General features: G+C 38.6%; 10 protein-coding genes across 23 annotated transcripts; 7 read left to right on the top strand and 3 right to left on the bottom strand.

The window, feature by feature from the left end:
* The first annotated feature begins 1,849 nt into the window (after positions 1 to 1,849).
* On the top strand, positions 1,850 to 35,197 carry ddx10 (DEAD (Asp-Glu-Ala-Asp) box polypeptide 10). Of its 3 annotated transcripts, none has more exons than XM_066645733.1 (18): positions 1,850 to 2,147; positions 3,170 to 3,230; positions 3,369 to 3,499; positions 3,792 to 3,950; positions 4,068 to 4,188; positions 5,064 to 5,253; positions 5,453 to 5,579; positions 6,122 to 6,284; positions 6,649 to 6,733; positions 12,476 to 12,577; positions 14,275 to 14,362; positions 14,681 to 14,769; positions 16,764 to 17,145; positions 19,554 to 19,661; positions 20,358 to 20,519; positions 22,779 to 22,835; positions 27,291 to 27,451; positions 33,517 to 35,197. In XM_066645733.1, exons 1-18 carry the CDS (start codon positions 1,971 to 1,973, stop codon positions 33,707 to 33,709), a joined length of 2,556 nt encoding a protein of 851 aa, XP_066501830.1. In that variant the 5' UTR covers positions 1,850 to 1,970; the 3' UTR covers positions 33,710 to 35,197. The 3 variants fall into 3 exon arrangements, with proteins under 3 accessions (XP_066501830.1, XP_066501832.1, XP_066501831.1); XM_066645735.1 differs by having other exon boundaries at positions 27,288 to 27,451; positions 33,520 to 35,197; XM_066645734.1 differs by having other exon boundaries at positions 27,288 to 27,451.
* A 3,365-nt stretch (positions 35,198 to 38,562) lies between these two features.
* si:dkey-183i3.9 (uncharacterized protein C11orf87 homolog) lies at positions 38,563 to 41,141 on the top strand. Of its 2 annotated transcripts, XR_010795548.1 has the most exons (3): positions 38,563 to 38,753; positions 38,942 to 40,261; positions 41,060 to 41,141. XR_010795548.1 is itself a non-coding variant. In XM_066646704.1 (2 exons), the coding sequence occupies exon 2, from the start codon at positions 39,100 to 39,102 to the stop codon at positions 39,568 to 39,570; it is 471 nt and encodes a 156-aa protein (XP_066502801.1). In that variant the 5' UTR covers positions 38,563 to 38,753; positions 38,942 to 39,099; the 3' UTR covers positions 39,571 to 40,499. The 2 variants fall into 2 exon arrangements, 1 of the variants encoding a protein (XP_066502801.1); XM_066646704.1 differs by lacking the exon at positions 41,060 to 41,141 and having other exon boundaries at positions 38,942 to 40,499.
* A 639-nt stretch (positions 41,142 to 41,780) lies between these two features.
* si:dkey-183i3.5 (uncharacterized protein LOC566445 homolog) lies at positions 41,781 to 48,122 on the top strand. Its single transcript, XM_066646505.1, has 10 exons — positions 41,781 to 42,648; positions 42,763 to 42,974; positions 43,070 to 43,130; positions 43,682 to 43,777; positions 44,023 to 44,199; positions 44,411 to 44,536; positions 45,043 to 45,156; positions 46,153 to 46,259; positions 46,468 to 46,739; positions 47,828 to 48,122. Exons 1-10 carry the CDS (start codon positions 42,124 to 42,126, stop codon positions 47,845 to 47,847), a joined length of 1,710 nt encoding a protein of 569 aa, XP_066502602.1. The 5' UTR covers positions 41,781 to 42,123; the 3' UTR covers positions 47,848 to 48,122.
* Positions 48,123 to 49,706: 1,584 nt separating this feature from the next.
* si:dkey-183i3.6 (LAT2 domain-containing protein) lies at positions 49,707 to 54,469 on the top strand. Of its 2 annotated transcripts, XM_066646463.1 has the most exons (12): positions 49,707 to 49,834; positions 50,790 to 50,894; positions 51,075 to 51,117; positions 51,248 to 51,291; positions 51,741 to 51,786; positions 52,388 to 52,422; positions 52,516 to 52,557; positions 53,067 to 53,097; positions 53,203 to 53,258; positions 53,572 to 53,631; positions 53,983 to 54,033; positions 54,139 to 54,453. In XM_066646463.1, the coding sequence occupies exons 2-12, from the start codon at positions 50,792 to 50,794 to the stop codon at positions 54,171 to 54,173; spliced, it is 546 nt and encodes a 181-aa protein (XP_066502560.1). In that variant the 5' UTR covers positions 49,707 to 49,834; positions 50,790 to 50,791; the 3' UTR covers positions 54,174 to 54,453. The 2 variants fall into 2 exon arrangements, with proteins under 2 accessions (XP_066502560.1, XP_066502561.1); XM_066646464.1 differs by lacking the exons at positions 51,075 to 51,117; positions 51,248 to 51,291 and having other exon boundaries at positions 54,139 to 54,469.
* A 256-nt stretch (positions 54,470 to 54,725) lies between these two features.
* rfc2 (replication factor C (activator 1) 2) lies at positions 54,726 to 59,241 on the bottom strand. The gene is made up of 11 exons (XM_066646307.1): positions 59,087 to 59,241; positions 58,562 to 58,631; positions 57,809 to 57,850; positions 57,594 to 57,700; positions 57,170 to 57,271; positions 56,975 to 57,075; positions 56,672 to 56,829; positions 56,522 to 56,587; positions 56,338 to 56,418; positions 56,126 to 56,239; positions 54,726 to 54,941 (listed from the first exon to the last, which is right to left on the bottom strand). Exons 1-11 carry the CDS (start codon positions 59,179 to 59,181, stop codon positions 54,831 to 54,833), a joined length of 1,047 nt encoding a protein of 348 aa, XP_066502404.1. The 5' UTR covers positions 59,182 to 59,241; the 3' UTR covers positions 54,726 to 54,830.
* A 323-nt stretch (positions 59,242 to 59,564) lies between these two features.
* LOC136668941 (syncollin-like) lies at positions 59,565 to 64,308 on the top strand. Of its 4 annotated transcripts, none has more exons than XM_066646713.1 (4): positions 59,565 to 59,695; positions 61,960 to 62,037; positions 63,256 to 63,428; positions 63,642 to 64,308. In XM_066646713.1, exon 4 carries the CDS (start codon positions 63,741 to 63,743, stop codon positions 64,134 to 64,136), a length of 396 nt encoding a protein of 131 aa, XP_066502810.1. In that variant the 5' UTR covers positions 59,565 to 59,695; positions 61,960 to 62,037; positions 63,256 to 63,428; positions 63,642 to 63,740; the 3' UTR covers positions 64,137 to 64,308. The 4 variants fall into 4 exon arrangements, with proteins under 4 accessions (XP_066502810.1, XP_066502808.1, XP_066502811.1 ...); XM_066646711.1 differs by having other exon boundaries at positions 62,943 to 63,428; XM_066646712.1 differs by having other exon boundaries at positions 59,612 to 59,695; positions 61,899 to 62,037.
* A 2,172-nt stretch (positions 64,309 to 66,480) lies between these two features.
* On the top strand, positions 66,481 to 69,197 carry gng8 (guanine nucleotide binding protein (G protein), gamma 8). Its single transcript, XM_066646258.1, has 3 exons — positions 66,481 to 66,564; positions 67,988 to 68,131; positions 68,537 to 69,197. The coding sequence occupies exons 2-3, from the start codon at positions 68,048 to 68,050 to the stop codon at positions 68,663 to 68,665; spliced, it is 213 nt and encodes a 70-aa protein (XP_066502355.1). The 5' UTR covers positions 66,481 to 66,564; positions 67,988 to 68,047; the 3' UTR covers positions 68,666 to 69,197.
* Positions 69,198 to 73,415: 4,218 nt separating this feature from the next.
* tmem45b (transmembrane protein 45B) lies at positions 73,416 to 79,366 on the top strand. 5 transcript variants are annotated; one of them, XM_066646058.1, is made up of 7 exons: positions 73,416 to 73,508; positions 73,700 to 73,887; positions 75,885 to 76,112; positions 76,972 to 77,175; positions 78,610 to 78,794; positions 78,902 to 79,044; positions 79,232 to 79,366. In XM_066646058.1, the coding sequence occupies exons 3-7, from the start codon at positions 75,923 to 75,925 to the stop codon at positions 79,347 to 79,349; spliced, it is 840 nt and encodes a 279-aa protein (XP_066502155.1). In that variant the 5' UTR covers positions 73,416 to 73,508; positions 73,700 to 73,887; positions 75,885 to 75,922; the 3' UTR covers positions 79,350 to 79,366. The 5 variants fall into 5 exon arrangements, with proteins under 5 accessions (XP_066502155.1, XP_066502159.1, XP_066502157.1 ...); XM_066646062.1 differs by having other exon boundaries at positions 73,420 to 73,508; positions 73,739 to 73,887; XM_066646060.1 differs by having other exon boundaries at positions 73,497 to 73,519.
* A 774-nt stretch (positions 79,367 to 80,140) lies between these two features.
* On the bottom strand, positions 80,141 to 97,186 carry nfrkb (nuclear factor related to kappaB binding protein). Its single transcript, XM_066646057.1, has 26 exons — positions 97,049 to 97,186; positions 95,715 to 95,851; positions 95,386 to 95,587; positions 95,177 to 95,304; positions 94,902 to 95,073; positions 94,361 to 94,465; positions 94,206 to 94,279; positions 93,785 to 93,869; positions 93,478 to 93,649; positions 93,227 to 93,338; positions 91,908 to 92,034; positions 91,687 to 91,764; positions 91,507 to 91,586; positions 91,372 to 91,418; positions 91,173 to 91,233; positions 90,895 to 91,069; positions 88,793 to 88,899; positions 88,575 to 88,698; positions 88,225 to 88,304; positions 87,478 to 87,689; positions 86,145 to 86,421; positions 84,743 to 84,952; positions 82,912 to 83,673; positions 81,874 to 81,980; positions 81,560 to 81,695; positions 80,141 to 81,092 (listed from the first exon to the last, which is right to left on the bottom strand). Exons 2-26 carry the CDS (start codon positions 95,838 to 95,840, stop codon positions 80,964 to 80,966), a joined length of 3,888 nt encoding a protein of 1,295 aa, XP_066502154.1. The 5' UTR covers positions 95,841 to 95,851; positions 97,049 to 97,186; the 3' UTR covers positions 80,141 to 80,963.
* Positions 97,187 to 99,913: 2,727 nt separating this feature from the next.
* Positions 99,914 to 116,072, bottom strand: st14b (ST14 transmembrane serine protease matriptase b). Of its 3 annotated transcripts, none has more exons than XM_066645731.1 (19): positions 115,770 to 116,072; positions 113,723 to 113,876; positions 113,514 to 113,644; positions 113,306 to 113,376; positions 109,975 to 110,165; positions 108,970 to 109,005; positions 108,631 to 108,865; positions 107,768 to 107,910; positions 107,570 to 107,667; positions 107,341 to 107,450; positions 106,784 to 106,917; positions 105,865 to 105,969; positions 105,607 to 105,714; positions 105,417 to 105,533; positions 104,078 to 104,200; positions 103,064 to 103,247; positions 102,457 to 102,731; positions 101,817 to 101,950; positions 99,914 to 101,733 (listed from the first exon to the last, which is right to left on the bottom strand). In XM_066645731.1, exons 1-19 carry the CDS (start codon positions 115,812 to 115,814, stop codon positions 101,569 to 101,571), a joined length of 2,559 nt encoding a protein of 852 aa, XP_066501828.1. In that variant the 5' UTR covers positions 115,815 to 116,072; the 3' UTR covers positions 99,914 to 101,568. The 3 variants fall into 3 exon arrangements, 2 of the variants coding, with proteins under 2 accessions (XP_066501828.1, XP_066501829.1); XM_066645732.1 differs by lacking the exon at positions 103,064 to 103,247 and having other exon boundaries at positions 102,457 to 102,525; positions 102,624 to 102,731; XR_010795490.1 differs by lacking the exon at positions 99,914 to 101,733 and having other exon boundaries at positions 101,898 to 101,950; positions 102,457 to 102,525; positions 102,624 to 102,731.
* Between the last annotated feature and the right edge of the window lie 2,279 nt (positions 116,073 to 118,351).

Below are 118,351 nucleotides of genomic sequence, written 5' to 3'. Positions count from 1 at the left end.
ACAGTCTACTGTATAAACTGGTACCGCTCTTGAGACACACAATGAAAGAGAAGGATGTAAAATTACTTCACTCCAAATTCAGAGGCAAGCACTTTGTCTATTCACTATTCCATGCATTACCCACTAGATAGTGCACTATTATACAGCCTGGATTCAGGATGGTAGTGAACAATTTCAGACACTCATGCAGGTTTTTACAAAACAACACAGTAGACTATGATTATATGCCATCTACTTGTTTAGAAGTACTTGTGTTGCACTGTGGTGATGTTTGAGATTCCTGAAAATTGTCCACTGTACTACAAAATGGAACCCAAAAATAGTTCATTATATAGTGAATAGGGCACAGTTCTGGACACAGCACAGACCTTACATAAGTGATCTTTCATTTTTCTTCATCATTTGTTCACTAACTGCAGTCTTTCAAGATTTCTAAATGGACCTGCATGAGACAAAATGAAGAGGGTGGTCCTAAAACCGCCATATGTGATAGATGAGGTGATATCCGAAAAAGAAATACTGAAATCTGAATCCTGTTCATGAGACACAGGACTAAGTTCTGTCTAGACAGGGTCCTCTAAGCTGGACCTGGACCTGGACCATAAGTCTGTGAACAAGGAACTGTCCATGTCTGTAAGCTTCCAAAATTTGTGGAAAAAGTGCTTTTCGCTGACAGTCACTTGGGGTGCTACAGCTGTGCAGCCAGAACTGTAAGACAAACAGTGTAGCGAAGTACCTCATGGGCCTGTGATAGCTCTTTGATATTCCAAATTGTGGCTGCAGCACAAATGGCTCTCCTGATAGGAGACACAGCTGTCCTGCATGTTTCTGGCCTCTAGAGCATGAAGGACACCCATGGGTGAGATGCACGTTGAGTGTGGGTCTTGTTTTGAAAGCATAGATCCACAGGTTGCCAGTCATGACTCACTAAAGAATTAGATTGCAGACTTGGCAACAAAAACACTCCAGAGCAAGACACGACTGGTCTGTGAACAATGGAGTGAACTGTGGAACATTGAAAAGAAACTTCTTCATAGGAAAGAACAGCACTGGTGATCTCAACAGCCACACGCGTTCATGTTTGAGGGGGCAGGCATTCTCAGATGACCATTGGAATTTGTCTGTCAGTCATGTATCATCTGTAGGTTGGTGTTTCCCAGATTGAGTGACCAAACAAATTTTGATTTAGAACTTAATGTTGCCAGATATTGTAGCTCATTGTCAAGAGCAGGTTGAGTTAAAAAAATGGATAAGCTCACCATAGGAAGGGCCCCCTAAATGTCATTGGCCACATTTACTCCAATGTTCAAATTTAGACGACATCACAAAAGTGTACACTTCGAAAAGGGCCTGAGGGATTTTGAATTGGGACAGGACCTTTGAAAGCCATCCATACCGCATTGGGGTGGTTGCAGACAAGCACCTTAGGACATGAATGGTCCAGCGTTTGCTGTTTCAGTTAAAACCACTTTAAAAATCCCCCTTCTGCAGCATCATCAGAAGATTGGCTTCCTTATGTCTCCTAAGTGTCCCTTAAGTTCTTAGATGGTAATTCATCACTTTATCTATTATGTTACTACTTGAGTATCTAAAGTAAAAGTGTTTATCCATCTTTTTATTTCTTGTCCTTTTGTTTCTTTTTTCCTATAATTTTAATGGAATTTCCTTGCATTTGAGTGAGAGGACAGTTGTTACGCTTGACATTGGATATGGCCAACTAATCTTCAGCTGCTTCAGAGCGTCACATTTTGTTTTGTGATTTCTGAAGATATATATATATCAAATATGTGCATATAAAGGTTGTGAAATGGTAAACAGTATGTGTCACTGTTCCACTCCGGCCCAGTAGGGGGCGCTAAGCTGAGCGCTGAGTGATGTCCATTCGTTCCGAAGCTAAAGAGGAAGACTGTTCTCCACATGGGCTCAGACCTGTTTGAGTGATATTGTGCTTTAAACTAATTACGAAGAAAATGAGGATTAAAATGGGGAAAGAGAAGAGACAGACGAACGACGACCCCGTCAAGAACTTCGAGAAGTGGAAAAAGAGGTATGACAAAACCAAGAAACATGCCAAAAAGCCCCCGAAGAAACGCGACTGGGAGGTAGAGAAGGATATCATCCAGAAACTGGTGTCCAAATACAGAGAGGTGAGGACATTACAACTGAACACATTACAGTGATCTAGTGCTGATATATACCTATGATATTATATATAATGCTAGGAAACCAACGTAAACCAGTTGGCCACAAAACAAGTAAATCAGTATACGCTGTGCTTTGGATACTGGCCCAAACCAGCATTAACCAACTTAGATGCTGTTTTTTAGCAGGATGATGACTTGCTATGAAAAGTTACCCTCAGAGTATCAAGAAGAAACCTTGAGGCTAATCAAGGTCCAATAGGGGCACCCCTCCACTTCTGGTCGACAACAAATAAATAAATGACCGTTAATGACTCATTATACATTAATTACATTCATTATAGCATTATAATGAATGTACAGTAGTCTGTTGTGTTCTGAGGGTGTTAATAGCTATGTTCACGGATAACATTCCCTAGTTGTAGCATATAAGCAAACAGCAGAGTTCCTAAAACAGAACTCTGTGGTACACCACATATACTTTAAGTACTGATGTTTCTCTTTGGCATTTGCTAACTTATGGAGGTTGGTCTGATGTAATCTAACAAGGCTAACATTGCTCCTTTAACCCCTGTTTGTTTAACCCGTTTAGTAATGTGTTGTGATCAAATTCTGCACTCAGGTTAAGTAAAACCAAAAGGGGACATCATAGGAAATAAGTTTGTTTACAATTTTCTCTAGTGCTGTATCTGGTGAGGCCTACATTTTTCATGTGAGATGTCAATGTAAAAGCAAACTTAAAATCTTTAATGAAGAAATACCTTTACAGTTGTTACCTCCCTTAATCTATTGCTGAATAATTGTAAATAATCCTATCAAGATGTTACTTATTTATTTCACGTATTGCTTTGAAATCACAGCACTCAATGTGTTATTATTGCACTTGTACATTATGGATTACTGCAGCATTTACTGTTACTCTCTTACTATGTTTTCTCAGTCGTCTCTCTAATGCTAGTTGATAAGCTGGCTAGTAGCATATCCTCTACTCCAGGGGTGTCTGACATCTGGAATTAATTTCTTTATAGATAAATCCTAAAGAAGTTGTGAGTTTCTCAGACTTTCCACTTTCTAAGAAAACACTGAGAGGTATTGTACTGTCTTTTTAAATATTGTACATGCAATACAAATATCACAAACGGAATATACATTTAATAAGGGGACACACTCTTTGACTAATATGAGAGCTGAAAATCAGGTTATGTATGTGTGTTCTGTTTTCTTCAGGACTGATGCAGGCTCAGTACCGGCAACCTACAGAGATCCAGAAACAGACCATTGGCTTTGCTTTGCAGGGAAAAGATGTTCTGGGTGCTGCAAAAACCGGGTCTGGAAAGACTCTGGCTTTCCTTATTCCTGTAAGTCATCACCAGGTTAAATAAGAGCAGCATGTTAGTCACGTCCAGTGTGTCATACTATGGACTCGACCTGAAAATGAAGCAGTAGAATGTTAAGAGTGCAGTTTTCAAACACAGACCTGCAGTTTTTCCTTTTACGATGTAAGTGGGGAAACTACACTCAGTAACCAAGAGCTTATGCGTTACATTCAAACAACATGGACCAAAGAGTAACAATCAAACTTTCACGCCACAGTTTTGATAAGAACGAGCTATGTGCTTCAGTGTCTAAACCTCTGTTCTGTTGTCCTAGGTCTTGGAGTGTTTATACCGTCAGCAGTGGACAGCGATGGACGGCCTTGGTGCTCTGATTATCTCTCCTACACGAGAGCTGGCATACCAGACATTTGAGGTTCTAAGAAAAGTGGGCAAGAACCATGACTTTTCAGCTGGTCTAGTAATTGGTGGAAAGGTGTGGTTGTTTTCACTCTTCCCTTTTTTTTAGCGTTGGCTGTTAATGCATTTTCCCAATGTAAGTTGGACTTATTGAAGTTATTGCTAGTGTGACTTGTCTTGTGCCTGATTCTAGGACCTGAAGGATGAGACAAGTAAGATCCACCGCACAAATATCATCATCTGCACGCCAGGGCGTCTGCTGCAGCACATGGACGAGAACTCCACCTTCCATTCCTCGGACCTGCACATGCTTGGTAAGCTTTGTTCTGTTTGGCTTCAGCAACTCACTTGTTTATATCAAAAGTACTATTCAGATGGGATTTGTTTTGCTTAGGAACATGAGGCAATGTTGTTCTTCTTATTGGTGTCTGAAATTTCCATGTAATCATTTTTACTGACTGACAGCTACAGGTTCAGTTGGGATTCTGGCAGATGTTATTTCTCAAGTACAACTTTATATAAATAATTAAGTGTGAATTTACATGTCATCTCATCTGTGTGAGAAGATATTCAGAAAGGGGATGGCACTTTTCTTCTGATGTTTGAAGTGGGGGTAAATCTGAATGACTTGTTGAGACCTGTGTTTTCTAAAACAATAATTGACTTTTGGATTTGGATTTACAAATGTATGTCTACAAGCACTGGAATAGTGCAGGTTTTATAACATTGTCCGTCAAGTAGGCTGATCTTGAGGAAGCTTTGTTTTCTTAAGACCCTGATAAACTGTTATGCCCTCTCTTAAATCACGTGCACTTGTCTTAACATTTAAATCACAGCAAGTTGTTTGATTTTTATGTAGCAATGTTGACAGGTGACTGTAAATTCCCAAGCCTTTAGTAACACACACAGAAGTAAGACTGTGAGTCTCATATTGGGCACTCTGAACATCTTATTTATGTTTGTTTTTTTTTTGGGTGCTACGGCAGTGTGTAAATCAAGTCGGGTGTATTCAGCGATGTGTGTAAGGTATTCCAGAATGGAAAGCCCAACTCTGAACATAGAGAGTTCAGTCATCTTACTTTAAGTTTTCATATGAACAGATCAGTTTATTTGTTTCTATTTGGATAGAATTACACTGATGCCTTCTGTGAAACATATTCTCTGTAAATCTGTTGTCTCCATTGTGCAGTGTTGGATGAAGCAGATAGAATCTTGGATATGGGTTTTGCTGACACACTCAATGCCATCGTTGAGAACCTTCCCAAAACAAGACAGACACTGCTCTTCTCTGCCACACAAACCAAGTCTGTCAAAGACCTAGCCAGACTGAGTCTGAAAGACCCAGAGTATGTGTGGGTTCATGAGCAAGCCAAGTTCAGGTAGGAGCTCCAAACTACTGCTCACTTCATCTATTGCTCTTCCTTCTGGAGACTAGGTTTCAGATTTGCCATAAATCCAAATTTGAATGTGTAGGATGCCCTGGTGTATGATTTTATCATCTGATCTGAATAAAATGAAGAGAAAATCTGTAGTTCTCTTTGGTTTGAAATTGCTCTTTTGTTGTGTTGATGTTCTCAGTACACCTGCAACTCTAGAGCAGAACTATGTGGTGTGTGAGCTTCATCAGAAAGTCAACATGCTTTTCTCATTTCTGAGGAGTCACCTGCAGAAAAAGATCATTGTCTTTTTCGCTTGCTGCAAAGAGGTAGATATCACCGTATCTCTGGCTTTTTCTGTGAGGATTTTTGATATGGTATGTCTTATTTACCTTGTTGATTGTGTGTGAGAGGGAGAGAGAGAGACACGTGCACACACACAAGTATCATATTGCTTTTCAATCAATATATTACCTTTTTAGAGTCTTAAATAACATTAATGTGTTAATGTAACTGAGAGAGAGTGAAGATGACAATATATCTTGATTATTAAAAATCATATCCTAGCTTACAAACATTAGCTTTGCTCATATTTCAGTTCATAGGTAGAGAGCATTTTACCTAGGAATGACAGAGCGGGGAGGCATTTTATGTTTGCATTGCCCTCAGTCAGGAACAACCCTGAAATCTCCTTTACCTTATATTCTGTACTTTTGCGTGGTCTCTTTTTGACAGGAGAACAAGCACAAGCAGGTGTCATTATTTTCCTCTGTCTACTGTTATCACATACGTTGTGTTGGTGTTTGGATTCAATTCTGCTTTGAGACATCTGTTGTAAATTCTATTTTGTGTGTGTGTGTGTGGTGTACAGGTGCAGTATATGTTCCGTGTGTTCTGTAGACTAAGGCCGGGCATCTCTGTGCTGGCACTGCATGGAAAGCAGCAGCAGATGAAGAGGGTGGAGGTCTATAATGACTTTGTCCACAAGAAGTCAGCTGTGCTCTTTGCTACAGATATCGCTGCACGAGGCCTTGGTGTGTAAAGCTCAGTCATCCAATTTTTTTTTTTTTTTTTGACCATTTAATTTGTTTAATTCCTGTGTAAATCGGGACATTTATATTCAAAAGTAAATTTTATGAATACATTCTCATGGCTAAGATGAGGGATTAACTCCCTAGGGGGTCCCTTGGGGTCCTAGGCTGTATGAACATTTAAATGGGAATTCTTCATTCAGAATTGTATGCAGCCTGGTACCAGGCTTGGTCTATATCAAGGAAACAAGCTTTTAATATGTTTGCTGTAATCCAGAGCTTTTTCACATCGCACTGGAATTGAATGTTGACAGATTCATGAAGAGCTGATAAGCTGTTATTCAGTGTTTACTGCTTGTGTTTGTAGATTTTCCTGCTGTTAACTGGGTGCTGCAGTACGACTGTCCAGAGGATGCTAACACGTATATCCACCGAGTGGGAAGAACTGCAAGGTACTGTATATATAGTTTATACATGGTTAATAAGAGATCTTGAGTGTTCCAGTAGATGGCAGTGTACTTCAATTCTTCACAATCTCAGTCCAGTGTTTGATGCTTGTCTGAGATGATTTGGTTTACTGAAACACAGCTACTGACAATAATGACTCACTTCTGCAGATGCTGTACATTTAGTCTTTCAGATGAAACGCTGCTGTTTAATTTGCAGTTTGATAAGCCTTTAAAACAGAATCTCTCCCCTTTTTATATGTTTACGTCAATCTAATACCATTTTACAATTATTTTTCATTATTATGACTTTGCAAAAGTTTTGTGCACATGACACAATGAGGTTTATTTGAGCAGTAACAGTCTATTGGCTAAAGAAATCAAAACTCAAACCAAAACATCTTATTAAAATAAAACAATATAATTACAGTAAGTATTGATATTCTGTATGTGAATGTTTGGTTTAACCCTTTCTGGATCTTCATTGCTGTACAGTATTTTTTAATGTTATCATACAATTCCATGTTTTTTTCTGATTATTCAGCACTTAATTACGTTAAATCAAATGTGCTGTTGATTTAACCAATCCATATGATCAAGGAGAACATCTGGGAACCAATTTTGCACTTCACACTAGCTCACAACTTTTAATTTGTATTTATTATTGTAATTTTATACAAGTAACACGCTTATGAAGAAAAAATGATTTTTAATAATAATAATAATAATCTTAGATACCTAAAGACATTTTCACAGTACTGTATTTAACACAGATGTATCATGTATGGAAACAGGGATCCTTTAAAATTCTTGTCCTTTAAAAATTCTTAGAACTTAATGTCAGTCAGTAATTCACATCACTGTGGTGGGGTTAGGCCCTGGAGTTTAATTTCTATCAGGACTGCTTTATTCCACAATTTCAACTATAGTTTGAGGCATAGTTATAGGGCATAGTTTGAGCATATTGTTTTTGTTGGATCCTTGTTGCATGATGCACACTCCACTCTCAACTCGGACAGACACAAACATCTCTGTAAGAGTTTTCTGGACTCAGATTAGAATCAAGTATGCCAAATCATCCAAGCCATTAGGCTCCACTCCCACACCATCCCACTACCCACATGCAGTAATTAAGTCATCTCCCGACCCGTCCTCACAGAAGACTGGGGTTCAATTCCCAACTCAAACAGGAACAGCAGTCTACACCAATAAAAGTGCTTGGGCAGGAATCCCAGTGCTGCATGATTAAAACTGTAAGCTGCCCTAGATAAGAGCACCTGCCAAAGGCCATAAATGTAAATGTTAACTAGTGTTCTGAAGTTCTTATCAAATGCCTCTTTGCTGCATTTTTTGAAACATTTGCTTAAGGCTAGACATAGCAGTACTCTTGTTTTGCTTAAGTTTTACTACTTATCTCTCTCTCTCTCCCAAAATGTTTGGGAACCTTCCAAGACTTCTTGGCAGAAGTTGATGTGAGTAAATCTGAAACAAGCATTTATGCTTTTCTTGGTCAATGGTTTCCTTCTTGGTACTCATCCATTAAGCCCATGTTTGGCCAAAATTGCCCTTCAGTTCTTTGGATGCTTTTTTAAATGCTTTGTGACTTCTTGGCTGGTTTTCCACTGTATCCTTGGAGACATTTGACAGGCCAGTCACTCCTGAGAAGATGCACTGCTGTTCTATTTGCTCTCCATTTTGAGATTGTGGCTCTCACTCTGGATTCAATGGAGTCCCAGAGCCTCGAAAATGGAATAGAGATGTAACGCTTTCCAGTCAGCTCTTTTAAACTTCTGTTTTAGTACTTTAATAAAGCTCAATCCTCTTAAAACTTAAAATGTAGTTGTCACGGACATAATAAATGCTACAGTACAGGTTCTTTTTTTTTTATTATTCACCAAGGTACAGTGTGTAAATGTACCCTTGGAGGTCCAATCTGATCTTTAAGGCCCAATTTTCAACCTTAATGAGTTTTAAGTACATTTGACTTTCCCGAAGGAAGTGTTCTTATTTTTTAATTTTGAAAAATGAATTACAGTGCAATATAGTAGTTATATCCCCTGTCTTAAGGTAGAGGAGGATTAAAGGGATATTTACTAACTCAGTGGTCTGTAGATGAGGCTGTTATGTGGCACTTGTATGAACTAATAACAGATATATGTATTGACCAATATGGAAAGTATGTAAAGATTCACAAAATAAAAAAGAATGTTAACATTCATTCATGCAAGAAATGTTTGGTCCTTTCTTGACCATGTAGCAACTGTTCTGCTGCAAAATGGGTCTGATTACATGTCATGTGTAGAATTTTATGAAAATCATTATTGTTAGCTTGTCTTGAATTAGTTATTTTTGTCAAGAAAGGGCATAACATCTCTTGCTGAGCTGCATATTCATTGAAGCAAGCATTTACTAAGTATGACCTCTTACCCTTCTCTCTGAGTGAGAGGCTGAGAGTTGGCATGTGTTTATTGCCTGTGGCCAAAGCTCTTACTGGGTTGTGGAATAAAAGCAGATTATCTGAGCTGTCTGTCTGTGTGTGGAGCCTGACTGAGCTTGTTCAGGGCCTCTGGCTGAAAGCAAGTCTACTGAAAACTAAAACATGGCAAACACACCTGCCAGTTGTTGGGCTGTGTGTGGCTCTGAGTCCATGAGTTCTGTGTGGGGCTGAGGGTTGCAGTGAGAAGTGTCTGTGGCTATGAATCCTGATTTTGACTCTGTTTGTGAAAGTCCTGAGCTGTGTGTGTTTTGTGGCTGTGAGTCATGTGGGTGTGTGTGTCTCGATGGCTGCGAGTCCTGTGTGTGTCCGTCCTGTGGCAGGGCTGGTGGGTGTCAGTAATCTGTGTCAGCTTCCACAGTAATCAACATTCTGCATTCAGTACCTTTCCACACCAGCACCTCCACTCTCACTCATGGGCTTTAATAAGCCTCTTGGATAAGACCAGCCAAGCCTTACAACAGCTCAGAATGCTTGTTTTTTTTTAAGTCCTACTTTTAGAATGGGGTGTAATAGCACATTTAGCCTCAAAGTGCTTGGTGTGTGCTTCTACTTATTCATTTTTTTATTTTTTTATTAATATGTATGAGACTGTTAAACATTTGATTAGCTTTCCACGTCTTTACTGGTACAGGAACCTGTCCATCAACTAGTCATATTCGTGTGTTTCTTTGTTTTCAGATTATTTTTCACACCAGAATTCTGAGAAAAATGTAGTCATTGCCGGTTCCACTCAACAGCTAGGACTCTCCCAGTCACAAGAGGCATCGTGCTATTATGCCCCTTTCACACATGCATGCTAATCCAGAAATGTTCTGGAGTTTACCCAGAGGAGCTGTATGTGTGAATGTGACATTCGTTGTGGACTTTATCCTGGTAGCACCCTAGTAAAGATGTTGCAAGTGCTTCATTCCCCGCTGTGAGAGCGCACCTGATGCAGAAAATCTTCCACTGTGAACCGCATGTGTGAGAGACCACTCTGGGACACCTCTGGACCCAATACTCAGAGATTTCTCTAGAAATTTTCCTGAGTTTGTGTGAAAGAGGCATTGGAGAGTGAAAACAGCACAAGCTTTCCCTAAAACTTGTAAAACCAGCCACTGTTTCTTTGTGTATTGCAGCTGATATAGTGTCTCTGAACAGCTCAGCATGCACAAGGGGAAGTATAGATTTGTTTTGTTTTGTTGTTAATGGACACCAATATTGGCTAACATTCTGCTTAGAGATGGGGACAGGGAGGGCCACAGTGGAGGGCCTTCAGACTTTGGATATCAGTGGCACTATTTGGGATCAAACCTCTAATCTCCTGATAAAGCCAATAAAAAAACATGAAGTCAAGCAAGTGATTTAGGCAAAACCAATCAGGCATTCAACCATGCTTGTGATACATTTCCTCCTTAAAACTATTTGTGATTTTCTCTGAGCTAGCTAAGAATTTTCACTAGATGTTACGTGGGAAGGGTGGGGGTGAGTGAGCATAACGTTATTGATTAACATTTTACACCAAGCACTGGTACACACCGAAGTAATCAATACAGACAGGCAAATGGCATTACATTTTGAAGGAGTATTACAGTTTAATGCTGTAATATAATAAAGACTGGTTGATGTGGTCAGGGACATGAATTAACATAGACGTCTATGTCTATAGTTCTGCAAGTGAAAATTTGGTCCTTGTCACTAAGGTCTGCAAAGATTTCTCCCTGGGGAAGCTTCTCTGACCCAGTCCAAATTGAAATTTCTTACTTGTTATTATATTTCAGAGAGCATGTTATCCCTGCTGGTTCAACTGCTGTTGCTGGGTGATATGGAGATCTGCTGTCCTTTTTGCTTGTGCTAAACGGGCATGTGTTCAGGTGTAACCCTATAAACCAAATCACTATGATACGTGATCTTTAGAGGTGGCTCTAAATGAAGAGAAATACCAAATCAAACTTCATTCCTTTTGGGCCAAGAGTTCTGAGTTCTCTACTGAACTGTGAACAAAGTGGAAGTATTTCCATGCATTTGTCCAACCATTACAAAATTGTTGCTATCATCATGAAAACACAGGAGAAAATCTCAAGGCTACTTTATTGCTAAAATGAAGCAATGCCAGGTATGATTTGTATGTTACTTGAAGTAAAACAGCATTTTTGTTCCATTTCATAGATGTAGTGTATTCTTCCTGTCAAATGCTCATTAATTATAATAAATATGCAGAAAATATCTGTTCAGCAGCAAAACACATTTACACAATTTTATGACCAATTTTATGAATCAAAAATGTAATTTAAGTTTTCCAAAAGCCTTTGTGTGCAAAATGTGTTGGCTCAGTTGTCGACAGATTTTGTGAGACAGGTTCAGAGGAAGGTGATGATGATACAGAGGAGTGTGGGAATATGTTGAATGACCTCATACCTCAAGCCAAGGTTCAGACAGTAACAGAAACAACTTTAGTTTCTTTAAATATGGAAACATGGCTGTGCAGATCAACATTAAAGAGCCTTTGTGGTTTTGGTGTTTTTATTACCACCAGCATATGTAATGTAATAAGATCAGATGGAAGAACAGAGTACTAGTGGGTTAAGGACCTCTGGAGCAGTGTTTCTCATCGGCTCAGTGTTTTTCCTGATATGTTTTGAAGAATAGAGACATTTGATATCAATTGTTTAATTAAAATTAATCAAAAATAAGAGGAATTCTTTTAACTGATGCAGTGGGCTAAATGAAGGACCAGTTAAAGAAAAAAATATTGGTAAATGCCTTATATGAATAAATTATATGATCCAAATTTTATAAATTAACAATATTTAGATTTTAGTTAAAAAGCCACATAATGTGATTTTTCAAAAAATTCAGTTTTGTTGTGTGTCAGGCTTTAAAGGGTTAAAATATCAGTTTGCTCCAGACAGTGTAGACTTGACTAAAGCCATGAACTGCTCCAGGTCTGAAAAGCAAAGAAAATGTAACATGGATAAATTAATTTGCAGTTATAATAATTCATATAAAGATTTGTAGAAATGATTCCAAGAAGGTTAATTGTAAACTCTGAAAGCTGCATTAGTGCCACAATTCTGTATGTGATATACCTTTTAAAAAAAGTGTGAGATGAAAATGTGTGAATAAATCTGTACATGAACAGTTTTGAAGTGAAAGTCCTGAATAGTTTCGCTTGTTGTCAATTCTAAGGCTTTGATTTTAAGCAAGGCAATTAAATGGGGAAACTGGACTGGATAAGAGTTTTAATGATGTGCCCTACTCTTTGTCTGCAGGTATAAGGAGGGAGGGGAGGCCCTACTTATCCTGTTGCCATCAGAAGAGAAGGGGATGATCGCCCAGCTTCAGGAGAAAAAAGTCCCGGTTAACAAAATACAGTGAGTCAGTCTTCTTAATTTATTTTTTATTATTCCCCCCGCCCCCTTCCTCTCTTCTTCTTATGTCCTACAGACGGTGCACTAAGACTTCAGGTGGTATGTGTTTGGCTTTACACATGAATGCATATTTGCTGGTTTATCAGCAGGCACCAGTAGTAGTGCTCCAGTGTGAGGAATGAATACGGCTCTATGAAGCCATACAGACTCTGAATAGAGAGTGGATGCTTTAATGCAGAGCCAGTGCAGACTTGACTCTGCTGCTCCATATGTATGGGTAGTGGATCAATAAAATTATAATGCATATGGAACTAGGAAAAATAATTCAAACAAGACAAAATATATATTTATATGTAGTCCATCGATTGCTCTGCATACACTGTTATCCCCTTTTTCCAAGCAGAGCCGGTATTATATGGGACACACATCATTCTGAGCACTGCAGTAACATGGTAATGATGTTAGTTTGTGTTTGATGTTAGGTCTGTTAGTTTTGCTTTCTTCGTGGTTGGAAAGAAAACCTGCACCCACACTGCCTTCCATGGATCTGGTTTGACACCCCTGATGTAAACCTTGTAGAATGTTGATTTGCCAAAGAGACATGTCACAGTGATATGCAGACCTCCAGCACAAGCTAGCCTTCTGTAAAATGTCCAAGCTACAGCAGAGATCACATTTTTTATTCGGCTCTGAACAGCAGCTTGTGAAATGGCACCTTGGTTCTTTGAAGAGGTTCAAAGGCTCCAAGGACAAAAACACTACCAATCTCTCTGAACTTATGTGCTGAACTATGTTCAGTCCCAAAATATGACGTTTAACATCAATGCTACTTGTGGTTTCCAAAGCCTGTGGTTCCAGTTAGAGATGTAGTTTTGCAAACCAGAAGTCTTTGAAGTCGAAAACCCATCAAGTACCAGGGACCAAAAAGTTAGTAGAGCCAAGTAGAGTTGAGTAGAGTAGGTACCATAGTGATGAAATGCCGTAGGTCCACCTTAAAGGTATAAAGTCAGTAGCTCTTCTTTTGGTGCACATGGGACACTTTTTTGGCTATGTATTTTTGGTTGATGGGCTAAAGTCCATCAAACACCATTGCTGCGTCTAATCCTTAGATACAGGCTTTCCTCAGTGGGGTGGTAGGTCTTTCAACATTGCTGCCCTCACTTTGGAACTCCTTACCATCCTTCATCCACTCTTCCTCCTCTCTTTCCATCTTTAAAACTCAGCTCAAATCCTATCTTTTCTCAAAACAGTTCGTCGGAATTTTATTTCCCAACCCCCTCTTTTCTTCTCTCTAAATCTCTTATCATTGTAAAGCGTCCTTGGGTATGTGAAATACAGAGCTTATGAACAAACCAGAGAGAACAGCAGAATCCCCGGAATCATTGATGTTGCCTTTAATACACTTTAACAAATGATCAGTGGCTGTATAGAAAATGGGATTACACCATTCCTTCAACACAGAAAACTGGGGTTCAGCTCCCAGCTCAGTTGGGGACCCCATATTACACCAGTACAAATCCTCAGTCTTAACACTACAGTCACCTACTCTTGTAACATGATAAAAATGGTGAGTTCTTCTGGATAAACATGTCTGCCAAATGCTCTGTATGTAAATAAAACTGGTTTACTGGTAACACTGAGTAAAGTTGCTGAGGAGTGCCTGCTGTGAAACAGCTCATCCGATTTGTGTGTTTTTGCAGGGTGAACCCAGAGAAGCTGGTTTCTGTACAGCAGAAGCTGGAGGCCTTCCTGGCCCAAGAGAAGGAGCAGAAGGAGAGAGCTCAGAGAGTGAGTGCCAGTTTTTGTCCCACTCTTATTCTGCTCTAACTGAATTCACTTCTACACATTTATGCAAGATTTATGGCATCATTGTTTGTAAAAGAAGCCAGAACAGTTGTGTTTTGAATGTCATCAGGGGGCTGGAGCATTTTGCTAATTATCTCGATTTCAGACAGTGCCAATGTGTGAAGTGTGATGAAGTGAAATCATGGCTGCTTCTCATTTTGTTCTTTGTTGTTTTTTTTTTTTTTTTCCGTTAGTGCCATTATTTGCATACGCTACCCTCGGACATCTCTCACTGCTTCTGTCTTTTTTCCTCCACCACAGTGTTTCGTGTCTTACCTTCGCTCCATCTATCTGATGAAGAACAAAGATGTTTTTGATGTGTTCAAGCTCAACCTCCCAGAATATGCCACGTGGGTAGAATCTTTTAAATAAGGATGCAATATTTCCCTAGAAATTCTTTCTTTCTTTAGATGTAGTGTCACTGTGAAACAAGATTATGTATTTTACGTATTTCGATATCTATTTAAAATGTATAATACATGTATATATTTACTTATACGTCTGCCAGCTGGATCATTGGCTTATTACTTATTGTTCTGTAATGAGATTGAAACCTAGTAAATTCATCAGATTTACAATACTAAGCTTTCATTTTTTTCCCAGCAAGTGTTTTTTAATTGCAAAGTGGATTGTAGTTTGGATGTCATTTATATCTTGCATGCATTGACGGACTTAAGCTTGTTTCTGTAGAGAAACCAATATACTTATTCATGTGGTAACAAAACAAATACTTCAATTGACCAGAGGTGAATCTGCCTTGTTGCTCAGAAAAAAAACCTTGTATCTAGAAACTTTATAAGAGAAGGGAAAAATAAATCTTAAAATTCCTGATCCTGTTGAACAACCAGACTATCAGTTGCCATTTTGGCACAGCTGGTCACATCTTCCATTTCTTCCTTGATCTTGCCAGCCATCTACATGTAGAAATGCCCCAGGTAGATGTGACCTGGTGCTATTCCTTCCTGCATGAACTTTCATGTGGTTTATCTTCAGGCTGACTGCTGAGCTTCTGGTTTTCAACCTCACACATCATGGTCTGTAGCTGATGTGTGCTCTCTGCAGTAAGCCAGACATGATCTGAATCAAACCATGAATCAGAGGTGGGTCAATGGCCCATTTGATGTGTCTGATGACCCTGAAGAGCTTCATAGAGATGTTGTTTTCTTGCTTGACATCCTTCTCAACTGGGACTCTTTTGGATGATGATGTCAAAGCATCATTGGTAGTGCTCTTTGAGTTTGCTCCCTGAGGAGGTCCAGGTTATTTATCACAACTTCTTGCTTGTTGAGGGACTGCAGCACGTTTCTCTCATTGCTGTTTAAGGCCTTTTCAACCATGAGGCACAGAGGCAGCTTGTATTTGTATTTCTATCTATCTATTGTTACACTTATATAGCACCTTTCTAGATACCCAAGGACGCTTTACAATCCACACTGCTCAGAACTCTCAATCCACACACACTGGCGAGAAGCGGCAGCCAAACGCGCACAGCGTACTCTCGACCAGGAACGACCGTCCACCTGGAGGACTGCATCAGGCACTAGGGTTTCACCCAGGACAGAGCGCCAATCCATATCTGGGCTCACACTCATTCACTCACACATACAGACATTCATTCACATACACACTCATTCACTCACACAGCAGGACAGTTACTTGGATCCAGGTCCAGCTCTTCTCCATATTCTTCTAGAGCAGGCTGTTCCAGATGTCAAGCCTCACCTGCTCTGCCATGCTGACCAAACATTCTTCTCTCTAATTACTTTCACCTAGTTCATAACTTCCCAAGTAACACTGATCTCTCCACCCTTTCCAAACCATCACGTTTAGGTCTCCAATCACGATGGCGAAAGTGGCTTTTGATGCTAGGGCTTGTTCCAGTAGAGCTAGATCTCTCACTTCATTCAATGTTTTTACCACTTGTAGGACCACGAACATGGACGATCTTCAGGGAGGCCATCTATGTTTAGATGGCCTCTGACCTCTAGTTGCTCTATAAGTAATTAATTATAGGCCCACATCTCGTAAGGCAGTCCATCAGTAGGCCCAGTAGTCCAATATATTTTAGCTTGTTAAGATCTGCTAGGGTGTACGTGTACCCAGTTATCATAGCTGCAAGACAGCCAGTGCCACTGCTGTGCCACACAAGTCTAGACTTTACTGGACATAAATATAATATGATTTTCTGTAATCAAACTGGACCATTCTGATTGTAACATGAATAGCAAATGGTATTTTCAAATGTATTTCAAAAGTTTAGAATGTAAATAATGAATTTACTGTTACTTTTTCATATGACAGAGATGATACATAGAGACCTATAAACAGATGTTTGCTGTTGCAGGTCTCTAGGATTAGCTGTAGCTCCTCGTGTACGCTTCCTGAACAAAGCACAGAAGCAAAGAGAGGCAGGTGCAGAGGAGGGAGATTCTGATGAGGAACTCCAGAGCTTCAAGGCCCAGCTCAGAGGACACCACATACCCAGCACACACAGCTCTCATTCTGAGGTGGACAAGGGGGAAAAGGACAGTGATGAAGAACAGGAGGAGGACGATGATGATGAAGAAGAGCAGGAGGAAGACCATAATGATGATGATGAAAAAGCCATGAAACCTGGAACTCTGTTCTGTGCTGAGGAGGAAGATGATGACCTGAGGGATATGGACCTCCTGACAGTTAAACAGAGAGATGTGTTTAATGTCTGTGAAGATAAACTGGAGGAACAGGTGAATAACACTTCTCTTCACTCATTTTCCTTCTTTCTGACAACACTGTGCAGTTAGAAGTGGTCTGTAGAATTTTGTCAAATTTTGGAATAATGGATGTATGACAAGATTCTTGTCCAAACTCACACTGCGTCTCTCTTCTGGCATTTAGTATAGTATAAACCATAGTGACAAAGACAATATACTCACATAATATACACTCTCAGAAAAACTCACTGTGGCAGTACTTTATGCTGTCACTGTGGTGGTACACTCATATTCAGTACCGATAGTAAGTGAACATAATTGTACCATATTCAATAATTGTAGATTTCAAAACTGTGTTGGTTTCAACTTGGGGAAATATATAATGTTCTTTTATTTTACACAATACTATATTGAAAGCAATCAAATATTCACCTCCATCTGGAGAATAAAATGTAATTTATCTTTAGAGAAGAAAACTGCACATTAAAACCACTGTTGTACCTTTTTAAAGAGGTTTTAAACTTATGTGAATGTAATGTATTTGTACACTACTTTTGAGTGTATTGCAATACCCATTTTTGGAATAATTTGGGACATTACATAAGATGAAATCAAAAAGAATCTATTATTTATTGATTCCCTTGAACCTTTATTTATTAACAGTATTTTTCCAAAGTTTTCAGTGACCAAATTGAATGTATATTGAAAATACTGTATAAAAATATCACAATATGTAATAACATGACATAATATAATCAGGTAACTGCCAGACATAAAATATAGTAATTTAGCTTAGCGTAGTATTTTAGTTACATACAATGTACAAACATATTAGCCTCGAGGGAGTTTTTCCTTGCTCACATTGGGCTTTGATTTAAGTGATCTGTTCTTATACTAATTACGTAAAAATGTCAGTTTACATGGTCAGTTGTAAAAAGCGCAATATAAATACATTCTCACTGATAGATTGACTGATTGAGAGTATAGCATTATATTATAGTAACACAATGACCCATAGTAGTACAAGTGTACATTACAGTAGCACATATAATAGGCTGTGGTAACATATAAAATAGTACCACACAACCCTATTGTGTAATACAGAAATATTCTAATAATGAACCTCTAAAGAAGTCAAATGAATGCCTTCCATTTTTAGTGTTTTTAAATAGATTGGCTGTGATGCCTTTGTCATTGTTGTCATGGAAATTGTTTTACAAGCTCTGTGATTGGGCAGCAAGAAATTAAAGAAGACCATACAAGACAGCTTGAGAAGAGAACCCCCCCCCTCGCCCCCACCTTGAATAAATTGAGTTACTGTTTTTGGAGATTGATGATAGTGTTCTGTAAGAAAATCTTGCAGCTGTTTTGGAGCCTGTGTGGTCTGTGTGTTATTTTTGGCAGACTCTCTAGACATGGAAAATTATGTAAAACACCCCTCTGTTTGCTGCCAGCACGGGGAGAGCTAGTCCTCCTCAGCTTTTGAAGATCAGGAGTGAATCAACACTATGAATCAGAAATTGCTGAGGTGTGGTAGTGAGTCATGCCAAATCAAAAAAAGCGTAAAAAACACTGTCCTTTGTTTAGATTTTGTGGCTGATAGCGGCTCCTGCTCTGTGTACATTCTGTGTAATGGAAGTGTATGGGTAGTGTATTGTTTTGGTACTGAGCATTGATTCCTGAAAGTTGCCTGCCGGTAATAATAATAAGCCTGAAGCTGCACACATAGCAAGGAGCTGCTGCAGAACTATTGACTTTATAAATACAATTCTTTTGTTTTTAGTCTTGAATATAAAATTACCTTTGCTTGTTTTATTCTCCATATTACAGCTGAATGTGCAATTATAGCTTTATTGAGTTAGTTTTGTGAAGGAACCAACCAAGCTCTCATGATGAAAACCTACACCAGAAATTTGAGGACAGCTGTTCTCCCAATGTTTTTTCTGAAATGAATGTGTTTAATTAAGGTGTCCTCCTTCTCTGCATTGGCAGCTGCTAATACTATAGGTAGGTTTTACACTAAATGTTGGAATCTGATTTGATTTCAGCCAAAAGTTAATCAGTGGGGTCAGACACCGGTGTTGTATAATTTAATTCTGTTTGACTAACACTAGTCCGACTCATCCTAAAGAGATTGATTGGAACAGAAACAGTCCAGAAAATGCAGTTCTACTACTCCACTGCCGGTCTTTATACTGATAGCCAGTTCTCAACATTGAGCATGGTGGCCTTAGGCACATGTTCCTCTGAGCTGCTCCTCAGAAACTCAGTTCATTCAGATCCATGCATATCTGTAGATTCTTTGGTCGTTTGTGTCCAAAAAGGGTGCGCTTCAAAGTAGTTGAATGAATTAATAAGAACGGTAATGTGCAGTTTACCTCCCCATTCCATCCAGTGCATTGGGTTTTAACATGAGTATGCTTTATTTTCCTGCTCTATAGTGTGTATCATCCAAGGACAAAAAAGACTCCAAATTTAAGGAGGCAAAGAAAATGCAGAAGAGGAACTTCAAGGTGAACACCAAGAAGATCTTCACAGATGATGGAGAGGTTTGTAATGCTTCTGAAGTGCGACAGTTTTACCACGGTTGTACAGAATGAAGCTTCACATTTTAAAGCCTTCTTGGACAATAAATGCCCCTAAGTGCCTGCTTACTACAATGAGCAGTGAGCCTCCATGTCTTTTCCGAGTTATTACATGTAATTTGAGATTTCATCTAGTTGAAAATCAGACGGAAAAGGTTTTTCCCAGAAATGATATTCTCTGAAAGTACATATTTGATTATTAATGTATTTAAAAATATATATTTAAATCAATGTTTTACCTCAAAACTATTGTAAAACAATGTCACCTGCAGTAGTCAGCATATTTACACCAATTTTATGGAAAAGGTTACTTTATTGCATTTTCACATACCTGGTTCCTATCCCCACCATTGTCAACAATTCCATTTCTCTAGAATGGAACGTCTCAACCAATTAATTTTACAGATATTCTGCCAGAATTCACTTTTTAATTCAGGAATTGCAAGAGATAAAAAAAAAAAAGTCTTCTGAAGAACTAACACTTCTGATGCTGTTTACTGATCATATCTTAAATTTGTCATAGGCTTACAAGGCCTCCCCTAGGCCTGTTCATATGAGGGTTTTCTATGCAATGATACTGCAACGCCAGGGTTTTCTTCCTGAATACTTTGATATAAAACATCTTGGCCCTAAAAACTCTTAACTCTGGGATTGCCGCAGGTAGTGCAGCAGTGGCCTCCTCAGCAGAGGGCCGTGATCCAGCATGACGAAGAGGAGGAGACGTCAGGCATTAACGTGGAAGCAGCCAGGGAGCGTCTACGCAAGGAGGACGAAGCATTTGATAAGAAAGAGTACAGCCGGAGGATTAAAGAGAAACACCGGGTAAGAGTTGCTGCTTTTCTGGTTTGCACAAATACAGTTCTCCATCTAGACTCCCATGCCTTTTAGTAAGCAATTTAAGGGATGGGTGAGATTCCATTACCTTCTGTAAAGGCTCTGTAACTCTTCTGTGCATGAGAAGTTTCACACAGCCTAAAAACATCTCCCTTAATAGGGGCATTATTATAAAACACTGCTTATAAAACGCCTACAGATTAATTATATTAGTTAATAAAACTAACCATTAGATCAGAAATTGACAACCATCTAACTCTATCAATACTATTGTCTGCTTTGGAACAGACTCCCCAGGACCTCCACTCATTACACTAGGCCTCAGTTTGGTTCAGCCATTGTGTAATGTGAAAGGAGCCCCTGGTGCGTGGCTATCACAGGTTGAGGCAGATGGGAATAGCTGAGATGCCTGTGTAGGGTGCATGGCTTTGAGCCCCAGGCTCTGTACAGAGAGGGGAACAGTGCTTTTGAGTTATTACTGCAGAGCCACCTTCATGAGGAGCTCCTAAATGAATGCTCTCCAGTGAGTTCATGCAGTCCATGCTGTTCAAAAGGAAAAACATTTTTCAGCACGAGTGGTAAAGTCTAGATATTGAGAGGAGCATTTGTGTTCTGTCGACCACACAGTTCACGTTTTGTTATTATTGATCTCTGCCAGAGCTCTTCAGGGAAAAGGCATAAAACAATGTCTGATATAATTAGAATAAAAGAGCAGATGAGTGGAGAATTCAACAGTCTAATTTGTCATACCCCTCCTTCAGTCCTGAAAAATACACAAAGGTCTTTCGGTCTAATAAGCCAATCTAACTGTTGGAGATGAGGTAACTGTAGAGAATGGATGAACCTTTAGCTTTCATCCCACTTCTATCACTCCCCTTCATAATGTGAAGAATGGGACTGAAAATAGCTTCCCTGTATGGAGTCACAGGTGCCTCTCCTCCCAGGCAATTAAAATTCTCTTAAACTTGCATGGATATCGTGACTGATGCAAATCTAAGTTCTCTTCTTTAACAAGGTCTTTTTGCTCCATATGCTTCCTCGCGACGGCTGGAATAAGCATTCAGTTTTTCAGGACCATTGCTGTGAAAAGCGTGGATGTCCAAATCTCATTTAATATGTATTTTCGTGCTGCCGTTGACACTGTGAAACAGCAACCCAATAATCAATCAGCAGCGTGAGCGCATACACATTAATCATTTCAAGTAGAGTAGACGGGTCTCTCTTTCTCTCTCTCTTTCTCTTCTCTCTCTCTTTCTCTCTTTCTCTTTCTCTCTCTCTCTTTCTCTCTCTCTCTCTTTCTCTCTCTCTCTCTTTCTCTCTCTCTCTCTCTCTTTCTCTCTCTCTCTTCTCTCTCTCTCTCTCTCTTTCCCTCTCTGACATAGGATTGTATTTTACACAGTCACAGTAAAGCAGCCAAAGAAAATCAACAATATTTCCAAATACCTGATTCAAATTAGACTTGGATCTAGTATCATATATTAAAAAACATTAATTGTGTGTGCCAAAAAAGGGCAGTATAGGGCCTTTGTCTTAATTTTTTTTTTTTTTTTTTCCCTTATTTTCTTTCTTTCCTGTCTTTCAACAGCCAGGACTAGGGCTGTGCAATTAATTGAAAAACTAGTTAAAATTGACATTCAGAACTTCTAACTGCATGATTAAAAATAGACATGATTACATTTAGTTAGAAGTAATGTGGGTTTATGTACTTTTCCCTTAAAACCACACTGCCGCACAAGTAGTCACATGATTCTGCCAAAATGGAAGCAACATGGAGGAGAACCTGCACAAAGAGGCCAATGGAGCAACTCGTGCAGCTTGTACCAAAGAAAACCGCTGTTTTTCTGTGTTATATAAGTAGCATGATAGTTCTTGGCTACTTGGCTTTTCCACTCTTGTTTTGCCTCTTCCATTCTGTTTAATCCCTGTACAGCCCTTTCTTTAGTTCTTTTAGAAGTTTTAGTTTTCCTTTGTTCATTCCCTTTTCTGTGAAGGACATGTCCAGTCTTCATCAGTCAAACTGTGCCCTGGCTGCCCTCTCTCCTTCAGTTTTTATCACTCCCTCCCTTGCTCTTGTATTCATCTTTTCCCATCTCCTCTTTTACCTCAGCCGTTCTCCTCTTCGCTCTTTTAGCTGACTGATGATATGATTGCTTTCCAATCAGGCTCTGATTACATTAGGACACTAGGATGCAGGTTTTGGCGTGTGCTGTGGTGCAGTTTATCATTCTGTGTTTTTGTTCTCAACAGGAGAAGAGGCTGAAGGAGAAGGCTGAACGAAGAGAAGCCAGCAAAAGAACAAAAGAGGTGAGTCTGAGCCCAACATGTCATTACTTAGCATCAGGAGTGAGCTTTGATTCAGAGTGTACTGTCATTATGATTTAAAGATATTTCTCTTCGCTCTGTAGTCATACTCTAAATTGCCAATTTCATTACGTTAGATGGGATCAGTTTAAATGGAGTGGATCTGACTTTTTTTTTTTATTTTCAGTTAAATATATGTAGTGTTTAAAATCTGTTTGTTGTACTGCACCTGCACTTTCTGGCCAAATGTTGGTAGATATTTCTCATCTAATGTTTCTTCTGAAATCAAGTATTTCAATGGGGGTTGGTCCATAACTGGTTCAGTCCAGTTACAATTTCTGCTTTTCCAAGACATCTTTACACTAGATGCTGGAATGTGTCTGTGTGGTATTAATTGCAGTCAGTCATTACTGGATTGATGAGGTCACCCTGAATGGATGTACCTTAAGTTAGTTCAAGCCACTGATTATAAATGGTCTCAGAGCTTTTACACAGTAAAAAGTACAAAATAATTGAAAACTTCACTTTCCAGTGCTAAATTATATTATGTCTGTTTTCTGCTGTTTTCTGGCAGTCCAATTTAAAAAACATTGTGTGGAACCTGACATGAGGCATGCAGGCTGCCCATGAGGGAAGTGTGTGTGCACATGTCAAGGTAGTGGAGAAGGATTGGCTGTGGATTGCCTGTGGTCATTACATAGGACAGTTTACAGTTTTGCACAGGCACATGTCATATGTCCTGTTGCTGGCCTCACATGGAGACGCCTCTGTCCGCGTCCATATGGAAATGAGGCTGGTCAGTCATTTGTCTTCTGATCAATGCTGAGGCATGTCCAAGGATCTTTCACTATTCATCACTCCCCCGCAAACACTGAATTCCCCCGGCCCCAGTGCTCGTCTTAGTCCAGCACCATATTGTCACTCACCCTTCTCCCGCAGTCACTCTACTGGACTGCAGCACTCATACAGACAGTCATTAAGCCTAGTCATGAACCCACTGAAACTGGATTAGCTAGTGGTGTCAGATTGCATCAGTACACTGTGAGGCATTGATCTGAAGTTGAATCAGCTTTGTCAGTATTGGTGTGTTAGAATCAGTGACAGATTTGCATGATATTCAATAAAGAGCTTATTTTTAGATGGAGAATCAAGCTTAACAAAAAGAAGAAATAAAAACTGTTTTAATTGTCATTGTTTCTCTTTGTGTAAAGCCAAGGTTGGAAAATAGCTGTCCCCAAGGTGGGGCTGGAAGATGGGTGATGCCATCAGTTGTCCATTTTGGTGCAGGTAGTCAACAAACTTGGGAAACTCGCCAGCCATAAATGGTTTTTAAAAACCCTTCAGCTAAAAATATATACCATCTACTTCAACCTCTCGTCTGACTGCATACCAGATTGCTTCACAATTATGTACCATTTTATAATCAGCCTAGGCTTTTTTTTTTTTTTTTTAAATAAAAAAAAAAAGCATGTGATTCTGTCTGTTGAGGGTCTGCTATACTGCTGCACTACAGACAAACTGGTCAAGGACGTGTATTTGAGTATCTGAGTACATCATATTTAAGCTTGCCGCAAATTTTTGCTCACAAAATGTATTCACTCCAGATGTTTATGGTAAAAATCGCAGTGAATTCCATTAAAATAACTTGGATTATCTTCTAGAACATGTCTTCTAACCTAGACCTTTCAATCTGGGTTCCAATCCAAAATTTTAAAATTGTTGACACTACACCTGCAACTGATAATGCACTTAACTGGCCAGGTATAGTGTCATACCTGCTGGCCATTGTAAAGTCCAGACCTGGAGCTGGTTTTGAAGAAATCTGTTCTAGAAAAAGTCACCAATCCAACTACCAACATTTGTTTTTTGGACCGTGGGAGGAAACTGGAGCATCCGGAGGAAACCCATGCAGACACGGGAGAACACACCAAACTCACAGACAGTCACCCGGAGTGGGACTGGAACCCACAACCTCCAGGACCCTGGAGCTGTGTCACTGTGACACTAGTTGTTGCACCACCACTGTTGCACTGTTCTAGAAATTTCACTGCCCAAAGTCTTGTGTGAATGTGGGTTAAATCAGGAGCCACTAATTATGTGGTAATAAACATAAAATGTGTAAAATATATATAAATATTTTTTGTAACCTGAATCAGGGTAATAGATATGTTTAGTTAGTTTTACAGTCATGTCTGCTGTGTTTGCAGTGTCACATGCTGTTTGAATAGTTTCTCCTGCATGCAGTACTCATCAGTTTGAACATTGTAAGCATCAGCCTATCGCTTTTGTTAGGTGACCAGACTAGAACAGTGTGTGGTGAGAAAAGCTTATCTATCCATCAGAGAAAAATGAAACGTGTTGCCTGCCATAATTAGTTCCTCCTGTCACACATTCTCATGCATTCAGTGTATTTTCTTATCTCAGAAGTAATTGTGCCAAAGTGTGATGCAAGTAAGCTGAACTCGAATATGAAGAAATTCAAGATTCCACGATACGCTGGATTGTTCCCTCAGGAATCGCAATCAAATCTTCATGAGGCTCGAGATTTGCTCCTGGTGAACTAGGTCAGGACTCATCCAGGACCTTGTGAGGAGCTGTACATAAAAGTATAAGTTGGCAGTTAACTTTTCTAATCGGTGCAGGTGCCCCTGCTGCACGGTGCTGATGTTGTGACTATAAGATCACAAACTGCTGGAGTTGAGTAAACTGTAATTCGGAGATTTGTTTTGGTAAGTTTGAGTATTATGCTGCCCGCCGGAGTTGAGCCACACTAACTGCGGAATATCCATCTTAAAATATTGATGTTCACCATTCCATGTTTCGAGTGTCACATGGCACTGATGATGTTGTAAAATATAAAATGGTTACAGCATTTGTTCAATTATTCATGCTCAGAGGCCTTAGCTGCTGCTTGTGTGGAGCGATTGCTTTTGGGCTCAATCATGTGTGCGTGATGGCATTTATACACCAGAACTGATGAGACATGCTTCAAGGCCTTTGCGGAACAGATGATATGAATTTCAAATAGTTGCGAGCTGCAATCGTTTAAGGAAATGATTTGCCCCTCTACCTCCGTGGAGGTGCTGCTGAGAAGGTGCAGGTTTGGAAAGGGTGTGATTGATGGGTTATTTAAAGCAGGGAATGAAAGCGATCAATGTACGTGAGTGTTTTGACTGGAGAGAGAGGGGAGAGAGAGATGCCTAAACCCAGTTAAAGTGATGGTGGCAGAGGAAAAATGACACAGCATCCTAACCAGCTGCATTCTAATCAGCTTTTACTGATATATATCTTGTCATTTGTATCTGGAATATATTGCAAAGTTGTAAGTCACATTGATACACCCTTGTTTTTTCCATGCTGTCCTCTTTTTGTCTTCTCTTTTTTCCCCCATCATCCCTCTCCCTCTCTCCTTCACCCACCCTTACTTTCTCTCATTTCCTTTCTCCTCCTCCTCCTCCTCCTCCTTCACTCGCTCGCTCTGTTCTCTCTCCCTCTCTGTCTCTCATCCTTGTAAATCATCTAAGGCATGAGAGTGGAGTTGGCTTTATTCCGCACACGTGGACGTGAGTTTTCAAGCCACAAGTCTGTCAGCAGAATTTCAAATGATTTTCCCACAAAACAAGCTTGTTATAGCACCAGGGACAGCGTTTTTGCCCCCTTCCGATCCCAATCTGCCCCTCATTTACTGTAAAAAAATAAAATAAATAATAAATAATAATAATAATATATAAATAATCCCCCAAATATATCAGTGTAAATTCTACCCACCGTGGATATTTCGTCAGCATTTTTACTTATTTCACATGTTTTCTCTCATTGTAGCTGATTGTCATAAATATAAAACTGAAGACTCATACTGTGCATGTATTTGCATGCTCTGAAAAGGAGGCTGTGTCTTTGTGGAAACTAGAATTAGAGCAGTCCGTGGCTTAAGTTAGCAACACAAATCTGGGTCAAGTTACTGGTTGACTTCTAAAATATTCCTGGGCTTTTGCCAGCTACTAAAAAGGCTCTTATCACCTTCACTTGTCCTGCATAACAAGAGCCAAGGGGGACTTTTGCCATACTTTTTTTTTTTTTCCCCCCGTCATCAGTGTGAGAGCCTATGTCCACTGAAGTAATCTAACCCAAGTTTTTTCACTGTGTGTTTGAAACTAAAAAGCAAAGATTTGTTCAAATACTTTACACTGAATATCTGTTGCTCAGTGGGTGTAATATTGTTCAGTTACAGAAACCTGTGGTCCTCAATCACAAGCAGAAATTGGGTTGTCTTAAGAAACAAGGACATATGGTGTGTTTTAATATGAAGCACTCGAGAGCACCCTCTTGTGGAGCAGTTCCTTAATGTGATTGATTGAGTACTTTATATGGTAGTGAGATACATTGAGTTAAATGTCTGATGTAAAAGGCATAGACATAATTTTTCCCCTCTTTCGCTCTCTCTTTTTCAAACAGAAGAAAGCCAATGATGATGAAGATGATGATGTTGATGATGATGACGACGCCGATGAGGAGGTGGTGGCGTACTTGTCTGGAGCAGATGAAGAGTTTGACCCCTGCTCACTGCCTGACCCCGACAGAGTGCGAGACTTAGACGAGGAGGTGGACGATGAAGAAGGGTAAGAATGCCTTCAGGGAAAGAGCAGGGCTTGTCTTATCACTTATGCTAATAGAGACGTGCCTCCTTGAAAAGCAAGTACGTCTTTATAATTTTCATATTGGTATGCATGTCTGCGTCAAGCCCCCTACAGTGATGTTAAAGTTGTTTAACCTTGTTAGCCAGAAAGAATTAGCTTTCCTTCTTCATACATTTTGTTTCTTCCATGTCCTTTTGTATAAGTTTATTTGCCAAAGACAATCTTAATTTAGGTCTTATATATAAAATACAAACACAAACTTAATAGAATATGACTGAACAGATTAACTACCCAGAGGAGAGTGCCTACAGCCCACTCAATTAGAGAGTGAAGCCAGTTGTTGTCTCTTCGGTCTTACTGCCTCAGATGGCTGACGCATCACTAGGGATTGTGCTTGTGATGTTCCAAAGAGAAAGCCACTTAGGTGCCCCTGGACTGCTTTTTTGAATACAATAAAATACATAAGAAATATAACTCAATTGCATAGTTATCTTCAGCTAATGTGATTGGATTAGTATTTCAGGGGGACCTCTGTAATACAAATATTTGTCATGCATCCGCATTGAACTCTAGCATCCGAAAGGCAATGAAAACTAGAGCATCCAAGTTTCTAATCCTTGAATTATATTATCAGAGTATAAAAAGTTAGGCTGTAACATTAAACCTGCAACTGCCATTATATTCACACCTTTTATCAGCAGCCTGTGTGATCTCCCTTTTGTCACAGATTTTTATTTGATTTTATTTTATTCTGATAATGCTCTCCCATGTGCAGTCTTGAGAAATTACACCAAGTAACTAGCAGTAACTAGTCATTTTTGTTTTGCTGCTCTGAAAATATTTTTTTGGAGTATCTATGGAAACGTGCGCTCAGAGGCTAAATATGGTGTGCAGCAGTGCACAAACTCCTGTTTTATCCAACAAGAGGTGAGATCTTCCTCTTAACACACAGAGATTTGCATCCAGACAGGATTAAAATGATCAGACAGCCGCTGAGTTCACTGAAAAACAGAAGGTAATTCAGCCTGTAATTTCCTCCAGGACATCATGGAAAAACACAGACATGCTTGTTTTCAATTGGAAATAAAACTGCGGAAGACCCCTGTAGCACAGAAGACAGACAAAAAGAGAGAAAATAACCCTAGGACCCCATGGAAATGTAATTACATCCAGGTGGGGCTTTAGAACGATCAAACACAGCCTGTTTAAATGATTTTTTTATTATTATTTTTGTTTAAGCAGGAAGATTACAGAAGTTTCCATTTATGAAATACATTGACTTTAAAGTAAATGTGTACTTTTGAGATTTTATAAAACTCAACTACATAGTAATTCCAGAGAAGGTGGGGAAACAAAACAGAACTCTTACTGTTTATCTGTTATAAGTTAAATGTATGTACTTGGTTTTGTTTTTTCCTTTTCCAGAAAGCTTATCAGGCCCATGTTTTCTGCTTTGTTTCATTTCAGCAAAGTGCTGAGATGTACAGTAAATCATGTGCATTTTTAACGTCTCCTATAGTAAACCAAGCCAGAGCGCCAAATCATAATCCCCTAATTATTCTAAAATGAGAAATTGATTCTCCCAGCACTTAATTACAGGCCAGGCTCGGCTGCTTCTCGTTCATATTGGGTCTACAGAGTTTCATTAGGTTTTGCAGCACGTTGGTCCTGTGTGTATCAGTCCTGGAGTCCACTGCATAATTGCTTCTCAGAAGGAGTTATTCCCTTATAGAAGAACAGGATTCGTTTATTGGTTGGCAGTGTAAAGCATTGATCCCCGTGCTGGCTGTGGATAGTCCATAAAACGTGTAATTACATTCAGATTTAAAGTGGGAGATGGAAAGGAAGAGGTAATGTTCTCCTGCCTGAAGAGTACTGTACAAAAGATTTATTCTCTTCCAGCTTGTCTCTTCTCTCCCTCTCTCACTCCGGTGTCATGTCTTCCTTTTTTCCCTCCACCAGTTCTCACTCTTCCTTTCATACACTTTCCATTATGCATCCACTATTACTTTTGTACTCTCTCACTTTTTAGTCTTTTACACTCTTACTTTCAGTCTCCTTTATCTCACTTTTTAACACTTTCCTCAATCACTTTCACAAACTTTTAATACTCTCGTTTATTAGTGAATAATAATTAATTATTTTCCTCACTCTGTCTTTCATATACTCCCCTGTATTTGTGTGCTCTCCTCTCTATTCATTCTTCTCCTCACTCTCAGTTTCTGAGTTGTTGTGTAGTATTTCCATTTATTTATTCATTCTATGCTTCCTTCTGGACTGTCTGCATCCATTTCCTCTTCCTTATTGCTTCATTCAATCATGTGATTTTCTTATTCATTCTTTCATTCTGTGGTCTTTATTCTCAGCTACATTGCTTCTTTCTTTTATTTGTTTATTCAATCATTCATTATTCTCACTCATTCTCTTGTTCTGTACTCTTTCTCTCTCTCTCTTCTTGGCTTTATTGCTTGTTTCATTCATTCTTTCACTCATTCACTCACCTCCCCCTCTCTGTGCTGTGTGTAGGGGTCAGCTGATGCTGGTAGTTCTCTTGTTCAGACAGCAGTGCTGTGTGTGATTAATGGCCATGGGCTGGTGTTTACTGCATGGCTACACTCCGCGAATGCAGGAGAGGCTGCTGCTGCTGTAAATCAGATGGGTTTCCTCTCTCCTCTTTCTCTCACTCTCTCTTTCTTTTTCCTCTCTGGTGCCCTTCTTCCCTCTTTTCCTTTTTCTCCTTGTCTCTGTTGGATCTATCCTTCTCTCTCTTTCTCCCTCTCATCCTCTTTTTGCTTTCTCCAAGTATACCATCCCCACCCCTCTCTGTCTTTGTGTCTCTCCCTCTTCCCCTTGTGCTGTATGCTTTATGGCTGGGCCTGGAGCCAGGGGCTGCACTAAAGCCCGGGCTCATTTGTGTGTGTTACCTGTCCTCCCTGCACACTCCACTGGCCTCACACACACCACCTGTCACTGGCCGCATCTTCCTCTGGCTCTTTCTTTCTGTCTCCCTCTCTCTATGCTCCACACACTCCCACCTCTGCAGCAGCAGCTACTTTATCCCCCTGTCCGCTCCCATTACACATCGTCCTCGGCTATATTGCTCCTAGCTCTGGTGCATCCCTTATGGACAGCCCCATCGATGGCTCTTGTTGCAGCCAGTGCTTTCTTGTCCAAATTGATATTCAGCCGCGCGCTGTTAGGAACTGGCCAGTGATTTATGGGCGCGAGTGGAAGTCAACAGGCTTTAAAAGGCTAATGATGTGTGCTCGCTACAAGCCTGACTGTTAAACAGATTGAATGACATTTAATGCCCTTTCATGCAAAAAGTCTCTGGGTGACAATGAGGCTTTCAAAGTATTGGGTCCAGGATGAACATGAGCACTCCAAAGCAGTTTACTCTGCTTTATATAGTACAACAAACACAGCTACACTATCATTTGGACTTGGCTTTATGCTTATGCTGTGTGTGGGGAGTTTAAAAAAAAAGGTGAAGGAGGAACAGTTTAGATGAGCTGTTTTAAATAATTCAGCAGCTAGGCCTGGTTGGGCTCATTTAGTGAAGATAATCCAAGTCGCAACTCACGAATGTGCTCATGCATACACATCCCTCATCACACAGGAGCCTGGTGAGCTCTTTAAACTTGACGAAAGACTGGAGGGAGCACTGCCCAGAGACGCACAGCCCTGCACTCGGCCGAGCTCTGCAGAAATGACCTGATTTAAAATTCAAATCTATATGAGGAACACACACAACTGTCTGTCGTTGTCCTGTCACAGGCACAGCTTTTGCCATCTTTACTTTTAAGGGCTTGGAAGCAGAGCAGTGTAAGGGGCATCAGTCAAATGTTTATTTTATTTTATTTTTTTTTGTCCTGTATATAAACACATTTCTGTTTGAATATAAATTTAAAAAATCAGTAAATAAATTAAAAGTTATCTGAGTTAAAGTGACGCTTTACATCCCTGTGCTTCCAAGCCATCGTATTGTGTGCATCAAAATTCAATCAGTAAAATGTGTGCGTTTTATACTTTTTCAAGGAGTAGCCGCCATCTTTACTGCATTTGTCTTTGCTAATCCTGGTTAAGGTCCAGTTCTCTGTTTGATCAAAGATTGTGGTTTAATATTCAAAGATATGTTCAAGGATAATGTATATATTGACAATTCTCATATCCCCAGCTTACAATGTTAACAAAAACAAGACATTGTGTGTAACAAGAGATTTTGAGAAGGAATGGTTGAAATATGAAATTGAATCCTGTCTTGTGCAAATATGCCCCTCCAAACCTGCCCGAGCAAACCAAGAAATAGCTTGTTATTCAAGTTAAATCACACACATCATTTATGCTATTTTCTTTTGTTTTCCCCAGTGCTTCTAAAAAATATTCCCCTAGGGTTTGGGGGAGTGTTGTGTGTTTCTGAGGATCCAGAGGAGATTACCTAATCACAGAGCAGGCAGAGGGAATTTTAATTGCTCTTGAGAGCCTCAGAGAATGGCATTGTGAATTTTACTTTAAGCAGAGTATCTCCTGGAACTCATAAACTGTTTGAATGTTAAATCCAAAGTGATATTGTTATCACAGAGTCCCAAGGCAGAGACAGAAAATGGTGATTGTGGAGAGCAAAGAAATAAATGACCTGTTTGAGTGTATTTTACCATGTTGTAACATCATATTTATCGCTCTGCTGGATGTTTAGCTGGAGTAAAATTATAAAATGCAATGTGTGCTGTAATCTTACAATGATAGCTGTTCAGTTACTTTTACCATCTGCTGCCTTACAGCTCCATACCACACTCACATTTCACTGCCTTTTTACTGGGATGCCCTCATGCACTGTTTCGAATCAACAAAATCCTGTTTAAAGTAATTAATTTTAATAATAATTAGGATTACTGAAGTATTGAGAAACATGGTTCAAAGTATTTTCCCATGGTCCAAAAACATGTTGGTAGGTGGATTGGCTACTCAAGTGTCCATTGTGTGTGTAAGTGAATGTGTGTTGCCCTGTGAAAGATTGGCGCCCCCTCCAGGGTGTGTTCCTGCCTTGTGCCCAGTGATTCCGGGTAGGCTCCGGACCCACCGTCACCCTAAACTGGAGAAACGGTTGCAGACAATGAATGACTGAATATTGAGAAAGATCTGTACAGAAACGGGTGGCTCTCTGGAAGCTGGCTTTCAGAATACTGACCTCTAATGTTGAGTTCACAGAACCGAATAAATTTAATATTTCTGTAGCATTTTTTTTTTTGCAGTGTACACATGAACTACCTCTTCAAACTGTCATACTTTACTTTAGAGTATAAATCTATAGTCTTTGTTTAATTTGGGCTTCAAACCTTGTGGCCTTTTTAGGTACATGAAAAAACAAAGTTACATGAAAGAATGTTTTATATATATATATATATATACACATACATACACACATACATACACACATACAGCAGGTCCTCGACTTACGTCGTTGATCCGTTCCTACGTCACGTCGTAAACTGTTTTTGGGTGTAAGTCGGAGCATACGTACATACTGAACGTAAATAACACACTGTAAGCACACGTGAGAGAGAATGACGTAGCAGCAAGCTAAAATGGCGTGCAATGCGACTGGGGTGATGCCGTCGTCCTCAGTCCCGAGCCGCGTAACCGTGTATTCTTCCGCCATGCACACCAAACACGAAAACAAGTCGAAACAAGGCTTTATACAGTAAATGGGAGATGTGTCGTAACAATCTGACTGACGTAACCCGAGGACCTCCTGTATGTATGTATATACATTTTTTAGAAACATTTATTATCCATAAATCAAAATTACTCTAAAGGAATCACATGAATTAATTCCCAAAATGTCAGAAAATACTGGAAATACCTGCCTGAAAGGACTGGAAGAAAATGTACCACTGGATTGACAAATTTAGCTTAAGGTTATTTTTCTATGCTGCTACCATTTCAGAGATATAAGGTTTTATTTCAGCAGTGTTTAACCTTTCTGTAGATCCTCTCTGATCCTCTCAGGCTTTTCTTTAACCTGTAGTGCTTTGTGCTTTTTAAAGCAGTGGTCCAGAGTTCAGTGGAAGGAAGAGGAGCCACAGTAGCAGCAGCAGCAGTGAAGATGATGAAGGACAGTGGGGGGCTGGAAGGAAGAAGGCCAAGCAGGACTCTTCAGCAGCAGAGCCTTTGGACACTGGCCTGTCTCTGGCTGAGGATGAGGAGCTAGTGCTGCATTTGCTCGGCACCCGGAGCTAGTTTCACAGGACAATGTGTCTACAGCCTGCCCCTGTCCCTTTCCTTTTACCTCTCCCACAGTGGACTGGAGCAACCTTCTCCTACATTTTACATGATATTATTTCCCTTTTTTCGTCAAATAAAATGTGACAATATTAACGTTAGACTTTTCTGAACTTTGTTTATAGTCGTCTAACCGGATTGTACTGGTCTCCTTCTCTCTCTTGTTTCTGTAATCTGTCTTTATCTCTCCCAATGAAGTCAGAAATTCTCATCTGGCCCTCTACCAGGTGACTTGAAAGCACCCCTTTTTTTTTGCTTTTTGCTTTGCAGTAGGATGCAAAAAAAATGTGTGCTTCGCTGTTGCCGATCTTAATAACAAAATGTTCAGCTCTGAGGCACAGGTATCTTTTTTGTCTTATTCCACTGAACAGCTGCTGTCTTTTTATTTATTTTATCATGGCTTGAATATGCTCCCAGTCACAATACCCTTCCACTTAGCATGCATGCCGTTTCTTTCTCTATTCTCCTCCCTGAGATTGAAGTAGAACGGAGTTGCTCTGTGATTGGCTTCCGTTGTTCTACAGTTGAAGCACAAAAGGCCATGTGCTGAAGTATTTGGTTATCTACATTCAGCCAGCTCATCTCTGGAGAGGGTTTGTTTTGGCTCTGCATGAGGAGAATTGAAGCTCTGCCATGACATAGCACACGCACCACTTTGAAGCCTTCTTAGTGGCGGCCTTAGAATTGCTTCCATGACCATTTCATTATTATTATTATTTTTTTTTTTTAATGTTTTTTGCAGTTAGATCTTTCTGAACTCTGCAGCTCTTCCTCTGCATCAGGTGCTCATTTAAACTTTTTGGAGCTCATTATTTGCTCAGTGTTTCTCAGACGGTGGCAGATTGGTGGTGTTTTTTTTTCCCCACCTACCCACCGCTTGTAAAATTGTCAACTTTGTTCTTTTTTTTTTTGCAAACCAACTGGAGAACAGTGTAATCTCTGGGTGGAGAAGTGAATTGTTTCCCTGCCGTTGGGGTGGGATGATGTATGTTTATCCTTAAACTGTTCTTTTCATGAGCACAGCTGCGAGTCGGAGCTGTGGACAGAGCTGGCGAATGTGTAGATGAATAGTGTTTGTGCACATGGGGGCTGGAGTTGACTCTCTTTTGTGTTTTGGCCCTGGTGGGTGCATGGTCATCCATCACAGATGTGAGTTTATTAGGAGACTCTGAAACCTGCCTAGAGAGCCATTTCCCTCACCACTGTTTCTCTGCTCTAATAACTGTTTCGGCACAGAAGGGCGTGGAAAGGTTCAATTCCTGGACTGGCCCATTTCTGAATAACAATGCTCGCCGCACACAATGGCAAGACGCTATCATTAGAGCTAATGCTCGGATTGCAGCCCCTTCTCTCTCTCTCTCTCTTTTAGATGGACAAAGAGATGCTCCCTGCATGCAAATGCCAGCCTCCCAAGCAGCAGTGTGTGGCATTCCCTCAACTCCCCCTGCCCTGTTTTGTCTTTATCTTTTTTTTTTTTTTTTTTTTTTTTTTTTTTTTTTTTTTTTTTTTTTTGTTTCCTTGAATGGAATTCATTCTAATGAGCTTTTATGGTGGTACGACTTACATTAACGCACGTGTTTAGCTGTTCTCCACAGGATAGGGATTGGAACACATTATTTGTGTGTATTGACGTGGGTAATTGCAGGCTATGGATCCACAGTAGCTTCCCTTGAGAGAGGAGAGGGGTCGGCTCGTCACCGTCCAGTGAACCTACTGGGATTAATCACGTTTGGATCCCCTCCTTTGTGAGTGTAAGAGAAAGGCCTGATAGGTTTTACATTATGAAGGATTTAATAAAGTGTCCTGTGGGAGCCTGTGACTATCTCAGTCTCTCTCCTGAGATTTGTATGTATTGCTTTGTGTATTTTGACATTATCCTTAATTCAATTAAATGAAAAAGAAAAAAAAAACAGCTTACACCTTGAAGTCAGAGGAGTGTGGGGAACGTTTTGGGCAAAATTAATTGTGCAGGATCTCAGTGATGTGACTGTCGCTGGCCTTGTCCTTAGAGATGAGTTGAGATGACACATGAGTTCCCTGCCAGTATTAACCTAGAGAGAACTACTTGGTTGGTCTCTGTCTTTCTTTCTCTTCTAGAGTGGCCCATAAATATGCATGAAATTAGCCAGTGTTAGCCCTCTCTTCTGTCCTCTGCCTGTTCTCTCCAAGCCACTAATATTGACAGGGTTTTTCTGCCCCAGATGACACATCACTGCTTCCAATGCCAAGACCTCCCCAATCACAACATGCTGTCACACTGAGAGTGAGACACATGCATCTGACTCTGCTTCATCGATGTCATGAATGGAGTCACTGCCTCAACCCTTGCTAACACAACACCACAGTCACAGCCATATTCCCCAATCTGTTCCACTAACTAGCATGCCCATATTGCTTAGCAGGACTCTGATTAACCGGAGGAGTTTGAGGACCATCCTCCCCACCAAGAGAAAGCAAGGCAATCTTAGACTTACAGCACATTCCCATTGATCCAACCAGTGATCTCCTTTTTAGGGCCAGAATTTAGACCACTGCACCATGGGAGCTCTGTTAGCTAAAAGAACTGGGCAGTTAGTCTATTACTCTAAATGTGTTGAGTTGTGTGATTACACTGTTGAAAGCTCTTTGGAAAGATGATCCAGCCCCCCCGACTTAAAATGTCTGCTAAGAACCACTAAATATTAGGAGAAAAAATGTAACATGAATTCAGTTTTAATGAGAAAGACTCAGGCGTCTCAGTGGTGCAGCAGGTAGTGTCGCAGTCACACAGGGGCCTGGAGGTTGTGGGTTCGGTTCCTGCTCCGGGTGACTGTCTGAGGGTGACTGTTCTCCCCGTGTCCTCATGGGTTTCCTCCGGGTGCTCCAGTTTCCTCCTTGAGTCCAAAAACTCATGTGGGTAGATGGATTGGCAACTCAAAAGTGTTCGTAGGTGTGAGTGAATGTGTGAGTGTGGGTTGCCCTGTGAAGGACTGGTACCCCCAATAGGCTTGCGCCCAATAGGCTCTGGACCCACCGCGACCCTGAACTGGATAAGCAGTTACAGATAATGAATGAATGAATGATAAAGACTAATGTGTGGCATAAATGAGCATCTCTCTCTGTGTAAAAAGTGATATTCTTTTTTGGGTCTGAGCAATTGCAGACTTACGTCCCAATTGTCGTTATTAGTGGTCTTATAAAGGACCTAGGAAAACTAACGTTGTGTTATCCTTCAAATGAATGGGTTAATACTCATTCAATGGTTTTCTACTGACGCTTCTAGCGTGCTGCACTTGTGAATGCAAGCCAATCTTTTATGAATAAAAACCACAGGATGCAGTGTCTGTAGTTTGGTGCCATGTCCAGACCTGTGGCTTTTAAATGCCTGATCATTCTGAATAGACAGCAAACAGCTGGCACAAGACTCTGCTGGCCAAATACGGGAGACACGGACAGACGCCAAGGGAGGTAGTGTCACTGCCCTGAGACAAACTGATGCCCAGTCACAGCTTCAGAATTGCTGGGTTTAACAGCCCATGAAAAACAAGAAGTGCCTCTAGCTCCATGTTTGCCTCAGTATTACACACACTTTGCAGTAGAATCTAGATGCTCCATAATTAATGAATCGAGGCACTTGAATGTGCATTCATTGCTCACAATAGTGTAAAATGTGTTTTAGAGGGAAGCAATAGAAGTAAAATGGGATGTATTGGATCCTTACCAAGCATTGTACTGTGGAGCAATGGCACTGTGTTCTCAGGAGTAATGGAGCACCAGCCGATACATTTGGGATGAGCTGGAGTGGAGTTTACCGAACTAACGAGCGATACCGAACTAACATCAGTGCCCTTGTCCTGTCTCCACACCATTTCGTTTTTCACCTTCAGGAAAAAACAGTGGATGTATAAAGCACACCATTTTCCAACAAGTAAATACTATAGAATTTTTCACATTATTTCAAAGTCCACTCCTATAGAATGCTATAGATTTTGGTTGGAATGTTTGCATCTCAGAATAACAGTAATCCAAAACGCAGTGATGTTGAGCTCTGGGTTCTGGTTTGCATGCAATATCTGTTGTCATGGAAAATGATATTAACATCTGCTCCTTCACTGACTGGCCAAAAAAAGTTGCACACTTGGAAATTCTATTCTTTATCCTCATCATATTAGTGGACGTTGTTGTTCATCTGTGGCTCTCCATGCTTTATCCCCCTTTGTACACTGTTTTTTATGAAGACCACAAGAGAGCAGGTAATATGTGTGCGGTGGACGATCCTGCAGTGACACTGATGTGGTGTGTGTGTGTGTGTGTGTGTTGCGCTGGTGTGAATGGACCAGACTCAGCAGTGATGAATAGCCCCACCAGCCAAAAGCGCCCTGTGTCCTGTGACCCCTGATCAAGAACTAGGGGATGACTCAAACTGTGCACCAACTGACGACTTACTGGCTTTTACTTGGTAGGTGTGTAAAGTGCAGTAACAAATGTGTGCGCACTCGTTAAAAACTCCAGCAACGTTGCTGTGTCTGATCCATTCGTATCCAGCGCAAGCCACCAGCAGCACATTAGCGGTGTTCCTTCATGGAATCCATTGTCATTATATGTTCCTGGTCCTGTATGAGAGGATGTTCTGTCAGGGCACAGGCGCCTCCTCGCAGGCACTTGGAGCGATATGAATGTGTGTGTTGCGGCTGAAGGCGGCACGCACGAGGTCCGGTAGCTGGGCGCGCGCTACGAGCCTCGCGCTCTGGTCGTGTGACGTGTTTGACCAACGGACAACTGGAGACGCGTTTAAACTTTGAACCTCGGTGGACTGTGAAAGTGTTAGACTGCTTTTAACAGCAACGAAAAGGGTTTTCGGTAGAGCTTTACGTCAGAGACTTGGCTTGGTGTGTGTGTGTGTGTGTGTGTGTGTGTGTGTGTGTGTGTGTGTGTGAGAGAGAGATTTCGATATCCGAACCGTGTGGGCTGTGTTGGGCTGGACGGTAGCTCGCGCTCTGCTGGTTCGCGGCACTGTGCTGAGGTAAGAAAACCCCGCGAAAACTCAGAAAACATTTTCTTGTGATTCTGTAGCTGGAAACCTTCATGTAGTTTCCCTCTCTGTGAGGGTAACTCTGATTGTTTAGCGCTGAATGGGGCTGTGTTTAGTCACCCGCGGGGCGTTAATCTGTGTCGTTGTTCTGTGTTTTGTTGTTCTGTCCGTCTCTGAAGCTGTCCAGAGGGATTTCTGAGGAAAACGCCTGTGTGAAAACCCTCTTCTCTGGAGACCTGCCCTCAACATCAGCCCGGGATTTTTTTTTTTGGGAAGAGTTCTCAGACCAAAAGAGAACAAAAGGCACCGAGACAGAGCCCAGCCCCGAGAAAATAAAATGCCCCTCAGCCCTCTAGCCTTGAGCTCTGGGGCAGCGGAGCGCGTGACGGTAGGCTTCGGGCTCGAGAGCAACGCTTCGTGCGCGGAGAAAGTTGATCACCTTCCGCCGCCCTTCTCCTCCACTTCTGCGCTCTCTTTGCTGGGCGTCGTGATAGTGGCCATCGTGGCTCTTTCTCTAACCACACACCGCTGCCACAAAGGCCAGATGAAGAGGAGGAAGATGGAGCGCGCGCAGGAGGAGTACGAGCGCGACCACCGCAGCCCGACCATCACCACCGCAAACGCCGGCGCCGTCGCCGCGGAGAAACAAGACCCCCGACGGTGCACCATTATCCGCCCCGAACCCCGGCCCGCGTCCTCCACCAAACCGAGAACAGACCCTCAGCAGCCGGCCCCCTCCGCACCCGCACAAACCGAGGACTCGGAGCGCGGGAACGAAGCAGTTCTCGAAGCGGTCGCTGTCTCCTGAGATACGAGGAGAAGTACACGGGACTTGTACATGTGTAAATACGCCAGAAATAGAGTGTAACTCCACCGCAATACCATTCCCTACGGCCACAGCACCTCTGTGCCAAGGTTTGGACACGGCTGTGTCCAGTGACAGTCAAACATGCTCAACAAGAAACTTAAACATGGCAGTTTAAAGATCGTGTGGCGGGAAATGTGTCATAACATTTCTACAGGCCACGTTTTGTTTCATTTTTCCCAGAAACATGTTGCATTACATAATGAGCAGTAGCCAAACTGCATTACAATGTGCAGATGTGACACCTGGGGTGCCATACTCCTGCATATCTATTTTACTCAGCTTTCTTCTCCAGAAACGGCCTTCCACCCACCCCCAAATATGAGCTAGACCCCCTCCCCACTCCTGTTTTCTGTAGATACCTGCCCACCTGCTTTGAGAATGGACAGTGATGGATGCTGAAGGAGCTGGACGGGACAGATAACTGTGGGACATCAGGAGAGCTTCCACCCAGCGCTGTCCGAGGTGCTGACCACCAACCTCCTGCGTCTGCGATGTTTGAACACTGTCCTAACATCTGAGGAACTAAGCTAATCTCCTCTTTAATTGCACTGAACTGCAGCTGTAAGACAGTCCCTGTGTTTAAATGCTGGCAATACTTCAGATAATGCAGATCTAAGTGAGCTGCTGCCAAGTGAGTGTTTAACTGCTGCAGTTTTGTCTTTTTTTTCCACATCTTCTTTAAACATGGCGTCCATTCAGGACTTAATTTAGTCAAACCACCACAGCAGCTATGTCAGAAATGCATAAGTAGACGTCCATAGCACATTTGGTCCAGGTCTGTCACCCTAAAGAACTGAAAATATGGAAGGAATATAAGAGTTTAGTGTTGAGAAGCTGTTTCCTATATAGCTCTTAATATTTTCTAGTATTTATTTATAGTAGAGATAGTATATTGTTTGAAGCAAGGCAAACTGTAGTTGAAAATTATCAATAAATAAATATTACTAAACTGAATATTTAGTAAATTACTGACTGTTTTCCTGTGCAGTTCTTTCAGAAGAACTCTTGATGAACAGAAATTGGAAGACTGATTGATTTCCTCATTTGACTGATCGATTGACTGTTGGATTGATTGCTTGGTTTACTGACTCACGGACTGATCGATTGACTGACTGGTTGATTTATAAATTGATTGCCTGACTGACTGGATGGCTGACTGATTAACTGATTGAATGATAGATTGCCAACCTCTCCATAATTTTTCCTGTGTCTGATTCTGTTCTCAGTTTGATTTGTCCCTTGCTGAATGTCACTTGTGTTCAGCCGTGGTGATTTTCATTAGGGGAAATAAATAATAAGTGCTTTTATTGCCGCTCCTGTGCAGCAAGGACATTGGTTATGGGCCTAAAATGGCAGTGTGTGTCATTAATTCTCAGTCTCAAGAAAAAACCCCTAGTACATAACTCTGTCTGTCTGTAATCACACACAGGAGGACAAATGGCTCCAATCTATCTGGCAGTTTAAGTGCAGTAGACTGGTCTCCTGAGAATGGATTCAATAAGCAATGGCAGGTAAATCTATAATAAATGATAAAGTATAAATTCACTCATACCTCAGTTGGATGTTTTCTCTGCAGACAGCTGATCCTCTTCAGACATGTCAGGGATATGTCTCCTATGTGTCTAGTGTCAGAGATCACGGCCAGGCAGCTCTGAGAAAAGCTTTTTAATGTCTCCTCAAAACAACCCCCCAGAGACCTGACCAGCCTCACTGGTGTTTTTTAGCATGAGAAAAGGAACTAGCAAGAAGTCCCTTGGTGCTGTAAATGTCTCTTCTTCAAGGTTATTTGGAGAGTGAGAATTGATTCTGAGGAGCAGCAGTTAGGGTAGCACAGGGCCTGGAATTACCCCTCACCCACACTCCACCCCCAAAAAAAGAAAGAGATTTTGATAATTGAGAGACCCATTCAGTTAGATAACAAGTAAAATGATAGCTGTAGCACTCTAATATTACCAGAGGAGGCCTTTTCTGTTACAGCTTGTTACATACCATCTGGCCACTGTTTGTTTCCCCTCTGGGGCAAAAAACCCTTTGGTAATGGAGTATTCACCTGCCGCTCACTGTCAAGCTCAAGGTTTTGATTTATGAGAGCTGGGATCTTTTTCCTTGATAAAGAACGCACTGGAGTTTCTTTTCATCCGCTTGAAATCCATAGCCAATATGTCAGACCTAAATGTTTGAGACTTGACACCATATAAAGAGAAGACTTTTACCTTCCAATCAAAATGTAGAGCTCCAGAGCCCACTTTAGCTAAAATGTACTCTTTGCCGTAGGTTGTTAAATTGCTCTGAACATGTTTGGGGCAGATGTGAGCCTCCGGGGGGACGCTGGCCTGCCAGTCATATGGCAGCTTCAGCAAATCAGCATCAGCCAAAGCAAGTAGCCCCTGCAAGCGCCTGCTTTATTTAAAGCCCAGTAAGGTGTTAGGACAGCCTGACTGAGTGCCAGGACTGCTCTGCGTAGAGATCTGAACCCCAGCTCTGAGAGTCAACATGGCTGATGCTAGAATGCAAATCAGTGGGGGGGCTGTGAGATTTGGGGCCACATATGGAGGCAACCGTCTGTTCTCCTCAGCGCGGGGCTCTGGAGTCTCAGGCGGGGCACTCTCCCGTTCGCTGGGCTTGGCCAGGGGAGCCGGAGCTGGCCTCGGCCTCGGCCTCGGCCTGGGTTCTGGGCTAGGTTTGGGGCTTGGATTGGGCGGAGGCCTGGGGCTTGGTGCTGGTGCTGCTGGAGCAGGTCTTGGTCTGGGTGGAGGTCTTGGATTGGCTGCTGCTGGAGGAGCCAGAGCTGGCGTGTCACCTCTCAGAGCTCGTCTTGGTGGCAGAGTCTTCAAGATTGGGGGCTATGGCTTCAACCCTTCCTTCCTGAGCACCACCACAACAGTAGATGCTGGCGCCAGTCCAGTGCCTAGCGTTGACCCATCACTGCCATCTCTGGACACCGTGCAGATCACTCGCTTGAAGGAGAAGGAAGAACTCCAGGCCCTCAATGACAAATTTGCCTCTTTCATAGACAAGGTACGTACAAGGTCTTTCTTTTTAAGCAAGTATTTGACATGTGTCTGTGATCTTTCAGTGTGGAACTCCTCCTGAGCTCTAACCCAGAGGTTCTTCTTCACTGATATTGTTCAGGCTCGGTCCCTGGAGCAACACAACGCTGTCCTGAAAGCCAAGATCTCCATGTTCACCAACCCTGAGCAGGGTGGTCCTGCCAGCACCTCCATCCTCCTCACGTCAGCCATCGGAACCTACAAATCCCAAATCGACAGCCTCACTGCCACCAAAGAGGCCATCATTGCAGAGATTGAGCACTACAAGGGCATCATTGATGATGTACAAGCCAGGTCAGATTCACTTATTTGTTTTTATTTGTATGGGTTGGTGTGCTTAATCATGCCTTATCAGATCAGTAAATATGGCTTCTGTTTTTTCATCCAAGATACGAAGAGGAGACCTCTCAGACCAAATCTCTAGAGATGGACTGGACCACATTAAAAGAGGTGTATATGTTTATTTGAGTAGTAAATCACATGTACTTTGGTGATATTGTTATATTAATAATAATAATAATAATAATAATAATAATAATACATTATATTTGTATAGTGCTTTTCAAAAACTCAAAGATGCTTACAATAGTCAATACATAGAACACGGAAAGATATATAAAACATTAACAAACTGTAAAGAACAAGCATGAATAGGTTAAGTTTGAGGAGTATTATAAGCAAGGGAGAAAATATATTTTTTGAGGTTTGAGAAATTTGTGATTCATCCATTTCCTGATTTCTGATAAACAACTTTCTAAGTAGATTCAATACTAAATCTGGATGTCCTCCGCATAGCAGTGAAAGTCGAGATTAAAATGACACAAGATATGTCCAAGTAGAAGCATGTAAACAATGAAAAGAAGGGCCCAAAGACTGATCCTTGAGGTACGCCTTAAGGCAATTTCAGTGCTGTGGAAGGGACGGAATCCGGAATGGAATGGTTCCAAGGGATTATGAGACTGTGATATTTATGTTTTCCTTAATTTGATTTCTCTCAACAGGATGTGGACAACCTGTATCTTAATATTTTTGAGCTCCAGACTAGCATTAGTGGCCTGGAAGATCAGATTGCTCTGTCCAAGCAGGTTTATGATGCTGTGAGTACATCTTACTAATGATAAAACCATATATATTACTGTACTTTTGTACTTTGTTCTACAGATATGTATTCAGAGATTGGTAATTCAGGTCCAGAAAGTAAAACTCCTCTCCAGGACTTGGGTCTATCTGTGTGGACAGTTCTGCTTCTTGTTTGCTAATTAGAGCAGTCTAATGGTTGGAACAGAAACCTGGGCTAGATTTTTATGTTCCGGTCCTGAACTACTGTATCACCCCTTTTCAGAAAGTGAAGGAGGTGAGGAACATTGTGACTGGCAGTGTGAAGTCAGCTGTCTCAATCTCAGTGGACAACACAGCTCAGGCCCAGGACCTGACCTCAGCCCTGACCGAAGTTAAAGCCCACTATGAAACTCTGGCTCAGCGCAGCAAGCAGGATGCGCTCATCTCCGTGCAGGACAGTGTATGTGCTCTTTATGATCTAACTGCAGAAACAGTCGCACCCTTCTCACGCTGAACTACACGGTCATTGTGATGTAGACTCTTATTAATTTCATGCTTGTGTCTCCCCCTAGTGGTATCTTAGAATATCACCGATTTCCAAATGAATACTGGTACTTTGTAAGCAGTTTACAGCCACTCAAATATGTTCTAATCTATTTTTTTTACTGCAGCTCTCCATGATGACCATATCCTCTCAGCCCAGTACTCAGTCCCTCACTACAACCAAAGAAGAGCTGAGGGTTTACAAGCTGCAGATAGACTCAGTGCAGAGGGAGATTGACCGTCTCAAATCCCTGGTATGTGACTACAGAACATCACTGACAGAATCATCACAGCTAATCCTTGTCTTTGTCTGGGTCTAATTTCCATCGCTATAGTAACTACATAAAGCACATAGGTTTCATATTAACCATCAAATCATTCACAGTAGATACTGAATAATAATTATTTCCATTATAATCAGTATTCAGTTTCAGTTGGCACTGCTTAACCTCCTTAAAGGGGATTTCTTCAGACTGTAAGATGTCAAAATGTAAACACAGTTTTTTTGTGATGTTAGACGTGAGAATTCTTCACTCTGTATGACTTTGTGTAGACTTTTTGTAGCAATTAATGAAGAATTATGACAAATCTGTGAATTTCCCCTTTTAATTCAAGGCTCATTTTTCCATGATTAATGAGGTAGAGCTGGACAGGTCCCTTACATGTCATGGTTTAATAGCTTATAATTAGAGGATTGCTGTGCGTAGTCACTGGTGTGTGAGAAGTGTATTTGAAATCTGTTTGTGCTCTCGTCGTCCAGAATATCCAGCTGGAGTCTCAGGTGGATGAGGCTGAATCTCACAGCAGCTCTCACACCGAGACCTACAAGGAACAAGTGGTCGTCCTCAAGTCCCAGCTTGATGACCTCAGAAAGGTACAGTTCCTCTCATCTAAGGCTAAACACACTGGCGAGGAAGTAGTTCAAGTGTCCTTTAAATGAGGTCACAGGTCATTAAAATGTCATCAGTTGTTTATTAATCATACTTACACCAAGCAGCACTACATTACAACCACATTAGTATTTCTACATTCATTGTCCTTTCCCTCAGCTCCCCTGAACTTTGTTGTTCTACAATTACAGATTGTAGTTCATGTCTTGCTCTGTGTACATATTTAGCTCCTGTTAACCCTGTTCTTCAATGGTCAGGATCCTCACAGGACCACCACAGAGAAGGTGGAACATTCTCAGCACTACAGTGACACTGATGTGTTGGTGGTGTTAGTGTGTGTGTTGCACTGTTACAAGTGGATCAGACACAGCAGCGTTGCTGGAGTTTTAAAAACACTCAGTGCCACTGCTGGACTGAGAATTGTCCACCAACCAAAAATATCCAGCCACCGATGAAGGACTAGAGGACAAACTGTGACAAGGGTGGTTCATCTACAGTGTGGAGCAACACGGTAGGTATGTCTTTCTAACAGAATGGACAGCGAGTTGTCCTCCAGTAAAAACTCCAGCAGCACTGTGGTGTCTGATCCACTCGTACCAAATCGACTGCAGCTCTTCAATTAGAATGATCCAGCACACAAATTATATTTATTCTGAGGTGGTCTTCTGAGGGTCCTGACCATTGAAGAACAGGGTGAAAGGGGCTAACATAAAGTAACTGTAATGCAGAGCAACACATGGACTAGAGTCTGTAACTGGCTGGTTGGTGAATTCCCTGTATGAATAATTGTGATTCAGTGAGTCAATTTATATATGACTCTTCAGGAAGAGTCTTATCAGTTCAGTGTGAAAATGTTTCATTCAGCTGAGCTTCAAACAGAAATACACAAATGTGAGGTAAATATATTATAATCAGAATGCATTATAATCATATTATTTGACTTTATAAATGGCACAGCTCACTAAATCCTTGTTTTGTAGCAAATCACACATTATGGACAAGAGTACCAAGAACTTCTGGCCAGCAAAATGTCTCTAGAGGTTGAAATCACAGCCTACAAGAAACTTCTGGACAGTGAGGAGAACAGGTACTTCATTCAGTGATAGGAATGTTTACTGCTTCCTCTGAAAATACTGGAGAGTTTTAGAGAAACTAAGTCTTGGTTACGCAGTGGCAAAGGTCTACTCAAATATTTCTTGTCAAAGCAAGTTTGAGTGTGATCAAAGAAAATGAGAAAAAAAGAGAATGTGACTCGTATGTGGTTTGTGTGTTTGTGTGTGTGTGCGGTGAGCCAGGCTGAAGTCAGGAGGAGGTGTCACAGTGCACATGTCTAAGACCACAGTAGGAGGTGGGGTAGGTGGAGCAGGAGGTGGAGCTCTGGCTCTTGCAGGAGGAGGAGCAGGACTGGGAGGAGGTGCTGGTCTTGGACTGGGAGCAGGATACGGCTTTGGACTGGGCCTGGGAGGAGGTCTTGGAGGAGGTCTTGGAGGATTAGGAGGAGGATATGGTGGAGGGTTTGGAGCCGGTGGGAGCAGCTACATGTCGTCCAGCCTGAGCAGCAGTGCACGTGAGTGTATATTTTCAATCAGAACATAACTTCCTTTTATTTTTATTTATTTAATTATTTTTTGGATATGTGTGCAGTGCATCTTGTATTTAAAGCTTCTGTGTCATGAGTGTTGATGTCGGTCATTCGTCCTGGGCCTGAACTCCTCCCAACACACTCTGGTGTTTTCTCCATGAACAAGGACACAGTGTCACTGATATGAAGCACTATAATTACTGTTTGGCTTCTAATGGCGCCCACTTGTGGAGACTTCAGCATGTTAACTGTGAATGACAGTCATAGACAAAGCTCTTTTGAGGTAGACTACTTATAATTAAATGGACATAGACAGTTTTGTATGTATGTATTTATTCATTGTTTTTATTTTTCTTCAAAAATGATTAGAGCTGTAGGTGTACATTTCTAGAACAATGGGCTTTTATCTTAAAGGAAAATTAATTATGATCTGGGTTTCTTGCTCCTGGGATTCCCCCTAGTCTAATACATTTTTACAGCACTCTCCTGAAATTTGTTTTCATAATTTGCTGCATCTTTAGCATTTACACAATTACCAGACAATGTTTGGTCCTATGTCATTGGTTCCTGGTTTAGCCACTGCAGTCTCCACCTACAATTCTTCACCATCACACAGTGCTCCCAAGCAAAGGACTGACATTGTTCTGCTTCACTTTTCCTAACGGCCACTAACGTAACACCCGTGGATGGCTCAACAGGCTTGAAAGAGAACAGGAACTGCCTGATACAGTTACATCAACAGATGCCTGTGTTGATAGCACAGTGCTGAGTAATGAGGCAGAGGGAGGGCCAGTGATGTGCTGAGAAAAGAGGAGTTGGGGATTCAGTACTAGAACTGAGAACTGAGGTACTCCTTTAAAGCATGGCTAAAATTATTCAGCTAAAGAAGCGAACATGCTGAGTTAAAGAGAGAGTACAGCTGCAAGAAAACACTAAAACCCACAAAGCAGGCGTACCCCAAGAACACTGTCATGTGAGAAGCATTTTTAAAGAGTTTTTATGGAAATGGATGTATGACAGATAAACAAAACGGTTTAAAAGGGAGTCTTTAACAGAATGTTCTTTTCTTCCAGTCTCATCCACTGTCTACTGAAGAAAAACTCATTTCTCCTTGCTCCACTGAACTCCACTGTGTCAACAAACCAGCGACAGCATGGGAACAAGCCGTACACAGAACACAGAGAACAACCATTGCCCAATCATTACTTCCTGAAATCATTACTTCCTAAAAAGCTTAAAATTGTTTGTTTTTGGGTCTCAGTGTGAAATATATTTCCCAGTGTCCTCCCATGACTCCAGATAACGAGGCATACGCAAACCTGAAATTTGTAGAAGATATTTTACGTCCAGATGTGATACTGCATAATAAAAGAGCTTTATTGTTATTTTTATATCATCTTTATTGTCATGATGAAATAAATTAATATTAAACAGACATATAAATTAATAACTTAACCTAGTTTTCAAGCAATTAAACATTGCAGATAAAAAAAGGCTGTACAAAGAAGTAAAAAGATACATACCAATGTTTGTAAATCTAATATTTACTTTGAGCCCGTTCTGTTCGTGAAATGATACACGAGACTAAATGATCAAATTTTGTCAGAGCATAAAAAGAAACAGGAATGGAGATACAAGATTTTGTTCCAAAGGCAACGACATATTTCAAGGGTGGGGGCTATGTTTGTTTCATCGGTGGAAAAAACACACACAAGCCCTCACCACCTACAGTTACACACACTTTCCAGAACAGGTGGTGGTGGCCTATATTTATATGTTTTTTCTTATCAACAACATGAAAGCAAATAGAATTAATATAAATAAATAATATAACTATTAAAAGGACTCTTTTTAGCATCAGTAGACCAGGTCTACAAATGAAAAATGAAATTGAATTGAATGTTCAAAATGATCTACACTCTGATGTTTTTTCTTTAACCTTTGACATTTCAGCAGTATGTTATTCTTGTTTCTTCGGCAGACACAGGTTATTGTGTGCAGTAGATTTGGTCATGACTGAAGACATAACAATGGCAGCCAGAATGTGTGAAACCACCCAGTTGTGGCTGTTGAGCAGGTGTTGTTTCGTGCAGATAAAGCATGTAACACATAATCGTTCAGCTGAATTGACAACTGATATTTCACATAAATCTCCAGAGCGAGACGTGCTCTCGGGCATATCCGGTTCTCCCGTGTGTGCGATGGCTTTTTCAATCCTACACATTTGCCACTGCGGCACAAAACGCGATGCACTTTGTGTTTTTTTTGTGATTTTTCTCATAACCTCTATTAATCAAAACTGTCAACAGTTTGTGCTGCTGTTCTCTGAGTTTGGAGAGATGGGCTAGCCTTCCCTCCAGTTGTGTGCCCACAATCCTGTCACTGATTCACCAGGTGTCCTCCCTTGTCCACTGCATTCTAGAAACACCATTATATTGCTCTGAACTTGGTGCCACTGAAAATATACTTCCAGCACTTGTAAACACATTTGGCAACAATGTGTGTGCATACATTACACAACATTAAAACCACTGGCAGGTGAAGTGAATAATGATTACCTCATTACGCAGCAACTGAACAGTCCGCAGAAAAAACAGCAAGTTTAAATATCTGAGTGACTGAAAAGAGCCAAACTGATGGCTAGATGACTGGGCCAGTACGTCTCTACAAAGGTAGGTGTTCAGGGTTGCTCCAGGTATGCTTTAGTTAGTACATAGGAAAAGTTGTCCAGGGAATGGTCAGTGAAAAGAGGGTCATTGGTGCTCAAAGCAAATGTATGCTATAGGAAGTATATAAATAATGGGAACAATTATTAAGGTGAAATGCAGTATATTGGCAATGACACTGACTCTAAAATTGAATTACAAAGAAAGGAAGAGGAAAAGAAGAAAGCCAGTGCAGATAGCAGTTCTTTCTTTGTGGTGGTCCTGGTGTCCGGCACACTGCTGCACGGATGTGGTTAAGATCAGTTTGAAACAGGAAACAGCACTGCAGTTTTACCTCTGCTATTTCTCACCAACATTCAGTCTCTCCAAGAGCTGCTTCATCAGCATGACCACACTCTGAGACACTGCTCTGAGGTAAAAAAGCATTTTACCTGATTATTTTCTTTATAAAGGAGCGCACACAGCACTTTAGTAACAATAGAACAATGAAGTCTCATAGAGATCAAAAACAGAGTGTCTGTAAATAAAGTCTGCCATTGCTTATGCGCTTTAAATGGGCCAAAATGCTTTTTAAATGGGAAAAGCCCTACCTGCTTATGTAACGTTTGATAACGGCAATTAACTCTGTCATAATGTCATTTTTCAGCAAAGCTCACCTTTTCTTATACACCACATAAACGCTGCTGTTTTATCTGATATCAGGAAGGCAAGCTCAATAGGTGTCTGAAGTCTGATTGATACCGTATTTGTTTAAGCCCTCAAATGCCTAATAGTGCAGGTCTATTTTACACTGTTGTTAATAATTGTGCTCTTATTTTACAGATGAATTCCTGTTCTTGTTTAAAGCAATGCACTTTGTAAATAAAAAGTGCTTGATAAATAAATGATTTTGGAGCATTTCTATTGGCAGATTCTTCATGATATTTACACATAATGTTAATATTAAAATGACACAAAAAACAAAACAAGGCAGAGGTTTTTATTAATTTATTTGTTTATTTTTAAAATGAGGATATGTGACAATTTATAAAACATTTTGTGAGCATAGGTAATGTCACCCAGATTTTTTATAAAATCCCGGTACTCAGGATTTGCATATTGTGGTTTAGTGTTCGTTGTTTACAGGAAAGCAAAGGTATTTTAGAAACCATACACGTCAGACCAAAATAATACAGATAATAACCATGATGTAAGTTGTTTCTAAAACAATAAATGGTCCTGGGCTATTTGACCCCCTAAATGTCCTTTTAGGTTGTAATCAGGCTTAATCGAGGCCCGGAAAACATGTCTGTTGTCTGCAGTTAATCTCATCAGACAATGAAGCTATTGTTTTTGTGCTGTTATATTTAAATCATTGGTTCTCTCCAAGGTATGGTGGAGATCACAAGTCAGCAAGGAGCTGTCCTTGCCTTAGTGTCTGTGGTCACTCTTGGCATTGTTTCTGCTGTGTGTCTCGGCTGTAGAAGGAAATCTAGTAAGTGTCATTCTGCACACACACTCACACACTCCTCACTATGCAGGAAAATGCTCATAAAACCGAAGAAATATGTTTCATTAAAAATATAAAAATTTGTGTCTATTATAAAACTTTTAGAACATTATTATCATATTATCACAATAATCAAGAAATATTATTACAATATTCCTTTTACAGAGATAGTTCAGGAGGATAACCAGCTTTATATTCCACAGTTATTGTAAGTTGTCCGAGAGGAAATTATCTCCTATTTTGCGCATAGCAATCATTTGATAATATTTTATTGTTATCCCTAAATGAAAATTGTAAATGGGAATAAGTTCCATGTTTATTGTTTTGGCCTTATTTAGTCAGCGAGAGGGGAGCAGATTTGCTGTGACACGCTCAAAAACAGGTGCTTGTTTTGCCTCTTTTTTCCCCCCCTCATATTTCACTACTGTTTTTTTTTAATTCCATTCCAACTAGATATCCATTCCTTTTAAAATAATAAATACATTAATAAATATATATATATATATATATATATATATATATATATATTTTTTTTTTTTTAATATATAAAATAAATATCTCGTAATTTGTACCTAATTCTACAAAAAACGCTGTTAATGGTTAGTGCAGGTTATGTTCTAGTTATTTTTCTAAGTTATTATATTCGATTGCTCCATCAGTCGAGAAGTTTTCACACAGGTTACAAACAGCTGATGAGTTTAAATGAAGTAGAAAAATAAGAAAAAACGCATAAAAAACATTTTGCTTTGGACATGGACAATATGTAATATGCTTAAATATATAAAGAGGTAATTGGAATAAGTTTTAAATTGTGCTGTGTTTGTTTTCCAGTGACGAGGCCCAACCAGATCATCTCAGACCAGTCTCAGAGCCTGGGGTAATGTAGTGTAAATGGTGTCCAGAAATGACCTTCATCACCCCTTACTTTATTCATTTAATAATACTCTGTAATGCAATGTATCGAGGAAAAGCCTCCCAATAAATTCCTCCACACATTACCACTTCATATCAGTGCTACACTTGAACCGCTAAAACAATGTGTTCTAAATATATTAAATATCTCCTCCACTCACCTTTTTTCTGTTACTGTGAGTTGTATGTGATTCTGATTCATTTAGACTGAGGTAAATGTGTGAAAGTGAAAGGTCATTCCAAACACATGGTCACGATTTTAAAGATTGTCCTGGAGGAACATGATTAATAAAACCAGAACGATATTGCATCGACATTTACAGATGTGTACACACATACACCAACACCTACACGTGCCTGCGCACAATGTGCCACTGATTAAGTTTCTTAATACATTGTTATTTTGAAGTCACTCTTGTATCAAAATGCCCTCCATTGTGGCATTACTGGGGACTTTTCCTCTTTACACCTTTATTAAGTGTTTTTTGAAATTATTTACAGAATTGAGTCATGTTTGTGTGAATCTCTCTTCAACACTTTAATCATATCTTCACTTTTTTTTTAAGGAATTTGGTACAAACAACTCTTATACAGTCACAAGGTGAGTGCTTCAGAATAAGGAATAGGACAATTTCAAAAATATGAGGGATGGACACTGGCAATGACGATTTCATTTTTTTTTCTCCTCCAAAAGCTGTTCAGGATATCCAGGGCAGTTACCAGAACCTCCCAAAATGTAGGTTTATATTCCAGTTTTCTACTATTTCTTATCTGGAGTCACTGGCAGTTCTAGATATCTTGCAGAACCGTGCCAATGACACATTACGAGTTTTACCCAAATTCTTTGTAGAAGAAACAGTAAATTCACCAGGGTTAAACCAACACTGTTAGTGTTAAATTAATACTATGAGTAATTTAACACAGTTTAGTGTTGATTAAACACTGGTGAATTTGCTGTGCAATGTGTTTGAATCAAGTCAAAATCTTCTGCTTAAAAAAAGAAAATGCACTGATGGTACACACTGTGCTAATAATAATTATGCTATGCTAATTCAGCTAAAATGATTGAAATAGCCAATGTAAAATTAATTTATAGGGATGCACTGATATCTTATATTTTTATATACATATCTGATCACTAACACAGATGCATGAATATTTATGGAACATAGAATTTGAGTACTAACGTTTATTTCAGCCTAGTATCTCAGTGTTGCCTAACACTCCTCTACTGTGTGTTAACAGCTGTTTGTGGAAGTTTGGAACCAACTTATGTGTAAGTAGGCATATTGGTGCATGAAGAAAAATAAAGTGCCATGTTTAAAGGTGAACGTGTGAAGATTTGATCATATGTAACCCCATTTATGTCTACGTGTTTCAGACATCCAATTCCAACTCCACCTTACAGTAACCTAGCAGACGAGTTAATGGATAATGGTGAGTAAAAGCCTCAAAATAGAATTTAGCTAGCTACTTTTATTGTGGTTTCTGAAATCTACTGTTGTCTTATATTCTAATGGGAGGAGAAACAAAGCCTTCAGTAAGGCCTCGTGTGGCTGATGGAAAGGTCATGAAAAACCACACCATGCGAGAACTAGTTAAAGATTAGAGAGCAATCATGCTGCTAGAACTGCAGCTCAGCTAAGCAAAAGGTCAGCTTTTTGAACATTTTTAACAGAACAGGCTGCAGATCTCTAGGTAGACACAGCCTACACTTTTCTGTAATCATTGTTTCAATGTTATACTTCAGATGCAGATGCAGGCTCTTATGAAAATGTTTTTCCAACAAAAGAGATTGACCATGACTCAGGTAAGGACTCTGAAATATTTTGGGATATGGACAAAGTCTGAGCAATGATCTTTAATTTGGATGTTTAGATGTTTCTTGTAAAATGTTACTGTGAGATTCCTTGTATCTTATTTTTTTTTTTTTTATCTGAAAATGCCTGCTGTTTGCCTTGTATCAAAATTAAATAAATAGATTTTCAGAAATGGTCCAAATATAAGAGTTGAAAATGATGGTTTATTGGTTCTTCAAGTTAATTTTTGGAGACTTTGTTTCTGACCACGATAAAATACACGTTACATGTGTATTTTAAAATTCAGCCTTTGTACAATATACATCCTTTGATTAAAATTTTCGTTTTACTTGTGATATTAGACAGCGATGAATATGTGAATACTCTAGATTGTCTGCAAAAATCTGACGAAGGTAATAGATTTCATACTTAAGTTATTTCTGCACATTTAAATATATTTCTGTTGCTGAAAGAGAATAAAATGCTGAAGCTCACCTTGATCTTTGTCTTTGTAACAGATGAACCAGATTATGTGAACACTGGAAGTAACTAGAACACCTTTATCTTCATCAAAACTTTCAATTAACTTATTAGAGTCAAAGTTAAATAACGGTGGTAAGGTGTTCAGATGCAGAGTGAAAATTGTATAAAATGATGTAACATGTGAAACTTAGACATTTATTTTTTTATATTATGAACTACGGCATGTGTCACTACACAAAATAAAGCCATCCTGATGAACATGTTTACACTGGGTTCTGAGTATATGCTTTAAATATAATTGCTTTCATACTGTGAGTCTGATCATTTAGTTCATTTTGTCTCAGTTGACAGTTTGTCACTCAGTAATATGTACAGGGAAAAAAACTGTTTGTACTAAATCTTTTTTACAATTTGCGATCCACTGACACTGCATGTTAAACTAAGCATTTATTTGGCACACGTTGCATATAAAAATATTCTGAATAAACAAAAATTATTTTATTTTAGTTTTCATGATAAAATTAAATACAATTTTACATTTAGTTTTAAGCTCCTGCATAAATTCAAAAATTATTTTTTTGGATTGTTTTAAGAGATGGTAAACCCACAAGAACTGAAAGTATTTTTTTTATTAATGATTCTTGAAAATATTTACAGTTAAAGGTATTTCTACAAATGTTTTGCCTGCAAATATCAAGCGCAGCAAAGCTAAGATTCTCGTTGAGTTTTAGCTGGCGTCTGGTGCAGCAGTTTTGCTGCAGAGTCGCCCTAAGAGGCCAGCCATTTGCAAGAGGGAGTTCACTCCTTCCGCTACCTTCATGTGCGTGTAGCCAATCTCCTGAGAAAGATACAAATCACAGTTCAGCATTTGAGCAAAGTAACTAAGCAGATACAATGAATGAGAGATAGCGCAGCTGTTACAAGGCAATCATTTCAGTCAACAGAAAAAAACATCCTACTTAGTTTTCAATGTGTCTTTAACAAAAAAAGTAACACAATGATATGGTAAAATTGCCATCCATTTAATTAAAATAAATATAATTCCAATACTGTCCTTAGGCTACATTTAAACTGTGAGTTGAAAGTCTCAATTTATTTGTATTCATTCCTTCATCATATTTTGTATAATCATGTTACTGGACAAATCATTGATTATTTGTACAACAGGATATCAATGCAGCCCCTGTCAGAACTGCAGCGTTGTGGTTCAATGTGCTTACATTTTTGTGGTTAGCGAAGATCTGATATGTCTTGAAAAGAAATGAGATTTGACTGATGACAAACTGAAGAAGATCTGAATAACTTACAATGGACAGAGGAATAAAGTTCCTTTTTCTAGAAATGTATTAAAACACACAATAAAACTTAATTTTATATCCTAGACATAACGTTTAGAAATGTTTTGCAACATCATTGGAAAAATTACACCCAATACCACCACAGCAAACTCTATAGTGAATGTGTGTCATCACCATTCATTTCTTTCCATTCAACAATAAATATAAATGTATATAAACTTAAATATGTATAAGAAATGCGAGGCTGTGTTTTTTAATAGAAACACCAATCACCCCCTTTCACCCTGTTCTTCAATGGTCAGGACCACTACAGAGCAGGTATGATTTGTGTGGCAGGTCATTCTCAGTGCTGCGGTGACACTGTAACTGAGCTAAAGTCTCTGAATTTACATCTACTTTGTGGACCGACAGGGTAGGCGTGTCTAACAGAGTGGACAAATGAGTGGACACAGTGTTTAAAACCTCCAGCAAGACTGCTGTGTCTGATCCACTCGTACCATTGCGCGCACACACACACACACGTCAGTGTCACTGCAGTGCTGAAAATGATCCATTACCCAATTCATACCTGCACTGTGGTGGTCCTGTAGGGTTCCTGACCATTAAAAAAGAGTGAATTGAGACAGGCAGAATATGCAGAGCAACACTTACACACACCAGGAAAAGTCCTTAATTGTAATGCTAGAGACAGTATATAATAAACCAGTCATATTATGCATCTTACCTTGATGTATTCCAATTTCAAGTACTCTGGCATTTGGAAGGTTTTACACACTCTGAAGATGTTCCCAATTATGTCTTCAGGAGAATAGCCAAGTGACCAAAGTTGTTCAATTATCTAGCAAATAAGAACAAAAGGAATCAAATGTATGTTATGGTTTATATTTTTAAGTACATTCTGCATATGTATTTATACTACTCATGCAACAGAAATACCTTGTAGGCCTCGTCAATATTAGCGTTGACACAGTGTTCAAGCATGTTTTTAACCAGCAGAGGGTGTGGTTCATCACACACCTGAAGAGACAAATGTCATTAAGTCATCATCTCATTAATGAGTCTCAATTTCATTCCATTCGGGTGAAGTTGAACTTGAAATTTTCAAAAAGCTAGAACTAACCTTGAAAACATTTTCACTGTTGATAAAACCAAACCCAGAGTTTGTAGACTGCAAGTTGTTCAGTGCCTAAAACACATAATGAGCATTACAAAAACATAATGAACTAAATTACTGTTCAGGAAACATTTTCAGAAACTACCCAAAACTGACCTGTCTCATATCTCCTTGGGCAGTGAAGATGATGGCTTCCAAACCATCGTTGGTGGTGTGCAGGTTCTCTTTCTCCACCACCTCCAGTAGCCGCATCATGATCTGTTCATCCCTTAGTTTACTGTAGCGCAGCACTGCACAGCGTGACTGGATGGGCTCTGAATGGTAGCAGATTAGAATCACACTTACGCTAGATATAACATCATTTAGTCAACCAGTTGTTTCTACCTACACTAATGTGTGTAAGTGTTTGAATTATGATACTTGTTAGTTTTACCCATCCAAACTTTTGGCTCTACTCACCTATAATTTTGTCAGACGCATTGCAGGCTAAGGCAAATCGTGTGGTTTTAGAATATATCTCCATAGTTCTTCTCAGAGCCTGCTGAGCTCCATCCGTCATGCTTATTAATGGACAAAAAGCAAATGTAAGCATCTTCCACAAACAAATTTTGATTAAAATCCCTGGCTGCATACAAATCATTATGTATTGGCTACCTGTCAGCTTCATCCAGAATTATGATTTTGTGACGGCCTTTTGGGAGAGTAACTTTTTGCTGGGCAAACATCTTGATCTTGTTTCTGACAACATCAATACCTCTGAAATAAATTAAACAACAGGGCCTAAATAAATCTGAATGCAATCTTTTACATAAAGTTTATCACATACATTTTTTTTTAAATAAACTAAAACTCAGCTTACAGTTATCTCTGGCAAACCATGTAACACAAGTAATCCCGACAACTGGACAAAAGTGACTATATTAATGTAGACATACCGCAAGTGGAAACATAAATAGGCAACAAATCAAAAGCCTAGTGAGCAACATCACAGCTATAGAAGCTGATTTTCTACTAATTGTATATTGAGCACACATTCAATAATAAATCATAATAAAATAACAAAGCACAATGTCTTCACCTGTCATTTGAGGCATTCAGTTCAAGCACAGCATCCTTCATTGCTGGGCCAAGAAGTGCTCTCGCCAAACACAAAATGCTTGTCGTTTTTCCAGTGCCTGGAGGACCCTACCAGCAGACATTCTTCTGATTATCAGACATATGATGATCAAGTAGATCACTGCACAATAAAATTACAAGGAAGCTAAAAAAAAAAAAAAAAGAAGCTATACTTACAGCAATTATAATGTTGGGTACATTTCCTTCCCGGGCAAAGACCTGTTTGAGCAATATCAATGACTGTTTCACGTAACATTATCTTTGTTCACATATCAACCTTAAAGTTAAAATGACAGGCTTTTTTCTACACTCATGTTATAAACTGCAGATATCAGTGGTGCACTTTTTTTTCCCTTAGTTTACATCATTTGAACACAGCAACTGTCCTTCACATTTTTACATTCACTTCTTTTGAAAGTTAATGTTTTTCCTTCTCCTGTAAAGTTACTTTTGGAGATACATGTTTTTAATTGGACAGTGACAATATGTTAACCTGCATATACTTTGTTAGTCCCCTTTTACCCTGTTCTTCACATGGTCAGGACACTTCTAGTTACAAACATCCTAGTGTCTTAGCCTTTCGTTCACCGCACACATGATGATGCTGGCTGACTTTTTTGGGGTTGGTGGACTGTTCTCAGTCCTGCTGTGACTGTGACATTTTAAAAAACACTAGTAGCACTGTCGTCCCCACTCCTACGAGCACAATCATCACTATAACACCACCATGGCAGTGTCACTGAAGTGCTGACAATTATCCACCACACAAATAATACCTGCTCTGTGTTGGTCATGACCACTGAAGAAGGGATTCAATGGCTAACGAAGTACGCAAAGAAGTAATGTAGTAATAATTGCCTTTATTGTTAAAGCTGATAGGTGTACATTTCAAATGAGGTTCTGAAGTCAGCGTTTGTGGTCTTCACTTACCTCCAGTCTGCTAACAGTTTCCTCATTTCCAACTATTTCATTCAACTTCATAGGTCTGTATTTTTCAACCCTAAAACAAACCAAATCACTCCCTGCATTAAACAGAATAAAGAGTTGTAAAAAAAAAATAAGCCACAAAAAAAAAATCAGGCTGACAATGTTGCATTAAAGTTTAAATTTTCCATTCGACATTAAAAAGGTAAACAGCTGCAAAAAATTACAATTCATTCAGGCGTGAGTCTGCAGCAACATTTAAGGTGGAATGAAAAATTACAAAGACACTTCAACTGCTTGTGTACTTAAGATATGTCCCAGGTCAAAGTTTCATGAAACAATATCCCTCTAGCTTTAAATGTATCGATATTTTGTGAATACAACTCAAGTCAGCTAGGTATATTTCTAAGCTGCTGTTTAAATATGTATCACTATATGGCCCACGTCGGAGCGCCGAGCTAACGTTACATTTCGAGATACAACCCCCAGCTGTTAGAGACAGACGTCGGGAGAACGGCGGGGATATTTTACCAAGGGAGCTCATAAGAACTTGTCGCTGATTTTGCAGCCACGTCTTTTTTGTTCTGTATTTGCTCGCTCTCCGCGTCTTTCATTTCCACATCCATCTCATCAGAGCAGCAGCAGAAATCCCGCCACAACGAAGAAAACACGGAACCTGCGTCACTCTGACGACACATCCTCACAGCGCCGAGACGGATTAAATATTAATAATAATAATAAATAATAATAAATAATTCATAACAAATTAATGGCTTGTAGGTTAACAATAAAGAATAATAAAAATACCATACTGATGAATGTTTTTATTACATACTTAAAAGTTCAAATTTAACTTTCGCAAAATAACTGCCTCGCCTCTCAGCCAATCACACTCTATGAAAGTCCAACTGAAAAACTGCATCTAAAATATCTTTTAAACATCAACATTTAAAGGAGCGGTCTGTAAGCTATTTACTAAAATGTCCAGGGTGTGTGATCATAGAGTACGAAAACAGTCAAAGCTAAAACCCTGCTGCCTCTCATAATGTTGCTAAAGCAGTATGTTCTCTTTGAGAAGTGCTCAGTCCGGAGCGGAGCCCCTGTGATCCCGCCCTGCGGAGTCCCGCCTGTGATGAAAAGGTTTGAAGTGATAATTTATTCAAGGTGAAAGTCGGATTTTAATGTGGAATGTGAAATTTCAGCAGTAAATATAATGGGAGACTTTTTAATGTGGCATTTTTTTTTGTTCATTTATTAAGGTGGAAGCCTAAATAAAATGGTTGCTTTTTAAAGCTGTCATTTTTAAACGGTGGCCTGTATAATGTAAAGGCACAATTTTTAAGATGTGTGTGTGTGTTTTTAATTGCATATAAATAACACTCAGAACATTATAAAACTGCCAAGATATTTTCAACACCACATTAAAAATGTCCACCTTAAGAAAGGACCAATTTATTTTACCTCCACCTTAAAAAATGACTTCAAATAAACTTTAAAATCTTACAAAAGTACATAAAATATAAAATGGCCATTTGTGGATTTGTTTAAGGTAGACGTCAAAATATTGAAATTCTTTAAGTTTTTAAGAGTTATTTGAAGTTTTCATTTATTTAATGTGGATGCCTAAATGAAAATGAATTTTGAGGTGGATATTTTTTAAAGGTGGAATTACTTAAATGTGGTGTTTAATATATATCAGCAGTCTTTTTATGGTTTTAAGGTTTATTTAAAATGTTAATTTAATTGAGGTTGAAATCTAAATAAAATTGGCATATTTTAATGTGGATTTATTATTAATGTGGCAGTCGAAATATATTGACAGTCTTTTTAAGCTGGCAGTATTTTAAAGGTAGTATAGATTGTTCTACAAATTTAACCTTATGACAATTAAGCAGTACATAAGTTAACATTACAATGATGTTAACAGTATGTGAAAAGCTAAATTCTATGTTCATGAAGTTTCCCCTCTAGAGGATGACACTAAAAAAGTCAGGTGTTTGACCTCTGGCCCAGAATTTGGATGAACCTTCTGACTCTACCTTTTCCTCTGAGTGTGATGCATGCCTTAAGGCCTGCCCAGTGTGGGCAGGGCCAGAAGGATTACCCATTTCAGTGATCCACCCACTGTAGGAGATGAGGGCTTGGGTAGACCCTTAGAGACCCTCTTAAAAAAGTTTGGATTTTTGACTTCATTTAAATGTGATGATGATGATAATAAACATTTTTTAATTAATTAAGCTTGCACTGACTTTGCCTCAGTATGTCTTATTATAGGGGTTGAGTTTTATCATTATTGAATTAGACCTCCATTACAAATCAGTGATGTAACTATGATTCCAGTCCTCAGTTGTTTTTTTTTTTTTTTAGTTTTTCTACTAATTCTACTAACTTGCTATGAGTGAATAAGAAAGATCAAGAAAAGTGGAAATATAAACCTTCAAAGAAGATTAAATTGTCAGTGTTAACAGTGTTGAGGTAACATTCAGGGGAAAAATGTCCTGGAAACTTTAAAAAAAAATTGACTTTTTTCACTTTCAGGGAACATTTCCAAACAGACTTATGAAAAATGTTCTGAGAACATAAAAAAAAAAAACCCTGGACAAATTCACCTTGAGGGAACATTCCAGTGCAACATTTCAACGACCAATATAGAACATTATGGGAACGTTCTAAGAACAAAATTTTGCAACATTCTAAGAACGTTCCAAGATAAAGTTTCTAGAATGTTAAATTATTAGTGTAAATAAGTTTGAAGTAATGTTCCGGGAACATTTTGTAACTTAAAAAAAACTTAAAAAAGTTCTGAGAACATTAGAAAAGCTGGACAAATTCACGTTTAGGGGACATTCCAATGCAGTAACAGTTGCTTCAAAAAGTTTCAAGTGTGCTAGTTTCAGCTCTTAAGATGGAACAAAATTCAAGAAGCTGGTGAATAATGGCATTAGGACTCATAAACGAACATGTAAGGTGGAAAGAAATGTTTGACTATGAAAATTGTGGATAATGAACGTCATTTATGGTGGAAGGGAAAATCGATAAGTAACACCAGCCTTGTCTAATCAAAATATTTCAGGTGGATTTGGACAGTAAAGGCTTTTAAATGCAGGGAAATGGCAGCCACATTTTCACTTTTTTGCGTAGGTAAATGTTTTAGTGAAATGATTAACACATTTCTGTGTAAATATGTTGATTATGGCACACTCTCAGCTTGTATATTTTTAATATGACAGGACTCGGCCCAAGGTCCTGGTTGTGAGTTGGAGGCTGCCAGGTCAGCTGTCAATGTGTTTTCTGCGTGTCTGCATGATTTTATTTTTTCTGAGTGATTCTGTTTCCCCCATAGTCCAAAAACATAGATGGTATGTGTACTGGACATACTAAGTTTCCAAATCTGTGAATTCCAGTAGGCTCTAGACCCACCGCGACCCTGTACTGAAGCAGTTACAGAAAATGAATGAAAAACTGACACATCTCACAACCAGGTATGTATATTGTGGCTTCCTTATTTTATATTTTTAGATTGGTGCTAATGAAGGGCAATGCAAATTTAATACAATATCTCAGAAAGGAAGAAAGGAAAGCTTTAACTTGTTTCCATTTTACTGTGTATCTTGAGCTCGAAACATATTTCTGAGGGATTGAGGCAAACAATTTTCTTTCTGTAGTCACAGCTGAGAGTTTTAGCAGGTGGTTCTGTGAAGTGAGAAGAAATAGGGTACTTTAGCCCTGAGATGTGCTGTAATGAGCTACAATAGGTTAAAGATTAGTGGACAACACCGATAGTAGTCAACAGATAAAACTTAGAATCAGTGACACATTCATTACAGACAAGGCATTATGATTAATTCAAATAAAGCATGAACACATATGACTGTGATCATATACATTATTGGATGAATGGACAGAAAGATAGGACTGAGGCCAAATATACTAAAAAAATTTAAAACCTACCAAAAAAATACGAATAAACGGCCAATCACTAGATTTAGGCTAAATGCTACATGCCATAGCATATGAAGTGAGTTTCTTTCATAATTTCCAATAACATTACAGTCAAATAAAGTACTTATCTAAAATTGTTTTATAACTACAATCAAAATACACTCAACGTCCGAAAATAGCACCTGGATGGAATCGACCGGCAGGAATGAAACTTGGTGGGTAGATCTGACATTGTGAGACGTGTGTGATTTTGTTTTTATGCTCAGCCACAAATGTGACATATGCAAATATGGGCATCACCTCTGTATTTGACTCACTGCATAAATTTGTCTCCTTGCATGTGCTTTGCATTTTGACTCGTGCTGTTGTCAAGGGAAGTATGCTTCTGAAAAAGTTTTAAGCATTTTGACCAGTTTTAGAAGTGTTTGAGATGGTTGCATCCTAGCAGTATGAAGGATCTGGTAGACCTACATGAATCATGGAGTGGAAGAACCAACAGTGGAATGTCTGACATTTAGAGTGATCCAAAAGTCACGATTGCAGATATTTAGCAAGCGGCGATGCCCTCCATGAACACCATTGGCAGATGGCAGCACAAAGCAGGACTACATGCTTGCAGAACACTAGGACAACTGCCCTTAACACCACATCAACATCACCAAAGACTGCAGGTCCTGCTAGACTGTCATGGAGTCACTTAGAATGGCAGCAGGCCATCTTCAGTCATGAGTCCCACCTTTGTTTTGGTGAAAACATAGATACTAAGCTATGGTCAGCCAAATTGCCAGACATACCCCCATGGAAAATGTGCTGGATGTTATTGGATGCACCGTCAACACTCCAACCCTACAGAGAAATCTGCAGGACATTCGAGCTGCATGGGATGGATTATCACAGGACACCAATAGGAGCTTCTACAACACCATGCCTGGTATGTTGTGTTAGCAGACATGGGAGTCTGACAGTCTTTACCTTCCCTCTGAATATCATTGCAATCGGACACTTCCTTCTGGGTGCAACTATTTTTTGTTGTGTATATCTAATATTTTGTTTGGTTATCTCTAGTTTACCTAGGTAATTGTGGTAATTGAACATTGTGTTGAAATTCTCATAAGTGACCTTCAGGCCATCTGTGTGTTTACAGGGACATTCACACACTGCCCAGTGGGACCGAGCAGCTCTGTGTATATAACAGTAGATCAAGGCACCTGCTGTAGCCTTGTTCGCTCACAAGACTGACATCATGAAGGTAGCTGCTACTCTTCTCCTTTGTGCCATGTGCTTCTTGGGTCTGAATGCTCAGTGTCCAGAACCCAGCACTCTGAAAGATCCTGAGGGCACCAAGCTGTGTGCTCGCCTGTTTGAGGACAGTAACTACTACTATGACCAAAGCTGTGGAGGAGAGTTCCATAACATCTATCCCGGAGAAGATGTTCCCATCATCCCCAAACGCTGGGACAACCGCGCATCCTCTCTGGTGGTGAACAAGTTCTGCAGCCTCACAGTGTGGTCTCGCATCAAGAAGAATGGCAGCAAGAGGAAGTTTTCCTCCGGCATTCAGTACCGTCTCAAAGATGTGATGAAGGGCCTGTTTGGAAACTGGGACAACAGCATCTCTGCATACTACTGTGTGTGCTAGAGGCGAGTGGAGTGAACCAGGCAAGAGAGAATGAAATCAACATCTGTGAATCTGTGTGGCGTTAGGAATCAAATAAATTAATTTTCAGTCTGTAAAAAATTCAAATACACTTGCCTGATTGATTCATTTCAATTGTCTAACAAAAAAACCTCCTGATGTACAGTTCTTCTGCGCTAGACAAAGTTCATACATCAGCTGAATAAAAAGTACTCATCTAATGTTTAAAATCAGTTGTTTTCGTGGTGTTTCAGTTAATCAGTCAACATGAGACCAAATGATTGTAGTATTCAAAGTGTCCAAGGCTTGCATTTTATTTTTACACAACTTTTACACAAGGCGGAGAGTCACTTCTTTAAATTATGCAAGACAAATTCAAAAGGTCTTATGATGATTTCCATAAAAAGATGCAAAAGCTGTAAAATGGACAACCTAATTCTGACAGTAAGATGCTGTAAGATGCAAGCATAAACCAGCTGCATAAATAGCACCAGCAGGGCACATGTATCCTGAAACCTAAATATACTACCTTTTACTTTAACAATTAATCGGCCATTTCTCTCAGTGCTACTTAGTTGATCCATAAAATTATACAAGTCATTTCCGTTTTTATTCAAGCATTTAAACATATGTAAAACCATTAAAGTATTTTGTGTACAAATATTTTAAAAACATTTTTGTGTAATTCAGTATTCAAACATTCTCCCACTTTCTTGTCCTTTTATGATAATGATTATGTAGTATTAAAAATGTCACTTCATAAATATTCATTCACTGTCTGTTACCACTTATCCAGCTCAGTGTTGCGGTGGGTCCGGCGCCTACCCAGAATCACCCAGTGACAGTAACACTACCTGGTGCGCCACCGTGCCGCCCTACTATTCAACACACCATTAAATGGCAAAAGAGTACACACACAAACAAACACACAAAAATGTTTTTTTATTTATTTTGTACATTTAATACTTGTCAGTATGGTGATGCTGTATGTAGTGTCTCTGCCACACAGCTCCTAGGGTTCTCTGGTGTGTTCTACTAATATATGTGTTGGTTTTGTCTAAGAGCTTCAGCTTCCAGAAACACATTGCTAGACTGATAAGCTAAATTGTCCACAGGTGTGACTGGCTGCATGTGATAGTGACTGGTTGTGTGCATGAGGCACAGTGATGGACTGGTGCCCAGACACCAGTGTGTGTTCCTATCTTAGCCTATGATTCCAGGTGGGCTCTGGACCGACCAAATGAATCAGTTGCAGAAAATGAATAAATAAACTAATTAATTTACTAATTTAGCTAGTTAACAATGTTGTGTATTCTGTGACTTTTCAGGACTTTGAAGATACAAACATTTGGTTCACGATAAAGCTGAGGGGTGTATATTTTTCTCACTGTAGCTTTGTAAAATGGCCTCATGCACTCCTTGCTGGGATGTAAACCAATATATGTATGAAAACAGCAGCTAATGAGGCAGTTGACATTAAAACCCGGAGGTGGAACTCAAGCCCCCTGCGGTTAACCCCACAACCATCGTTATGCAAGATGCTGCTCATGGGCTTTGAGATGGGACACAGGGATGGGACTTTTTCCTCTATTTCTTTGGAAGTGTCTTGTGAAAATATGTTAGTGCTAACTAAGGGCACTTTGATTTGATGAAAAGTCATCTGTATGTCTAATGGCAGGTTTTAATTTATTTCTGCAGCAAATGGGTTTGGTAAAGTTTGGCAAAAAAGTTTTTTTTTAAAGAGCCATGTATAATTTTTTTTATACTTCAAGTCAGATTTCTAAAGCAATATATTTGCGCTTTTGTTACCAGAGTCTTGGATCACAGGTAAATATTTGGTTGTGGAGAGAAAAGAAAAACAGCACTGGTTGCATCTCTGGTGACTCTCATAGGCCCCAGGCCATTAGTAGCATACACTGAGGACAGTTATTTTTCAATTACAATAAAAACATTATTTTTCTGAGGTTGCATTCAGAATATAAACGGACAGAACCATGATTGATTTTTTTAAATTGTTGTATTTATTTTGTATTTTCTTAATAATGATTTTACCTTTTGAATATTTAACCCAAAATAATTAGCACACATCTAATAGGACTGACAATACAGTATAAGTACAAAAGACCAAATCCTTATATGCCGCATTTTCTTTGGCCTGATATCTGTCACACATCCTTACGAATGACACACTCAATAGAAGGTCACACCACATGAAGTCTGGGACTTACCTATGCAGCCCGACATGGGGGGGAGGAATAAAAGCTAATTATGAGAGGAGGCAACCTTTCCCAGCCCTCCTCTCCACTTAACTCCTCACTGTCTCCTCATTTGCTCCTGTGAACCAGGGAATATGTGCTTCAGATGAGCAACAATAGATGCTCCATTTCTGCAGTTGGAAATCCCAGACATAGAGCCCCACTTTCCAGATAAGGTAAGCCTTAAAATTTTTTATTACGTAATATAAAGTGTTAACATATTTTTTTTCTTGAACAAGGAAATAACTACCCCAATTTTATAAAGTGTTCTTTGTCCTGTAGTATTACAACATTTGCAAACCTACTTATTCAAATACATAAACAAAACTAGCGTAACATTTCCACTGGCCATTAAGGTCTGCTGTTATGTGGAGGTATTATGATGATGTGTTCTCAATGTGAAAGTATGGAGAGAAAAAAAGCCCATATTCACACTGGATGTATAGTTTGTGTGTAAAAGTAAATGTTCTAATAAGTGTTCTGATAAATGTTCTGATCAGACTGAAAATAAATTTGATCTCATAAATTTGACTGTACAAAATTGGGACACCCTGAAAAAAAACATATCTAAGCATAATGTGCCATAATATGTTTCTAGTATTAATATAACAGTGAGGTAAATGTACAGTAAGGAAAAGAGGTTACAGAAGGAAAGTGTTGGAAGTGGGGTGGTTAGTTTGAGTCTCCTGAGAGTTTACCTGTACTGAGGCTTTTTCTTTCCACTGAGACTCTCACTTAGCTCCAACAGCTGAGACCCACAGAGCTTCCCCAAAACAATTACAGCTGCTACACCACACCAGCTTTTGATAAAAGAATAAAGGCATAAATATAATACTGTAAATAACTGAGCTAAACATGCAACATGATATTAATTTAATCAAATTCAGGTTGCCATGTCAAAAACAAAGTCAATGTTGATATTTCCCTTTTTTTATTACATTAACTTTTTTTTTCATTGACCATTTACAAAATGTCCCGGCACAGGCACCAGTAAAAATGCTCTAAAATGACATGTAATTAAATTTGTGACATTAACTTGTTTTGAACCTTAAGATGGATTTTGCCCCTCGTGCTAAGACAATGACTTTTGGAGATCTTAAGTTTTGACCTGTTAGCAATGAAATTAAGGCCTCTCAGTATAAGCTTTTTCAAAAATTAAATAATATACAAACATGGGTCTACAAAAGATTCCAGAATGGAAACAATACTACACTGTCACACAGGAAACTTTATATATCAGTAAATCTACAGATGGAGGAAATGTCTTGTATTTTATTTTCCCCTGAAATAACATATGATAGTTGTAAAATAGAAAAAACCTGTTTTCAGCCTGCAACACTCCTGACTGCAACAAATAAGGTGTTGCAGTTTGTTATATTTAGGTAATTTTGCATCATTCCTATGATGGTCACATATCATGAAAATTACATGAAGAAAAGGAAAAAAAGATTTTTTTAGATGACCTGAAAACAAGCTGCTTGTGTTAAAATCAGATATCGCCAATACAAAAATCTAAATAACACACAAGGTTAGACTTTCTTGTGCAAATATTTTAATATTTACAAATACTTAATAACCACATATAACCACACATTACAGGATTAAACTGAACAACACCACTGGACCATTTGACCCTAATTAAGCTGCAGCAAGAGCACCATGTCCAACAACATGGCCAAGATAGCAGATGCTCGGAAGACTGTGGAGCAGTTAAAACTGGAGGTGAACATAGACAGGATGATGGTGAGAGAACAAGAGTGGCAATCCTAGCCTGACATCACTGCACTTGGAAACATAAAATAATATCTTTCACAAACATTGCTTGTTGCATGTTGGTGGTAAAAATGACTTACTGGTCTTTTGAAGCTTTGTAAAGAAAATAATGGGATCACTGATGAATATTAAATGCTTTTTGATTAGATGAACAGCAAAATACAAACGGATATTTAGTCATCTCTAGTCACAATATCTAGGTTTTACCTTTTAAATGACTGAAGTCTGTAATTCTTCTCATTTAGAATGCAGCAGATGATAATAGGTAAAGACAGGGACAATCTCAAACATGATAATCAGCAACAATATGGATTAGATTATAAGTATTTTATAAAGGACTTCCAGGACTGAATTCCACACCTTCTCTTTGCACAGGTGTCTAAAGCAGCAGCTGAGCTGATGTCATACTGTGAAACTCATGCCAAAGAAGATCCCCTGGTGACCCCAGTGCCTTCCTCAGAAAACCCCTTTAGAGAGAAGAAGATATTTTGTGCAATTTTGTAGCTGTTTATAACTTAAATCATAGATGTGAATTTGTCAGATAAGGAACCATAGTTTTAGACGTTATGTTTAATTGATTAAATTCCTGTCTAAACAACTTAATCTTAGATATGAACCCTTTTTTTATATAACCAATAATCCAGAGGAATTTTCCTGTAGTGAACATTTAATTGCATACAATGTGTTCTATTTATAATTCTAGAATAGTCCAGTATTCAGTGATATTTTTTACAGTTCACAGCATGAATGAAAATATTGTTGCTTATTTGCATCTTGACTGAAGTCTATTGCCCACGTTTGTAAAATTCCATGCTGACAGGGAAACAACTTCTATAAAACACATCTCGAATACAAACTTCTTAACGTTTAAGCTTTTTTTTCTCCCAGAATAACAGAAATATACACAAACGTTGGTCCGCTGTGCAAAATGTAAATAAAAACAGACTGCGACGATGTGAATATCATTTCAACCATATATATAACTGAAAATAGTACAAAGAAAACATTTTACATTCAAATAGAGCAGTTATGGTTGTTTATTTATTTAATGTCTTAATGTTTTAATTTGATGCTACTAATATATTATAAAAACATTGGGACTGGGTTGAGACCACTGTGTTAGATCACATTTTTACATAGATTTTTTTTTTTGGTATTTATGGTGGCTTCAAAGAAGTGCAAGTCAATAATCCCCTCACACCATCACCAATGCTGGTTTTTGGTCTGTGCACTTACAACAAGTCAGAAGGTCCCTTTCATCTTTTGCCTGAGAAAGCATCCATGATATAAAAATAATTATTTTAAATTTATATTGGTTGGACCACAGGATACTTCAAACTTGCCTCAGTCCAAATTAAATGAGCTTGCGCCCAAATAATTGAGCAATGTTTCTGGATCCTGTTTACTTTTCATGATAGAGGTTTAACTAACATTTGTTGCTCAAGTGACAAACACAGACAACGATTTGAAGAAGCTTTTCTGAGCTTATGCAGTGATTATGCAGAAATGACTTATTTTTATGTAGTACCACCCAAGGTGCTGAAGATAACCAGCCAATGTTGGTTTTAAGGGTTGTCCCTACAGAGATTTCTCCAGATACTCAGAATGGTTTAATCATATTGTAGATTAATAAATAATAAAGTTGAGGTATGGTCTCGTCATCCTGAAATCTTTGGAAATTTTGGGCATATATTTTTAAAAAATCTAACATTTCTCAGGTTTTACACTTTAAATGTAATTAATTAAGATAAATCTACTATTTTCAATGCAGTGTAATGTTTAAATTATACAACCCCAATTCCATTGAAGTTGTGACGTTGTGTAAAACATAAATAAAGAATACGATGAGTTGCACATTCTTTTTCACTTATGTTCAACTGAATACACTACAAAGACAAGATATTTAATGTTCAAACAGATAGATTTTATTGTTTTTTTTTTTTTTTTTTGCAAATATTCACTCATTTTGAATTTGAGGCCTGCAACACATTCCAAAAGAGTTAGGACAGGGTCAACAAAAGACTGGGAAAGTTGAATTCTCAAAAAACACCTGTTTGGAACATTCCACAGGTGAACAGGTTAATTTGAAACAGGTGAGTGTCAAAACTGGGTATAAACCCTGAAGGGCCCAGTCTTTCACAAGCACAGATGGCTTGAGGTTCACCACTTTGTGAACAACTGCATGAGCAAATTATCAGTTTAAGAACAACGTTTCCCAACTTACAATTGAAAGGAATTTAGGGATTTCGTCATCTACAGTCCATAATATCATCAAAAGATTCAGAGAAATCTCTGCAAGTAAGGGGCAAGGCCAAAATCCATCATCAAAAACCACCAAAGCCTGTAACCTTCGATCCCTGAGTCTGCACTGCGTTAAAGACTGGCATCATTCTGTAATGTATATTACCACATGGGCTCAGGAACTCTTTAGAAATCTATTGTCAGTGAACAAAATTCGTCGCTCCATCTACAAGTTAAGTTAAAAGTCTACCATGCAAAGCAAAAGCCATATATCAACAACACCCAGAATCGCTGCTGGCTTCTCTGGGTCCAAACTCATCTGAGATGGACTGACACAGAGTGGAAAAGGGTCCTGTGGTCTGACGAGTCCATGTTTCAAATTGTTTTTGGAAATCATGGACGTTGTGTCCTATGGGCCAAAGAGGAAAAGGACTGTCCGGATTGTTATAAGTGCAAAGTTCAAAAGTCAGCATCTCTGATGGTATGGGGGTGTGTTAGTGCCCATGGCATGAGTAACTTGCACATCCGTAAAGGCACCATTAATGCTGAAAGGTACATACAGGTTTTGGAGCCACATGCTGCCATCCAAGCAACATCATTTTTAGGGATGTCCGTGCTTATTTTAGCAAGACAATGCCAAGCCACATTCTGCACGTGTTACAACAGCGTGACTTCATAGTAAAAGAATGCGGGTATTGGACTGACCTGCCTGCAGTCCAGACCTGTCCCCATTGAAATGAAAATGTGTGGTGCATTATTAGGTGCAAAATATGACAACGGAGACCCCTGACTGTTGAGCAACTGAGGTTGTACGATCAAGCAAGAATGGGAAAGAATTCCAACTACAAATGATTCAACAATTAGTGTCCTCAGTTCCCAAATTTTTATTGAGTGCTGTTAAAAGTAAAGATGATGTAATACAGTGGTAGACATGCCTTTGTCCCAACTTTTTTGGAAAGTGTTGCAGGCCTCAAATTCAAAATGAGTTAATATTTGTAAAAATATTATAAAATAACAATAAAGTTTATCTGTTTGAACATCATTGAAGAGCTTGTCTTTGTAGTGTATTCAATTGAATATAGGTTGAAAAGAATTTGCAAATCATCATATTCTGTTTTTAATTTATGTTTTATGCAACTTCCCAACTTCATTGGAACTGGGTTTGTAATAAATGCATCATTGCATTCTGTTTCTATTTATTCATATACCTCCTCCTTGTTTCTACACACACTGTGCATTCTCTCAGCTCCACTGACCAGACACTTTGTAGTTCTGTAATTACAGTCTGTACTCCATCAATTACTCTGCATAAACTGATAGCCCCCTACCCGCCCTGTTCTTCAATTGTCAGGTATGGGTTTGGGTGGTGTATCCTTCTCAGTGCAACACACTGCGGTGACACTGACATGGTGGTGTTGTGGTAGTGTGTGTGTTGTACTGGTATGCAGGGAACAAACACAGCAGGGCTACTCAAGTTTTGAGAGTAGTCTGTCAACCAAAAATATCCATTTTTGGGTAGTGTCCTGTGTCCACTGATGAAGGACTAGTGGAAGACCAACACAAACTGTGCAGCAACAGATGAACAACTGTTTTTGACTTTACAAGGTGGATAAATGACTTGGTGTGTCTAACTGAATAGACAGTGAGTGGATGCAGTGGGTAAAAACTTGAGCAGCACTGATGTGTCTGATCCAGTTGTACCACTGCAACACACTAACACTACTATCAAGTCAGCATGCTGAAAACAACCCACCACCCAAATCATGCCTGTTCTGTGGGTGTCTTCACTATTGAAGAATCAGGTGAAAAGGAGCAAAGCAAGAAGTGGACAACAGTCTGTAAATGTAGAAATACAAAGTGCTCCTGTATGGTCAGTGGAGGAGCCGAATGTAGAAAGTAGGTGGACATATGGCCATGATGTTATGGTTGAACAGCGTGTGTGTGTGAAAGTTCAATGGTAATGTAAATACACACACACACACGTGTATATGCGTATTATAAACCATATTTCCTCTACAAACTTCCTCAAGCTCTTCTTCAGAATAATAGTGCTATTCTCTGCTCAGTGTTTACATTGTAAATTTCATTGTTTACAAAGAAAAGAATACGGTGCTCCTGGATCAGTGATGCCTGACAGATATCAGTCACTGAGATCTACATTACTGGTAAGGGCTTGGTCACCAGTGCACTTTTAATGCCCATTTCACATTAGGAGTGCACAAAGGCTGGCTTACAACATGTGACTCCAGTTAAATTCCATTTTGTTATACAGAGCAAAGTTCTCCTCTGTCTCTGGTCATTATGGCATGTGGCGTCAGTAAACTTCCGTGAAGATGGTTTACATATTAACTCAAAATATAACAGACTCATTCACTAGCCAACACCTTTGAGAAGTGTGTAATTACCGTTATTAATAAATAGCTTTTTCAAACTTAAAGGGCCTAGAGCAGGGAGGCTTTTTACACATACATTGCATTCATTGATAAAGAGACAAAATAAGTAAAAATTAGTTATGACTATTACAGAAACAAACAAAAAATTGTATACCAAGCTGCCTTAAGCTATAAGAATATGTCTATGTGCTCTGTGTTCAGTGAACATTGAACTTTAGGTGAAGACCTCAGAGATTTATTGCCTCAATTATGTACATTTTACCTGCTGAAGTCACCTGTTCAGGGCTGTGCTTTACTAAACCCCACAACTCCTCCCTCTCCCTCTCTCTCTCTCTCTCACACACACACACACACACACACACACACACACACACACACACTCACACACAATATACTCATGCAGTGTGGGCAATTACACAAACCCATATTAATTTTGAGATTCCCTCATCCATAGGTATTACCCTAAAAGCTCCCCTAAATTAAAATGTTATAATTTACATGAAAATTATATGGTCCCCAGATGGAAGACAAGTCCCCACAATGTGTTTGGTCAAACAGGTTCTCGTCTCCACTGTGTGATTCCTGGTACACACACACACACACACACACACACACAGAGAGAGAGAGAGAGATGCAGTTTTCATCACAGAGCAGGCAATGAAGTAGAGCGAGCTCCACCGGTTCCTCTAGCCAGTCAACACACCACAGTTCAGGTATGGAGCAGGTACACCTCTGTGTAGTTTATACTTAAAACTTTTTCTCATACCAAGACAAACTATTTCTTTTTTGACTGTGGGTTGCTATGTATTCAAAGTAAGAAAATTAACTTAAAATTAAGTTATAAAAAATAGTTTAAAATTTTTAAATTTGTTTAAGTGGTACTATCTAATATGTTGTTTTTCAGTTCTCTGTGGGAACTGAAAAAAATATTGTCGTTTTTCAGATGATGAGTTTGAAAGAAAGCCAAGCTGAGCAAATATAGTCAGAGTAAACACAACGAAGCTCCTGATGATGCTGTGATTCTGGACACCTTTAAAGAAGCTGAACACCTTAAAATAAGAAGTGAACGGAGAGCTAATAAGCTACACAGAGGTAAGATGCACGACAACAGCAGTGCTACATATTAACAGTGAAATCCTGATTATAATAATATGGCTAAGTTACATATATTTCCATATTCAAATAATATATCCTTAGTACAGGTAATGGCGCTGATGTGGGTCCAAAAAAGAGAAAACTCAGGAATAGATTAAATAAACTGACCACAATACTTCAAAATAAAATATAAATGAAAGAGAAATGTAAGGAGTGTGTAACAGGTGGAAGGGAGAAAATAGCTGCAGAAAATTGGAGACAGCTCTCCAAACACAAACACAAAAAATGATTTTAGTACTTTGTACACAATCCAGTCCAAAAGTACTTTATTTTAATTTGACAAGAGGTGTAAAGAAAGCAGAAATTAATTCATCAGCAGCTTGTTTGTTGGAGTGGACTTTCCACATACAGTACATATCAGTGCTCGGTCTTGATTAAAGAAACAAATATTTGGCCTTTTAGCTGTAATTCTTTACATATAATTTTATATTCAGAAATGTACAAATAGATTTACAGCATACATTTAATATTAATATTTATTTTAAAGTTTATGGACTGGAAATTGCCAAAAAGCAATAACAAAACAGTGCTCCATATTTACCCTAATCCACCCTCTCTAAATGTTACGCTATATACACCAATCAGCCATTACATTAAAACTTTTTTGTTGTTTCTATACTGACCATTTTATCAGTTACACATACAAAATACTTGCACACTGTAGTTCTGCAATTACAGACTGTAGTCAATCTGCTGTTGTGTATCCTCTGCCTGCTCCTTTTCACCCTGTTCTTTAAATGGTCAGGACCTACACACTATCATAACAGAGCAAGTGTTGTTTGGGTGGAGGATCATTCTCAGTGCTGCAGTGGTATTGACATGGTGGGGGTGTGTTAATGTGTGTTATGCTGGTTTGAGTGGATCAGACACAACAGTGCTGCTAGAGTTTGTCCACTCACTGTCCTCTCTGTTAGACACACCTACTTTATTGGTCCACCTTGCAGATGTGAAGTCAGAGACAGTAGCTCATCTGTTGCTGCACAGTTTGTGTTCCCCTCCTCTAGTCCTTCATTAGCGGACACAGGACACTGTTGGATGCATATTTTTGGTTTGTGGACAATTCTCAGCCCAGCAGTGACACTGAGGGCTTTAAATACTCCAGAAGCAATGCTCTGTCTAATCCACTTATACCAGCAAAGCACACGCTAACACACCACCAACACCACATCAGTGTCATGGCCTTTAGTGGTCCTGTATGGGTCTTGATCATTAAAGGACTGGGGACATAAAGGTAAATGGGGATAGCAAGGTATGAAGAGCATCAGATGATTAGAATCTATAACTGAAGAAATATAAAATGCACCTATATGGTAAGTAGTGCTGATAAAACTGACAGTTGTGTTATTTAATGTTACGGCTGATCACTGTACTTTGAAAATATAACCAATAACATATTCAAAATACAAATGTAATTATTAACATATATCCACACCTTGATCACACCATTTCAGAGATTGCCCATGTTTTAGATACTGAAAGAGTATGTACTGTTTTTACTTTCTGATTGGCTCCCTTTAAAGTGACTTTAACATCAGCAGCCTTTTAAACCTTAACAGAATCTTTATTACAGGATAATATCAAATGAACCAGAGAGACGTGGACATGGGATGAACAATGACACATATTCTTATCTCTTTATGACATGAAACATGGACAGCTTTATCAGAACTACTGTATCTCCAGCCCTGTATCTCAAAAACAGGACCTCTGGACATTATAATGGAAAGGAACGAGCACTAGTTAGTTTTAATGCTCAAAAGTCAATAAGGAAAATGATAAAATAATACACTGTGGTTTCTCTGCTGTGTTGATCTATTTTCCACCATGTCTAGTTTGCAGTTAGTGGGTAGATAAACCTGGTCATGGTATAGGGGTGTTTTTTAAGTGGTTAATTTTGTTCTTCATTTGGTCTACTCTTCTTTTTTTCACTTCAGATTGTTCAGGTTGCTCAGATTCTTGAGTTGGCCAGAAGATGGCCAACTTCAAAGGACATGCACTGCCTGGTACATTTTTCTTTCTGTTTGGCTTGTGGTGGTCTGTGAAATGCCCCCTGCAGCGCACTTGGGAGAAGAGACAGCCTGGTGGGAAGCAGCAGATGCCCAAATTCTTTAAAAGGATAGACCTTATTGAGGGGGTTCTGAAGACCTTTTTCGCTTTTGTTGGTGAGTGATGATCTCATACTCTTACACACTGTCTTTAGCTGTAAATTTATCAGAGTCCATTTCCCCAGGAGCAGCTCAGTGGTAAGATCGGTAACACTTTAAATTACAGCCCGCTAATTACTGGGTAAGTACAGAGTATGTATCTGTTAAGTAAGACGTAAGATAAAATAAGTACTGAGTATTGGGTATCTTAAGTAAGTAAGTACTGGGTATCTTACATTTCATTTTATCATTTCATCATTAGTACACATAAAGCCTCAATACATATCGGCTAAACAGTCTAAAATATCTCTGAAGTATGTGATGATGATTATTGTGATAAATCACATGGCCTAAACCTAATGAGTACAAAGCACCACGAAACTGTGCTAGTGCCTGTAATGAAAGTGTCTCACCATGTTCTTCTCTGTATGTGCACTGTAAATAATTTTAAAGGATATATACCTTATTTATAAAAAATGACAGTAATAGTCACTTGCATAAAATGTCATATATTTGAGTCAATTTTGTAATCTGAAACAATGCTTAGAAGGACAATGGATTCGGAACGTAGTTTTGTGCCTTATTTGTAAAGTGTTCGTAAGATATACCCTGTAATGACCACATATTTCTAGTATCTTGTCCTTTATTTACTCAGTACTTATTTTATCTTATGGCTTACTTAACAGGTACTTACTCTGTACTTAACTAGTAATTAGCGGATTGTTATTTAAAGTGTTACCCTAAGATCCTCTTAAATAGTAGAGAGAGTGTTCAGTGTGATGTCATTTAAGAATCATCTTCGTCCTATGCTTTTGTAATCCCAGCTCTGGCCAATGCAAGAAAGAAATAAACAAACAAAAATTCTCTTCTACTGCAGGCATCATGGCAGAGCAGTTTGTACCTGACGGTCCTCATGGTCACCTGTATAATGGAGGCTGGATAAAGCTGATGAACTGGCAGCACAGCACGATGTACCTCTTCTTTGGCATCTCTGGCATTGCCGACATTCTCTGCTCCTTCCCACTTCCTGTCCCAGCTGGGCTTGACCGTCTCTCCCTCTCTCTGGCTCTCTTTGTAGAAGGTACAGGCTTCAACAACAACAATGTTCAACAACAACATTAACTATGATAATAAAACAAATGTGGTGGTAAACTGAGGCATGTTTTGTAAAATTCTGCTTTTGGATGAAGATCTATACATAATTTATTGTTAAATGTAAATTTCATGCATATTTTCAATTACAACTTTATATTGCTTTAATGTTTTTAAATATTTCTTCACGTGTAAGCAAATTTCTTAAAGGTGTAGTCTGTTACACTGACTGCAAGTGTTTAAAATGGGAACTGCAATCCAAATTCAAAACACACGAGAGGGTTGTTTGCCACCCTGTCCCTTACCCCCTGACAAAAATACTCATGCAAGGTGCAGGTTGAGGAAACCTACAAGAACAAGAAAAAGAGAAGTTCCAGAACTTTAGAACTTTACAGTGAAAATAATCAGTCTATTTACACAGACACATATATAAATTCACTAAAACCTCTACTCGGGCTAGAGAAAGGCAGTTAAAAAGGTGCTGCAATGATTGCTTTTGAAACAAAATTAATATTCTGCACTTTCTTCATTTAAAACCTCAACGCCTTTAACACCTTTAATAAATACACACATCAAGCTTGTAGTCCTGCCAGGCTCTAGGCCACCTCCATCTTTCAAATACCTTGCTAGTACTGCTACTTGTTTTACTCCATCATAGAGCTTGGTCCTTAGAAGGACAGTGAGGATGTTTAGGTCCGGCCTAAATAAATGTTATCTCTGTTTCCTTGCTTACTTCCATGGCCGCAGCACGATGCGTTTATCAGCTATTGTGTTTCATACCTGGCAACCCAGAAATGATACTGGGGATGGAGCCGTGGGCAGGATCACAGGGCAAAACACACAGAGCTTTGCTCTGGAAAGGACAATCCTCCAGAAGAATATATTGGCAGTGCTTCAACAGTGCATATTTTCTTAAACTTTGAGGATGCACCCTGGTCAGTTTATGATTTAGTACAGTAAACAGTTTACAGAGTGCTCCTTTAATATATTAAGTGATGTTAATTCATGTTTAGTTATAATGTATGGTTGATTTGAATAGTAAAGTTACACAAAAAAGCTTTTTTTTCATCTAAGCCTATGTAAATAGTTTTTATGGCAGGTAAATTTGGACCCGTTTTAACACAATATAAAAGAACAGTTGTTGTGTTCAAAATATGTAAATTACTTGGAAATGTATGTATAAAGTTAACTTTTGGAAAGCAACACTGAATTAAATTCATTATAATTTAGAATTTAATATAATGTGGTTTTATCATTTGATCATGGAATTTTCTCAAGATGTAAAAAGCGGTCTGAATTTACAATTGGTATACTAAGAAAAAACTATTTAATTACACAGTATGTCCGTCTCCCCATACAGTTCTGTTGCAACAGTAGTCTGCCTACCATTTGTCTTTAAATCATGTTTACTTGCTTCCTTTAGGATTCCTGTTCTATTACCATGTTCACGATCGGCCACTACTGGATAAGCACATTCACTCACTGCTGCTGGTGGCTGTGTTTGGTGGAGCGGCCAGCACAATGCTGGAAGCATTCATACAGGATTTTACTCTGCTGGAGCTCTTCAGGAGCAGTGTGGCCATTCTGCAAGGCACCTGGTTCTATCAGGTATTACCTTATTAACATGAATATATTGTTATTTGTTTTGCCAATATTTTACATTATTTTACAATATTAACTCACATGTAAACACCTTACAATTATTCCCACGCCAGATTGGTTTTGTGTTATATCCCCTAAATGGAGAAGAGTGGGATACCAGCAGCCATGACAATGTCATGTTCATTACTATGTGCTACTGCTGGCATTATGCAGCTGCTTTGCTGATTGTGGGGATCAACTACAGTGTGGTCTGCTGGTGAGTAGATACTTAAATTTGAGAAGTCAACCTATTGTTAAAGATTACATATATTTCAAGGTGAATATGTCATTGCTGATCTTTCTGTAATATTATTTTGAACAGTGATAAATGACTGTACTCTATATTGAACAATATTTTGTAAAGTTCCTATATGGACCTAAGGCACGATATTTCTATTCCTCAGGACCACAAGAAGGTTGAGAGAGAATCACAGGCCGAATATAGAGATTGGCCTTAGAAAAACCTGTCTCACGGACACCAGTTCCCAGAAGGCTTTACTACAGGAATCGGATGAAGAATAGATTCCTCTGAAGAATCATAAAGAAATCTGAATATATAAATCAAATGACTACATTTATGGAAGACAATATTTCTATGTCTAGAATATTAAATAATCAGGATTTGCCTAATTTACGTCCATGAGTACATTATCACTCGTGCCAATTTTAGAATAGGCTGCGCACGCTGCCCTTTAATGCACACGCTCATTTGTTCCTGTTAATCCACTTGGCTGTGTACAGTTTTCCAAAGGAAGCACTGTAAAAAATGTTCAAAAAGAAGCACGTTGAACATCACCCTAACTACAAATGTAAATAAAACACTTTTTCTACGGGGTGGAGAGGTGTGATGTTTCTGAGTAACTGGAGTTTCAGGCTGATTTCAGGTACGTCTTTTCAAGCCTCTAAAACAATTCCTGCTACAACCAGTAAGACCTGCTTCTTCTTTCAAAATACAATGCACCTGTGTGTGTATCCAAATATAGACAACTTTGTCACACATTGTAGATGTGAACCCAGTCAAAGGCACTGGTTTAAAACAGATCTGCCAAAGCAGTACTTATATTAATTACTTAAAAAAAAAGTTTCCAGACTTTCCACACTGAATATCACTACTGTCAAAAAATATAACATCTCTAATTTTTAATGAAATACAATTTTAACACATCAGCTGCTCTTTACATTATGTAAGATATTTACAATAAACAGATGTATTGCTCCGGTTCAAATGGAATTGCAATAAAATCTCTGCAGTCATTTCAATTTTAACAGTTTTTGCTTTTAACTGTAAAGCTTTCGTTGTGTAATGACATGCACTATTTAATACACTCAGCTTCCTTTTTTGAGCACTGTTAGTGTACCTTTGTCCACACTCAATGATAATCCAGCAGTTATTTATTTAAAAGTAAGAAATAATGACATAAGCAAATGCTACAATGAAATTATTCATCCATCGTCTGTAATCGCTTTTGCAGTTCAGGCACCAGAGCCTACCTGGAATCGCTGGGTGTAAGGTAAGAACACATTCTGGAGTGGGTGCCAGTTCATTGCAGGGTGAGACACATACTCACATTCATTCATTCATTCAGTCATACACTCACACCTATGGACACTTGAGTATCCTATCCACCTACCAACCTGTGTTTTTGAAATGTGTGAGGAAACCCACATAGACACAGGGAGAACACAATGAAATTTGAATTTTCATTTTAAGGAAAAAAAAAAGGGCACAAATATAAATTACTTATAAATTGTCAACATAAATGTGGACAAAATAACACAAGACAGAGAGATTTCTGGTAACCCCAGCTTCCATACTATGGAAAACGCCAGGGTCCAAGATTATTTAAGTAAATTTAACATAAAAGTAACATTTTCCCACATTAAAGTTCTCAAAACCACAGCTGAAAACTACCTTCTACGGAGCAGCTTGTCCTTGAGAGGGTAGATAAAACACCTTGTCAGCTGGAAACCAACACTAAACACCAAACATTTCACACTTGGACACTTTCACAGAGTTCTGGCAAGCACCGTCTCTACAGATTGATAAGCTGCTGTTACTTTCTTTCTACTGCTGCTGTAGCTTTTAGTTTGTGCCTACACCCCACTGTCTGTGGAGACTTCCACCTTTGAGTGGCATCACTGAGGGTCAGGGTTTGTCTTGGGTGAGGGTGCAGTGGACACCACAACAGTGGACACTGTGGATTTAGGCGAGCTAGATGCTGAGCGCTGCTGCAGTTGTTGGGCCGGGACAGTCTGGATGCGCACCTGCATGGGGGTGGGGTGGGGTCAAAAATAAAAGAAAAGGAAAAAAAGATATATACATTTATTAAGTTTAAGGGTGAACCGGTGCGTGTATTTGTACTGAATGGTCCCAGCAATCACTGTTTGGTGTACACAGGCTATTAGGTAAATACACTACACTAACTAGCAAGAATACCAGCCAGACACTGTAAACTATTGTTTTGCATGATGTTGTGGGACTGGTAGTGGTTTAATGTTTTAGTTGGAATGTCTAGTTACTTGCTGATGTATATACATTGAAAATAGATCAAATAAATAATGTTTCGACTACATTTTAACTTACATACATGTTACATCAATATGTTCTTGGGTTGTGCATGTCTTGATAAACATAAAACTGGATAGGCCAGAGATTTGCACTGCTACTTTTCTTCTTTGAACAGGTATATAAAATTATGTGGAAATAATGGATTAAATGTAGAGGTGCTGACCTGTGTGGCTTGGCCCTGCTGTTGCAGCTGCTGCAACTGCTGAGCCGTGACAAAGCTGACAGGCTTGTTCCCGGCAATGAGCTTGGTGCCTGCTGGCATGGTTGTCAGGATAATATTCCTGCCAAGATTACTGATACTAAACACAGAACAGAAACTCGTGTCACATCAGGCAACCAAGCAAGTTACATTTGTTCTATAGTAGTTTACAGAAGGAAAATCAGAATGCACTGGACCATATGGTTAGAATGTAATGTGAAGACATTTTATCTACAGGCAGAAGTAAGACACTAGCAGACAAAGAAAAATAAACTCACTTAGTACTGATGCTGCCTTTCAATATAGGAGTAGTGACCACACTCTTACTCTTCAGAGGCTGGCTAAGGACAGAGAGGGGGACTGTGATCCTTGCAGGTAACTTCCCCTGAGGCCAATAAAAACAAAACACCATGTGGTAAAAGGCTTTTACATTCTATACAAAGACCTTGTACACATCCAGGGCAACTAAGGAGTGGCTCTGTAAGAAGCCTAGCCAGTCTCCAGACCTGAACCTAGAAAATCTTTGGAGGGAGCTGAAACTCAATGTTACCCAGTGACAGCCCTGAAACCTGAAAGATCTGGAGAAAATGTATATGGAGGAGAGGGTCTATCCCCCGCCGCAGTGTGTGTAAACTTGTTCAGGATCTACAGGAAATGTATAATCTCTGTAATTGTTTCTGTACCAAATATTAAGTTAAATATTTCATGCAATAAAATGCCAATTAATTAAAAAAAAAAAATCATACAATGTGATTTTGTGGAGTTTTATTAGATTCCAGTTGAAGTGTACCTACGATAAAAATTATAGACCTCTCTATTCTTTGTATTGTCCATATATTTGTATACTATATCATATGGCAACACCAAGTTCTCACCTTGTGGTAGGCAAAGGCTTATTATCATTAATTAATAGTGTTTTTACTAGCCTATTATTATTTGTAATATTATTTAAAAATATATTCTGAAATATATGAAGCGGTAGAGCAGATATAATCAGTAGCTGATACTAGCAGCTAATATTTATAGTCTATATCATTATCTGATTGCAATAAAAACCCAGTTCAACATTAAAAATATATTTTCATTGTATTTGACCTAACAGTGTGTTCTATTTACTTAGCATTATTAAACTATTTGTTAAATGGTACTTTAACCAATTAAGGCAGAGACTTTTAATCTTTTAAAATAATTTTAAGCTTTTATCTAACCAACATCTAACCACTCAGCTTCTCCTGGTCTGAAACGGATGTGAATCAAATTAATCAAAAATATTTACGTGCACTCTGGAAAACAAACCAAATAAATAATATGTTCACCTGTTGTGTGGCCACTACAGTAGCACTGACAGGCACTTGCCTAACCGTGGCTGCAGCTGTGCCCAGAGAAATGGGGGAGCCTGCAGTAGCAGGCCCCAGAGTCACACCTTTAGCTCCTGCCACCCCACTTGTTGCTATGGTGACCGTGGCAGCTCCGGAGGAAGCTGGGGGTGGCTTGGTGCTTGCAGTGGTGCTGCTGACCTGAGCAGTTGGACCCTGTTTCTGGGGGATCACGCCCAGGTTAGGTACTATGCGAATGGTAGTGCCGCTGGCTTTGGAGTCTGAAGAGGTGACAGTGGAGAAAGTGCGGGCTTTAGAGTCAGCCATGGTCACGGCCAGTGCAGGCATGAGGCGGATGGCAGTGTCACAAGTAGCTTTCAGATCAGGGTGCACCTTTACCAGAGTGGCAGCACCCGGTGTTCCCAGAGTGGAGGGGGCTTTGGCAGCCAGGGCCTCAGCAGTGGCTGGAGGGGCAGGATTTGTGGTAGCAGGAGGAGAGGGTTGTGGTGGGGTCACGTGCAGAGTGGCAGAGATGCCTTTGGCTGTGGCACCGGCAGCACTGCTCAGCATGTCTGGGGTGAGTTTGAGTGTAGCCATCATTTCTGGAGTGATGCGGAGAACTGTTTGGCCTTTAGCATCAGTGGTGATAGAGGAAGGTGGCAAGCGCAGAACATCTTTGCCCTGAATGCGCAGGTTGGTGGCAGTCAGAGGGATACCTGTTGCATTCTGGGTCTTCACACCCAGTTGACCAGTAATAGCAACCTGGAGTGAAGAGATTTGTTTGAGAGCATTGCAGTGTATGCCGAGTATGTACATCACAACACAGACAAACTTTCCTCTCTTGTATTTCTTTCTTTTATTTCTATTTTTCATTATAAGTAGTATTATTTTTAATAATGACATTTTTGCCAGGACTTGCATGTGTTGTTGCTTATCCTCGAATAGTGGTTCTCTTGCAAAACCTCTTTGGCTTGGTCTCAGGCAGATTTCTAGAGTTGTGCTACATACAGTTACAAACTCACACAGCTCTCATGGAGCTGTGGCAGATTGTGGGGGGGGGGGGGGGGGGTTCATGCCACAACGCACATGCTTAGTTATATTGTGCAGACCCATCAACCAATCACTGCTCACTAAACTCTGTCTTAGCCAGTATTCTGTAGAAAAATGCAGACATAAAAGTGAAACTAAACCCTGTGTGCTTATTTAGTTTCCTTTGACACACATTCTCTGTATTTGGTTAACATAGAGTTTATGTGTTTACCCCTTTCTTAGCTGCATTTTCTTAAACTGCAGTACATTATGAGACGATAATGATAATGTAAAAAAAATGTATAAAATGTATTACTATTTGTTAATTAAGTACAATAAATTTATACAGACCATCTCAACACGATGAAAAGATCTAGCGTGATTCATACTTTCTTTTGATCTTATTTGTTTTCTGTTACTTTTTAGAAAGTGGCAAAGATAAAGGCTGTCATTAAAACATATTGGTATAAATTGGTTTTATATACAGTACAGGCTTAGTGGATGCAGTAATCAGTTTCCATATAATCCACAAATAACACTAGTTTTCAAACTTCAGTGCATCAGTAGTTTCAGGATATTTCATTATTTTTCTCATATTCTCAAGTGTTCCATTAATCATAAATTTAACTTCTAAATCTCCAAGTTTATGACATGTGGTAATTCATGTTGAGATCATGATGAGTACATGAGTTAATTTATAAAAACAAACAAACAAACAACAACAACAAAAAAAATCAGCATTTAGGAAATTATTTAATAAACAACAGCCTTGGAAATTGCATGTACTACAGGGCATTTGTACCTGTTTAATGATGTTCTGGCTTGTGACCCCCTGTAAAACTGCAGGCGAAGCAGTATTATGAGCAGGGCTTCCTGGAGAGCTGGTCTGAGCTTTAGTGACTGCTACAGCAGAGGCCAGGCCCGGGACAGTCAGACCTGCCTGAGCTCGTGAGGCTTGTACCTGGACAGGACTTCCTGCAGACTGTGTCCTTAAAGGCAGAGTCACCACAGTCTGCACATACAGAATTAGACATTACCACACACAAAAATTTACATTAGGTGTAGGTACGCACCCTGAAAATTGGTGTTAACCACTCTTATTATCAATTATATCTTCATTTACTGTCTCTGCTTTTATCAGAACATCGTGACCAACAGTGTTCTTTGAAAAGAAGAATGCTGTAGAATAACTAACCACAGACCACTTGTTTTTTGTGGCATGTAGGAACATAAAGCTTTCTGACTTGGGTTGGAATGAGTATAAACCCACAGAAAACAATGTGGTTCACAAATGAAAAACCGTTTAAAAAAAATCTTGTGTAACAAAGATACTAAAGATTCATAAATAATAAACCTATTTTAATAATAATAAACAAAAATTTTTTTTTTAACATAGCAACTATATAAAACAGAAAGCCTTTTCACAGCATGTGGAGAAGTGTTTTTAAGATTCAACCCATCCTTAGACCTACTGCACGGAAGTGCTATACTATTGACCTGCAAGAAGCCTATCAGAAAGCAACTGAGTAAATTACGGACAAATGTAGCCAAACTTAACCTCTGTGCATATAAAAGGTCAACGCATATGATACTGAGATGAATGTTTATTAAACATTCTGTACCACCTACAAGTAAGGAACAAATCTGGAATTATTCATATAATTATTCAAATAGTTCAATTAATGTAACTTGGTTTACAATAAAAAGTTAAGTTGCAGAATTTAAATAATAATTTTTTAAACACTGTATTACACCCATGTTATGAGAAGCTCTATCTATCCAAAGACACTGTGACCGCTTATCTAGTTCAGGGTCCAGTGCCTACCCTGAATCACAGGGTGCAAGGTGGGAACACACCCTGGAGGGGGCGCCAGTCCTTTGCAGAGTGACACACACACCTATGGACACTTTTGAGTAGCCAATCCACCTACCAACATGTGTTTTTGGACCATGGGAGGAAACCAGAACATCAAACTCAAACCCACAACCCCAGGATGCAGGAACTGTGTGACAATGACAATACCTGCAGCGCCAATGTGCCCCCCTTAGAACAATCATCAGTTTTTTTTTATTTTCACATGAAAAATTCCACTACAGCATGCTGGAGGGAAGTAAAACAACAATAAATTCTGTCCACTGAACAGGCAGGTTGCAATTTCCTACAAATGTTTAACAGAGTCCTAGTAATTAAGTGATACACTGACCTGTGCAATGCCCTTACTGTGGGCCATAGTGACAGGCACTCTGATATGGTGGGGTGTCTGATGCACCAACGTGGCTGCTTGGCCTGCAGAGGCAGCAGGAAGGCCAGCCTGGGCAGTGACCACACGCACCTGAGGCAGAGAGCCTGCTGGAGCAGAGTGAGCAACTACTCGAGTTGCAGGCTGCACTGAGGCCTGCTGAGATGCCTGTGGAGCCACCTGACCAGCAGAAAGGAGAGTGCCCAGCTGAGGCATGGAGGGAGGGGACACAAGTAGAACACTGTAGAAAAAAAGGTGATAGCACAACCAAATTATTATTCTACTTACAGCTACCATATTCAAAACTTGCAAGAAGTCATACTCTGGCTCTGGAGTTCCGTGGACATATAGAAAATATATCTGCATTTGCATATAAAATGTTTTACTTTAGCTCCAATATTGAAGGCTTTCACGCTTATGTATAGAGCACACTGGTGCTCTTATTCCTGTGTCAGACTTAAAACTTGTTTTTGCTTATCCAAATGTGGATATATAAAATTCTCGTATTATAAATAACTATTTAAACAGAGAGGATGTATTTAAGCTTAAAGGAACAATATGCAGTATTTCTACTGCAAGTACAACTTCTAAATTATTGTAATGTTCCACGGAGCCGTAACAGGGAGAATAGAGCCTCTGTTGTGGCTACACCGGGTCCTCTGCTGGTTTACTGCATTAAGCAACATCTGAATCACAGGGCATAGGACTCTCTCGAGAAATGGGTAATGCTTAACTGCACATAGCACACAGGTGGATGGTTGCCTAGCTACAAGAAGAACCTAGCTCTGTATTCCCAGAGAGAGAGAGAGAGAGAATGAATATTAATACTGGACTGAATTTTTTTTTTCATGTATTGCGGTGCTAGTTAGTAATAGTTTTGTTGATGAAAGTGTTATAATTTGAGGGTGTTACTGAGCAGTGAGCCAGGGTTTGCAGCTGCTTACTTTAGCCGGATTCGCTCGGTTTTAGCATTGGACAATGATTCTGTTAACAAGTGCTTTACTGTTGGTTGCTGTGGTTATAACGGCTAGTGTACAACCAAATTTACATTTTATGGTTGTAATAACATGGTCCAGTGTGTATTATGAGCGATTTATGGGTTTTTATCATGTAGTCAACATTATTTATTTGATTACACACATTCCCCCGAATTACACTTAATAGCAGGTAGGGGGTGGTCAAGAGACAAAAAAAAAAAAAAAAGACATTGTATACCTTTAAATCTGTGAATACAAATGTTGATACTAGTTATCAAATGAAATACATAGCACTTCAAGGATATTCACTGTTCAAATACCTAGAGCTGGTTTTGATAGGGTCTGGTAACCCTGCTTTGACAGATGTTGCCACTGTTGGAGGTAATGGGGATTTTGGTGTGCCCACGGTGCCTGGTGTTGGGGTACTAGCGGGCTGGGGTAAGCTGGGAGCAGGTGTAGAAGGCCCCTCAGGTACAGAGCATTGCCCCTCTGTAGTACCAGTCTTTGCACTTGTCTCTTTGTTGCTGGACTTCTATAAAAACACATACACACAAAAGCAAACATTTAACCCACAGATATTTTACATTTGAAATGAATGTGCAGAATGAACAAAGGAATGATTTCAAGACAGAAAACTGGTGACCCGGTTCTCAAATCTACAACCTCATTAGGCAAGGCAAGGCAAGGCAAATTTATTTATAGAGCACCTTTCATACAAGAGCAATTCAAAATGCTTTACAGAAAAAAACAGTTAAATTAAATAAAAATAAAAATCATGAAAGTCCATAATACCATAATAACAATAAAAATAGTGCAACAAAATGAAATAGTATTAAATATGTTATTATCCATTAAAATGCTGCAGATTAAAGGCACATTATGGTGGGGGGGGGGGGGGGGGCTTCCTCCAAAACGTACACAGCCAAGGGTATTAAGAGACTCTGTTCTCTCTATTACAGCTCAGTGGAGTATCACAATGATTTAAAAGCTGTAATTTTAATGTCAATTTACTATTAATTAATATTGTTCTTTAATTGTTTTCAATTTCTGTATGACATTGTACTCACGGGTTTAGGGGTGGGTTTAGGCTTCTGTTGCAGTGCCTTTCGTGCCTTGGCAGCTGCTGCCTGAGCTTGGTGGATCCTCTCTGCAAATATATATAAAATATTATGTACTTCAAATAGTCTCTCTCTGTTTAATCAATCACGTAGATGGTCACACCACAAAATGAGATAAGCTGGAACTTGACTGTTACTGTTAAACCTGTTCTGTACATCTGCATCCGAATTTAGAAGGTAGTTATGGCAACAAAGGCAGCAGTCATGGTTCATCGGGACCGTCCTTACAGGCTACATATTTTGTGCATAGTTTAGATATGTAAGAATCCAACATATAATTTTGCTCCAGAAGCTCATACCAAACTCCTCTTGACTCCGGTCTCTGTGTAGGTAAATCCAAAGCTTGCGTCCAATGTCGTATTTCACGCAGGGGTCCTTCTCATAATGAAGGCGGTCCAGTGCCCCACTTACAACAGTGTTAACCTGTAAAAAAAATAATAATAAATGGCCATGTGATATTAATACAAACCTCAATAGACAGGGTGCAGAGAGGAGAAGTGTTTACTGTGTTACAGACCTGTGCACTAGTGACGTCAGGAGCCAGAAACTGGGAATCCTTCAGAAGTTCACAGATTTCAGCACGAGTTCCCTCACCATTGGGAAGTCTGGCAGCTGCATCTCGAACTAAGAACACAAAAAATTTGCCAGAAGTAAACATGCTGATTTAAGAATACTTTTTGCACTTCAAATCTTTATGATAATGACCACCTGAGCTGATCCTAGATTCATCTTTAAATGCTGTGTACCATAAATAAGTTTCATATCAATGTTAGATGTGATACATAAAGTTAGAATATCATGAAAAAGTTTATTTCAGTAATTACATTCAAAAAGTGAAACCTGTATATTATACTTTCATTACACACAGACTGATATATTTCAAGTGTTTATTTCTTTTAATTTGATGAATATAACTGACAACTAATAAAACACCCAAATTCAGTATCTTAGAAAATTTGAATATTTTGAAAAAGTTCAATATTGAAGACACTTGGTGCCACACAAAAAAAAACCTGGACTGCTGCTGAATGGTCCAAAGTTGTGTTCTTTGATGAAAGTAAATTTTTCATTTTCTTTGGAAATCAAGGTCCCAGAGTCTGGAGGAAGAGAGGAGAGGCACAGAATCCACATTGCTTTAGGTCCAGTGTAAAGTTTCCACAGTCAGTGATGGTTTGGGGCGCCATGTCATCTGCTAAGGTCCACTGTGTTTTCTGAGGTCCAAGGCAAACGCAGCCATCTACCAGGAAGTTTTAGAGCACTTCATGCTTCCTGCTGCTGGCCAACTTTATGGAGATGCAGATTTCATTTTCCAACAGGACTTGGCACCTGCACACAGTGCCAAAGCTACCGGTACCTGGTTTAAGGACAATGGTATCCCTGTTCTTAATTGACCAGCAAACTCGCCTGACCTTATTAATCTATGGGGTATTGTGAAGAGGAAGATGGAACACACCAGACCCAACAATGCAGAAAAGCTGAAGGCCACTATCAAAGCAACCTGGGCTCTCATAACACCTGAGGAGTGCCACAGACTGATCGACTCCATGCCACGCCTCACTGATGCAGTAATTCAGGCAAAAGGAGCCCCAACTAAGTACTAAGTGCTGTACATGCTCATACTTTTCATGTTTCATTTCATGTAACATTTCTAAAAATCTTTCTTTTGTATTCGTCTTCAGTAATATTCTAATTTTCTGAGATACTGAATTTGGGGTTTTCATTAGTTGTCAGTTATAATCATCAAATTAAAAGAAATAAACTTGAAATATATCAGTCTGTGTGTAATGAATGAGTATAACATACAAGTTTCACTTTTTGAATGGAATTATTGAAATAAATAAACTTTTCATGATATTCTAATTTTATGACCAGCACCTATACATGTTTTTTTTTTAAATCAATAATTAGATTTGCTTATTGTTTACATGAAACATTTTTAAAAACATAGTTAAAAAGGAAGCTGTTTTAACCCAAGTAAATGTATTAGTACTTTCATTCACATGGATTAGAAAAAACATGAGAATGAATTGTAAATCTTTCCCTTAAATTAAATAAAATGTGCACACAAATTAGTAAATCATTCTCTCAATTAAATAAAATGTGTGCATGAATCACTAATTTGTTCACTCAAATTAACTTATATGAGCACACAAATTGTAAATGATTCATTTGAGTTAATATTTATTTTTACCGGCTGCTCTTTCCAGGATCCGTACATTTCAACTGGTTCATTCATCATGAAATATTCACACAATGTGAAGGACAGCTGCTGTGCTCAAATGATGCAGTCAATTTAAAAAGATACATGGAGATACATGTATTTCATTGGACTGTGACAATTTAAATATAAATTGGCCAGCCAAACCAAATTCAAGTCTTTGTTCTTTTGTCAGTTAAATAAAATTTTAAGTGAATTCACAAACAAGTTTTCTTTTTTTTTAAACATATCCACTGTTCTGGAAATTAGGTTTGTAAAATGAAGGTAAATTTTAAGAAAAAAGGTCAAATGATTCTAACATAATACGCATTAATACAGCCGTTCTACAGCCTGTTACTTGGGTTTCTAGAATTTCTTGAAGATGTCTGTGTACGTGAAAGTTTTTTTTTGAGAAACATTACCCAGGGAGAGGATAGTGACGTAAGGAGGCCGGTCAGAGCGCAGAAGAGAGTGCTCACGGGCTTTGTTGAGGGACATTTCCTTGTCAAATACTCCCTTGACTGGCCCCACCACAGACTCAAACCCATGCATGCGGAATATGAAGGCTTTGTGAGGCTGGTCATAGCGCTGCTGTTCCTAAAATTCAGAAACACTAATGTTAATGATACAACCAAATCAAATTCCACATGTACTTAAACACTTCTTTGCTTGCCCAACAACTGGGTGCCCTGCTCTTTACCTGCTCCTGAAAGACATGCCGCTCCTCTCCTGTGCTGGGTCTCACCACAAAATCAGTCCACCTGCCACATGAAAAGAGCACTAAAACATGTGCAAACAGCAAGGAAACAAAGGAATCCTGTTTCAAGGCTAGAAGTAGAGTCACATGAAGTGTAAGATAAACAATGCTGTTTTCACTGCTAGCTCAGGGTGATACTTACACTCTTGGAGCTGGAGGAGTCAGCTCAGCAGCTTCTTCTCCTTCCTGCTGTTAAAGGAATGGATACAATGTCAGAGTACCTATATCCATTGTTTTTTTTACACCAAGACAGAGGCTAATAAATACACTAAGGTACCTTGACTACTACATGGTCCTTTGACTCCAGCCAATGAAGGCAAAGTGCACTAAGATCTTTCTCTGTATCCTGAGAGGGACCTGAAAAACATATGTTTTGTAGCTTTCTAGCTTCCAGAAAAAGTCTGTGTGCTTAAAGTTGATGGCAAAATTTGTGGCTGATTATAAAAAGTAAACTTACCAATCCATTTCCACTGCTGGGAATTCTCCCTGAATTCTACATAAGGAGTGAAGCCACTAGGTAGAGCCATTGAGCCAGCTAAATAACACACACAGAGAGCAAACAATATTTTCTCATATAACAAAATGATTCACTTTCCTGTAGAGATCACATGAAAGACTAGTCTGGAAAAACACTCATTTTGTAGGAGTAATAAACACTACTGATGTAGTGCTACTCACATTTATTTTCTCCGGCTAAGAACTGCAGAGCAGCCACTACCAGCTCTGACCAAGAGGGAGCCATAGAGAACCAAGGATTGAGGGCACTGGCAGGAGAGTTTTGCCACTGCTGCACCTTCTCCTCTATCTAGGGAGCCATGAAAAGGCATTGTATTGCATAGGTCTGAGAGGTACAGCACACACAATCTATCAGACATTAGCTATTGACTATTTATTACTCTGAGACTGACATTAACAGCACAATATTACTCTGACTGAGAATGACAGTCTTAAGATATGATCATGACACAACAACACGTTTAATTTCACCAATGGTCTGACTAAGGCCACATTAGGTTTTGCCAGGTTAAAACTTATCACATTAAATTATCATGATTGTAGTCTTGTAGACTATCTTGATTAGGACTAATTCTTAGTCTAAGAACTTAAAGGAGCAATCTGTAGGACATTTAGGACTGTAATTAGTCATAAAATGTCCAGGGTGTGTGATCATAGATTAAGGAAACACTCAAAGTTAAAACACTACTGCCTCTCACAGCATTGTTAAAACAGTATATTCTCCTTGAGAAGTGCCCAGTCTGGTACGGATCCCACCCTCCGAGGTCCTGCCTCTCATGTCCGATCATTTTACAGTCCACCATGTGGCCAGGTCTACAAAGTGTCTCGTAGCCATGAAATGACCAAGTGAACAGAGTTAATGTTATATTTTACTGGACCCAAAAAGACCCATTATCCTTCTAAAAAATCTCCTTGACCAGAGACAGAGTAAAATGAGAGGACATATTGGCCTTATGTTTGAAAATTGGAGGCAGTTTACAAGCAGCAATGCTACAGGCCAGAGCTGACTAATTTTCACTGAACAGGTAACAGCAAATCATTTCTGGAGGGGGAGAGAAAAAAAAAAGCCTCCTAAACAACATTTATAGTGGAAAGTAACACCAGCCTTGTCTAGTCTAAATATTTTAGGTGGATTTGGACAGAAAACACTTGTAAATGCAGGAAAATGGTGGTCGAATGTGCACTTTATTGCATAGGTAGGTGTTTTAGTGAAATGATGAACACATTTCTGTGTAAATATGTTAATTATGGCACATTCTTCTTAGCTATTACAGCCCAAGTTCTTAAACTTGTCATTTGCTTGTTCGTTCAGTTTTCCTCAAACTGGCAACCAGTTTGATCAGGGGGAGGAGACTTTTTCCACTGTTTTGAAACTGTATCAGATTACATATTGCTCCTTTAAACTATGGTGTGAATGTATAGTTATTGTTAGCAACACATGTAGTGCTAGACAGTCTGGTAATTAACAGTAGGCTTCCTACCAGGGCAGAGGATGCCAGGGACTCCTGTCTAAGGATGTCTTCCAGCAGGTTAAAAAAGCTAATGGCTATTTCCTCCACCATATCAGGACTGTTCTGTGATTCTTCCATTGGTCTGTATGTAACAGAAGAATCAGGGGACAAAGGAAAAACAACAATAAATAAAATAAAATAATCACGTCATGCAATGCAGTCCAGTCCATTATAGATTCCAAAAGTGAATTAAAAACACATTAAACGCAAAACAGACTCACTCTTCCTTAACATTCTGAAGGCCAGCTGTGCTGTCACATATTGTGGTTGGCACAGAGGCTGCTGGCATCTGAATATCACAGCCATCCTCAGATTCTGTTTTTATAGGTCTCATTTTCCGTCTCCTCTTTTCTTCCCTCATTTTCTTTTTAGGCAAAGCCAGGTCAGGCAAAGCTGTGTGTGACAAGATATAACAGCAGCATAAATCTCAGTCAATTACATTTAAAAAAAATTAAAAATAAATAAATCAACAAGATGAAATCAAGTGAGAGTAAACATATTACAAACAGTCAGGTTCATTATTCTCACCCATAATTGATCCTTTTCTACCTAGATTTACACGGGACATAATATCACCAAGCTGGAGGTCTGATGTCATCAGATCAGGATGATCCTAATGGAGACAATATACCATGGCTGAAGCTGCTAAACATCAGTAAAAATACTGCTGTGTATACAGGCACTATATAGTATCTTAAGGGTATTATAGAGTAAAATGATTCAGATCTACGAACATTTTCTAAAACTAACACTACACCAGTCTATTTTTTAAAATTATTATTCTAGAGGTAAAATGCAGTACTCTAAGAGTTATACACATAACTACTGTCCCTGTTCAATGATATCTACCTAAAATAAAATTATTTTAACACAACTATTCAGGACAATCAAATTAGTGCATTTTATTAAACCATCAAACTAATAAAGGTACATATTTGGATAAACTAACTGGCTGTCGTCTCCTCTTTTCCCTGTGTCTTCGCAGCATGGCTCTGAATTCCTTCTCGCCCAGCTCTGCTTTGTCTTTGAAAAACATATAAAGTCATTATCTTTGTATACAATAAGTTACAATAATATGGACTGATTAATTGCTCTTGAACTGACCTCTAGTTTTCATGTCCTGGGTATAGAGGCTGGGAAGAATCCTGAGAGAGATTGTTTGTGATGGGGAAGAAGGGGATGGAGGCACGGATAACCAGGATGATGTATCTGCAAGCACAAACAATTCATTTTTTTTAAACATGACTTATTATTTCTTAAATATTACACCAAAGTCAGCAGTAATGAAAATTGTTATTGATATCAATTATGATTTTAAGATTGTAAACAAACTATGACCAGACAACATTAGCTAACAGTTCACATTTGAGATGATGTATCAGTATCTAGTTACAAAGAGTTGTGACATTAGCAGAAAATTCTAATACTGTAGGATTATTAGACTTAATCAATGGCATAAAATCGGTTAATTCATGTTTGGATAACTCCTTCTTCCTAAATGCTTTTTTAATTGCAACCAAGATGGCATTTTGTGTTCAAGCTGAATTATAAGCAAATAAACATAACAAGCAGTTTAACAAAAGTGTATTGCCTAACCATTATACTGTAAGGAACATAACAATTAGACACATTTCTGTTAAAATACCATCTTCATCGGATGACACGCTGCAATCCCCACACTCTGTTTTCACCTCCCGCAATATCCGACCCACTCTGTGCTGGACACGCTGCTCTTGCACCTCCTTGTGGGAGGGGACAGTATAGCGACGTTTCACATCCAGATCAGGACCACTGTGCACAGCCAGATCCAACAATTCCTAAACAGAAACAAAATAAATAAATAACTGATAAGTGAAACAAATACTGAAAAGGTGGTGACCAAAATGAAATAAATGATCTGCTTTTATAGGTTAAGCTTACCTTTCTGGAAACAAGAATTTGCTTGAGCAGTTTGTGGTAGTACTGCTGAAGGGAGTAGACATGCTTCTTTCTCTGTGACTTTGCACAAAGCTGTCTGTATTTAACAACCTCCGGGTTAAAGTAGCCATCTGAGAATACACAACAAGTAATTTCATACAAGATATTGAAGAGGTATCTTATAGACCTACTATGTAACAAAAGAAAGCTACCTCTGAAGAGCTTCTGGGCAAGGTGCAGAGGATTTCCAAAGCAGAAGTTCTGGTTGTTGAAGAGGTCACTGATGACACCGTCTTGTTCTGAAACATTATTTTCTGGAAACTGAGGCAGGAGCTGCCGTAAGTTTTGTCTCTGGGCATCTGTCAGTACCTCAGACCATGTACTTTCACTCATCACCGAGAAGAAAATCTCTGGCTGCTCATAAGAACATTCAAACAGACAAACACACACACGCATGCATACAAACACATAAATGAATGATGAAGTGAAATAGCAAATACTGGAGTAAACCTCTTAGAGTTCAAACAATAATGTTACTCACATCCTCCAGAAAATCCTCAGGAATTCGAACCCTGCAGTTTCCCAACATGCACTCCTCCATTACACAGCCATCCATATCCATCCCTGAGCCCAAGGGGTCCGTCAGCATATGAGCCAAAGAATCCATCTTTTACGAATCTTAAAAGTGAACAAAGTTCTAAGACAGCCAGTTTACCTCAATATGAACATACGGCTAATAACACAATACAAATAACTGAGAAATATATACAAAGGTGAGTTTGGATTCACCAAGTTTTCACAGAATTTTCCCCACAATTATTAGCCATCCAGATCTCCAGAATCTGAACTATCAAATTTTTCCATTCAATATTAAATGCTTAAATTATGGGTTTTAACTAAACTATTATCAAATAAATACAATATCATACTATCATTAACATGGATCCCAGTTAACCACATTGTGTAATTCATTGCCAAAAGAGAACAAACACACTGATACGAAGCATAATTTCACCCCTTGTGTTGAAAGTCCTAACCAAAAGTGAGTGTGTAAGTATGTGCACCCACCAGCCATAATATTATGAAAACCGCCTTGTTTCTGCACTCACTGCCCATTCTCTCAACTCCACTGACCATTCAAGAGCCCTTTTTAGTTCTACAACACACACTGCAGCGCTGAGAATGATCCACCACCAAAATCATATATGCAGGATGATAGGAGTTTTTAAAAAAGTATGCAGAGGAACCACTGAATAACAATCTGTAATTGTAGGCTTGGTCAGTGGAGCTAAGAATGGACAGTGAGTGTAGAAACAAGGCGGTTTTCATAATATTTTGGCTGGTAGGTGCAAATACTTACACACTCACTTTTGGTTAGGAGTGGTAACGTTAAGGCACGCTACACAGGTTTTTACAATTACAGTTGAAACTAGATTAAAATGCTAAATTTCTGTTCAGTTTTGTAACAGTTTGATTTTTATACTTATATCTGCATTAAAAGCTACAAGAACCAAAGGCTCATGATGGTGGAATCCCTCAGATATTTGGCAACAATTTTCCAACTCCAACAGCTAGCCTAATCATAAACATTTACTCTAAATTTACATGATCCGCAAGTAAAAGGTTGACTGCGTGGCATACTCAATTAGAGTCTGTGAAAAGAGGAGAAAGATAAATATACTGCGTATAAACATATTTATTAACTTCTAATAAGATACTTAAATATTTATCGTGGTTCACGGGCTAACAGCTGAGAACAGAGTTCAGACATGTGCTCTTCCTCAATTTCCTTAAATTACTTGGTAGATACTACACAAAACATAAATACACATCGTATTATCGGGTCATATCACATAAATATTTAAATCATCTTACCATCCGAGCTGACAAAAACGAGGACTAATTCTATCCACAGCTGCTCGCCACACGAAACAGAGGTAGGAATCATAACATCGGTGCACCGTAATTTCCGTCTCCAAAACCCTTCCGGCTTCCACAGCGCTTTGTTCAGTCCTAGGCAAGTGGTGCAAGGTCATTCTCTATTTGGAGTGGGAAACCTTGTTTCAAATGTTAGAGGGCTTAAAATTATCATAAATATTAATGTTTATAATTACGTGTCAACATATGCATATATAAAAGCTATACCAATTAAAACCACATTTTCATTTCCATTACTATTTTTTTAACTTTCCTTTTTAAAATCATGTTTTGTATGTTTTAAACTTTTAAAATACCTTGTCACATAACCAATTAATATTTCAGCAGATAATTTTTTAAAGCAAATTATGGTTTAGTATATTCATTGTTACACCATGCGAAATTAATTAATGTTTTATTAAAATTTTAATTTGTCACTGAGATTTTGGTCACTGGTATTATCAGGACTTTTACAGAGTATTTTATAATAGATATTTACAGCTATGTTAAACTGCTTCAGAGACAGAGGCCGTAAAGGCAGCATAGAGATTCAGATTCTGAACTTATAGTGCTGTTTACCTGGCAAAACGCAAGAGATATACTGGAGAGATATCAGAATAAAAGTAAATGGGTATCTCTCAGAGCGAGGGAAATGTCAGACAGATGAAAGATGTTGAAAAAGGCAGGCAAGGCACAGAGCACATTTAAGGGCACCACTGACCAGGAACCTAAGGGTTAGTTTCAAAACTTGGTGCATGCCAGTATAGTATTTCTTGTTGCAATTTGTATTACAACAGAATGGTGTGAAAATGTTTCTAAAGCCCAATCATAAAATATAAAATGGACAGCAGCCTATATGAGATATTCTCTTTACAGAAATTATACAGTTCACATTTTCATACATTTTTGCTAATAGGGCAGCATGGTGGCACAACAGGTAGTGTCCTTAGTGTCCAGGGTCCTTAGGTTCTGGGTTTGAGCCCCATTCCAGGTGACTGTCTGTGAGGAGTTTCGTGAACTCTTCCCGTGTCTGTGTGGGTTTCCTCCAGGAGCTCACAGTCCAAAAGCAAGACATTGGTAGGTGGAATGGCTACACAAAAGTGTCCGTAGATGTGAGTGTGTGAGTGAATGTGTGTCGCCCTATGAAGGACTAGTACCCCCTCCAGGGCCTTGAGCCATGGAGCCATTTTCAATATAAATGAAGGAAAATTGTAAGGAGATGCTACGTCTGCATGGTTCCTGTGAATGTGTTCAACTTGAAATGATTGGACACAATTTAGTGAAAGATTATGGAACCAAGAAAAAAAGAAAAGGGTTAGATTATGTCAAAGTAAAAAAAAAAAATCTCCTACTCTTTATTAGGGTGGGTTGACCAAAAAGAAATAACTGATATTGTTAAAAAAAATAATAAATACCCTGACTGGACTAACATGTATGACATGTATTTGGTGAAAAGCATAATTGAAGACATCTATCTGCAATAGATCATTTCTAACGGGTATATTTCTCAGCTAAATTTAAACAGTTAAAGTTTTTCCCATATATAAAAGTGGTGACAAACACCAATTCTCCAACTGTAGACTTGTATACAAGATGTTAATAATGTAAAAAAACAAAATTTCTAAAAACATTGGAATACTGCATAAAACTTTAAATATAGATATACTCAACAAGAGCTCACTATATATACTGTACTTTCCTCATTCATGATGTTATGGTGTAGTGTGAGAGTAGTGCAGTTTATTTATTTTATGTTTTCATAATATAGTTTTATTTATTTTTATTATTTACTATCTATTACTTTGTTTATTGTGAATTCTGCTTTGAGTAGTGATGGGGAAGTGAAAAATGGATTTATTTATTCATTCATTGTCCTTAATCGCTTATCCGGTTCAGGTTCGTGGTGGGTCCGGAGCCTACCGAGAACCATTGGGCGCAAGGTAGTAACACACGCTTGAAGGGGCACCAGTCCTTCGCAGGGAGACACTCTCTCACACTCACACACACACACACAGCAACCAGAGGAAACCCACACGGATACGAAGAGAACACACCAAACTCCTCACAGACAGTCACCTGGTACAGGACTTGAACCCAACACTAGCTGCTGCACCAGCATGCCGCCCAAAAGGCATTTATTGCGTTACTGAAATTTTTGTGATCTGTACTTAAGTCGAACCACCAACCCTGAGGTCAGCAGAGGAGCGATTTACTGTGCACCACTGAGGTACCTTGAAAGCAGTTTGGAAAATGATGGTGGAATGGTCAAACAATAGAGATGCCAGTCTTGGCATGCTCAATAAAAAGACTCAATGTTTAATTAACCCCAACCAAAAATAAACAGAATCCCTAAAGTAACTTAAAAATGGGCTGAGCTTGACTACAAACGACTTAGCCCTAACTTTCTCCTCTTTGTTTTTTTTTTACTTGGCTTTTTTACTATTTATTTATTTATTTATTATTTTTTTTATTTACTTATTTATTTACCCACGATTACCATTTGTCTATCTACAAAAGTGCTATTTCTTTCTATTTTTATACCGTGCCTTACAGGTGAGCCTTGTCAGCACTGATTACCGCTGAGGATTCTGGGACTTGGAGTCTTTTGACCTAGATTTACTAGCTCCTCTTCTGTGACGGCCAGACCCCCTGCTGGTGGCCAGTGGTGCAGGCAGCCTGCTCACACATGATTACTGTGTAGAGGTGTGAGGAAACACATAAAACCAACCATAATTCAATATTCATGCTACAAAATAGAGATAAGGATTATAAATCGATCAGATTATTATGAACCAACTAATAAACTTTATTAATATACAGGCTTTAAATTTCCACAATCTAGTTAATCTTAAAATTGCACAGATAATGTACAAAGCACAAAACAAGTTACTTCCTGGTTGTATTCAGAAGCTGTCTGAATTTAGAGAGAGCCTGTATGAACTGAGGGGTGGCGCGGTGGCGCAGCAGGTAGTGTCGCAGTCACACAGCTCCAGGGGCCTGGAGGTTGTGGGTTCGATTCCAGCTCCGGGTGACTGTCTGTGAGGAGTTGGTGTGTTCTCCCCGTGTCTGCGTGGGTTTCCTCCGGGTGCTCCGGTTTCCTCCCACAGTCCAAAAACACACGTTGCAGGTGGATTGGTGACTTGAAAGTGTCCGTAGGTGTGAGTGTCTGTGTTGCCCTGTGAAGGACTGGCGTCCCCTCCAGGGTGTATTCCCGCCTTGCGCCCGATGATTCCAGGTAGGCTCTGAACCCCCCGCGACCCTAAATTGGATAAGCGGTTACAGATAATGGATGCATGGATGGATGTATGAACTGAGGGGAACAGGGAAGTTTAAAAATACAAGAGTGAAAACAAATGCAAAAAAGAGATCCATATCTATAAAAGAGGTAAAACTGTGGAACAGTTGTGACAAAGAAAGTGTAAGTAATTTAACAAATTCAAAAAATATTTTAAAATAAGGTGGTAAACACATACAAAACAGCAATGATCACCATCATTATCTGGTAATGTCTGGATTGTTAATTGTGCTTAGTTTATTTTCTTTTGTTTTTTCTTTTTCCGCTGTTACACACCTCCTCTGACCCGCAGCGTCAGACAGGTGCAATCCCTGACATTGTTTGGTCCAAAATTAACCAAATGTTAACACTTAACATTATAGCACCACTTAAAACATTACGTGGCTACTGGCCCAACATTTCCTTTAAAAAAATAGAAAGGTGTGTGTGTGTGTGCTTGCTGGAGAGAGCGGAACGGAACCAGTTCAAAAGAAATGTGTGAAATATTTTACCTCACATAAAATTTCTAACAAACCTTTTTTCCTGTTGTTTTTTTTTTTTAACTTAAAACCTAATAATATACGGCAATAATGAACTGTGGTATAATCACAATAATACACTTGAGGATAGACATTAACATGATTAAATGTGCCAAAAAATGTGTCAAGGTACAAAAAATAAAAACAATAACAACATATTCCCATTTGCACTTAATAAACAAGTGTCCCTGGCCATTTTGTTACATTTGTCCAAGAAAACTAAAATAGCTTAAGCATCATAATTTAATTATTTAATTACATTTTTACATACAGCTAATGAAAATTAAAATGCAGACATATGAATAAGGGAAGACAAAGAAAGTATATTAAATCCAAGTAATTCCCTTTCTATATGATTTTAGTATTTTAGTCTTTAACTAGCACAAATATTTTCACCGGCAGAAAGTAGGAATGTGATTTTTAAATTATTTTTACATTTTTGCTCACAAGAGATAAATTATCAAATACCTTTGTAGTCCACCTTTGTACAAGGTTATGCTCCACTGAGCAGTTCCCCCACAAAGAGGTTATCATTTATAAGATGTTTAGTTAAAAACTGTGAAAATATGTGATTGCTATACATTCTCAGCATACATTTTTACAGGTCTTGGTACAGAGTGAGTGAGCAGGGTGAGAGATAAATGTCCCAAAAATATAATATAGCATTATACCCCAGACTCTTCTCGGATCCAGCTGCGATATTTAGTGACTCGTGTGTAAACACCAGGTTTGTTCTTTCTTCCACAGCCGTCCCCCCAACTGACCAATCCAGCCAGAAACAAACGCCCACTGTCTGGATCTAGAGAGGACAATGGTCCACCGGAGTCGCCCTTATCGGTGGATGAACAAAGTAAGTTATGAATATAAACAGATGAAATGGACAATAACAGAGAGAAAACTTCATTTTCTGTACCTGACAGGCATCCACTCCTCCAGCCAAAACTCCAGCACAGATCATATGTGGAGTGACCTCATTGTTCATCAGCTGATTACACACTGTGTCATTTATGATGCGCACCTCTGCTTTCTGCAGCACTGACGCTAAACCTGAGACAGCAACAGTAATTATTAATACCACAGCTCAGTAAAAGTTCACATTGTAAGCACAATGTAAAACTTTGAACAAAACTTAGATTAAATATATATCTTTAGAAAGTAAATAAAATGTCAGATTTCACCATGATTTGATTGAAAATATTATTTAAGTATGATAATTTTGTGCAGTTTTACATGGCCTCAGTGAATATGAATGACATACTATTTAATAGTTAGGCACCATACCAAAGTAATTATTTGATTCTGTGATTGCTGTAAAACTTTTAAATCCAGTCTTTTTGAGGACATGTACCCTGTTTTTAATTTTTAATTAGACTGTTGTTTTATTAAATTTATAAAATGTCTTTAATAATATTAAAAAGCATATGTTCTGTTCTGAGGTTCCAAAATCTGAGCTGTAATTAGGTATTTTAACTTTAATAAACAGAGACCCAAAGCCACATTTTTTGCTAAATCAAGGGAATATCATTCCCTTAATAAAAAATTATTTTACTAACTTCCGTACTCTCTGGTTTTGCCCCAGCCTGTGATCCACACCTCCTGACCTGCAGGGAACTCATGTGTGGCTGCAGGAAGGCATACAGGCCAGATATTCTGGTTAAGATTAACCGCACTGTCCAGCTTCATCAGAGCAATATCATTATCATAGGTCCTGTGGTCATACTCAGGGTGGGAGATGATCTGCTTGATCCTTTTCTGTACAGTCCACTTACTGCTCTCACTTTGTGTGTACAGTCCAAGGTAGGCTTCCCATTGCTCTGGCTGAGAATACCTGCCCAGATATCAATTGTAAAGGACTAGAAACATAGAGGTAATTCACACTCAAAATGCTTTTGAAATTTTGTTTAGTTACATAGTACAGTTTCTTCAGTGCTGAACCCAGATTTGCAAGGACAGAGGCTCTATTCTCCCTATTACAGGTCAGTGGAGCATCACAGTGATTCTAAAGCTGTAATTTTCAGGTGAAATATACTACCTAGTATAAACCTATAGCAGAACTGCCTAATTAGAAACAAAATGGAGAAAAGGAAGCAGGTTTGAGTACATGTGGATTAGACTCTTGGTGGTGTTCAGGTACAAGTCAGAGTAAAGGTGTCTGCTTACTTGAAATTTTCAGTGTCTTGCACACAATGTGCAGCAGTGACAAGCCAGTTGTTACTGATGACCGAGGCTCCACATACATGGCCCTGGCCTTTCATGTGAAGACTAACCTGCCAGGGCCACTCTCCTTCAACAGAGTCCTGCCCACCCACAATACGGGAACTTTTGTAGGGTCTTGTACCACAATCTACAGAAAATCACACTCAGATCCAGACATGCACATGTACATAACACAAGAAGTAACACAACAACAATAACTACAATCGGTACTTCTTCCCTCGCTGCCTCTGCCCAAGTTTTGAGTACATGCATTATGGAGTTAAAAATCTGGTTTTATAATTTGGAACGAAGAAAATCACTTTCTCGTGTGTCAAATTTCTCTGGTAATATTGATGGTGTTGATATTAAGTCAACCGTTCCGTTAAGAACCTTGGCTGCCTCCTAAACTTGACTCTCATGTTAATCACTAAAACTGCGTTGTATCATCTGCGGAATATTGCACGCTTGCACCCCATGCTTAGTGACAGGGTCCTTACCTCCACTAAGCGTACACCACATATTACACCTGTTCTCCAGCAGCTGCACTGGCTTCCTGCTGAGCTTAGAATTAAATAAAAAATTCTTCTTCTCACTTTCTAGGCTCTACATGGTCTGGCTCCTTCATATCTGTCTGGACTAGCTGTCTCCGCTCCTCAACCCCTGGTTTCCTTACTGTCCCCTCAACTAAACGATCTACCACGGGTGGCAGATCTTTCAGTGCTGCAGCTTCTAAACTTTGGAACTCACTTCCTCCTCATCTTCGAAACTGTTCAACTTTATCTTCCTTCAAATCACTGCTAAATTCATTTATTTTTTCTACATTTTACTCCCAGTAATTTTGTTTAATTTTGTTTTCTTCTCTCCCCTTTATGTAAAGCATCCTTGGGTTTGGGAAAGGTGCTATATAAGTTGATTATTATTATTAATAAAGGGTGTGGGTAAAATTATTACGTATAATAATGGGAAATCTGAGCTTACCACAGTCAGTTTCATCTGAACCATCCTCACAATCTTCATCCCCGTCACACTGAGGGTTCTGCTTGCTTATGCACTTGTTATTCTTACATTTGTAGGTGTACTCAGAGCAGGTGAGAACTATAGCTAAACATAAATGACAAGAAATAAAAATAAATAATGATTCTCTGGATGTGAGAACAAATGCCTGAAAAGTAAAAGTAGGATTAAAAAAGAGTAGGATTAGGATTAAAGTCCATTCAAATGTACCATCTCAAACAATCAGCATTTGTTGACTGATGATTTGCATGAAAATACATATTTAAAATTCTCTCTCTCACTCAAATGTTTTGAGTCTTTCAAATGATGTAATGAGTTGTGTTCTGAAAATATTCAGAAAATTTTGAATATATGAAAGATATTTAAATATATATGAATTGATTTATATTGGAATTATATTTATATGGCATTTGATACATTTTTAACTGAGAAGGTGAAATATTCAGATTTAAGAATATAACATAAAAATTCTGATTTAAAAAAGGGGCGGCTCAGTGGCGCAGCATGTAATGTCTCTATCACACAGCTCCAGGGACCTGGAGGCTGGGGGTTCAAGTCCTGTTACGGAGGAGCTTGGTGTGTTCTCCCCGTGTCTGCATGGGTTTCCTCTGGATAATCCGGTTTCTTCCCATGGTCCAAAAACACATGTTGGTAGGTGGATCAAAAGTGTCCCTAGGTGTGAATGTGTGAGTGTGTGTCGTCCTGTGAAGGATTGTTGCACTCTTCAGGGTTTGTTCCCACCTAGGGTAGACTCCGGTTACAGACAATGAATTAATTAATGAATGAATTAGACTTTAAAAATTCAGTCAGATTAAAACAAAATACTTGTCAACAACTAACAAGTTCAATTTAATAATAGTTTAATTAATGCCATATAAATATTATTCAAATAAATAAAATTCAGATACATTTTTTTGTCATTGATTTCACTCCAATTCCACTCTAATTTGTTAAATTGTTTTAGAATGAAAAATCTCCATCAAAACTTGCTACATGCTAATGTTCCTGCTGTGTTTTGTACTGTGTTATGTATTATTTTATTCCTTTCATTTTGCTTACTGGCCAACTGTTATTGTCCATTATATGTCCTCCTATTGTAACAGCATCTTTGTGCTATTGAAAAGTGCTTTAGAAATGTAATTTATTATTATTACATTTATTATTATTATTATTAAAACAGCATTAGTTTGCAATTATTTAGTTAATAATATAATTGACATTGCCAAAAAATGTGAAAACTAAACAAATTATCTTTTAAAGGTAAGTAAAAGTATGTAAAGGTATTTCTTCATGTAGTGCTCACATTTGGGGCAGTTGGACTCATCTGTGCCATCACCACAGTCATTATGGCCATCACACATCTTGTATTTTGGTACACAGTGGCCATTTCGGCACAAAGTTTCCCCAGCTTTACAGTGTCCTAAAAATAGATGACAACACTACTGTAAATGGTTGCCAGACCACAATCAGAGGCTATGATAGTCAATCCTTACCACAGTTCTCCTCATCTGTGTTGTCTCCACAGTCATTCACCCCATCACATTGCCAATACTTGGGTTTACAGAATCCATTCTTGCATTTGACATGAAATTCCTCACAGACTACAAACATAAATAAGATGTCAGGTGACACATTTCTCTCCACACACCTATTAAACTTATATGGACCATAATAAAAAGTGAAGCACTGCATGCAGGAAGGTGAAGTGTGTGTTCCAGTTAACTCTGAATAAGTGACTGCTCTAAACATACCACAGTTCCTCTCATCGCTCATGTCCCCACAGTCATCATAGCCATCACATTTCAGCAGATGGTTAACACAGACCTCATTGTTACACTGGAATTTCCCCGGGCAGGCTGTGGACACAGGACAAAATTCCAAATATTATTAATATTGGTAAAGTACATATAAAATTATTAGCACATCCAAAAATTTGTAGACACCTCTCTAAAAAATAATTTCCATTAATGTAAATGGTACCCATTGGGGAACAGGTGTTCAATTGTGCATACATAACATTGATAATCTCTACAAAAAGCCTGCAATGAACAAGGATCCTTTGGAGCAAATACAAGTGAGTCTAAGCATTGGCTAGAAGGGTATAAGTCCTCAGCACTGGGCTTTAAAAATTTGGAAATGCATTCTTTTAAATGAAGGAGCAAATCCAGTACTGTTTGGAACCTTCCAACATCAATGCTTGACCACACTATAGTTCTTACAGCTAAATGTCATGGAATACTTACAGAAATTTTCCAATATAACTCCCTATTGATACCCTTCATTTTAGATGAAACATGGAAAAGTCAGTCTCTACAGAACCATTAGCCATATTGTGTACATTAATATGCTGAATAATATTTTAAGTTTACTACATCATTTGAGCACAGCAGCTGTCAATATTGTGTAAAAAGTTCATAGACCAATAGAAATGATCCAAAACTACTTGGAATTATTTTTTTTTACCTTTACTTTCATTGAAAGTTAAGAAGATTTTTTCCTTATGCTGTAAAGTGTATTTTAGGAGATAGATTTTTTTAGTTGGACAGTGATGATATATTAGTATGAGTAAGTGTATTAATATGCTAGTATAAATATTTTGACAGAAGATGGGATTTTAATTGGTGGAAAGATATTTTTGAAAAAGTGTAAGGAAAAACATTTTTGACATACGATCATTGGGCTCAAAGGCCTCAAACTGTGCAAAGAATCCCTGGTCCACATAAGACATGTCAGAGAAGAACGTGACCTTTATCTGGTTGGTTCTGCTGGAGTGGACTGTGTTGGCGGGTTTTTCACCACACATCCTTAAACATATTAAATTAAACATATCATTTGCAAAATGAAATGTGTAGACAAACACAGAGAAAATCAGATGAAAGATCTTTCAGAAGATCTTTCAGAAACTCTGATATAAAAGATTGTAAATTACTAAAGTCACATCTGCAATGTAACTACTAAATGTAAAGGTGTTATCTACAGCAGCGTTTCACAGTCCTGGTCCTGGAGGTGCCCTGCCCTGAACATTTACTGCTTTCCCTTCTCCCAACAAATCAGATTATACTATCAGTTACTGAACAGAGAAACCACTAAAATATGTAGGGCAGGGTTGAGAAACACTGATCTACAAAACAACTCACAAAAACATTTTGAAACAGCACCTTTACAAGTGATATTGTTTTCAACATAATAAATGTCATTGCTCTCAATATGTTTCAAAATTTCCTAACCTTTTGTTGTTTATCTCTAAATAATCTTTGGGACAATAGTGTGAACTCTGATCTGGCTCACACATGGAAAACTGTCTGAATTTAACTTTCACATGCTTTCCTGCTGGAACCTGAAAAACACAAATCGGTTATGTTAAATGAATTTACTAATATTGAGATACAAAATTAAAAATATATGGGTTTGGATAAACATTCTGTGCAGCCTAATTAACAGGGCTTTATTTTTTACCTCAATATCCCAATCACAACGAATTTGAGGGGGATACTGGGAAGGAAATCCAGGAGATGTGAATGTGCCATTCATTCCTGTTAGTTTCCCACCACATCCTGAAAAATAAACAAAACTGTCAAATGAGTTAGCATTAATTGTTATACAATGCCACATAATACACAAAATGTTCTCCTACCATCATTTTGTAAAATATACCTTGGATTTGTACAGGAACCTGGGAGAATTTTGCCCTGAACCCTGGGTAGTTCTTCTCTCTGTTTGTGACCAGTGTAACTAGCATGACATTTCCAGAGGAGAGGTAAATCAGTTGCTCATTGGGGGTGTGGTATCCACACTTCCTACAGAATGTACAGGGATTATTGAGTGTTAATGTGAGTTAAGATTTCAAATTTATTATAGTTACATTATGCTTCAGATTTGCAGGTTCACTAAAGTACTTGTCCCTGAACACACTGGTTATTTATATCCAGTACAATTACTATATATGTGGTTCTGATTGTGCTTTTATATATAGACTGGTCAACCATAACCTTATGACCACCTGCTTGTTTGAACAGTCAGTGTCATTGACATTGTCCATTGTCCATTGTTCATGTTCGTTCAGTTCCACTCCACAATCAGTTCTTCTACATAATTTGCTTGTCCCTTTTCACCCAGTTTTTCAATGGTCAGGACCCTCATATTTTTGGGAGGTAGATCGTTCTCAGTGCTGTAGTGACACTGAGGTGGTGGTGTGTTAGTGTCGGTATGAGTGGATCAGACACGGCAGTGTGGAGTTTTAGAACAGCCCACCAACCAAAAATATACAGCTAACAGCACCCTGTGACCACTGACTAAGAAATACAGGATGACCAACACAAATGATGTAAAATTGGAGTAACAAAAGTGCATTCTTACAAAAGATGGAGCACCACACAGCACCTTTTGTGATTAACCGAACTTCATCAATACCTGCTCCAACATCTAAAATAATTTAAACTAAACTAAATGTTCACACTTGTCTATATAATATAAGATTACCAAATGAAATGTTAACTCAACCCAAAAAGTGTACTCACTCTGCTATGACCTGCTTCTCAGTAGGAGCTAGAGAATTATACATTCTGATAAAATCATTATGACAGTCTTTCTCCAGGTTTAGCGCTGTAAACTCCAGTCTGATTCTGTGACCAGGGTCAGCACGAAGCTGCCACTCAGCATAGGTGTTTGAAAGGTATGGAAAATCAGGAAAGCCTGGAGACTCAATGGTGCCTATCTCTCCTGTGTGAGAGTGATGGGTGAATTTGTAGTTACCTGAAAAACAGAATAAGGCCAGTAAGTACCTAAAATTAGGTACTTAATTTTACTTAAGTACTTAAGTACTGATTCGTATAAGAAACAATAAAAGAATTACTTACGTCTAAGAGTGGAATTGACAAGCCGAGCATCCACAGCTGTGACAATTAAAAAAATATATAATACATAACAGTTGAAAATTCCATTGAAAATTCTGCTTTTGTTTCTCATTTTTAGCAGCACTCATCTGTCCATAATTTCACTTGGGGTATATAATTACATTTACAGTACCAGTCAAATGTTTGGACACACCCACTCAGGGAAGGTTTCCATTGATTTGGACCATTTTCCACATATTGTGAATGTACAGTCAAAAGTTTAGACATCTTCTCATTCAAAAGTTTTTCTTTGTTTTTTTTCTACATTGTAAATGAATATGGAAGACCTTTAAAATATGAAGAAACACATGGAATTACATAGTAAACCAAAAAGTGTTAAAGAAACCAGAATATGTTTTATAATTTAGATTCTTCAAAGTAGCCACTTAAGGTTTGGTGACAGCTTTGCACAATCTTGGCGTTCTCTCAATCAGCTTCATGAGGTCGTCACCTGGAATGGTTTTCAGCGAACAGCTGTGGCCTCGTCAAGAGTTATTTGTAGAACTGCTCACCTTGTTAATGTGTTTAAGACCATAACTTGGGTGGTGCAGAGGTAGGGGCTGGTACACTGTTCTATACAGTGAATAGCCCTATTCCACCAATGCCTAATGAGAAGATGTTTTGACGGGTACTGTAAAATACTGGCAAATGAAAAGATCATTTTAGTGATCAGTTTATTTTAAACAAGGACCATGAAACACACCCATTCAAGGCTTTGGTGATTTTTACAAAAATGTGTTTTTTATTGATTTTCATTAAAATATCTCAGATAATAATGCAATATTCATTTATTCATTCATTCATCATCTGTAAACGCTTATCCACTTCATGGTCGCGGTGGATCTAGAGCCTAGCCGGAATAATAATGTAAGAAATAATGAGAAAACTTATTGGCAGGCAGCATTCATACATATAACAAACTGACATATAGTCATCAACAATACCAGTTTGTAGTTAAAGTTTCGGTACCTCCAGATATCATGTCGTTGAATATCAGTATGTTTCCAAGCCTGCGACCCAGACTCGGGCTCATTCGGCCTTGCCTAGGCCCCACATTCTGTTCAATGGCATACATGGCTTCATCCACAGCAGATGCCTGAGACACTGGTACACTGAACTCAGAGAGGTAGTAGGCTATTACACTGTCATCAATAGTTTCACTGAAAGAGAGCAACGTTTTATTACTTTGGGTTTTGAAATGCATGGCTAAGGAAAGCTTAAAAACAGCTACAAACCCCACTTTGTTATTTTTTTTACTTTTTTAACTGACAAAAAAAAATTTAAAAATACAAAGAAAGATTTCCACAGTTACCAATATGTTTCATCGCCTTGTCTTTTAATTACATTGAGGATTTTCTCCCCTTTCATGCTTGAAACACGATTTTAGCTGCTCAGTGGTACATGGTCACCACTGTCTGATTTTCCTGTTCATGTACTCAGTGTCTAAACTCTCAGAAAAAAAGGTATGGTAGAGGTACATTATTTTCACTAAAGATACACACAGTGCAAATGTACTTTTAAAGGTGCAACAGCAGTTTTAAAGTCCAGTTTTGTTCCTTAAAGAGCCATAGGTAAGATATTTACTGTACTTAGTCATAAAATGTCCAGGGTGTGTGATCACAGATTAAGGAAACAGTCAAAGCTAAAACACCGCTGACTCTCATAGCATTGCTAAAGCAGTATATTCTATTTGACAAATGCCTAGTCCTGAGTGGAGCTCCTGTGATCCCGCCCTCCAAGGTCCTGCCTGTGAACCCGCCCTCTAGTAACCATTTTACAGTCCAAGCCTACTGCCAGGTTTACAAAAATAGTATCTTGCAGCCATGAAATGACCAAGTGAACATAGTTAATGTTATAATGACCCAAAAAAGCCTCAATGCCCTTCTAAAAATCTCCATGACTACAGACGGAGTAAAATAAGAGGAAATATTGGCCTTATATTTGAAACGTGGAGGCAGTTTAGAAGCAACAATGCTGCAGATGTATATAATAAGGAGTGCTATAGAAGTACAGATGCTTATGTATACGCCATAGGTTATGCGTTTTATATAAAGAAAGTTAGGCATAGCAACGTTTGAAAGGTGTTAGGACTATGTTTTGTGTGTTTTATACGAAGGTGAATAACAACATATTTGAAATGTGTAAATGAAAAAGTTTGTTTTAAAGAAATTGAGGCAGATTCATGTGTGTTTCTCTGTGGTGTGTGTGTGTGTGTGTTTTACAAAAATGAAGGAGTAAAGATTGTGTTTGAAAAGCCTTGCATATTCACCTATTAAAGGTGGAACGGAGAAATCAAGCTTGGTAGTACACAGCAAACATAAGCGTTTCTCTAGTAGGTAGATGTTTAAGTGACATAATGTACATTATAAAACATAGCGCTAGCTTTATCTTCGCATAGCTGTTTAAGATGGAAATGAGAAGCAGGAGAATAACACAAATAAGATTTTCAAACAGAATCAGAAACAGAAACCCATTTAAGGTGGAACTAAATGCTTGAATATGACAATTATGAATAAGAAGCAAGGATCTGCATCCTAAAATAACATTTATGGCTGAAGGGAAAATACCACCAGCCTTTTCTAGTCTAAAATGTTAGTGTGGTTTAGACAGTAAATTCTTGTAAATGCAAGGAAAAGAGCAGTGGCTATTTCCATTTTTGCCTTTCATTTAAGTAGGTAAATGTTTAATGACATCACATACAATTAGTTTGTGTGATTTAAATAGATAAAGTGGAATAACAGCTGTTTCAAAAAGTATTAAAGTTAAAGCACTATTAAGGTGTAACAGAGAATTCAAGAAGCTGGCAAATAAAATGCCAATAAGAGTCGTAAATGGACACATGTAAGTTGGAACGATATGTTTGACTACGAAAATTTTTGAATAAGAAGCAATGTTCTGCCTCCTAAACGACATTTACAGTGGAAGGGAAAATCGATAAGTAACACCAACCGAAACATTTAAGGTGGGTTTGGACAGTAAAGGCTTGTAAATGCAGAGAAATGGCGAAATTGTTTATTGTTTAGGTCCAAAACTGTCCAAAGTTCTTAAACTGGCCTCTTGCTTTTTTGTTCATTTTTCCTCAAACTGGCGCTTCCTGTCTGGGGAGGAGGAGGAGGAGGAGGAGGCACACAGCTCCCTCCACTGTTTTGAAATTGTATTATAGTTAGTGTTAATATTACAGATTGCTCTTTTACATATGCATTACATTCTCTTCTCCAGAAGGAGAGGGGAATATTTGTAAGTTTTCATTATAGAACTGTGTACAATGAAATATTCTGAAATCAACACAATTTTAAAATTTACAATTATAATAGAATATGGGACAGTTATGTTCCCTAACTAAAGGTACAAAGAAATACCCTTGAGGGTACCACCTCAGTTTTTTGGACAGTATATGAGGCCATACTGCATAAATGTGCAGAATGAATCCTGGCATTAAAAAAAAAAGTTTCAGAGGTCATGCATATTCAACAAGGTTTTCCAGCTTTGCTCTCATTTTTCCCCCCACAATATTATCTACAGTAAATTATGAAATACCTTATCTGCAAACTTGTATAGAGAAAGATTCCTTGTCAACTATTTGAAAATATTCTCACAAAGTCTGGCACAAATCACTTGCTTTTTGAAATGTTTCAAAGACCACACAGAGGGCTTTTTATCTGGAAATGTTTGCCAACCAACTTTAAAAATGTTTACAATCTGAACTCCTTTGAAATACAAGCTAAAGTCCATTTCTTGTCACACCCATCTGATTTTTGAATCAACAGTACACCAACCATCTGTGCTACCCTTGTATTATGGAGCTCTATTCTTTTTTTACTGTATATTTTATTTTTCTTTGATTCTTCCTCTATCTAAACACAATATGTATCTAATTTAAATTAGACTAAAGTGGGAAAGTGCTTAGTACATTACCTGTACTTTCACTGCACTATTTTGTTTATTGTTGAATGTTTTCATTTTCTGTACTCCAAAATTCAAATTCATTGTGTATAATATAAATAAATTGTGTATCTTATTGATTGTATAATCATCACTCATTTTTCACTAATTTTTGTGTTGCAAGTACCACATTTTATATTTGTACATATTTACAAAATACAGTCAACAATCACTAGGTCAGTGAAAACATTAAAAACCTATTCTTTATTCTTTTTTAGTTAACACAGATTTTGTTTTAATGCGTTTTTTAATTAAATGTCCAACCTTCTCAATTACAAATAAACATCACAAAAATAAACATAAAAATAAACAAAACCAAAAGAGTGTGGAGGACCTGCTTGCAAAGGAATGGTCTTACCTGAAGGCTTGAACACTCGATCTTTCATAATACTTGGACAGTACTGGGACATGGCTGTATATAACTTTAATCTGAAAGACAAAAAAATTATTTTATATATTTTATATTTTTTAGAATGTTATTTGACATATGCTAGTAACAATGAAATGTAAGACTTTTTTTTATTTAATACATTAAAAGAAAAACATCAGAATAAATGTTAACTCACTTGCAGTGAGACTTGAGAGGCCAACTCTTTGTACTGTGTACTCTCACAGTCTTCATAATAGTCTGAGAATCTTTGATTGGTGATTGTCAGGGAACCACTAAAAACCTTCTTTATCCTGCCCTGTGTTCTTACTGTGTGAGAAAAAAACACCAGTGTAAAGTAATGCAAATATTTCTGCATTGATTTGTCAGTCAGGTTTGAGTACTTACAGTGGAAGTGCCACACAAGCAGTCCTACTGTAAGTGCAAGTATGGCTGCTAATACAACCAGTAAAATCAGTAAGATGGTTCTGCATGATAATTTCTCCTTCTCCATCTTCTGAACATCAGAGACAGGGAGAAACGGCATCGATTGGTTATCTTCCTACAAGTGTATCAAAAATACATTTGAAATTAGCATGTGCTATAATATATAAATATTTTTGTGCTGCAATGCATCAATATTAAAATGACGCATTAATCTTAGTAATTTATCTTTCTGGGTGAGACTGTTTATTCTTGCACAATAGCTAAGAATAAAATAGCTAAGAAGCAAATAAAAAAAAAAGACGTGTGCAAGCAGAGGTCATTTATTATGTACATAAGAAAACGGTATGGTATGTATGGTACCATGTAAAGGTATGTTTAAGGGGAAAAAAATTACTGTTGTTTGTACATTGTTATTCACGGTTTGAATGATCACTAAATCTTATTTGTAATTCAAGTTGATTCGTTTTGTAGCACTTTAGGGCTGTGATTACTTTCATGCAGCGCTCTCCCGAATTTAGAGTCCGATCCATCTACAGCAAGAATATGTCAATATTACCCACATGTGGAGCTGGAATAGAGCAATATCCTCATCTCAGTTTATGTTTTTCAAAGTTTGGCAGTCCCTTTTTTGACTAAATTCCTCCAAAAACCACTTTTCTGCTGTGAGCAGCAAATGTTTTTGATTATAATCACAAATGTCTCATTTAAGTGGATGTCCTGTGAAAAGAATGTAAATAATGGATAAGACTAAGCCCTATTCGGACAGGATTAGTTTTACATTGGGAGCAGGTGTATTGTTATTTTTACCTTAGGACATCAATAATGTTTAGGGTGGATTCCCACTGGATAAAATAAATCTCGGTGAATCTAGCCCTTCATAACTGATAGAGATGATGAAAAAAAAATACTATTCCTTCATACAGTTATTAAAACTCATATTACAATCTGTTTAATGGTAACTTAATGAGTAGAATACATGTTGTGTGTATAGGCTGCTATTGTGCACAAAACATACCTACAGATACCAAAAATGACACTTCTCTGAGTGATCCTATAGGGTGTTTTGTGGATTAAAGTGTGGTGCATTGTTCAGCAGCTGAGCTTAAGCTCATATTTTAATCGTACAACACTAAATACCTCCTCCACTCTTGAGAAAACCTGTCAAAAATCCCTTTGCCCCAAGATATGATTGAATATTCAGGGGATTCACCTAGATGTGTATTTGCACTGAATTAGTATAACCTGATGTTATATTTACTGCTCATTTTACAGGATTTAAATGGCTCAGAAATCATTTGGTCCTAATAGTGCTAGACTGTTCACATCATACACAGCAAATTCTCCAGTGTTAAATCCACACTATTAGTGTTAACTTAACACTAATACTGTTGATTTAACACTGGTGAATTTGCTGTGTACCTGTAAATTAGGTTTTTGATATGTGTATTATTGGGTCATTCAAATTAAAGCATTCTTGAAGTGACAACAAATAATTTTTTCTGTTGTAGCTCATGTCATACCTAGAGTAACAAATTAAAGGGACCGAAGCCTGCTGGGCACCAAATTTCCCTTATCATAGCAATTTTTAATTCTTGAATCATTAAAGGCTGTTTTAAACAAAAGTTTTGGTGATATGTTATTAAAAGACATCTTTAAAACCAGTCTATTCAGCTAATAGCAGTTTAGTGCTGTACATTATTTACTAAGTTATATAGTGTTTCAGTTAGCCAATGGGAGCAGTGCTCAACAGCTGAGGCATAGTAAGAATAAACATATTTAAGGAATATAAAAATGAATACCATTGTCACGTAAACATGTATTTGGACACGAATTTAATTAAGCATACCATTATCTGATGAAGGCAAAGAAAATATTTAAATGCGTCCTTTAAAATGAAACAATGAATACCACATTTACGAAATAGGAATCCAGGACCTTGACCCAAACAACATTGTTTTAAGGAGTTGCCTATTGGAACTAAATCATGGGGGAATCACGTGAATCATACCCGATTTTGGAGGCTGTTTTTGACTCCATTCTCTTGCGGCTCCATGTTATTGAGCGGATGTAAGAAGCTGCACTTCGCTGACCTTTACCCCGTTTCAAGGCGGCGAGGATCTGAGCTATGAATTGGTTCAAAAATCCACAGCGGTAAGATCCCGCCAAAACAGCGCCATTAGTCTCAAACAACCCTTTTATCAAATGAACAAACTCTTACGTTTTAAAGCACTTAACTATAAAAACGAGCACAAAACGTGTAAATGATTATTTTTAGATGCGGTAATTGCGATGTGGAAACTGGTGGCTCCGGAAAAACATGAAGGACGGGAAACTTCGCTGAACTTTACCTGAGCAGATATAGGAAGGGCGTGGAAACAGGTGTTACAAAGATTACACCGGAATAGTAAAAGGTTAAGGAAAACAAGTTAATTTATGGAAACGCGTGTTTGGTAAAGAGACCAGTTCAAGTACAGTAGCCATACTGTAAATCTGATTTGTGAAGTTCATGTAGTAACATAATGTTTAAACATTTTAATTATCCTAAACCTTTGAAAACATTTCAAATGACCCCCTCTTGCCGTTCCACTTCTTGCTTAGCAGCAACTACATAATTCATCAGTGCGGGAATTGACTCATTTTTAGATCCCAGACAGCGAGCATATATCAGTCCATTGGCATAAAAGGCTGGCACACCACTGACTGTAGACCACTGCTGGGCCACCATCGAACCACTCAGATTACTGTCCTGTACAGGATATAACCCATTTATAATCTCCTCAAACAGATTTTACATTCACAGAGACTTTTATTAAGGAAAACAAACTAATACAAATATTACCAACCACTATGAGAGATATAATAATGAGTATAAGACTGATATAAAATGATTATGCTGAAAATGTTGACACTGTGCTGGATTAAAATTATTTACTAATCTTATTTATAAAGAATAACAAAAGAACATAATGAAGGAACAAAATTGTGTATTGGACTGTGAATGGAAAAGTGCTAAAATGTTTAATTTTGTCTAAAAATCTGTTTAATCACCAGTGGTCCGCCCAGAAAACGCTGTGCAAAACACTAGTGGATCTCCAACTTTGCCCACAATGGGCCAACAGTGGTCTGCCGTCTCCTTGCTATCAGGGATAATATATTCATACATGTGACACACACATTCTGGCCCTTAGATGAAATATGCCTATTAATAATGTATATTAATAATGAGCACTAAATGTAACTGAGTTTATTTCACTTACTAATTTACTTGGACAGAACTAAAATATTATTTGAACATACCAGTCAACATGCAAGTTCATTAAAAGTTTATTTAAGTACTGGCAATTGAATATCCACTACCCACTTAACATGGGTCCATTTGCTCCATACTTTATAAGCAAATGTAACTACAAATGTGCTTTAATTTTATTTGTTTATTTGTTTAATTTTATTTTTTTTATTTTTTTTGTCCTCCAGGGCCTTACTGACATTTTGCTTTGTGTTATTTTTACATCAGTTTATTTAAAAAAGAATAAATATGTTTACGTATTATTAAAAAAGAATAAATATAATAACCAAACAAACATATTTTAGTAATGAACTGTTTTATAAATAATAGTGTGCTTTGTAAATGTATTATGCTATAACTACTGTGAATTACATATTTACATATTTTCCAGGACACTGATGTAAATTACACAAAAATTAAGTGTCCATATTTATATATTATCCCTGTCCAAGGACAAACATCTTTATTTTTGTACATTTTTAGTGTATTTCATTATTTAAACACAGAAGCTGGCTTTCAACTGTGTGAAAATTTCATGATGAATCAATCAGCATAAGTGTTCTAATATTATTAATTCATTTATTGTCTGAATCTGCTTATCCAATTCAGGGTTGTGGTAAGTCCAGAGCCTACCCAGAATAACTGGGCGCAAGGCGGCAACACACTCTGGAGGGGGCGCCAGTCCTTCACAGTGGGACACACACACACTCATACATTCACTCACACCTACTGACATTTGCGTTGGTGACTCAATCCACCTACCAATGTGTGTTTTTGGACTGTGGGAGGAAACCCATGCAGACACAGAGAGAACACACCAAACTCCTCACAGACAGTCGCCCGGAGTGGGACTCGAACCCACAGTCTCCAGGTCCCTGGAGCTGTGTGACTGCGATACTACCTGCTGCGCCACCGTGCCGCACTGCTCTAATATTACTTTGAATAAAATGGTTTTATACTGACTTCCATTGCAGACAAAGGTTATTTCACATCTCCTGTAAGTTACTATTTTGAAGATGCATATTTTTCTTTGGACAGTGATGACATATGTTAAAAAGAAATTAACAACTGCTCACTACATTTTCTGGTAAATAATAATTATATCTGACTGGACATTGTTACATTATTAGCAACAAAGCTGAATAAAACATTTGCCACACACTTGTAACACTCTTATTATGTTCTAATAAGAAATCAGAAGGTCCTCATGAAACTCATCCTCTTCAAATACAATTATGACCATGCATTGAGGAGAAATGCTTTGTAAACTTGATCTATTATATATCTGAGTTGAGCGGATGTCA

This window comes from Hoplias malabaricus, chromosome 15 (genome assembly GCF_029633855.1).
Source record: "Hoplias malabaricus isolate fHopMal1 chromosome 15, fHopMal1.hap1, whole genome shotgun sequence".
Lineage (NCBI taxonomy): Eukaryota > Metazoa > Chordata > Actinopteri > Characiformes > Erythrinidae > Hoplias > Hoplias malabaricus.
Note: the sequence above shows the minus strand (reverse complement) of the source record. Positions and strands in the feature narration are given on the sequence as shown.

Coding starts and splice junctions, on each gene's coding strand:
- ddx10 (XM_066645734.1), top strand. CDS start 1,971: ATGAGGATTAAAATGGGGAAAGAGAAGAGACAGACGAACGACGACCCC. Junction 4,189..5,063: donor CTCGGACCTGCACATGCTTG/GTAAGCTTTGTT, acceptor TCCATTGTGCAG/TGTTGGATGAAGCAGATAGA. Junction 20,520..22,778: donor GGATTAAAGAGAAACACCGG/GTAAGAGTTGCT, acceptor TGTTCTCAACAG/GAGAAGAGGCTGAAGGAGAA.
- si:dkey-183i3.9 (XM_066646704.1), top strand. CDS start 39,100: ATGCCCCTCAGCCCTCTAGCCTTGAGCTCTGGGGCAGCGGAGCGCGTG.
- si:dkey-183i3.5 (XM_066646505.1), top strand. CDS start 42,124: ATGGCTGATGCTAGAATGCAAATCAGTGGGGGGGCTGTGAGATTTGGG. Junction 45,157..46,152: donor AGCTTGATGACCTCAGAAAG/GTACAGTTCCTC, acceptor CTTGTTTTGTAG/CAAATCACACATTATGGACA. Junction 46,740..47,827: donor CAGCCTGAGCAGCAGTGCAC/GTGAGTGTATAT, acceptor CTTTTCTTCCAG/TCTCATCCACTGTCTACTGA.
- si:dkey-183i3.6 (XM_066646463.1), top strand. CDS start 50,792: ATGGTGGAGATCACAAGTCAGCAAGGAGCTGTCCTTGCCTTAGTGTCT. Junction 51,787..52,387: donor GACCAGTCTCAGAGCCTGGG/GTAATGTAGTGT, acceptor TTTTTTTTTAAG/GAATTTGGTACAAACAACTC. Junction 53,632..53,982: donor AGAGATTGACCATGACTCAG/GTAAGGACTCTG, acceptor TTGTGATATTAG/ACAGCGATGAATATGTGAAT.
- rfc2 (XM_066646307.1), bottom strand. CDS start 59,181: ATGGATGTGGAAATGAAAGACGCGGAGAGCGAGCAAATACAGAACAAA. Junction 58,632..59,086: donor AGTTCTTATGAGCTCCCTTG/GTAAAATATCCC, acceptor GGTTTGTTTTAG/GGTTGAAAAATACAGACCTA. Junction 56,240..56,337: donor ATATTGACGAGGCCTACAAG/GTATTTCTGTTG, acceptor CTTATTTGCTAG/ATAATTGAACAACTTTGGTC.
- LOC136668941 (XM_066646714.1), top strand. CDS start 63,741: ATGAAGGTAGCTGCTACTCTTCTCCTTTGTGCCATGTGCTTCTTGGGT.
- gng8 (XM_066646258.1), top strand. CDS start 68,048: ATGTCCAACAACATGGCCAAGATAGCAGATGCTCGGAAGACTGTGGAG. Junction 68,132..68,536: donor TGAACATAGACAGGATGATG/GTGAGAGAACAA, acceptor CTCTTTGCACAG/GTGTCTAAAGCAGCAGCTGA.
- tmem45b (XM_066646058.1), top strand. CDS start 75,923: ATGGCCAACTTCAAAGGACATGCACTGCCTGGTACATTTTTCTTTCTG. Junction 76,113..76,971: donor GACCTTTTTCGCTTTTGTTG/GTGAGTGATGAT, acceptor CTTCTACTGCAG/GCATCATGGCAGAGCAGTTT. Junction 79,045..79,231: donor AACTACAGTGTGGTCTGCTG/GTGAGTAGATAC, acceptor TCTATTCCTCAG/GACCACAAGAAGGTTGAGAG.
- nfrkb (XM_066646057.1), bottom strand. CDS start 95,840: ATGGATTCTTTGGCTCATATGCTGACGGACCCCTTGGGCTCAGGGATG. Junction 94,466..94,901: donor CGTGTCATCCGATGAAGATG/GTATTTTAACAG, acceptor TTGTGCTTGCAG/ATACATCATCCTGGTTATCC. Junction 86,422..87,477: donor CCTATCAAAACCAGCTCTAG/GTATTTGAACAG, acceptor TTTTTTCTACAG/TGTTCTACTTGTGTCCCCTC.
- st14b (XM_066645731.1), bottom strand. CDS start 115,814: ATGGAGCCGCAAGAGAATGGAGTCAAAAACAGCCTCCAAAATCGG. Junction 113,645..113,722: donor GCTTGTGTGGCACTTCCACT/GTAAGTACTCAA, acceptor TTTCTCACACAG/TAAGAACACAGGGCAGGATA. Junction 107,668..107,767: donor GGTTCCTGTACAAATCCAAG/GTATATTTTACA, acceptor TTTATTTTTCAG/GATGTGGTGGGAAACTAACA.